Source organism: Biomphalaria glabrata, chromosome 1 (genome assembly GCF_947242115.1).
Source record: "Biomphalaria glabrata chromosome 1, xgBioGlab47.1, whole genome shotgun sequence".
In the NCBI taxonomy this organism is placed as follows: Eukaryota; Metazoa; Mollusca; class Gastropoda; family Planorbidae; genus Biomphalaria; species Biomphalaria glabrata.
The window spans coordinates 38,697,347-38,841,525 of NC_074711.1; the positions used below are offsets into that span (position 1 = coordinate 38,697,347).

At 35.5% G+C, this 144,179-nt stretch overlaps 7 protein-coding genes across 16 annotated transcripts in view; 2 read left to right on the forward strand and 5 right to left on the reverse strand.

Annotated features, from left to right (window-relative positions):
- LOC129924470 (uncharacterized protein K02A2.6-like) overlaps positions 1-3,003 on the reverse strand; it is a 14,525-nt gene extending 11,522 nt beyond the window's left edge. Inside the window, exon 1 of the mRNA XM_056019045.1 lies at positions 1-3,003. This exon is cut by the window's left edge and continues 377 nt beyond it. Within this exon, the coding sequence (XP_055875020.1) occupies positions 1-3,003 (3,003 nt within the window).
- An 18,818-nt stretch (positions 3,004-21,821) lies between these two features.
- LOC106079724 (meiotic recombination protein REC8 homolog) lies at positions 21,822-40,893 on the reverse strand. The gene is made up of 19 exons (XM_056035460.1): positions 40,753-40,893; positions 37,362-37,430; positions 36,738-36,877; positions 35,922-35,994; positions 35,703-35,817; positions 35,189-35,261; positions 34,884-34,963; positions 34,643-34,794; positions 34,093-34,217; positions 33,338-33,486; positions 31,633-31,788; positions 31,442-31,493; positions 30,882-30,992; positions 30,537-30,616; positions 29,010-29,125; positions 27,501-27,628; positions 24,678-24,744; positions 24,423-24,535; positions 21,822-23,828 (listed from the first exon to the last, which is right to left on the reverse strand). Exons 1-19 carry the CDS (start codon positions 40,803-40,805, stop codon positions 23,743-23,745), a joined length of 1,938 nt encoding a protein of 645 aa, XP_055891435.1. The 5' UTR covers positions 40,806-40,893; the 3' UTR covers positions 21,822-23,742.
- A 3,141-nt stretch (positions 40,894-44,034) lies between these two features.
- On the forward strand, positions 44,035-55,883 carry LOC106079723 (RNA/RNP complex-1-interacting phosphatase-like). Of its 4 annotated transcripts, none has more exons than XM_013240924.2 (11): positions 44,035-44,210; positions 46,901-46,976; positions 47,752-47,783; positions 48,028-48,127; positions 49,114-49,193; positions 49,357-49,391; positions 49,536-49,596; positions 49,854-49,900; positions 52,055-52,124; positions 52,261-52,512; positions 54,295-55,883. In XM_013240924.2, the coding sequence occupies exons 1-11, from the start codon at positions 44,194-44,196 to the stop codon at positions 55,121-55,123; spliced, it is 1,599 nt and encodes a 532-aa protein (XP_013096378.2). In that variant the 5' UTR covers positions 44,035-44,193; the 3' UTR covers positions 55,124-55,883. The 4 variants fall into 4 exon arrangements, with proteins under 4 accessions (XP_013096378.2, XP_055891448.1, XP_055891463.1 ...); XM_056035473.1 differs by lacking the exon at positions 44,035-44,210 and adding an exon at positions 44,820-45,000; XM_056035488.1 differs by lacking the exon at positions 44,035-44,210 and adding an exon at positions 44,994-45,013.
- Positions 55,884-56,041: 158 nt separating this feature from the next.
- On the reverse strand, positions 56,042-64,732 carry LOC106079731 (methylmalonyl-CoA epimerase, mitochondrial-like). Of its 3 annotated transcripts, none has more exons than XM_056035514.1 (7): positions 64,607-64,732; positions 64,317-64,407; positions 59,689-59,736; positions 57,788-57,895; positions 57,220-57,279; positions 56,524-56,610; positions 56,042-56,431 (listed from the first exon to the last, which is right to left on the reverse strand). In XM_056035514.1, exons 2-7 carry the CDS (start codon positions 64,389-64,391, stop codon positions 56,279-56,281), a joined length of 531 nt encoding a protein of 176 aa, XP_055891489.1. In that variant the 5' UTR covers positions 64,392-64,407; positions 64,607-64,732; the 3' UTR covers positions 56,042-56,278. The 3 variants fall into 3 exon arrangements, with proteins under 3 accessions (XP_055891489.1, XP_055891483.1, XP_013096392.2); XM_056035508.1 differs by having other exon boundaries at positions 64,581-64,731; XM_013240938.2 differs by having other exon boundaries at positions 64,694-64,712.
- A 1,528-nt stretch (positions 64,733-66,260) lies between these two features.
- On the forward strand, positions 66,261-78,070 carry LOC106079727 (GPI ethanolamine phosphate transferase 3-like). Of its 4 annotated transcripts, none has more exons than XM_056035527.1 (9): positions 66,261-66,352; positions 67,210-68,256; positions 69,981-70,137; positions 70,752-70,919; positions 72,024-73,287; positions 75,269-75,541; positions 75,653-75,814; positions 76,317-76,558; positions 77,122-78,070. In XM_056035527.1, exons 2-9 carry the CDS (start codon positions 67,484-67,486, stop codon positions 77,320-77,322), a joined length of 3,240 nt encoding a protein of 1,079 aa, XP_055891502.1. In that variant the 5' UTR covers positions 66,261-66,352; positions 67,210-67,483; the 3' UTR covers positions 77,323-78,070. The 4 variants fall into 4 exon arrangements, with proteins under 4 accessions (XP_055891502.1, XP_055891511.1, XP_055891531.1 ...); XM_056035536.1 differs by having other exon boundaries at positions 66,292-66,339; XM_056035556.1 differs by lacking the exon at positions 66,261-66,352 and adding an exon at positions 66,566-66,650.
- A 131-nt stretch (positions 78,071-78,201) lies between these two features.
- Positions 78,202-88,919, reverse strand: LOC106079726 (lysosomal acid glucosylceramidase-like). The gene is made up of 10 exons (XM_056035569.1): positions 88,812-88,919; positions 84,705-84,893; positions 84,440-84,583; positions 83,997-84,130; positions 82,983-83,155; positions 82,633-82,870; positions 81,352-81,573; positions 80,138-80,301; positions 79,890-80,009; positions 78,202-79,777 (listed from the first exon to the last, which is right to left on the reverse strand). Exons 1-10 carry the CDS (start codon positions 88,888-88,890, stop codon positions 79,672-79,674), a joined length of 1,569 nt encoding a protein of 522 aa, XP_055891544.1. The 5' UTR covers positions 88,891-88,919; the 3' UTR covers positions 78,202-79,671.
- A 24,191-nt stretch (positions 88,920-113,110) lies between these two features.
- Positions 113,111-121,023, reverse strand: LOC106050632 (2-hydroxyacylsphingosine 1-beta-galactosyltransferase-like). 2 transcript variants are annotated; one of them, XM_013205653.2, is made up of 2 exons: positions 120,731-121,023; positions 113,111-115,698 (listed from the first exon to the last, which is right to left on the reverse strand). In XM_013205653.2, the coding sequence occupies exons 1-2, from the start codon at positions 120,761-120,763 to the stop codon at positions 114,073-114,075; spliced, it is 1,659 nt and encodes a 552-aa protein (XP_013061107.2). In that variant the 5' UTR covers positions 120,764-121,023; the 3' UTR covers positions 113,111-114,072. The 2 variants fall into 2 exon arrangements, with proteins under 2 accessions (XP_013061107.2, XP_013061108.2); XM_013205654.2 differs by lacking the exon at positions 120,731-121,023 and adding an exon at positions 117,400-117,932.
- Between the last annotated feature and the right edge of the window lie 23,156 nt (positions 121,024-144,179).

A 144,179-nucleotide genomic window follows, 5' to 3' on the forward strand; every position in this document is an offset into this window, starting at 1 on the left:
TTGCTGTCGCTTCTCCCGTTTGGCCGTGGCTTCTTGGTGTGACATTCTTGCAGGATGCTCTCTTCTTGGCAATAGCGTTCTTGTTGCCCTTCCAAAGAGCATCTGAGCCGGACTTAAATTGGTATCTTGCCTGGGTGTATTTCTAAACTCTAGTAGGGCTTCATAAGCATCTGATTTACTTTCTTTGGATTTTTTCATCAGATTCTTTAATATTTTCACTGCTGCCTCTGCCTTGCCATTTGACTGATGATGTCCTGGTGAGGATTTTAAATGGTGGACACCCCATGCTTCCATAAATGCGGTGAATTCAGCAGATGAAAACTGAGGTCCAAAATCACTGATGCACACTTTGGGGACCCCATATCTGGCAAACAAATTTTTTAGTTTTCTTATAACAACTTGACTTGTTGTCGTGTGCAAATGTTCTACTTCAATAAAATTTGAATAGTAGTCTACTATGGCAAGGTATTGTTGGTCAAATATTTGAAACAAATCTATTCCAACTTTGTCCCAGGGATTTGAACCCTCATTATGCTGTATTAAGCTTTCTTTCTGGTTTGCAGGTTTACTTTGCTGACAAGGTTGGCATGCATTGGCTATTTCTTTTATTCTTGCCGCTATTCCCGGCCAGAAAACTGCGTCCCTTGCTCTTCTCATCATGGCATCATACCCTAAATGTGCTGCATGTAGTTTGGTTTCAACTTCTTTTCTTAATGCTCTTGGGATAATTATTCTCTCCCCTTTCATTAGAAGGCCATCTTCATAGGTCAGTACATCTGCAAGTGACCAATACTGTTTAAGTTCTGGTATAATATGATGCTTGTCTGGCCAACCATTCAGTATGTACTGTTTCAACATCTGCATCTCATTGTCTATTTTGACTGCATCTTTAACTTTATTTAACATTATATCTGGGAGGGCCAGTACTACAGTGTTGATAGAGGTGTCAGGAAAATCTTCCTGCTCTGGCAAAGGGTCTCTGCTTAGCGTGTCGGCAATCTGTAATCTGTTTCCTTTGGTATACTGGTACTGAACATCGTATCGGTACAAACGCATCATTAAGCTTTGAAGCCTTTTAGGTGCACAACTGAGGGGTTTATTGAGTATATTTTCCAATGGTTTATGATCATTCTGTATTATTATTGTTCTGGCGTACGTGTACTGGTCAAATTTTTCTAGAGCTACTACTACAGCCAAGAGTTCCTTTTCGATTTGAGCCCACTTTTTCTGAGGCTCTGTGAGTGATCTTGATGTGTATGCTATGGGTTTGTCATCTTGTAGTAGTACAGCTCCTAAGCCATTTTGACTGCTGTCCGCCTGAATAGTTACTTTCTTCTCCGGGTCGAAATAACTTAGAGTTCCATGATTGGATATCTTCTGTTTGACACTATTAAATGCTTTCTCACAGTCATTCGACCACACGAATAGCTTGTGTTTCTTAGTCAGTTCTGTTATTGGTTGTAGGTCTGCTGAAAGACCTGGGATGAATCTTGATAGATATTGTATCATTCCACAAAATCTCCGAACCGATGTAATGTCTTCAGGGGTTTTTAGATTTGTTATGGCTCTCACCTTGTTTGGGTCTACTTTTATTCCTGACTGGGAAATAATGTGTCCCAGAAACACAATTTCTGACTTTCGGAATGCTGATTTCTTTTCATTTAGTCTGATGTTTTTTTCCTTGAGCCTATTGAGTAATTTTGATAGGTTTTCCTCATGATTTTTGTGAGCCTCTTCTACTGTGTCCCCCTTTCCAATTACCATTATATCATCCACCACGTTAAAACATCCTGTTAGTCCCTCCAACGCATCATTCAAATGTCTTTGAAAGACTTCCGAGCTTACTTTGAGACCAAAAGGAAGTCTATTCCATTTGTATCTACCGAATGGGGTCGCCATTGCAGTGAGACCTGATGAGTCCGGGTCTAGTTTGATATGCCAAAAAGCTTCCTGAATGTCGACTTTGCTAAATATCTTGGCGTTACCCATTTCAGCCAAAATGTCTTCTAGTGTTGTTAGGTTGTAATGCTCTCTCAGTAGTGCCTTGTTCAATGGTTGAGGATCAATGCAGATTCTGATACTGCCATCTGATTTCTCTACCAATGCCATTTGGCTAACCCACTCTGTGGGTTCAGTTATTCTTTCCAGAATTCCTCGTTGAACTAATGAGTTTAGTTCAGCTCTGACTTTCTCTTTTAATGCTATCGGAATTCTTCTACATGGTAGGACTTTGGGCTTCACTGTTTTGTCTATTTTCAATGTAGCCACGCCCAAGTCACCGAGTGCGTCAATGTTTCGATGTTTGTTTCCTGTGGCTTCCACTTTGGCAATAAATCGATCTTCATTTATGTGAATGAGTTCCATCTTCCTCAGTGTTGATAATCCTAGCAGGCATGTTAGATCATTTGGTACTACCACATAGTCTACATTGAATTTCTCATTGGTCTTTAGATTGGTGGTTACCAACGTAGCTTTTCCTTTTGGCTCCATTACCGTCTTATTCCACATAGTTAACCTCTGGGACGTCGGTACTATCTGGTCTGGGCACACATATTTTTCGTTTATGGTATTGACGTCGGCGGCACTGTCCACTTGGAATCTGACTCTTTGGTTGTTGATCATCATAACGGCCGTCATCCTATGCTTTTTGGGGCCATTCATTGCCATTACCCATTCAGTTTGGAGTGTAACTTCATCTTCTTCTGTATCTGAGTCTATGTTGCTCTGTGTCTTTGCCTGAGTAATGCTGTATATTTTCTTTTTGCAGACTGAGGCGAAATGATTCCTGCCTCCACAAATGTGACATGATTTTCCCCAGGCCGGACATTTTTCCTTTATGTATTCATGGTCGCCCTTGCAAAATGTACATGTTTTCCTTTGTCTTGGCCCTTTGTCACTCTGTTGATATTCCTTCCTGTATTTTGGGCCTGACTTAGATGTTGAGATTATTTCAATCGTTGGTGTGTCCAAAAGTTCGTTTCTTCCTTCTCTGATATCTTTCATTTGCCTTTGTGATCTTTCATATATCCTACACACATCTATGCATTTCTGTAGGGTTAGTTTATCGTCTTGCAACAGTTTCGTCTTCAATTTTTCACTTCTAACCCCTAAGATAATTCAGTCCCTAATCAGACTCTCTTCTAGTCTATCAAAATTGCAGCTGCTTGCTTGCCAGTTTCTTCAGGGCAGTTATGTACGAGTCAATGTTCTCGTCCTCCTCTTGTCCTCCTCTCGTATTGAAGACATATCTCTCATATGTTTCATTGGTTCTCCCAACATAGAACTCTTCAAAACTCTTTAAAATTTCATTTATTTTTGTCTCCTGCCCTTTTCCAAATGAATCAGACACGTCTGCTGCCTCACTTCCAATTATGGTCATTAGTGTTGCTACACGTATATCTTCTGTCTCTGTAGTGAGTTTCGTGGCCTTTTCATAGTTATCCCAGTCTCTTCTGAATCTTTTCCAATTGGCCGCCATATTGCCTGTTTGTAATAGCGGTTGTGGTACTGGGAAATATCTGTTAGAAGTTGCCATTTTAGCTACTGATTTCTTATATTTTCCTCCAAGTTTCTCTAGGTTATCGTTTACCTTTATAAGATGTGTCCACCGCTGCCACCATGTTACGATGGACACTTAAATATACATACACTTGAAATAATGACACTCTCAGGTAAACACAAACAAGTTTAATTAGTCATCTTAATTACTGGAGTAGTTTCCCCTGTGCATGGGCACAACTCTTCCTAACCTATAACATTCCATCAACAGGGGCGACTCCCCTTAGAGTTTGAAAAAAGAGTTTACGTACATAAAAATCTAAATAGATCTATATAGGCCTATAGGTCTGTGAATCGATCAATCGCGGATAAGAATTTATTTTCGGTTTCCAGTCTAGTATAATATATAAGATTTAGTAAGGCCTATAATAAGATGAACTGTAAATTTAAAAAGACCGATGTTTTTATCTAGGTTTATACATATGTCTATATCCTGGTATATTTATATGTTTTATCTAGGTATATTTTTCAAAGCATTTTCGTTACGAACCACTGAACATGTGGGATTGGTCTTGTGCAGTCTTCAGATAGGAATCTTTTGATGTTGGTACCTTCCTGCCTTAGTTCTTTCCTTTGTTATATAGATCTGTTCCATCGAACATCTCTAGCAATTTCTTGTTTCTCCTTCTCTGATATGTTGATATAATTATCGTTTAATTTCAGCAGAAATCACAAGTAGATCTATTTCAATTTGGTTAACCCCAGTCTCAAAATATAGTTTTAGCCTTTTAGATCACAGAAAAAAAAATACAGTTTAAAATTAACTAAAAATCAAAACACAAATTGTTTCTTCAATGGGAGTCTCAAATTAAAATCAATATCCGATGCACTTTGATAGCTCAATATAGGGCTTAGCTAATTAGGACAGTATGGTCGTAGTAGCGCTATAGAACGTCTATGACTTGACTCAACCAATTTAACGTACTTCGACCGTTGTAAAAACTAACCTATAACTTACTATGACCGTAATATAGAGTGGCGAGTCTCCTAAGTTTGTGTCTGTCTTTTGTTTTGTTTTCATTCGTCGGTTAATGGCGAGACCCAGAGTCAACGTCTGCTATCTAATCAGGTCAGGGGATTGAGCGCGGCCGTGGGTGAGACACAGAAAAGGTTTACCGGGGCCAAAGTCTCACAGCAGGCGTTGATTGGACGACTAAAACCTCAGGCTTCCAGACCTCGGTTCGATTCCTATCTATCAGTAATCTTTATGGCATTAGCAGCCAGAAAGAGAGACTAGCCGTTTTCTTTTCCTAGGCAAAAGAAGTGCGTTGGCTTGTTTGAATGTTTGAGAGAGAGAGAGAGAGAGAGAGAGTTAAAAAAAAAGAGCGAGAATGAAGAGCGGTGTATTGCTTTATTGTGCTTTCTATTTTTAGAGCATGTTTTTAAACTGTTTGCACTACTTCATCGCTATGTTTTGTTTTGACTCACGTTAGTACATCGTGACATGATCAGGAACCACGTGACAGGAAGACTGGAAGATATCAGGAGATGTCAACCGCCTCTCCGATGTTAATGTATACTTACTCATTATGAAACGGCAGAGGATGGTGACATTTGACATAAACTTATGAGAGGACACATGCTCATTTCTATTTTCAATGTCACTCTGACTTAGGCCATCTCGTGAATTAGTCTCTCTAAAAAAAAGTAAAGTGTTCCGCTAAATACTCAGAATGTGTTCCGTGAAGGAAAAAGGTTTGGGAAACACTGGCTTGAACAAGAGTCACCGCCAAACATGATGGAACATAGTCCCAGTGATTCCCTTGTTGGATCATGTACCACAGGGGCATTAATTAGTTTACAATGATATATATAACCAATAAAAGTATCTAAATTTGTAGGTCATTTCATAACATTAATTTATGTATCTTAATAAGTGAACTTATAATGGAATATTAAAGAAAGAAAGTAATTAAACAAAAACATACTTTTATCATAATGTTATATTGTTTACGCTATCGTAATTATTAATATTATTATTTTTATTTAAAAAGTTAAGGAAACGCTGTTCTGAAAATTTAAGAGTTACTTTAAGCGATTTCATACACCAATAATAAGATTACTTTGCCTGCATCAGATGTGGAAAAATATGCAGGTCACACCTGGGCTTGCATAGTCATGCGAAACATTGCACTAATCCTTAATCTTCAGAATCGAAGACATTGTCATCATTAGGCTATTAATAAATATTATATAAATAAGATAATATTAATAAATAAGATTACATTTTTTGTGCTCATTTGATACTTATGTCAGTGTATAATAAATATACCATTGCTTTAACTACCATTAGGTCAGACTATAAGGCACAGAAGCTGTTACAGACTACTCGTTTTCCCCCGTGTGAGGTGAGGTGCGAGCTACTATTGGTCTTGGGCCAGGGTGCAATGAACCCCTTCACGTCATCGTCGCTACGCCACTGCATTATATGATAATCTCTCCTCCCAGTGCATTTTATTCTTCCATATTTAAATACCTCACTCTCTAACGCTCTCACTACTCTTCCACTGAATCTTAGTTCTAAGGCTTCTCGCTCATAAGTCTCTAGACTTCCGTACAGATCATTTCCATTTTATTCTTCCATATTTAAATACCTCACTCTCTAACGCTCTCACTACTCTTCCACTGAATCTTAGTTCTAAGGCTTCTCGCTCATAAGTCTCTAGACTTCCGTACAGATCATTTCCATTTTGTTCGTGTTGAAAGTTCAGCTAAAAAGATTACTGCGCAGTGATTGGATAAAAAATGGCGCGAGACAGTAGACGGCTTTTAATGCCCGGAGACCAAGTACTTAAGAGCAGACGGTAGCTGTGCCCTCGTCCACCGCGATATGCCGTAAATCAATTTCCTGTTTAAAAGATACAAACCGACCTTTTTTTTTTAACCCTCAGCCACCGAAGCCATCCCAGGGTCGATAACTCAATTGGATCAAGTTTACAAATTGACAAATGACTCTATCTGGACCTAAAGACTAAAAGGCTGTCGTCTTCTCGGGGCATTCAAAAGTAGATTAAACGAAGTCTTAAACAAGCAGACGGTGACGAGGTTAATCCTTTTTAACTTTTCAAAGAAACATTTTTTTTAAGAAGATAACTAACTTTATTTCTTCAACTTTTTAACCCCCAGAAAAGGACAAGTTCGTTCTGGCAAGATTCTCCTTCTACAGGGTAAGGGCATGACTACATTAAAATGATTGGTGCAAAATGAGGAAATTCCCATTACAGCTATTTTTGGCTACTCTGAGAAGAAGTGTTAGGAAGTGTTACAGATGTAGGGTCCTGACATTTTCAATGTTTACTTCTGTCAGGTTTAGATAAAAGACTGGTTTCAATCTTTAGTCAGCATTTTTGTTTTCAAGACGCTACTGTAAATCTAGTTTGATGGAGATGGGTCTGACGCCATTGTTAAGCAAATGAAAAAGATAAACTTTTAGAGGCCTGAAACTACTTTAAAAGAGCAATTATCTGAGATCAGAAACTACCTTGCATAAGGAACATTTTGAGGTTCCTAAATATTAAAAAAGAAAGTTTAGAGGTCAATACATACATCTCGAAATGCTGATAGTGGCCTACATTGAGCATTAGTTCGAATCCATGGTACATATAAGATTGCATAATAGTGTATTCAAAAATATAATGAAATTGTACACGTCATTTATAAGAACAGTTTATACTCACACACAATTAAATTGACTCTCTCGGTCAAGGCAGAAGATCTTGACATGTATTTATTTTACCCAGCTTTTCGGGTGTCTTCCTCATTGGAGATTTCATCTTGACACCATATTTTCAGAATCCGCCTTAAAATATCAAAGGTAGAATGGATGCTGGGTCGTGGGAAATGCATTTCAGACTGTCGTTAGGATGGTCCCAAGCTTGAACCCTGGCCTGGAAGTTTGGGCTGGAACATCTTCATTCCTGAAGGAAGTTTGGGCTGGAACATCTTCATTCCTGAATATTGGGCTGGAATATCTTCATTCCTGAATATTGGGCTGGAATATCTTCATTCCTGAATATTGGGCTGGAATATCTTCATTCCTGAATATTGGGCTGGAATATCTTCATTCCTGAATATTGGGCTGGAACATCTTCATTCCTGAATATTGGGCTGGAATATCTTCATTCCTGAAGGAATGTCGAAATTAATTATTCAAATAATAATAACAGTAAGAACGAATGCTTACATAGTAGCCGAAATTATTATAAAACACGCAAACGAATATTTGTACACATTTCGTACAGTTTTAAACCCTATAATAAAACATTTTCCTAAAAGATTATGTATTATTAGAGATTATCATTTATGAAAAACTATTGTAGCTACAGGGGGCGGACTGGGTGTCAAAATCGGGCATTTCTATACAATGCGGCTCACAAATTGTATGCCATATGATGGGCATTCTATCATACCTGTGTTGTGTAAAGTTTAAAAATGTATCGAAAGTAGGCCTATTTTGATGTATAAATAATTTATTAGATGATTTTGAAACTATCTGATAAGCACTAAGTGAATAAAGTATAACACTTGGAATGGTGAATCTCTTATTTTGAAAAACATTCTGCTATCATATACATTAACATATACATGTGCTTGACATTCAAATTCAAAGCATTCAAGCTGGTTCGAAAAGATGGGGGGGGGGGGGAGGCAGATGAATTTTAGTACAGAAATCACACTATTCGCATACGAATTTATTAGTCATGTTAATAATAGTGTTACAAATGAACAGTGACAAGTAGAGGTCAACGTATGACCCCTGCGAGATGACACAGCAGCCAGTGATCTCTGGAATCTACGCGTAGGCCTATAAACAAAGACAGGATGTGACGTGTCCTCACGTGTTGTTTCAGGGGACAAACAGATCTAAGAAGGGGGCAGTTACTAATGATCAGTGACAGATAGAGGTCAGTACGTGTGACCCCGGCTTGATGACACTGCAGCAGGTGTTCTCTGGAATATACATATAAAAACAAAGACAGGATGTGACGTTTCCTCACGTGTTGTTCCAGATGATACTAGCAGTGTTTGTGCAACTTTGGAGGAGCGATTAGGGACTCTATATAAGCCAGAGAGTTAATGTAAAAAGTCAGTCGTGAGTGAGCCGTTACAATCGATACAGACGATGTAAGACGTGTGCGGCCCTATTGGAAGAGAAATGTGTACGACTCGATGCAAGTTAACTAGGGTAGAGTTAACTGGAGTGGACTACTGTCGTTAAAGTATATACAGCGTACTACAGTGGACTTGAGCCGTTACAGTCGATACAGTCGATGTAAGATGTGTACGGCTCTGATTCGGTAGACTTGAGTACGACTTGGTTCAGCTTTGGGAAGTGTGTCGTTGGTCTGTTCTATGGAATACGGCTCCATGCAAGTTGAGAAGAGATGAATTGCAAGGAAGTGAAGAGATGAATTGCTACGAAGTATAGCTAACTGTAAACTGACATATATTGTACAGTCTTCTACGCTACATGTTACAGTGACGAATTGTTAGTGTTAATAGTCATTAAAGTTATATGAAACTGAAAGGTGAGTCGTCAAGTTCTTTGCAGTGTTTTTATTTGTGTGCCTACTAATACATTTAGCCAGAGGATTCAGAAATACGTAACAATATGTACTAATTATTTATATTTTAACCTATTTTTAGATTATGGCATCAATCCCTCTCCCTACACCCCACCATAACCTTTCGAGTGGGTGGGGGGGGGGGGCGGTCCAATTTAATTGTAGAAATCACATCTTGTTACTCTTTACCAAGAGGCCCGTATAAGACATTGGCCCCAAATCACCCCAATAGAAAGAAAACTATATGGAGAGCTCCCTGATTTGGAAACCACTGCGCAGTTCATCTCATGTATTGGTCTAGTCATCTGAACACTCCAACATAACAATGAGAACGAAGAAGAAGAAGAACATCTTGTTAACGAATCAATTATATATCTATATAATAAAACTTGTTATTGATATTTTAACCGATCTTTATATTATGTCGTTACCCTTTTAGCCAATTGGGTGTGAAAGGGGGGGGGGGCGAATATCTACTGCCCTTCCAACCTAAACCCTTTAAGTTTGGGAGGGGGGGGCGGTCCTACTTTTATTTTGAAATCATAGTTTGTGAACAAAATTAGTTGAATTACTTTATAATTTCTATATTATGTCGCTCCCCTTCTGGTATCTTAGCCGATTTGGTGAGGTGGAAGAAGTGGGGCGATTGTTTCTACTGCCCTCCCACTCTAGCCCTCTGAATGGGTGGGGGGGGGGGTCCTATTGTTATGGACATAGTTTGTGAACAAAACTATATATTTAAACTTCATATTGATGTTTTAACCCATTTGAATATTATGTCGCACACACCCTCTGATCTCAAATTGATCATTAGTAAATATAAAATGAAAAAGGGTTGTACCAGGTGCAGGGCCAGTCCTACAGGTTGCGGGGCCCTATGCGAAACGGATTGCGCGGGGCCTAATTTGGGTTGTGATAAGGATAATAAGTGAAAATTAAGATTTTGTATTAGAAAATAAATTCGTCTTTGCATTTTATTTATACTTGACTAAGAACAAAATCACTGTCAAATTAACATTACCAGCCATCTACAGTAGATAGTATTTTTCCAACAAAAAGCCGATAAACATTCAGATCTGCCTTTAGATTTAGAATCTAATATCGACTAGCAAAATATCGCTTTTGTTTTTTTATTTCTAAGAGGTCGAGATAAATTTAGATCTATATTTGTATTACTATTAAAGTAAATGAAGTATTTGAACTTCTTGATTTGGTTAAAATTCGGCTTACTATTACATTGTTATTAAATGAAAGCTGACAATGTCGTTTAATCGCGAGTAGGATTGGCGTTTTCCATATTGAATGACACCCCGAAATGACAATTTTGTATTTGTCTGTTTCAAAGAGAATTTTCAGAAGATTTTAATAATTTCATGAGATTTTCATGACTTTTTCTTATATTTTATAATTTCAGGAGAATTCCATGAACCCTTTAAAAATAAGTTAAAATGGTTTAATTTAATAATTTACACCTAGAATTCGCATAGCGCGGGGCCTATGAAAGAGCGGGGCCCACTGCGGCCGCATAGGTTGCAGTGCCCTAAGACCGGCCATGACCAGGTGGGAGGGGCGATAGATCTACGGAGAATGCGATTCTGCAGTGAAGAATGCAAGAAAACGCTTTTGGCGTCGGGGCTTAGCCCCGATCCCCACTGGGGTAGCTTACAGCTCTCCCCCAGACCAACAACCGAAAGGCCTCATCATGGCTTTTTTTTTCCAATATTTTTTTTTCGGCAGCGATTCTCAAAGCCTTAATCTAAATATGTGGGGTATCTTATCTTTTCAAGGAACAGATCGGTTGTATTTGCCATGTAGTTAAAGGCTTGTAAATTCATATTAGAATATTTTTCAAATAAAACATTATTCTAAAGGTCCTTTTTTAATAGGATAAATAATGATCTGTAGATCTCCGGAGAATGCGTTTCTGCAGTGAAGAATGCAAGAAAACGTTTTCGACCCGGACCCCCTGGTGGAGCTTACAGCGCTCACCCAGACCCCATAGCTGTCAAGAGAAAGGCCTCAAAATGGCTGGGTTTTTTTTGTTCCAACCACTGGCGGATCCAGGAGGGGGGGGGCGGGAGGGGCGATCGCCCCCCCCCCCACTCGGCCGACCCCCCCCCCCCCCCAGAAGGGGTGGCGGACGAATTTTAGTATAGAATTCACACAATTTGTAAACGAATTTATTACTTATTTTAATAATATATACTAATTATTTATATTTAAACCTATTTTTAGATCATTTCGCCCCCCCTTCTAGTATGTTGGTCGACATGGTGGGGTCGGGAGGGGGCGATGGCATCAATTCCGCCCTCCCCCTAAACTTTCGAGTGGGGGGGGAGGTCCAATTTATATGTAGAAATCACAGCTTGCTAACAGAATCAATTGAAAATCTATATGATTAAAACTTGTTATTGGTATTTTAACCAATCTTTATATTATGTCGTTCCCCTCTTGACCGATGGGGTGGGGATCGAATGCCTTTACTGCCCTTCCCACCTAAAACCTTTGAGTGGGGGGGGCGGTCCTACTTTTCGGAGAAATCATGTGAACAAAATTAATTGAATTAATATATAAATTTTATATTATGTCGCTCTCCTTCAAGTATTTTTGCCGATTCGGTGGGATAGGGGGGGGGGCGATTACATATACTGCCCTCCCCACTCTAGTCCTAGTCCTATTTTTATGGAGAAATCATTGTATGTGAACAAAATTTGTTGAATATGTATATAATATAAACTACGTGAACCCATTGTATATTATGTCGCACCACACTCTGATCTCAAATTTTATCATTAGTAGGCTTAAATATAAAATGAAAAAAGGTTGTACCAGGTGGGAGGGGCGATACATGCAATCACCTTCCCCCCATGGGACAAACCATTCAAACCAATACTTTTTCTTTTTGTATTATAGTTAAGAAATTACAAAATTTAAAAAAAATCTGTCACTAATATAATTTATACATGCTATAAAATTAAATTCTTATACCGAGTCGCCCCAACCCTATTCTTTAATGCCAAATGCAATCATTAGCAGAAATTATAAAAAGGAGTGAGGATTAATCATTTTCACTCTATCGCCCCCTCCCCTTTCCAGATAGAGTTTATGTAATTTCACATGAATTTATCTTAATTATTTTAAGAAAGACTTTGCTTTGAAAAAGTTTTAATTCAAACGAAATTTTTCAGTATATGAGTCACGATTGAGATGAGTTCTAAACCCAAATATTTTTTTTCCTAGTCGCCTTTTTCCAACCTTTACTCAATCTTATATTTTTCTAGTTAAATAAGTTTTGGACTATAAGTCACAATTTATGCTTGTATTTTATTGAATATTACTTATCAAACAATTTTTTTTCGGCGGCGATCCTCAACGCCTTAATGTAAAGATGTGGGGTATCTTATCTTTTCAAGGAACAAATCGGTTTTATTTGCAATGTATTAAGGGCGTAAAAATTTATAATAGAATATTTGTCAACATTATTCAAAAGGTCCTTTATAATAGGATGAATAATGAGCTTTAGGTCAGGAGAATGCGTTTCTTTAGTGAAGAATGAAAGAAAACGCTTTTTGTGATTGTGCTTCGACCCTAACCCCACTGATAAATAATGAGCTGTAGATGTCAGAAGGATGCGTTTCTGGCGTGAAAAATGCAAGAAAACGCTTTTTGCCCCGAACCCCACTGGTGGAATCTTACAGCGCTCCCCCAGACCCCCAAGCTTGCAAGAGAAAGGCCTCAACATGACTTTTTTATTTTTTTCGCTGAAGGTTGAGAAACACTGCACTATTTTATTATCATATATATATATATATATATATAAATATATATATATATATATATATATATATATATATATATATATATATATATATGCTGTAAGCACGTTTATGAATAGGGTTAGGGTTTACTCGGCGTTAGGGTTAGGGTTTGGAAAAATCGCCCCCCTCCCACTCCAAAGTTCTGGATCCGCTAGTGGTTCCAACATATATATATATATATATATATAGATAGATAGATAGATAGATAGATAGATAGATAGATAGATAGATAGATAGATAGATAGATCTATAGGCTTTACGTGCGTTTATGCTTAGGGTTAGGATTTACAAAGCCTTAGGGTTAGGGTTTGGAAAAAATCCCCACCCCAACTCTAAAGTTCTGGATTCGCTAGTGCCTAAGCATCATCTGCCCTATAGGTCACAAGGTCTGAAAGAGAAATTTTACTTTACTCCCAAGGTCAAATACTTCTTTCTCAATGACGTGGAAGCCTAGTTTGACTGTCTGCACCTTAAAGTTGTCTACACACCAGAACATCAAGTCCATTTATTTGAAGGTCATTTAATCTCCTTAAGTTTAGTCAAACTAATGTTGTCCAGATTATTTCATATTTAGCAAACCCTCTTTGTATTTCGAACTAAGTCTAAATCTTTGTCGTCTTATGGTGTTGAGCCTGTTCATTCATCAATGCTCTCATCATAACGTTGGTGACTCTCTAGTGCTTGTGAGAAAACATTCAGAATTTTACTACTTTTTAGCACAGGATTCTAGCAATAGTTGCTTTTCATCTTATTTATTGTCTGCTCCTTGTTTTTCGATTTTATTGCATTTTTTATTCCAATCAACACATGTCTACACTGTTCAAGATGATATTTATGAGTTGTGAAGGACTTCGTAACGCCTACCTGAGATCAAGCGTTTTCTTTCATTCTTCACTGAAGAAACGCATTCTCCTGACCTAAAGCTCATTATTCATCCTATTATAAAGGACCTTTTGAATAATGTTGACAAATATTCTAATATAAATTTTTACGCCCTTAATACATTGCAAATAAAACCGATTTGTTCCTTGAAAAGATAAGATACCCCACATCTTTACATTAAGGCGTTGAGGATCGCCGCCGAAAAAAAATTGTTTGATAAGTAATCTATATTATAAAGTAGAATGTGTGGAGTATGTATGTATGTTACTTATAGACATCAAAACCGCTTGACCAATCTTGATAAAACTAGGCAGGAATGTTCCTTGGGTACCAACTTAGACCTTAGTGAATGTATTGTAGCCCTAAAACAAATGTAAGACCCTCAAAAAAAATAAAGTTGTCCGACTCTATTACAGCTATAGTATTTTATGGATCTAGGCCATGTCTACAATGTTGACATGAGAAAAGATAGAAAGGATTTAGACCTAGATCTAATTTTAAGAAATACACTTTGCGCAGATAGTTTTTTACTTTGACACATGAAAAGACAAAAGAAGATCCATTGATTTCATTATATAATAAAATTAACCTTCAATTTTGTGTTTAAAAAGCATTTTTTACATTAATTAGTTCCTTATATCTGTGATTACAGATTTCCTGACGAACATTCTTTCATTAGACAATTCCGTAATGAATCGCGTACTAAATATTAATTCGTTTAATTGTTTACTTTATAATCCCATCCCTAGATCTAAAACTCTAATTAAACTCTAAGATGATAAAACTTCTCTTCGCACAGATAGTTTTATACTTTAACACATAAACATATTAATTAAAGTCCATTCATTTCATATTTTGATCAAATAAACATTCAAATTTGGTTTTCTAAAGCTACATTCACCTACGAAAGCTGCGAAGCCGAGTTGAGATAGGCCTAGATCTATATTAATTCATGAATCGCGTACTAAATATAATTTCGTTTAATTGTTCACTTTATAATCCCATTCATTTAACAAAGCTATCGCTCTTTTCGTTTTTAATAGATAAGAATGTATCGACTTCGGGTAAACCCATTTTCGCAAACCTAATTTTATTTTCGTAGCGAAAGAGAAATAACGTGAAAGGATCATTAGCTAAGTTTAACATACATCTAAATCCAATCCACTAGATTATTCAAAAGCATTTTTTACATAAATTAGTTCCTGATATCTACAGATTTCCTGGCGAACATTCTTTCATTAGACATTACCAAATGGTTACACATCTCTCTTCTGAGGTCTGAGTCTATTCCTAGGCCTAGGTCTAAAACTCTTACTGAACTCTAAGATGATAAAACTTCTTTTCGCAAAGATAGTTTTATGCTTTAACACATAAACATACTAATTATTGTCCATTCATTTGATATTTTAATCAAATTAACATTCAAATTTGTTTTTCTAAAGCATTTTTAATACATTCGTTCGCTGTTCGCTAAAGCTGCATAGGCCATAGCCGTGTTGAGATAGGCCTATATATTCATGAAAAAAAGTTCACGCATGCGCAGCACAGAACTCTAGATTAGTGTTGATTTAGATCTACGTCTACCTCAAGATCTACTTTATACTTTATACACATGAACATACAAAATTTAGTCTATTCATCTCAAATTTTAATCAAATATATGTAGGCCTACAAGCAAATGTTTTAATTTGAAAAAAAAATGGATTCAAGCCTATTAGCTATTCTTATTTGATAGCTTCATTCACACTATTTTTACATTGACACATTCGCTTTACTTAGTACATTATTATTTCGTTTAATTGTTTACAAAACACTCTCAGTGACTATATCGACAGTAATGCGCAAATGAAGACCCGCGGGTCGCGGGTAACATATGTCTAGTATTCAATAAAATACAAGCATAAATTGTGACTTATAGTCCAAAACTTATTTAACTAGAAAAATATCAGATTGAGTAAAGGTTGGAAAAAGGCGACTAGGAAAAAAATATTTGGGTTTAGAACTCATCTCAATCGTGACTCATATACTGAAAAATTTCGTTTGAATTAAAACTTTTTCAAAGCAAAGATAATAGTGAACAAATAGATGCTATCTTACTAGATTTTTCTAAGGCTTTTGACAAAGTTCACCACCATAGTTTGCTTAAAAAATTAAAATATTTCGGCATTAATGGTCCACTGCATCCGTGGATTAAAGACTTTCTGATTGGGAGAGAACAAACTGTAATAATAAATGGCTCTAAATCAACACCGATAACAGTAAACTCAGGTGTACCTCAAGGAACAGTCTTGGGTCCACTACTATTTTTAATTTACATAAATGATTTACCAAATTGCATTACTTCAGGAACAAAAGTCAGATTATTTGCAGACGATTGCATAATATATAGAACAATAAAAACAACACAAGACACAGATATTTTACAAAGAGAATTAGATGAATTACAGAAATGGGAATCAAATTGGAGCATGTCTTTCCACCCAGAAAAATGTCAGTTGTTAAGAGTAACAAAAAAACTAAAACAAATTAATTCCACTTATCTTATTCATGGCCAACCAGTAACACAGACTAAAAACGCAAAATACCTAGGTGTTATAATAAATGAAAAACTGTCATGGAATCCACAAATTGATGAAACTACAAAAAAATCAAACAAAGCATTAGGATTTATTAAAGGAAATTTCTATAAATCAAATAAGAACATAAAACTAAAATGTTATTTAACCTTGGTTAGGCCAATAATAGAATATGCATCCTCTGTTTGGGACCCCTCAACTCAAGAAAACATTAAGAAACTAGAACAGACACAAAATAGAGCAGTGCGATTCATAACAAACGAATATTCACATTTGACTAGAGTAACACCTTTAGTAAAATCACTAAATTTAGAAAGCCTTCAGGACAGAAGGCTCAAAAGTAAAGTAGCAATAATACATAAAACACTGAACCATAATCTTCAAATACAAAAACAAAATTTAATAAAATACTCTGAAAGACACAAAGATAAAGGCACATTCCTCATCCCATATGCTAGGACAAATTTGTACAAATACTCCTTCTTCCCTAGTGCTATTAGAGCATGGAATGGGTTGCCTGAGCTAGCCAGGAAAACCAGTGACTTGGCAGAATTTAAGTCATTGGTTAATATGCATGACTAAATGCATGACGCGTAGGACGTAATCATCTTCTTTTTTGAAGTAACGTCTGTATTATATAAGATAAGATAAGATAAGTGACTTCTCCACCAAACCAATAAGAACTTGTATGTGACTGGACATGTTATCTCTAGGACTTAAAACGTTGTTGGTCTCTTTATATATTCATCCGAACATATTCACACTAACGTCGACCCAACTCTAACGCGTAACTGACTTAAGACTTCATTTGCATGTAAGTGTACCCATTCTCTTTGCAACTTCACATGTGACCTAATACATACTGGCCTCAAGTTTCTTGTTTATCGTTTAGTGTGTATAAGGAAGTGACGTCTATTACAAGCACTACATACGGATGTAGGGTATTTACGACAATGTTTTAGATTACTATTAGACCTTAAAGTGTAAAAGATTTTTTGTTTAATCACGACCCTCAAAGAGTTGCTTTTAAATAGAACATTATAAAATCTTAAAACATTTTAGCGGCATTCATGCGTTGTTTTTTTTTCGATGTATCCACTATATAGAATTAAGAAAGTGTCGGCAAGCTGTTTTTTTAAAGGTATAGGATTGTGGGCACTTGAGAATACAATGTTCTACGCTCTTCCGTTGTACCTCAGTTTTGACAAAGCTTGTAACAACGTACTCTGTCTGTCTGAGTGGATTCTTTTACTCGTTTTTTTCTCTCCCACTTCCAATTCTTGGATCAATTTAAAATTGTTCACAATAATTCACAGTCGACAACAGTTACAAGAATCAATACATAGTCGACAACAGTATAGGAATCAATACAAAAAAAAAAAAAAAAAAAACCTGTTCGTTAATCAATCATTGGTAATTTATCAATTTAGTTTAATATAGAAAGGGGGAGATAAACCTTACATTATTGAGAAATATGGCATTTATTGTGCTGTGTTTTCTCTTATATAAGAGTTGTTCTTTTAAAGTATTTTTTGTTTGTATTTTGCTTGTTTCGTAACATGGAAGTTCAATTTATCGTCCTTGACATTGCCTAGTGTATTGTGAAAACCTCCAACACAACACAGTTTTTGTACGCTTTTAGCACTTGAGAATAATACTATACTCAGAAAAAACACAAAGATAAAAGCACATTTCTTATTCCATATGCAAGGAAAAATTCATACAAGTACTCCTTCCCTTATGCAATAGAGCATGAAATGGGTTGCCAGAATCAACCACGAAAATCAACGACTTAGCAGAGTTTAAGTCACTGATTGACATGCATGATAGTAAAATGCATAGGTGGTAATTATATTATATATTGAAGTAACGTCTATAGACTCTAATTTATATGATAGGAAGATAACATTTTCTACGCTCTTCCGTTTGTAGCTCCATTTCAGAGGCGTAGATAGAATGGGGGGGGGGAGGGAGGGGTAGAATTTGAAAATCCCCCCGGGCCCCCACTTGAGGAGGCCCTCAGCTGAGTGGGGTTTTTTTTACACTAAATATTAAATATTACGCAAAATGCAGGGGCCCCAAAGAGGTCAAGGCCCCCCCCCCGACCGCCAAAAGATGGCCAATTCCTAGTTACGCCACTGCTTCATTTGTTTTTCTCTATCTAGTTGGCAACAAAGAAGTTCCATTGAGCGTCCGTGACATTGTTTAGTTTATGGGGGAAATCGTCCAGTACATTGAATACAACTCTAACAATTTCTAGAAGGTTTTAACATGAAAACAAAAACCAAGTCGTTTCACTAATACAATAACACAATTAGCCGGTAAAAGGGGAGTAATCTATTTTCATTTGCACTATGAAAATAGTATAAAAACCACAACAATCAATCAGTGCAACATATACTCATTTAAACTAAATTAACTTAAACTGGAATTTTAAAATTAATCAATTAATTTTTGTTTGTTTATTCTAAAACATCAATATTCAGCCAAATTAAAAACTTGGAAGTAAGAAATGAGGCAGTGTAAATTAACTATGAAACTAGCTTCAATAGTTGGCCCTGTAGCATTCGGTGTACACGTTCAAACCAGCCAAGGACTTCCTCGTTGATATCTTGCTACCTTAGTTGCAGAATGTTCACCTTTAATATCGGAACCGGAAGTAGTGAGTTTCTATTTCTGAAAAGATGCTGGTGGAATTACCAACGTGGCTGCTTTATATTTGCGCTAGGTATGGTCAGTAATCGGAACATGTTAAACGCATTTATTTTATTTGTAAATACAAAGCTGATATAGATATTACCTTCCCCATTACTTTTCCCTTAGTCTGTCGGACCGTTAGGGCACCAAACCAAACATGGTCAGGTCTATTGACCATCTTTTTCCATTAGGCCTACTCTCTGTCTTTCGCTTGACTTAGAGTCTCTTTCAATGACAGTACCGTCCATAGGTCATTCTTTGATATTATCTTCCTAGCGCTTGCTCTGCCTCTTCAGTTCACCGAAGCAAGGTCTTTGCTAGCCCGGAGGACCCTTGTATATGGCCATACAGCTTAAGTTTGTGTTTATGACAGCGGTCAGCAGGTCGTCTGGGATTCGCAAGCATACCAGAATGTGGCCATGACCAAGGAGCGCATCAGTCTGACTTAAATGCTGAGGGCTATGCCTTTGTCATTCCTGATTGTCTTAATTAATTGAATACAACCTAAAGCTGTAACCAAACTTGGGCGAAGCCTCAGGGGTCAATCCTAAGGAAAAATCAAGAGCCGGCGACCCTTAGACAGCTGTACTCGTTGCTACACCCTGGCAGAGCCTGCTACGCCGCTGACCCCAAATTGTATCGGCACGTGCCGTTCCTTTGGATAATAGCTGCGTTGAGAGGTTGAAACTACTGTGTGGGCGACATCACTTCGAATATAGCTAATGCACAGGCATTCATCTCATTTCCAGGTTTGTAGCGCCACTGGGATGGACACCGAGACGGCCTTAACACTGCAACGTAGCAACCTGTATAGGCAGTGGAGATAGGTTTTGTACGACGAGGCAACGAGATATTTTTTCCACTGCCCACAGGTTGCGATTCGCAGGTCAGTGTTGAGGTCTACTATAACGACTGCTCTCGGATGGAGCCATGGATGAAGAGATCGCTTGGACAACTTCAAACTGATTTACATAAATATTTTTTTATTTTTTGACGACGCTAACTGGATAAAAGTGCTTACACAAAGAAGGCAGCTTGCATATCACTATATGACCAGTGAAATTATTCCCTTCTAAAAGAGGACACGAGTTTCTTCTTTTTTTTTAATCAAGTGATTGATGATTTATTTTTTGTTTTGTTTAAAATAATGTTTATAATTATTTAAAGCTATAATTGTTTTATGGATAAAAAGAAATTATTTTTAAATTCTAGAGTGCTCTTGTTTAATTCCCCTGAGGTGGATGTTGCTTAATTTAGGAATTCCTTTTTCTGCCACTGACCATTGAAAAAAAAAGAGGGGGGGGGGAGGAGCATAATGGGTATGTACTTTTATATCGCATTCATTCTATAATGGGAAAAAGGGGGGGGGGCAGAGAGTTTGTTCATGATTTCACTCAGCACTGTGTGTGCAATCACACTCTAACCCTACAACTCATGGTGGGAATCATTTATAATTAGATAAAACAACAACAACATGCCCATCAAGGCAAACAACTGGGAGATGATAAATAGTCAAATAAAAAATGTGTTTATTTTAAAACGTGGTCATTATAATCGCACATTGATCTGTATTTCTACATAGATTGTTTTGTCCTGTTGTCATGTTGAAGTGAAATGTCTCTATTAAACATTGCTAACTGGTCATTTGGTCAGTGCTATTTACTAGTTCTAAATCTATAAGAGGTTTAGGTGATCTGTATTTGGGAAGAAACTTTTTTAAAAATATCAAGTACATTGATTTAATTCTCTCTTGGGCTCAACCCGATATCAGCCATGGTATAAAAGTATTTAATGATAGAAGAATTTGTAATAAATTTGTACTATGCAAAAGCTGATACCAGACTGCCTCAACAATGATTTTCTTAATAATGTTATTCTTTAAAATATTATTTTCTTGCTATTGTTTTGTTTGTATAAGTTTCCGACGAGCCTTTAGAAATGAAGATAATTTCATCCAGAACCTCCTGCAGGATACATGGGCTGGATTTAAACTTCAGATCATCATTAGGATAGTCCAAAATGCATTCTACGACACCACGCAGCCTTTAAGGTATCTTTCTACAACAAAAGAATTCAGTAGAAAGCACTACGCTGGATAAGGCTTTATATTTAAATTGTGACTACTAACTCTTGAAAATAGTTACTTTAATAGGTTATTTAACTGAACAATGCCTTCCAATGTGAAGGAGTTCAATAATTTTTAAAATAAAATAAAAACTTTAAATGGTAAAACTACCATTCATCAAAACAAGCAAGTATACAGACCACACTGTACGCAAGAGGGGAAAATGCAAAGAACCATTTGAACATTTTTAATTGTGTATATTATGAGTTCATATTTATTTTTAATTTTAAACTAAAATGGTGAAGAGCAATGAAGATAGAGCTCCATGGCAAGGCTTTCATTACAATAATTCTCAATTTGTACCCTGCTGCCCTACAGAAGCTTGGCACTAGCCACTAGGATATAAAAATCGGATAAATCATTTGTGAAGAAATGTCCAAAACTATTTAATTTTAAAAAAAAATTAAGTCACACCTGAAGACACCACCGGTGGCATCATAAGAATTGATTATACCATATGCAGACTCTAGGTATTATACTTTTTTTTATTGCAGGAGAGTAAATCTAGCACTAATATTTTTTTGAAGAGTTTATCAAGAACTCACACCATCACGACAGAATTCTTTCCTAGTGTCAAGTTTTACATTTTGGGAGGCACTAAACTTCCCAATTTAAAAGCCCAGATTTTTTAGGGTCATTTACCTGTAGTCTTACAACATCCCTCCAAGAAGTGAAATGAATGAAGGAAGAAAGTAATGAAGACACAAATGTACATCAAAGAGTCTGTCATTTAAAAACGTCTTCAGGTTAAGAGAACAATTGACAGATCAGAATGAAGTAAAGAAAGAAGTGTTTGTTGAAGGAATCTTTCCACTTGTTAAGAAAAAAGCCACAAAATAAGGCAGAATAAATGTCCCCAAGAGTCAACACTGGTGGCCCAACAGCATGCCAAGAAAAAGAAACAAAAACTTCATCAGTTTAATTGACAACTAAATACATTACTAAAAACTGTCTCATTGCATTAATAATTTTCTTAGCTTTTATAAATTGAAGCACAAAAGTTGAGTGTGGTCATCATTTAGTGATGTGTAAAATGTACGCAGTAACATCAGAGATTACAAACATAGAGATGTTAACGTTCTTTTTATTCAACATTTTTATAAACATTACCAAAAAAATGAATTTTTTTTTTATAAAACGAAAGAGACTTAAACTTTATAAAAATAAGTCATTAACAAAAATAGTTTCACAAAAAAAACAAATAAAAAATGTTTTTTAATGATAAACATTATAAAAGTATAAATGATAAAAAATATGGCACCAACAGAATATTAATACATATAAAATAGGTTCCTAAATAGTAAAAATTATTTATGGTAGGAGGGATTGTTATCTTACATCAATATTCAAGAGATCCTAGGTTAAAATGATCACATGATTCTGTGTTGCAGAGCACACCAGAGCTAAGTTTTAAAACAATTTATCCTTTTTGCCTGACAAGTTGTTAGCTCTACGCCTCAAATATTCCAGAGATAATTTTAAAGATACATAACAAGTATATTTCATTCAAGCTACTGCATGAAGACATTTACACACACACACTTTTTTTTTTACAATTTAGCAAAATAATTTTTTTTTTACAATTTAGCAAAATAATATTTTTTTTTTACAATTTAGCAAAATAATATTTTTTTTTACAATAACTTGAATTTACATTATAAGTGCAAAACAAGCAAAGACAGCATAAAAATTTCTTTGAAATTAGAATACAAATGTAATACTTCACAAAATAAATTCAACAATAAAAATGTTTGTACAATTTTCTTCAAAATGTATTTAATTTACATGTAAAATGGAAATTTAGGAATATGAGGTTTTTTTTTTTTTTTTTTTTTTACATGTTTTGAATAAATGAAGTGTGAAATTTCATAAATCAAACTAAATAATTATGTAATCTGCATGATTGATTTTTAATCTATTTTATGTACACATGTACATATAACAATTTTTCCAATATTGTAATAGGTACATATGTACAACTAGTAAACCAGTTTTGTTAGAATACATGTGTAGAGAGCTCAGTCTGTATTTTAGAACATAACAGAATAATAACCTGTATGAAATGTAATTCATAATGTAATTGTGTCACTGTTGCAGCGCTGGAGTCAACTAAAAGGAATTTAAGTTTATAGATATGAGATGGAGATAATTTAAGGAGTTAAAGTACATTAGAATAACACTAAGATTAAAACAATATGATGCAGATATATTTACAGACATTGTTTCATTGGCATTAGAAACATGTAGAAAAACAAAAGAGCAACTAGAAAAAACATTTTAAACTGTTTTTTTTTCCAACAAAAGTGTAAAAACATTAACAAAGAGCAATAACTCAGTAAATGTCAACCCACAAAAGTCATAAACTATCAAGGGCCAGACAATAGAACATGAAAACTAAACACTATAGATTAAATAAAAAGTGTCGAAATCCTTTGCATATATTTAATTGGCACGAGTCTCTTATCTCAGTCTGATGCTAAAACCAGGGAGCATATAGGTTTTGTTGTTTGCAGTTCTCAAGGTCATCCTACATTTTTCACCTCCGTGATGAAGATGTCTCCATAGGGAATTTCTTGGAATACTTTGACTTTCATTAAGGCAGCATGAACTTGAGAAGGAACCAACCAAAGTCAAAATATTATCTCAGTTAAGCATTTTGAAAACTTGGTCATCTACAGTAGACCACACTAATACCAACAAAAAATTAGTTCAGTACAATGTCCAGTGTGTTGCCTTGTTGTTCATTTTAATAGAGACAAAGTGAGGAGGTAGAAAAGTCTAAAAAGGATTCAGATGAGGAAAAAAAAGGCCAACAAAAAAAATTCCAGAATAATTTTCCTCCCACACACAAGAGTTCAGATTAGTTTAAAAACCGAAATGATTGGTTTCCCCTTGCAAGTGCTGCATCTTTCACTTTATTCTGCTCTTGATCAATGTAACATTCTTTTCTCTCATTTTTTCTCTATTGTAGGTTTGAAAGATAATTTTCCTTATTTTTCATGCAAAATGTGTAGCTCCTAAAAAGAAAACCTTGCCCATGCCTAATGCAATATTGCAGTAATGTTGGGACATACTCAGCACAAATAGTTTATGTAAATTATGTTCAATACATCCACATATCCTCTACTACATCAGACAATGTAACAAGTTAAGCAGAGCATAGAAAGTAAGCTACATATTGCAAAAGTAGTCTAGTACTTACTGAGCAATTCCATAAACATTTTAGCAGCCAACAATCTGGAGGTTGATGTTGGTGGGTATAGTTTCTTAAATGTTACTGGAGCTTTGGATTTGTCTTCATTTGTTTTGTACCATCTAATAAGAGGATTAAAATTATAATCAAAACATTTTTTTTTTTGTAAACAATTGAAAGTGTGTGTAATCTAAATATGTATTAAATACTCAGTATGCATAATTTATTACTTAAAACACTTAGCAAATGAAATGCATAATTTACTTCATGAATTCTGCAGAGGGACTGATTCGTAAGCTGGCTCTAGGGAGTTCTTCAACAGTTATATCTTCTGTTAAATAAAAATAGTTGAAATCTTTTTTTTTTAACAATGTTATGATTAGTTCAATTTAAATTATGAAATACATTCACTTTCTCTCTTCAAAGTTGTGAAAGTATTTAGATAAACATGAAGTCTTAAGGAATCAATGGCTGAAAAAATAGTCCAAGCTCAAATCTTATTATGATAACGTTAAAAAGACAAAAACTAAAGGTTACAGGTTTAAATTGACCATAATACATCAAGATGTTCCATTAAATACAAAATACCAAAAAATAGTAATCTTTTTTTTAAAATGGAAAAAGAAATCAGAGAACAAAAATGCAATAATAGAGTAAAAAACATTGTGCTATGATATAAGGCAACATAATCTAATAATAAACTTCAAAATAAAAGAGATCATAAGGCTGAATTTCCCTCTTTTTAAACATGACAATGAGCACACCTATTAGTTTTGAAACTTTTGCTGTACCAGCTTTGAGTGCAGCAATGACCTGGACGGAGCAGGAAAACTTTGAGCCTGCGTTAGAGCCTGTCACTTTGGACCTTGAGGACCCCTGTCGATCTGCCAGTGCCTACGAGGGGAACTTGAATTTTGATTGTTGCATTCAGGCGGTAAGCAACAACTGTACATGCGGTGCTTCACAAAGGGAATGCAAATGTCAAGAAGCTCATCAACAGGGTCTGAAACCAGTGGACTTCGATACTTCTATTTTCACCAGCGAGAGAGGCCCTGAAGGTGGTCAGAAGAACCCTGCAGCTGATGAACTTTTGCACCTTAAACGTTGTGAAGGTGCCTTACAGACAATTCTCCCTGAGACGGCTGAGGCTGACAGTTTGTTAAACAGCGTGGCTTCATGTGGGTCTACAGCTCTTTCGCGAGTCATCCTTAGAAAGGGTCTGATGAAGCGCAGTTCTGAATCAACTGCATTAACAACAACAAGAGCTTTCACTACCACTCGATGTGTCAGGTGGCTGATGCCAGCGACAACCGTCAGGATGGAGAGGCCACGTTTGCGACATCGTGTCGAAAGAAACTTGGTCAACTGGAGAAGGAGAAAACGGCACCTGCAGAGAGCAGTGTGGATCGCTTTGTGGGGAGCACGCTCCATACAATCTGTGACTCCCACTGACCGACCTCCACCTGCATTGATCAACCGTGAACATATTTCTTTTTGGGACAAAAAGACTAAGGTGGGGGTAGTGTTGTAACCCTGCCTTGCACCAGTGCTTGAGGTGCGCACTAGCGCACTAGTGAACGTTAACAGGAAGAGACTAGAATGGAGAGAAGAACAGTGCATCAGGGATTGTGAAGAGTCTGAATGTTTGGAAACTAAGAAGCCAGCTTTTGGTGCTGCCTGAAGGTTGTAGAAGGGACCTGGAGCGAAGAGGGGAAGGCTGTCGTTGGTCCACATTCGGGTTGCTGTCTAAAGGACTGGTAAATTAGTAGAAAGACTCTGAGGAAGCTGAAGGATGCTATGTGTTTGCCCTAGTGAATAAACACCTGTCTTTATTTCCTGTTACACTGTGTTGAGTTGCATGCCTATTCGTTGAGTGCCTAACCTAGAGTTACAACAATATTTACCAGTGCTTAAGGCCCACCATTAAACTGGGAGGAAAGTTATGAAATCTATGGGATAAGAATCTCCAACTGCAGTTTCCATTAATATGGCATTTGGTAACTAATTATGAACATTCTAATAAAGTGGAACTAGTCATTAGCAATCACAAGCTTGTACAATGTAAGAAAAAATGACATTGGTTGTCTTGGAAAGACTTTTAAAAAAGGTCAGAAAACAAAAGAAGACACAAAGTACAGGTAGTCACGAAGTTTAAACAAGTGTCTTTTGCTTTGTCCCAACTGTTTGTTTTTTCCTCTACTTGTATTACTTGTACGGGGCGAGAGTGCCTTGCATTTTTGTTTTGAATTGTTTTTGCTAGGTCACAAGGTCCGGTGACATTTATTGGTCACTCGTTGTCCTGAGACAGTTCACCCTCTGAATTTGGTTGAAACGGACGGTGTGTTAGTCCATAAAAGATTATTAGTCTGTACTAGTTTCTTGGACTTGTATTATTCAGTAGGATTTTTGGACCCCTGTTTAGGGTGAGTTACTTCATTGTGATATCTCTTATTGTATATTATGAGGTTGTCACTGTTTCTAGTTTTGATTAGAGGTTGAATTTTGTGTTATTTCGTTATAGGGTGCCAGTGTTGGAGCTGCATGTACTGAGCTCGAGTCTATGCCAGTGTGGGCGTCGCTTATCGTCTCAGAAATATATATATATATTACAGTCTTCAGTGTCATTGTCAGAGTGGCGATCATCGACGGCGTTGAGTGTCAGAGCAGTTACAAATCAGTTGGTATCAGTTGAGGTCTAACTTTATTATTGCCCAGGTTGGCAGTTTTTATGACGCCAGTCGGTCAGCCTCTGGTGGACTATGAAACCAGTGTGACAAGTTGATAGCAGTAGCTAGGTGCTTATGTATTATTGAATAATATCTATCTATATATGTTATATATACATGTTATCTATTCATCATTCTAATTGTACATATACATCTATCAGTATCATACAATTAAATTATTATTTTTTTTTTGTTATTTAAACCATCCACATAGTTGGTTACGAATGTGTGTGAATGATGTTCTTGTCAGGTTGAACCTCGGGACCTTAATTGTATACAGCTATTTAACAACACAAATAATTCCTGAACCTGACAGTATAGACTATTTTGAAACTGTCCACTTCTAAGCCTGATTACAGACCTGGCGGGAGAGCTGGTGGGGAAAGTAAAGCTTCATGTTCTTCTTGCAGACTTGGTAGAGTTACAAATCCTTGTTCAGCTATAGAGGAGAATGCCTGGTCTCTTAGTGGAGATTTACTTTTTCTTGCACTGTATCAAAATAGAAAACAGAAGTATGAACTTAATGAGTCTCAAATACATGAGCTTTGACCTTTCATAAAAAATCTTATCTTTACAGTCATCTATTTTTTTTTAGACATCAAAGATATCATTCCACTAATATAGTGGTCAGCTATCTCAAAAAACAACTCTTTACTAATTATCTCTTCTAAAATTGTGTTTTCATTTCCTTGTAACTTGACATTAAGTCTACTGAGATGAAAAGTAACATCTCCCATGAAATAAAATTTTGGACCTTCAAACTGCTTAGTGAACACTCTACTCAATAGGAAATTATTTTTTTTTATTCCCAGTAAACAGTGAAGCTTTATAAGTGTTTCCATTTTCATTCAGAAGATTTGGATACTCACTCTCTACCTCAATAAGAAATTCTTAAGCTTGGAGCTAGTTACGTTTCTCTTTAGGGCCTTTAGAGAAACAATAACTCACACCAAAATCGCATGCACTTGACAATGCAATCAAAAGTCAAAACAAGTAAAATATAAAAATACTTTTTTTTAATTAAACTTTTTTTTTTCCAGTCAAATTGCATCAGTTTTTTTTAAATTAATCATGTAAATAATTTTTAATATATAGAGACTAGAGGCGCGGTGGCTGAGTGGTAAAGTTCTTGGCTTCTGAACTGGGGGTCCTGGGTTCAAATCCTGGTGAAGACTGGTATTTTTTATTTCAGAATCTTTGGGCGCTTCTGAGTTTACCCAGCTCTAAATGAGTACCTGACATTAGTTTGGGAAAAGTAAAGGCGGTTGGTCATTGTGCTGGCCAAATGACACCCCCGTTAACAATAGGCCACAGAAACAGAAACAAGTTTCTTCATCTGTTTATGTTAAGCTCAAATTTCATGCTTATAGAATGCTCAGTGTGCTATGATCAAATCACTATTGTAAACTAGTAGGCCACAGAAACAAGTTTCATCATCTGCCCTAGAGACAACAAAGGGGGAACAGATCTAGATTAGCAATAATTTAATAAGAATAATTGCACAAAGATTCAAGATGAAAAGTGGGGAAATAACCTCTTAAAGATTCCGCAGAATGAGCAAATATAAGCTTTGTAAAAATGTGTATCTATGTAACTTAGTGATGCTTTGATGCCCACCAAATCACAGAGATTCAATGAGATAATTGATACACGTTTGTGAGCGCCTATTTACGCTATTGTTACTTTCTAAAAATAAGCCTCTTTTCTGAAGGCTTGCATCTCAAAAAAACTTTCAAGGCAAGTTAGTAAATGATATTCCATGCCTATATTAGACATTTGATCAAATTCACGATCCGCAGTTTGGGACCACTGCATTAAAAAAAAAAAATGTAATGCTGCAGTTGTTTGTTTTTTTAAGAAGTCAGTCTACCTTGTTGTCAAAGACTCATCACCAGACAGCGCTACAATTGAGTGACTTCTGTCTTCTCCAGCTAATGAAGTTGATGTTGCTGCCCTCTGATGTTCAATGGATGAACTTGTCAAATGCTGGAGATACAATCAACATAATTCTTTATCTTTATTTTCCATGATGAAATTTGTCTTACGATTTGTGCATTGAAAAAATACATTATAATTATAGAGACAAAATAAATATTCACTAGTAACGTGAAATGTTTACATCAGATAGATCAATTCTATTTAATGATTTAACTGTCAGGGGACAAAAGAGTTTTGGTGTCTGTTTTTTTTGTATCTTAAATTGTATCTCTTTTGAGATGGTAAAGTCTCAAAATCCTTTCCAGGAGGGTGTTTTTTTATTTTAAAATCTTTCTAACCTTCTTTTGAATGTCACTCTTGAACAGTTGTCCGAATGAAGTTTGTTTGTTACCAATGACATTGCTAGCAGCATTTATGCTTTTCTGCATTTATATTTTGATTTATAATGTTCAGATTCCCATATGAGGCAGAGATACTGAAACTTAAAATACTGTCTAATCATCATCATCATCAAACTCCATTAGAGTAAGGGCTTGAGAGGCTCAAATCCTCTCTTGCAAAAGCCCTGGACAGAAACCCTGCTGTCTTGCGTAGTGCATTAATGTCGCCATACAGGTCGAGAATTTTGGGTTTCCCAGACCTGTCGAGACGGAGATCAGCAAGTCTGGGGCAGTCAAACAGAATATGAGGCACGGTTTCCTCTTCTTCCCCGCAGCGAGGGCACCGTGAATCGAAATTTGGCCATAGCCGCGAGAAATATGAGCCAACAGGACAGTGGCCTGTCCTGCACTGTGCTATAATAGCTTGCTCAGGCCTGGACAGCCTCCACCACGGGGAAGTGCGGTCAGGGCGCCTCATGCGCTCCCAGACCCCAGACGGGCTTTTTGGGACTTGTCCCAGCACTCAAACCACTTTTCCATTTCTGTTTTTTGTATTATAGCCAGGGCTTGATGAAAGCTTACAGCCTGATCAGTGGGTGGAATTTGCCCTCCCTGGTGGGCCAAAGAGTCTGCGATTGTGTTGCCAGTCACACCTATGTGACTCGGTACCCACTGCATTATTACAGGGGTGCCATAGCGTTGTTTGATGTTATGTGAAGCCATGATGACAGTGTTGATATTGGGGGGCCATGGTCCGGGGCTTTGCAAAGCATGTAGTACAGATTTTGAGTCAGTGACCACAACAATCTGTGTTGCCCTCAAATGTCCCTCGCCGAGTTGAGAGTCAATGACTTTTAAGGCTTCACAGACTGCCATGGTCTCCGCATCAAAACTGCAAACACTACCACATGGTCCAAAGATTTTGACTGTGTGAGAGCCAAGAAAGTCGATGTAGGCTCCATAGCCTGCTCTTCCAGAATCTTTTGATGCCGATCCATCAGTGTATGCAAAAAAATACTGTCTAATAAAGATTTACAAATACAATTTTCAATACTAGTTTTATGTTCATTCCAACTCACAAAAATTGTAGAACTTTTTCTCTTTGCAACTACTTCCTCAGGTGAATCGTTAGGGCTTAATTTTCTTTTCGTACCAGTTGCTGAAAAATATCAATATAGGCCTACAATTATATCTACAAGGAAAATAAAATAAACACACCCTAAAAACTTGTTTTTTTCTGTTTGCTTTAATATACATCTACAATTGTTACTTTACTTGGCTGACTTCAAAAAGTGCAATTTTTTTTGCAATTTACATATATAATAAAATATATATACAAGGCCTAATTTTAAAAGCTATACTCCTTCAAATGTGTTTATTTTAAAACAATTATTGAATGGTAGTGTAACAAGGACAAAATTTACCTCTAGGTATTGGACTGGTAAAGGAGGAAGATTCTGATTCAGTTTCATAAGTTAATATACCAAATTTGCAGCCTTTTGTCCAAAGTGGAAGTACCAAAGGATTGTCAAATACTAAGAGCATAAAACAGAATTGTTAATAATAAAGAAATGTTTTAAAGTGGAAAAAAAAAAACTTACACAGACCTGTCTTTAAAATTGTGTTTTTGTAGAAGATTATTCAACAAAATCTGTATATGTCAGGATGGTCCTTAGAATGAGACTGATATCTTCAATAAGTGAGATATTGAGTTTTTTAAAGTAATTTTAGAGATCTTAAAGTTGTTGAAAACATTTGCAAGTGTTTTTATAAAGTATGTTATAACATATTCCTTTAGAATGATCCAATAATACTTAATAGTTCTTGAAGAATCATATACATAAATAAAACGTTAAAGTAATTTACTGTAAACTTTAAATTTCACTGATATGGTAAAAACAGATTTACATTATCTAAAATCAAAAACTCATTTTTACTTTATTTTGCTCTTAACATATATTAGAATGTAGAATATAACACTCACTTAAACTGCCAATATTTTTCATGTATTCTTTCTCTGGAGGCTCTGAATAAGTCTACAAAAATATTTTCAAAAAGTCTTTTTACAATAGAAATTTCTTTTTGTTTCCAGAACAATGCTTTAACAAAATAGTTAATATGAATTAACACCTACATGTAAAAATAGCAATAATTATGATATTGAGAACCACAAACCAATGGTATAGTTGTATCTGATGCAGTCAGCATGTTATTTTTCATTTCCGAACGTTGAAGTTGAATTTTTGAATCAAGAATTACTTTGCTAGGCTTCCGTTTTCTGGCTGGGCTGGGTCTGGGTAACAGGGGAGTCAACTGAAGAATGGGCAGTTCCTAACATGAAAAATTGACAAAACAAAACAGTAATTAAAGTAAAAACCAATTTTTGAATGAGATGAGTGAAATTGAGTCTAAAATTTGTATTTTAAATACTTGATTTGAATACAGCAACCACCTTACAACACTTTTAAGGTGATAACCCATGAAACATGAAGTTGAAACATGCTGTTAAGTGTTGTAACCCTGTCTTGCACCAGTGCTTGTGGTGTGTGCGAGCGCACTATTGAACCAGAACAGGAAGGCACTAGGATAGAGGAAAGAACAGTGTATCAAGTGATTGTGAAGAGTCTGAATTGTTGGAAACTAAGGAGCCGCCTTTTGTGCTTCCCGAAGACTGTAGTCGGGACCTGGATCAAAGGGGGGAAGGTTGTCGTTGGTCCGTATTCAAGTTGCTGGTGAAAGGACTGGTATAATTAGTAACAACACTTCGAATGCAGAAGGCTGTTATGTATTTGTCCTGGTAAATAAACACATATTTAGTGAAGAACAATTGTAAGTTTTAATTGCTTTAATTACCTGATCTTAGATATCTTTCAAATGTCAAAACCAATCTTAAAATTTAGCCAGATGTAATTTCCTGGAAAATTTGGAATGAACCAAACTTTGGTTTTTAAGTAAATTTGTTTTGAAAACATTTTAATATGCATTTCCTGAGAAACTATACATTATGAAAAATCAGTAGATAAAATTAGAAAGGTTCTAAACAATAATTTTTATCAAAACTTGACCAAAAAAATGCATTAGACATTGACTAAATAGATATATCTAATTCTGCTAGCTTCCCTACCAAATTGTGGGTAGTCATTACATTGTAAAGTGCCAAGGTCAGGTTTCTAGGGGTCACAAGTTTCATTTTATAATCAATTATATTTGTAATGAAGAAAAATAACTAGACAATTTGTTGTAAAAGATTATAAAAAAGTTAAATATTTTATGCAGCTATGAATCTTGTAACATCTGATGCAGATGAGGCTGCATACTGCTAGGGTCATTTCAAGTTTAATTATTGGTTTCAGTGCCTTTCTTCAACATTAGATATTGGTAAGTCACTATTAAAAACATACCATTTCTGTTAGTCAAGTTAACAGCTTAACTATTAACACATTATATTAGATAATAACGACTATACGTTTTCAAAGTAGAAGTGTTTCATTTTGTCATTTATAATATATAATCTAATATAAATTGTCCACTTTAAATTTTACAAATCTGAAATATTGATACCATAAATATGTGTATTGTTTATTTTTCAGTACACAAGATTTAAATTTGAAAATAGAAATATCATGTCCAGATATTTCTAATGGTGTGGGACAGTTCTAATCTCACAAGTATTTAAAAGAAAAACAGTTCAATTGAATATTCCAGTAAAGTTAGGGAAAAAAGAGTCAATAGTGAAACAGAAAATGTGCTTGAAAAAAACTTGACATTACTAAGTTTACAATCCTTAATGGCATGATTTGTTGTCAGTGTAACTCTGAAATTTATTTTAAAAAATGAGGTAATGTTTGTTTCAAGTTCTTGATTCTATTAAAATGTATACCTTCTGTAACCAGTCATGAGTTAAACGAGCAATCGGAGAAACAGCTTCTGTCACATCTAGAATCGTACTATCAAGCATGTTACCGGCACCTTCAGATGTTGGTCTCATGACTAATTCTTCCTGCCATGGCAAACTAGTATCAGCATCACCTAATTATAACAACAAAAAAATCACAATAATACAAAGAATAAATTCTTTGAAATAAGAATTTTAAAGTAATTTTATTTATTTAATATACTGTTAAAAATGTAAATATACTTTATCAATTTCCCTCAAAGTTCTTAAAAAGTGATGAATTAAAATTACATCACTTTTTTGTCCCTATTCATGTATAAACTTAAATTAACCCATTAGCTCCTACTGCAGTTGTTTCTACATTATGTGCCTAAAACATTGTGACATTATTGTTATTTTCTAAACTTTGCTATTCAAAGAGCTCATCATGTCACGTTTAGAGCGAGATCTAGAGCGTGGAGTTTTTTTTTGTTTTTTTTTTTTTAAGTGAAAACCAGATGTGTATTGCATTTAAATTTATTTTTTTTTTTACATTTTAAAGGTATTAAACATATTTTTGTTTAACTAGACAGTGATCTATTTTTTTAAATTGTTATTTACTAGTAGAAGTTCTTATGGGTGTGTGTGTGGGGTGGGGTGTGTGGGGCGGTGGTAAAGATTTTTAATCAGTTACCCCTCTTTGCTTAGGATTTTTCAGAAGGGAAAATAGGAGCTATTGGGTTTATAGTCTGATGCTTCACCTCCTTTTGGTCCTTTCTTTCTGTCTGGTGAATGGTGACGCTTTTTTTTTTTCTGTGGTGTTTCAGGAAGCTCTCCTCCTGCCTTAACTGATGGTGTTAACTCATTGGTAGACCTGTGCCGCTCTCTGAAATATTTAAATGTTCTCTTATTTAGATACTTCATTGGATTCATAAAGCATGAATATCTACAATAGTATGCATTCTCAGCAAAAGGTGTTACTATTTAAATCAAAAAGCTTCACCGTCTAAGCTTTATAGTGTTTCTTACTTCCCTAGTTGTAAATGTTTCATACAAGTAATATGTTAGAGACATATCAGTGAATTGATACATGATAATAAACATTTTCTACTTTGCAAATGGATTGTCAGCATTTGTTAATCTATATTTCAAATTAAAGAATCAATCTGGTTACTTAATTTCTATATCTCTGGAAGCACTAAAAAATTTTTAGATATTAAAAAAAAGCATTACACATAAAAAAATGTACTGAGCTATTTAAATAAGGTTACATACATCATAGGACTGAACTATTTAAATAAGGTTACATACATCATAGGGCTAGTTCCAGTAAAACAAGCGGCAGGGGAACGCACTACTGTCCCTGGACTTTCATCTGAAGATAAAAATATCTCCTCACTAGAGTGCTGCAGTAATAGCAGGTTCTCATAATCTAGTGCTGGAAGGTCTTGCTCTCCTGGCAACTAGAACACAATATGCAAATATTAAGATCAGATATTCTATTTTTATTACTTATGTAAAGCGAACATTTAAGTAATTATTTTCCTTTTACCATAGGGCTGAGATCTTGAATATGTTTGTCACTGATTTGAATTTCTAGTGGATCAGACACTGAGTGAGGGCTGCCAAGTTCTGGATGTAAAAGATCAAAGTAATCAAAAGTTTTAACTAAATAAACAATATTCATTCAAATAATAATTAGGCTTTATGCAAATTTTCTGATGAAAAATTAACATTAATTTTTAAATGCATTTGTATAAATATGAATAAATGACAACAATAAGACAAATTATAAATAAATACAATTGTATTCACTCAAAAAAAAATTCTTAAATGAGATAGTTCAAGTATGTATACCTGGTTTAATAAGTTTTGGAAAGTCCAAAAGCTGCATATCCATATGTTTAGTAAAATTTCTATCCCATGATTCCTTTAATTTAAAAAAAGAATATTATCACTTAGGGTATTCTACTTCAAAAATACTAATACAAATGTAGCATATGCTGTAATTTAATTATTTTTCAGATTAATTCTCAAATAGACTGCCAGAAGTAAATTTTTAAAAATCTAAAGTTTTATTAGATGTAACATTTTGATTTGTCAAAAGGTGCAACTAAATAAATATTTTTAAAAATTAATCTAGATATGATAGCATATAATTTAATATAAATCATTACCTTATCTAAACAAACAAATTATGAAAAAAACTATCTTTAATGTATGAGCTTTAAATAATAGGAAAGCTAAACGAACTTTATCAAAAGTATTTATATAAAAAAATAGAAGGAAATATAAGCTTTAACATTTCAAATGCAGACTATTAGTGGTGAATGTGTTTAAAAAAAAAAAATATTTTAAAGTAATCACATACCAGAAGTCTATCAACATCTACAGTAGATTCTTTGTTGACACCAAAAAAGGGATCATAATGCTTATCTTTAATACTCAGAGGAACACAGGATTCCAAGGTAGATATGTCATGTTTACTGAGGACATAAGTTTCAATTTGAGTTACTGGACATTTCGTAGTGAATAGATAGAATACTCTGATATTAACCAGGAAAGTATATATAAATAAGATCAATACTACCTGGATACAACAAGATCAATTTCTCCTGTGACATTTTCTGGATGAACTCTGCGCAACAAAGCTGAAACTTCAGCTGAAGACAGAAAAAAATATTTTTAAGTTTATTTAGGCTATTTTTATATAAGTAAACAGTCTTGTAAAGTCTTTTAAAAAAATTCAAATTATAGCCAAAGTTTAAATAGTGAGAATAATGAACTCTGTATTTGTTATCTAAAACATTTAATTAAATGATTTAAAAAATCAAATTTGTCAATTTATTGGAAACCGACATTCCTTAAATAAAGTAACTAAAGTAAAAGTTAAGTAAAGTATATGCATAATTGCATAATTGAAGAAGCTTAAATGAAATAGATTAGAAGGAATGAACAGGATTATACTGAAATTTGTTACTTTTGTTTACTAAATTTGATGTTTTCCAGTCATTGTGATGGAAGACTATGACAGATTTAAGTAAATGCTCTAAGTTGCTCAAAAAACATTTGGATTCAAATTCAATACAACCCGTTTGACAGCAAAGCTTTTTAATACCACCTTGTCAGAATCCTCAAAGTGGAGAAAAAAATGGTCTGTTATTTTTACAGATTGTTTGATGATTTTGTTGTTCCAGCTTTTTTTTTTTAAAGATTCCTCATAAAAACTTTGATAAATGATAATGTATATTTTGAATTTTTTCAGACATTGTTATATCCAGCCTTGCTTAAAGGTTTGCAATTCGATGTGAAAGTACAAACACATGCTTATCTTACAAATGCTTATAAAGTATATAAGGTATCTAATGGTCAGAAATAAGTTATCTGCAAGTGAAGAAGTACTCACCTAGAAGAAATTCCCATTGTTTGTTGAGAACTATAACAGATCCGTACATAAGCTGTGATGACAGATAGAGGGAAAATCGTTTTGGGCGTTTGTACGTTTCTTTTGAACTATAGCCAGTGATATGCTCAAGTATATCAGAGCTGAAACATTCAACACAATTATTTATAGTTAACATCCATTTTTGCATAAAAGGCCTAATTATATAATATTTACAAAGTACATGTATGATCATGGCTTTTGACCAAGAATAAGCTTTTATCATTAAGAGCCTACTTTCAGACCTTGTGATCTAGGGGACAGACAAAGTAAAGGTCATAAGTTTCTGTTGCCCATGGTTAACAAGGGTATAATTTGGCCAGTACAACAATTATTCGCCTTTACTTTTCCCCAATAATGTCAGCTACCCATCAGAGCTATGTGGACTTAGAGGTACCCTAGAGATCCCAAAATTAAAATTCCCAGTTTTCACCAGGATTCGAACCCCTAGGTTCAGAAGCCAAGCACTTTACCACTCAGCCACCGTCCCTCCCAAAAGAATAAAGCTTGACATTTAAATATAAAAAAATAACTACAATAGTAATATCAGGTAAAAGCTAGATATTAATTGAATGAAAAAATTATCACCATGTGGCTGATATGTTAACAACATGTAGTTCTCTTTTTGTAAGCACTCGAGTCTGAGTTGCTGCTAACCTGAAAATAAAAAGTACATTTCTAGATTAGATCTATAATTAAGATGTAGATCAACTATAATAAAAGGCCAACTGTAGATAATAAGTGACCCAATCTCGATTTTTTTTTAAATTTTAGGTGACTAACCAGCAACTCTTGTAAATAATTTCATTTGGATATAGACTAGATCAGATGTATATCTAGATCTTATATAATATATGGTACTTGACAAGAGCTATCGTGATCTAGAATAATCCATCTGATGTAGATGTATTACTATTCTAGAAGATTTAAACTAGATTCTAGATTGGAGATCAACTGGCTATACATACATACATACATATATATATATAAGTGCATTTGGGCAAAAGCGCGATCAGTCAGTGCAACCATTGGGCAGAAAGGGAACTGCCGAATGGGCACTTATAATGACTAAGACCCCTACCATTTAGCGCATACAGCAGCAAGCTCCAAATGGACTGGTCACATGATTTTCAGACTTTTCTCTGCTAGTGCTTAAGGTTTTTAGGTCTTCTAAGAATGTGTAACGCAATGTTAGACCTGGATGGCTCTGTTTTTGCTCTCCTTTTATGGATATCTTTGGTAAACCTGTTTCAACTTGTCTAAGGATATGTCCTGCAAATCTCATTCAATGCTGGGTCACTACTTTACTTAGATGATAAATATCCATGCAGAAAAGGATTTATCTAATGGTGACAATCTCAATGTATGTTATTCCTAGAATCCTTGAATCCTTACAGCTGCAATTTAACCTTTTATCAAACTTTACAGATCACTTCCAAGTCTGGTTGTTGGACCAATGATATTAATGAGGGTTTAGACCTTGGTCTAAGCCAATTGAATTACAGAAATTACAGCCTCGGCTTACCATTTATAAAATTATTTTTTTTAATATATATTTACAGTGTAATACTATCCTAACACATTTTTCGTAATGATGGAATAGTTTAATGGATTAACTACATGTAAATAAAGATCTAATAAGACTAATAGTAATAAGCTAGAGCAGTGGTTCTCAAACTGTTGTCCGCGGACCTGAGACCACCGTAGGAGGTCCACAAAAGATAAAAATTGTATACATTTATAATAACTTCTTCCGCTTAAGAAATGGATAGTTTGAATAATAATCAACTGGCCCCTTAATACTGTTTAATTTGTCTTTTAGATACTATTCTATAACTATTGTTGCAGCATAACAATAACAATCATGTGATAGAAACATATTTCACGCATGAAAATTACAATTTACTTCTTTTTTTTACAAACTAATCAATGTCATTCTTTCAATTTCTCTTTTTTTTTTAAGCCTATCAACATCAATCTTTTCTTTACTTCATCACACCATTCAAAGAAGAAGGCCAAACTTCGTTTTAAAGTTTCCAACTGACAGCCCTAAGACTCCACGTCACACTGAAATAAGTCTGGTTTTTAATCTTGCACATTTTATAATAAATATTACAATACAAGCGGCTAAAGTGGTAATACGTGTTAGTTTAATTGTTTATTATAAAGCCATCTAACCTTTAGATTATCGATAAATATTTGATGCGTAAGCAGAGATCTGAAGAAGAGCAGAGTGCAATGGAAATAATGATAATGAACTGATGACACAATTCCGTAAGAAAGGCTGGACCATGTAAATATGCTCCAGAATATTGACAATTCGGATTTTCACCGTTCAAAGGCAACAGCCACAGTGCACACATGGTTGAGGAGAGTTTGATTATGCCAGCGGCTTTGGAAATATGCCATTTGAGCACACAAATAAGGCTGTGTCAGGAGTCTGATAATATCATGTGGCTTGTAAAGGGGTCCCAGAACTAAAAAAAAGTTAGAGATTTGTAGTGCTGATACCTCTAGACTTTGTAGGCCCCGCTTATTACTATTAAAGAAGTATGATTACATATAGATCTAGAGTCTAGTCAATCTAAATTATTATAAAATTAGACTAGTTATCTAGATCTTGATCCGGTCAAAAGCAACTGACTTCAGGCAAGCTACATTTAAGCAGCAGTCCATTGAAGTAGCTTTCCTTCAGAGGTGCTGGACATGGATTGGCCACACTCTTCGGCTTTGCAAGCCTGTTCACAAACTATGATTCTCCATAAAAATAGGACCGCCCCCCCCCCCCCACTCAGAGGGCTAGAGTGGGGAGGGCAGTACATGCAATCGCCCTCTCCTCAACCCCACCGAATCGGCTGATACCAGAAGGGGAGCGACATAATATAAAATGTATATATTAATTAACTAATTTTGTTCACAAATTATGATTTCTCCATAAAAACGGACTCCATCGCCCCCTCCCGACTCCACCAAATCGGCCAACATACTAGAGGGGGGGGGCGTAATAATCTAAAAATAGGTTGAAATATAAATAATTAGTATATATTATTAACATTAGTAATATATTCGTCCCTACCGCCTTCCCCCCCTGGATCCGCCAGTGATCTCTAGATGTAGATAAAATATAGGTAGGCTGTTTAGATCTAGACTGGATGGCTGCCTGGTCGTGCGGTTTGTGCACTGAACTGTCGTTCGGACATATCGATGGTCCCAGGTTCAAACCCTGCCCGCTCCCATCCCCCGTCGCCTGCGGGAGGTTTGGACTAAGGTAACTAAGAAGTAAATTATCTTCAACTCTGATTCACTCTGGACTGAAGCAACTTAAGGAACATCCGAAACATGGAAAACATTTTTATACAAACAATCCACTTGACCTTGTGATTGTGTCAGTTGTAGTCTAGATCTAGATTCTATATAGACTTTGACTTTAGATCTAGATTCTAGACTAGTTTGTGACAGTCTTGACTATCTAGATTTTAACTTCAAACTTGTCCAAAAAAAAAATTAAATGTCATGACACTGACACACTCATGTGACATCACATCGTCATGATGATGATGATCATCATGTCATGTCAGACAGTGAAGATCATCATGATGCTCTCTCTACCAAGAGACCCGAGTATAAGACATTGGCCCCAAATCACCCCAATAGAAAGAAAACTATATGGAGAGCTCCCTGATTTGGAAACCACTGCGCAGTTCATCTCATGTATTGGTCTAGTCATATGTACACTCCAACATAACAATGAGAACGATGAAGAAGAAATCATCATGATTTTTTTATGATGATGATCATGACATCAATGATCATGATGTCCAGATCATAGATTATAATACTAATAATAGATAGATCTAGGCATTCTAGGTAGTACTAGTACTACTACTAGTAGAGATGTCTTTCTGAGTAAAGTCGTCTTTAAATTAAAGTATTAAAGTTCAATCTAGATCTGTATTTAATAGATCTATATAAAGATTACCATATTAAACCAAATCTTCCGTTTCTTTTTAAATAAATGTGACTGTAAAACATTTTGAGTATAAAAATTGATGAACAATGATCTCTAGCCCAGTGATTCGATATCTTATTATCTAGTTGAACTTCGTAGTGGTACTTCTATTCCCGCCACTGACAGATGTAGAAATTTAAAAATAAGGATTTGGTTATGTACAACACTGACCCATATATATCTAGATAATTTACATTTAGTAATATTTTTTCCGTGCTGCAACTGGATTAGATTAACTAGATCTAGTGATAATAGATTTTTGTTGTTATTACTTTTGTTGTTTTCATTGCTATTGTTGCTGCTGTTGTTATTTCATTTGATTTTCTTCATACACCTACATTGAAATCGAAAGCTGTAGATATTTGTCAATGAAATTCAATCTAACTTTGTTTCAAAAAGAGAATTTTGAGCGTTATTCAAGAATTGTGTAAAAGTAAGTAAAAGTACGTTGATTGGAGGAAGAAGAATTTATAGCTTGCGCTTTGCGGAAGACATAGATGGTCTGGCAAGGACACAAGAAGAATCTGCTGATCTAATGCATAGACAAAATTTCTTTAGAATATGCAATGCAATTCAATGCTGAAAATAGGCCTACACATATTATAACCAATAACCAGCACGGCTTTAAAAGAGACATCAGAATTGAAATAATAGGCTTAATGTTTTTTAAAAAGAAGATTTATTATTTCACTCTCTATATATACTTCTTAACTGTTTATCAGTCAAAACCTCTAAATATCCGAAATTCATATTCAGCAATAACATAACTGCTGGACATAGGCCTCTATAAGGGACCCTTATTTCAAAATAGCTTAGGGCCTTTTCAAGTCTAAATCCGGCCCTGACTATTTCACACTGAAGTGTCGAAAGGCAAGATCTAAAACGTGTTTTCGATTTTCGCGAAGAATTTTGTTAATTATAACGCAAAACCACAGTCGGAAGCACCTTATTATAGTAATGGAAGTAAATTAAAGAAAATAGCCTATACTGGATAACATCTCTTTACCATCTTGAATAAGTTAACTGTATGACTGCATGGATCAAAATAGTATTTACCTGTTCTAACCTTATATGCTTTATATAAGGAAAATAGCAATGAACCAGACTAACGGAATACAATGATATTTTCCATCAAAGAACATTTGCGCATTCTTGAGGACGAAATTTTACATACTTTGCGAACCTACATGACGTCACGTCTGCACTTACTTGAAGTCTATTCAAAGTTGAAGATGTTCTAGAGACCTCAGGAAACGCTTATTGTACTCATTAATAGTGATGCAGTGAAAAAAATATTTCTCTTTTATGTTAGTTACACAATTTTGGATCAAGTGTTTGCAGTTATATCTTTTTCTGTCTGAGAATAGTTTCCTCTTATTTTCCCCATTTTCAACAACATTTCTTTATGAAACAACGTTTTCAAGAAAAAACAGAACATAGTTATCAATTCTTAATACTGAAATAGACCTGATGAAGAAGTTGTAATCTTACTAAGTCATTCATTGTATTGCTTCTAAACGGACTATTGTGTTTAAGAGAAAAAAGGGGCCTTTTGAGACGCCTTCTAGTCTTAGGTTTAGATAGTCCTTTAAACTCAAACCCCCTTTGGCTTCGCTCATAGCATTCTCAGTGTGTAATTTGCTTTTTTATATTGAAGAGGGGGTTTATAATAAATTTCGGAGGGGGTTTTAAAATCAAAACCTTCCTTGGAATTTGGGGATTGTGATTTGCATTATTTTTTGTTTGTTTTGTTTTATAGAAGAAGGGAATTTGATTGCAAAATCCACTGCTAGGTGTTTTAAACTCAAACCCTCCTTGGCTGCGCTGGGGCAAATCTCACCTAAAATAAACGAAATCAAAGCAAAAAATCAGTCACTAAAGTCCGTCCCCCCCCCCTTCATTTCGGGGTAGGGGGGTTGAACCCCAACCCCACTGACTACGCCCATGCCTCGCATAATATTATTGGCCTCTTTATTATTAGATTTAATATGTCCCTCGACTTTTTTTATTTATTAGGATGAATAGTGCATTTTGACAGAAAACACATCAATATTAGCCTTTTTTAAAATTCTCTCTTCTTACTAGAGAAAAAGGTTAGATAATATAAAGCTTAGCGCCGAGTCCCGCCCGGAATTAAACCCAATCTCCATTAAGAAATTTTTACAACGCTTAAAATTTAGGCCTATATGCAACATTACTTTGGAAAAAGTATTGCCCATAGGCCTATTATATGTTGCAAAGTAGGCTATTTGTTTTATGTTAAAAATTCAAATGAGAGTGTTTTAACCATAGTTTTAACTAATAAATTGCATAAACCTTCTATAACTTAATTTGGTTATTACATAATTTCATAACATCGAACCGAGCCGAACCCGAATTTAATTAAGACCTGACCGAACCGAAACGAACCCGAACTATACTCGTCATCAAACCGAACCGAACTTGAACTTAAATCTGACCGAACCGAACCCGAACTTAAAAGTTGGGTTCGATTCCAATCACTAGTGTAAATTAAATGCATTAGGCATACCTACTATTCTAGGCTAGATGATGTAGACTAGATTCTAGATCAGGGGCGGACTGGCTCAATGTGCATTTGAGAAAATGCCAGGCGCCAATCGTTTTCCTACATTCTAAGCTTCAAAAATTCCCCTGCATGCGGTGTCTAAACTATGTCTACAACGCATGATGAAACGAGGTCGATCTAGGCTCTTATTTAGGCCTACTTAAAATATTTTAATTTGTACAACATTAGGCCTAATAATAATTCTGCTATTTTACTTGGTAAGTTGGTTACCTATAATTATTATAAACATGGATTGATAACTACACAAAATACAACTTTTGAAAAATAAAGCTAATTTTTGGCTTCGCCACAGCCCTTTTGTCGGGACGTCGAGTAGGCCTACGCCTTCGAAAGAACGATGAGCCCTCCTACTCCTATGCATAGGAAATGGGAAAAAAGGGGGGGGGGCGCTCAACAGTTTGATAGACGCTGAATTAGTAAATCTATTTTTTTCTTTATAATTAATTATATCTAGATGTAGTATTATTAATGTATAATTGCTTTCAGAAATGCCGGTATTGATTATAAATATAGATTCTAGATCAATTTCTTCGTATAGAATAGATTATAGAATATAGTGAATATGGGTAACCAGATCTATATCTAGATCTATATATATGACTATATGATTATAGCATTTAAAAATTCACTTCTGTATAGCAGCTGTTTTTACTGGGAACTGAGTTTATTTCCGGTTTCACAACTGTTTATTACAGTTTCACCACTACTCGCCACATTTCTAGTCTTCTGACACCTAGAATCTAGATGTATATCTAAATCTTTATATAGATCTATATTATATAAACCTATAGAATAGATTTAGTGATTGAGAGTCTATATTTAAAATGCCACCCCCAGACAGGTAATGAATTATTGAATATCATTAATTTTTTAAATGATGTCTCGTTTTCTGACTACTGACACTGACAGTCACAGTACTAAAAAAAATTTAAGTCACTAATTTAATTTTAATACTAGATCTAGATCTATAGTATAGTAATATTATAAAGGGAAACTCCGATGGTTTTTCAAATTTGAGTTATTGACATAATCTATTTAAATTCTGCATAAAAAGTTGTAATAGTAAACATTTTACCATTTTTTTATTTAAATTTTTTAAAAAATTAAATGCTTAGAAACATTTATAATAAATAGATCTATTTAAAATTAATAAATTAGTCAGTAAATTCTTGACATCTAAATTTCTAAAAAAAAATGGGTTTCTATGAGATTTTGTTTTAAACTAGTTCATACGTCACTTCCATCAACAATACTGAAAGAGAAACTAGATTTGACCAATCGTATCGCTTCATTCTTACAGTAGCTGTTAGGCTGTTAAACTTAGTGACAGCCTAGTCCAGAGCTATGATACAGTTATATATATATAATAATATAAATATATATATATATATACACATGTATAGACAGATCTAAAAGCATTAGGATAATCAACTCGAGAAAAAGAGTAACATTTTCATCTAAGCCTTTCTCTGTCCCAAGAAGTAAATAGATCGTGTGTCTGACTGATTCGAACAAACTGGTCAGTGTAAGGCTAGTCGAGACTATGTGTAGTCGGTCATGACAAGACAACCTGGCAGCAATAGTGTTTGTTGTGTGTTGAGTGGTCTGGCGAGACAATACAGACTGCCGTGGTTAGTCAAGCATGTAAATCTACTTTTAATACGCATTTTTTCTTTGCTTACAAGATCCTAGATCTAACTGCATAGACCAAGATATATTTCTTTTACGAGAATGTAAACTTAGCTGTATGGTCTCCTGTTATACAATAAGTCAATAGATTAAAACACATTTGTGACGTCACATAGAAACCCAGTGAAAGTGACTGTTTTGGATGCGCAGGAAAATTACGTCGCAGAAACATCAATTACTAAGTTATTATTGCAAAGAAAAAAAAAAAGAATCATATATTCATTATCAGTAAATTAAAACACATATTACATCAAAAATTGTCAAAACCATCAGAGTTTTCCTTTAATAATAGTAATAATGACTTAGTCGACTTAGACTTAAGAGTCAGACTTAGACGATATAGTCATTGTGACTAGTCTAGTCACTATACTATACTTACTATACGTGACTATACCTATTTTAGAAGTATTTTAAGTATTTACTATACTAGATCTATAACTATTAATTATTTGTTATTAGACAGTCCCACACACGGTGAGACATAGTCCGACATAGACACACTCACAGTAAGTTTGAGTAAGTCACAGTACACAGTGACTCTAATAATAATACTATACTATAGTGAGTGAATACCAATGCCAATACTAGTGAGTCTAGTGATTACTAGTGAGTAGTGTAAAACTTACTAAAACTAGATCTACTCTTACTAGACTTTACTAGACTCTCTTAGTCTTAGTAGTTAGTAGTCTTAGTCTTACTACTCTTATTAGTTACTCTAACTCTAGATATTTTAGATATCTTTAATTATAATTATATATAAGTATATTCTATAAAATAATATTAATATAGATTTAGATCTATTTAATTTAGTATAGAATAATCTATATTATAATAATAATAAGGCTTGTCTTCAAGTCTGAAGATTAGTGAGGAATGCAGTATTTCTTGGCTGCTCAGCCCCAGCTGTGACCTACATATTTTCCATGCCTAGGGCAAGCATAAATAACCATTGTCTGCAGGCAGCGGATTTTCTTTTGGTCTCAAATGTGTATTCCATGGCCTTTGTGAGTGACCCCCAGCTGTCTCGTTCTGAGGTAGCAGGTATGTTCATCTCTCATATATGGGATACGTGCCTTGCCCAGCGTAACTGTCGGACCATAAGAAGTCCCTTTATACTGTCTATACCGGCGTTTGCAAGGACATCGCTGTTTGTAGTGCGGTCTTGCTACCGTATTCCATGATTAGTATATATATATATATATATATATATATATATATATATATATATATATGGAATTCTACGGTTCATTACAGTAACTTGTTCACATACATAAGTGCTTATGAACATCATGATCATTCTTAAATTTCTAAAATGTTGCTGCAGTTACTACATCATAGTAAGGAATAGTCTGCATGGCTCCAAATTTGCTACTAAGTGCTTTGATTACAATTCCCATCAAATATTTCATACTAGGATACAAAGTTGTATTGATGAATTTAATGCATTGAAGCCGTAAGGTATAACTCCATTAGACAGAGACAAGCCTGGATGTCTCTTTAAAGAGATTTTGATAAACACTTGATGAATGACTCTTGAAAACTTCCATAACTTGAGGACCTTGAAACCTTTTGGCTTACGTCTTTGCTGACAAAAAATGACAAGTACTTTAATGGCTGAAAGGTGGATAAGGCATAAAAAATATTTCACACCTTTAGATTGTTTGTAGGTTTGAGTTAACAACATTGGAAAAGTGTCTTAAGGTGTAGGAAATCCGAAGTGAAAATTTCACACATGCTTGTCTATAGTGACAAAATGTTTCTATTAGACTGTGATGAGATTTTCTTTTTTTTTAGCTTGCTCCAAAAAGTATTGTATTAAAAATATGTTATTTTTCTTAACAGGTGGGAGTGCTATTGCCCTATGGGTAAACCAATTCCATCTACTTCTTTTATTGCTTTCAAGGTTCCATTAAAGGAGGTAATTTATATTTTCCTTCTGTTATTTTCATTTCTCTAGTCAACAAGACAGAGACCCAAAACTATTTTGGATCAATCAGATTCAATATTGATCCCCTTTAAAGGCTTATATTGCAAGTTAATTGCGTGATATTTGATGCAATAGGAGTATTATAATGGATTAATGAAGTGATCATATAAAAATTGAATATATATATATAAAACCTGTTTATTAATACATTTTTCTTTTTTAATACATGCAGCAAGTTCTTGAAATTTATATAATTAACTCACATAATGAAGATTTTCTTTGTCTAATTTTAAATTATTAAAATATTTTGTATATTGTTTTTTTAATATTAGGACAAAGTCCTTATGTGCCTGAAACATTTATAGAATTACTATATTTGATTTAGCAAGTTGGTTTAAAATTCTGCACAGAATAAGATTTGGTTTAAGAAAAATAAGTTGAATAAGAGCCATAGTTAGAGTTCATTGCCTCTTATTCGTCATCATCACCCACTCTGTGTGTTCCTCATAGAACATAGGGCCTCAGTAAAACTCCACCACTGTCCACAGTTAAGATACATGTGACAAACCCATCTTCACTTTCTTTCTAATATCTGCATCTCTAAAGTTCTTTGCCCATTTCTCTTTCTCCTATTGAGACACATACAACAATGATGATTTACTAGATTAAAAAAGCAACTGTCATTATTGAAATGTTTGCTATTGCTTTGCTAAAAATAAATATGTATTAAAATATAATCAATTACATTTTTAAACATTTATTTCAGACTCTATTGAGCAAGGTTGAGGAAAAAGAGAAGTTAGTGGGGTTTTTTTTGTCTGTATTATAAATTGTATTGAGAGAGACTCATTTCACTGTAACTACACATTTAAATTACTGACAAAGATATAGCTAGCTTGCAAGTTATCTTTACATTTTGATTTTGCTTAACAAAAAACATGAATTTTTAAAAGAATATTTACCCTAGATATAATATTAAAATATATTTATTTAATATGGTTTTTGAAACTTAATTATGTCACTCGTTTGGGTACTTTCATAGATTCTCACCAGCCATTCTGCTTAAGACCCTGGAAGAGCAAGGTCACAAGCTTGGTGCAATAATTGATCTCACATATACTTGGAAATATTATGAGAAACAGGTAAACAAACAAAAAAAATACTTATCAACAGTTTTCATTACCGGTACTTGAAAAGTATCATTATAAGAAATAGTGTACATTGGAATCCAGATAATTAAAACTTGCATAAAATAAAATTCTGCTTAATTAGAATTCACTTAGTTTGTTGCCTTAAATTGATTCAAAGTTAGCTTCCCTGGGTTCTGGATAATTTAAATAAAATATAGAAAGTAAAATATGCTCTTTACACTCACTGAGAGAAACCAGCAGGTCTTTGCATACACCAGTCCTTCAGCATGCTACTGTCAATAAGTTTCTAGCATTGGGATGTGTGTGAGCGTGGTATACTAAGTATGTTATATTTATGTATAGGTGGTTATTCTGCATAGGTGTGCCTTGGGGGGGACAAAGACTGTATTTACATCTCTCCCCTCTTTCTTGTTCATGCTCACACCTGACAATATATTTGCACTGTGTTGAAATAATAATCACTTGCTATATTGATATTTTGTAATGGAATCGTCAGTTTCTTACATATAAAAATCCTTTGAAGAGAAAAAACAAATCTCTTATGTCTAAAACAAAAATTACCAAAAAAAAAAAAAAACACTGCCCTGGAAATTATTGCAGTATTTTGATGAACACTATAAAAAAAATGTAAACTAAAAATATGAAATACTTTCACATTTGAGGACTATTAAGACTTTATTAACAATTATTAAAGGAAACAATATTGTAATTTCTCTTGTTAAATTGTAATTTGAACTCTGATAATTCAAGGCACATCTCTGTGTCCTATAAGTATGAATTAAACAGAACTCTCTATAAGTAGCTTGTCCATTACATCAGACTTATCTTTTGGTTGCAACATTCATTAAAACACTTTTAAAGACAATGTAGTAGATCTTTTTTTTTTTCTCCTTAGATTAGAAAACACACAAAAATACATGTTCTTTTACTCCTTTTCTATTTCTATTTACGTAGATCGTTAATATTTTTTTCCATAGGATTTTGAAACCAGTTCAATTAAACATTGGAAAATTTTTACCAAAGGTCATGATGTACCAAGTGAAGGCGTTTTTCAGAAGTATTCTCAACAAACTTTCATTTATTATTTACCATGTTATGTTGGAAAATGTTTATAACTATAATATTAAGATTATGATTATAATTATATAAAAAAAATAGTTGAATTTATATATTTTATGCCTATGATGTTTCTTAACTTTAAAAAAATATTTATTTATTAGATTTGCTAAGGCAGTTAAGACTGCTGAGAATACAGGTCAGTGTGTACATTTATAAAAAAAAACATTTTGTATGTTGTTGTTTTTTTATTTCTAGTGTCACACACTTGAATAGAACTAACAACTTTACTAATGACTGGACAAGTTTTGTTACTTATTATATATTATATACACATTTACAGGAGTATTGATTGGAGTTCATTGTACACATGGTGTAAACAGAACAGGCTATTTAATATGCAGGTAACTTTTGAAAAACTTCACATGAAATTTATGCAGGTTCCAGTTAAATTAAAAGTAAAAACTGTTTGATATGTATACTAAAAAAAAAGCTACATTTTGCTTAAGCTGCCCATCATTTCCTCTCAACACTTCATCTTTCCTCCAGATCTGTTAAATTAAATCTAGGCAAATTATTATCAAATAGATTACTATGAAATACTTTTAAAAAGAAGATTTATATTTTATCTTTCTATCATTTACTGTATTTATTTTTTTAGGTATATGATAGAGGAATTGAACATAGAACCTGACGAAGCTATAGCATGTAAGCATTGGCTTTTTTTTTCTGAAACAATAATCACTACACCAATAAGGTTTGAGTGTTGTTTGATTTATTTTCTTGCTGTAGGTGTTGCAAGTATAACCAAAAAGATATGATCAAACCTTTAAAAGATTTTAAAAACAGAAACAGATGTTAAGAAAGATTTTTTTTAAAGATATTACAGTAGATTGTATTACTATCTTCATTAGGTTGCTCCAAGAAAATTACCTAAAGTGAATAATGCTGCCACTGGAGCATTTGTTCCTTCAAAGATAGCTGATTAATTGTCCACTTGTTGACATCATGTTAATGCTATAACATTTTGTCTTTACTTTATTTTTTTGGTGGGATGACTTAGACGGTCTATTACTAAATGTGAGATCATTTAAAGTGCTATGCCTTCTGGGACTGATGCATTCACAACCACCTAAAAACATTTTTCTTGGCCTACCTTATTGACTGTATTCTCAAGATTGTTTGATTGATTAGCATTTTGCCTCTGTGATCAATCAAATATTGGACCTTTAATTTGCTTTGTGGTAGAGCACGAATCGCTCCTCTGAAGACAATTATGTGATTTAGTTAATTTTGGTTTGCTTGACTCTTATCTATGTTATACATTGAGACAGCAAAAAGATAGGCCAATATTAAAATTAAGACCAGTGTTTTTCAAAGGAAAGAATTTCTTAAAGTAGTCACTAATGAGAGATTGGTTCTCCTCCCCATCCGCCAGTAACTTCCAGCATGACGAGCTATATATAGGTTTAGCTTACAGCTGATTCTTCATGACTAAAACCACCACTGCCCTGCACTCTTATTTAATCTTTGGAGTCAAAGACCTTACTGTATTAGTTGTATTACTTAGTGTACACATACAAACTACAGTGAGATCTAAAGAGTTGAATTCTATGCAAACTTTTAACCTATCCCAATTTCAGATCATAACTATCTTAAATTTGCAGCAGACTAGCTCTAGTTCTGCCAAATGGTTCAGTAATAGAGTTATATATGCTACTTACCTATTGTAACCTGTATTGTGGCCAACTAATTTCTACCTGTAAAGTAAAGTTATGTTCCCCTTTCAGACCTTGCAATCTTTAGGGCAGATGATGTAAAGGTCTTATGTTTCTGTGGTCCATGGTTAACAAGGGTGTCAATGACCTACCGCCTTTACTTTCCCCTAACTAATTTTGGGTACCTATTAGAGCTGGGTGGACTCAGAAGCACTCAAAGATTCTGAAATTAAAAATATCTCAGTCTTCACCAGGAATCAAACCCGGGATCCCCTGTTCAGAAGCCGAAGCCAAGCACTTTACCGCTCAGCCACACGCCTCCATTTTCTGCCTTTGTTCCATATAAATTTCTGACATGAAAAAATAGATGAGTCTAATAGAACTGAAGCTCTGCAACTTTGACAGGTGCTGAGGCTAGAAGTTTTGATGGGCACCATAGCATGGACTGGCCCGCCCATCAGGGTCACGCTACCCTCCTCAATGCGGCACTTGGGTGGAAACAACTGTTAGAGGAACCGATTAGGCTAAATGGGAAGTGAAAAATTACTCCTGTGGGAGTGTTTAAGGGAGTGCGAGAGCATTCCCATTTTACAGTGTGGAGTTGAAAGAGAGCTTCCTTGACCTTGTCAAAATTCAGGTGACGTTCCTCAATGGACCGTTTCATCAATGGTGAGTCCTGGTAAACTTTGTAATCTATAGGTAACTGGCTAGGGTTCCTGGTGTGCTTGGCTTTTAGTCCCTTAGCCACGTATTCTACTTATACGGAGTTTGTGACCCATTGGAAATAGCATTGTTAAATATGGGTATTAGCTTGTGTCTCTTCCAGATGGATCACTTTGTTCAATCAGGATTACAGGCCTAGAGTTTCAAGAGCGTAAGCTCAACTTTTTTGACAGTAAAACAGTTACTGCCCATGGGCGGTTGAGTTAGTAGTTATTTGTTGATCCATATCTTGAATGATTTAAAAAAAAACTTTCTTAATGTTTGGTTTCAATGACATTGAATTTGTATTATTACTCTTTTAGCTTGAAATGTTCTTTTTTTTTTTTAAATAACCTTTTAAACTTTTCTTTTATTTCTTTCATTATGTTTACATTAAATTGAGTGATCCTATGTTTTTATGTGTGCTAATTGGTATTTTCAGTGTTCAATGAAGCTAGAGGCCATAAATTAGAAAGAGAAAACTATTTAGAAGACTTGCGTCAAAGAATCAAGTGAGTGTTTATTTTTACTTTAAATAAACTCATCACAAAGAAAAATTACTATCATTACTAATTCCCCCCCCCCCCCCTTTTTTTTTTAAAACCACAAAAAAAAAATCATGAACAATAACCTTGTTTGTTCTTTCAGGGGTAAATCATCTTATGATCCAAATTATGTAGATCCAGATGATACAAATGATAATCCAAAACAGAGATGGAGAAATAATAGATCTGATCATCCAGACTGGCGCAGACAAGACAGACGGTTCACCAATGATTACCAGAATTATGACAGATGTCAATATTCTGGTTCAAATCGTGGGTACCAACAATCTAGCTATTGGTATGCAGAAGATTCCAATAACCAATATCAACAAAACTACACTTGGAGAAAATATGGGTATGCTTCCAAATAAACTTCCTTTGAATAATTTTGCATTTTTTTTCTCTGAGTCTTTATTGAATGGTGTGTACAAAAAATACTCGCAATCGAATATCGTTTTTATGGATTAAATTGTTTGGTCTAAGCAGAAAAAGAAAACAAAAGTTTCTTGAAAATATTTTAAAGTCTTGGTTTAAAATTTGACTTGATGTTCAAATCATGTTCCATATAAAATGGAAAGTACTTTTGTTTACTTATGTAATCTAATTGGTCCACTGACCTTAGGTAGATGCTAGTCTTTTTCACTATACAGTGATGCATCTTGGAATACTGTGCTGCTCAGATACACAAAGTGGTCTATAACAAAAGGGTATGGCCATTTACATTGTTTTTTGAAGCTGAGTATGTTCCATTTGGGAGTCTTCTGTTAATGTTAGGTTGACCAGTCGAGGCAGCAGCCTCAGTTAATTTGTATATCTCTAGTTAGGATAAATGTTGTCTAAGGCACTGATACCTGGGTGTTCTACAGGAAACATCTAAGGCTTCTTGAATGCTTCCCCTAAAATCAACTGCTCACAATAATGGGCATACAAATTAGCTTGTCCTGCTGAATGGAGAAAGTTGAAGCACTGCTTATTGTATTGTATTGGTAGCTGTGCTTGGTAGGACACCTATATCCGTATGGAAAAGGGGAATGACTCTGCCAAAGGCAAGCTTAAAGGAGGTCATGATATCTTATTAGTGCTCTAAAGACCAACTTGTGGGTCAGTTTGCTCTCACTGGCACTGAGAACAACGGGTGGCAGTAAAAGGCTTCTTAAAGAGACGGCTTGAGAACTCTTACAAAGTTGTGAAATACACATTGGAGACCCAAAGAAAAGCCCTTGCAGAATGAATAGATTGTCTGTGAACAATGGTTTGGTGCAGGTTTAAAATATGCAGGTCTCAATTGGGTCTGCATAGAGATTTGATATACAGCGCTCATCCTTATTCTTCTGTCTTGAGGACAACGCCTCAATCTAAGTAGTTAAACCCACCCTTATAAATGTTTTTAAAAACGCATTTCCAGGTACTGTAAACAAAATTTGGTATTATGAATATAATTGTTTGTTTTTCCTTGAAACATTGACATATGCTTCATTTCTGTAAAAAAATGGAAGCATTAAAAAAGAGCTACTAGTAATATAATAAATTATTTTGCGTTTAAAAATACAATTTCTACATTAGACTCTTCATTACATTTGACATATCTACTACAATATCACTTGCTTCTTCCTGACAACTTATCATGTGACTTAATTTGCATAGGTTTATACATTCTTAAGTATCATTACTTAGCTTCTTACATTCTTATGGTTGCAGTTGGTGCATTCTAAAGTAGCAGTACATTTTCTTCATTAATTGTTGAGAAATGTCTTTTGGCTGATGTCTTTCAGACTCCATGTAATAATAATAACAATATTTTGCACTCAACACCAAGCAGCTGAAGAATAGAAAAACCTTAACTCATATTTCAGCTTCTTAAAACATTCACTTCTTATGTCAACAGCACAGGTCTATCCATAACATACCTGTCCTACAGGTCACTTGACTCTAACGATAATGTTTAACATTCTTTCATATTAAAAGTACATTGTGCATAATTTCTAGATGTTCCCAATAGGTGTGCTAATTTGTATAAAAAGGTTTCAAAATTTTTCAGACCTATATTTTTTTGTTGTTTAAATATTTACTTTAGATAAAAATGTTTTCATTTCTTTTTTTTTTTTTCACAAATATATTTTGTTTTACTAAATCTCAGAAACGACTGCATGAAGAATGAATCAAGAGAAGAAAAGCCTTATTATGATCCTTGGAAGAGATGGGACAGGTCACATGACCAAACTGAACACGAGGACTATACTCTAGATAGATATGAGGAAAAATATTCTTACAAGTCATTCTATGATAATGATTCTCATACAAGGCGACACCTTTCAGAAAGTGCACAACATTCTTATAAATCATTCCACGATAATGATTCTCACAAAAGGAGACACCCTTCAGAAAGAGCTGCAATATCTGAATCACCAAGCTCATATTTTAGTGAAAGTAAAAGGAAGAAATTTGAAAAATGCTCTGATGGCGATGTTAAACATAAATCATTTAGAGAAGAAAAAGATCATATAGATAATAAAACTAAAAGAAAGGTAGACGACTGGGGGGCTCAACACAAATCATTGAGCAGAAATGATTACTCAGACAAGGATGATGTGAAGTTGTTATCACATAGTTTAGACTCCTCAGAGCCGAACATTAAAAAGTTTAAAACAGAAGTAAAGCATAAAGATATAATCATAAATGATAAATCAGTCAGAGAAACTGATTCATCAGATTTCTTTTTAAATTCAAATTTAGATTTGGGTGAAATGGTACAAACAAAATCTCAAGAACAATCATTGGATGAGAAGATTCAACAATCAACAGAAGGGGAATCTCAGTCAGACTATACAACAGAATCTTTTTCTCAATGTGCAGATTCTACAGAAAGTAGAAATGAAAAGTCTGCAAGAAAATCAGAGGCTAGTCATGAACATCTTCTCAACACATCATGTACACAACTTTCTAGCAACAGCAGTATAGATACTTGATTCCATTCTAGTGTTGTGCTTCTGACAATGTGATTAAATTAAAGTGATATATTTCTATCATGTTGAGATGGAAAACTTTAGTTATTTTATTGAAATAGAAAGTACATATATCATTAATAAAAACCAACCATTACTTTCTAAAATGTGAATTCTATTAATGTACACATGTATTAACATGATATAGTTCAGATAAGATCAAATACAAACATTTCTTTGTTTTTAGATTACTTTAGAATTATCTCATTTAGTTGACATACTTTAGAATCAGTTCATGATATATTTAGTTCTTTCTTTTTAGATTACTTAAGAATTATCTCAGTTGACCTACTTTAGAATCAGTTCATGATATATTTAGTACATCACTTTGTGGATAACATTTTTAAACTAATTACACATGTTGCATTACTTTTACACTGACACTTGAATGTGTTGTTTAGTAGTAAACATAAGACTGTACAGTGCACTTTATAAACAATTATTCATTGATTTTTAACCCCCATTATTTGTAGTTGTTTTAACAATATACAAAAATTATTTTAAGATGCAAATACATTTGAATTAACTGTGATGTTTCTTAAACGATGTACAGTTCATTAGGTGATGGTACTTCAATATTGGAGGGGAAAATAGAAGAAACTTGTTTTACTGATTTTAGTCGATATATTGTGCTATGAACACTATTTATTATTTTGATGAAATAATTGTTTTTGCGTAAGAATGAGTGTAATAATTTGCATGAAAATTAAAATATTTTTATTTAGTTTTTTTTTTTTTCTTTAAACACCATCTAACCACACTTTGAATTTATTCATTCTATATTGCATTTGTTTTAAATATAAGCTAATTTTCTTAAAAAATGGGCCTTTTTTTTTTTTTTTTTTTTTGGCAAATTTAATACAGAAGCGAAAAAAAAAAAAATTATTTGAAATACAAAATTTTAATAATAGATAATAACATTATTCATTAAATGCATTTTATACGTTTCTGAGCAGAAAATTGTTTTTTTATAACAAAATGTTAAATACATGAAAAACATGGATTGCATTTTCACAGACAATATTTTAGTTCTACTAATATCCCTGCACTTCTGTGTAGTCAACACTCTCTTGGTCTGCATAAATAATATCTGGGTAAATGTCACATGGTATTTAAACATTAAGCTTGTTCAATCTCAATGAGCACACCATCACAATCTTTGGGATGAAGGAAGACAACAGGTTTACCATGGGCTCCAATTTTGGGCTCCTCGCTAAGTATCCGAATTTTATTCTTTTTAAAATCTTTGATTGCTTCCTGAATATCATCTACCTAAAATGGAAACAAACATCTTAGTAAACAAAAACATATGTGTGTTGGGAAAAAAAAAAAAAGAGCAAAAAAAAATAAAAATAGTGGCCCACCTCAATGCAGATGTGATGCATTCCTCCTGACTTGTTTTTGTTTAAGAAGGATTGGACTGGACTATTCTCCCCAAGTGGTTGAAGGAGCTAACAAAATGAGATAACAGACTCATCAACTTTTTTATTATTTCAAACAAAATTATAAAGCAGAAACAAATAATGCTAAATACCAACTTATTTCAAAATGACAATAGAACAAAATCATGACTTATATAATTTTGATGTTAGGAATTCTGTAGTCCGTGTTTCAGAAAATGAGATTTTAATGTAAAATATTTTATTTATAAATGGAAAAAAAAAGGCCTGAATATATAAATAAAACACCCAAAAAGTTCATTTTATTTTAAAACTTAAAGCTATTTAATTAGTAAATAAAGAATCTATAACATTTTCTTCATTTCTAACTGAAAACTTAATAAATGGACAAGTCATCCAACCATTAATATCAAGTCCTGTAGGTGTCTTCAAGTAGAGAACAAAAATTGTTCCACCTTGCACCTTTCATGCTAGCATGATGTTATGACATTACATCTTTGATCAGGTCACAATCTGACCTGACCTGTGTCAACTCCTCTCTTGTTTGAACAGTTTATAACAAGAGACTAGCTGCCTTCAATAGGAAAACAAACATTCATTGACCAAGTAGAACATATTATTGAAATAAAGATTTGGTAGTAATAAAATGTATCAAGTTACCTCAATTTTGGCTTCACCAAGTTGAACAAATACTACTGTTACTCCATGCTCTGGGAGTGCCTACCAAAATTTGACACAAACAAGATTAATGTTATTTTATTTATTTTTTTCATTCATAATTTTTAAAAAGCATACCTTTAGAAATTTTGTAACAATGACAATGTTATATTTTAAAGTAAAGTTAGATATTGGTCTGAGTTAAGCAAAGCAAGCCAAGGGACAGAAACTCCATGAACGCGGTGGATCTTGATTTTAAAAACACTATAAATTTGTCACAAGGAAACTATTATAGAAATAATTGTTACTTTCAAGAACTAAGCCTACCTTTGGGGTTCGGGGAAAAAAAACATGAAACAACGGTGTGGATATCAACTATGAACTACAAACCATCAATAACAAAATCCTATCTTTTATATTCAAAATGTAAATTAAACGCAATTGATTGTGGTCAGTGCAAGTTATGTGAAAATGGGTGAGATATTGTTTCTTGCCTGCCTGATTACGGATAAATAATGCTTGATAGTTACAATTGGTACAGAAAATTAAAAAAACATTACAAAAGTAATACCTGCTTTGAACTAACTTTTCCTTTTAAAACATCTCTGTAAAGTGCAGCACTTTTATCAAGATCTGGCGTTACTAGAGCAACATGGTTTAGTTTTCCTAAATTCCATGTCTGAAAATCAAAACTGACTTGAAAATTGGATTTATTGGAAAAGAAAGGAATAACTCTGTTTGAAAAAATTAAAATACTATTACAACTAAAAGCAGTAGTGTATCAGCATATAAAGTACTTTATAAAGTAACTCTCAGCAAAAGAAAAACATTAAATTAAAAACATAGAAGACATGAATGATGAGGAAAAGTAACAAACTTGTTAGTTCAATAACCAAATAAAGCATAAGGACAGAAATTCTGTCAATTAACCCAAAAATTAAGTAGTCTTCTATCAACTTGTCTTTAAAATCCCTTAAGGCTTGAATGAGTGGAGACTACTCATAAAATTGTTAAGCTGCTCTATCATCATCACTATTTTATTCAAGCATATTACAGACTAGTTTCAGTCAAATAAAATAAAACAATGTGTAGCAATATTTTAAATGACAAAAACATGTTCTATCCACACACTAATATTGCTTTTGGAATTTAAATCATGTAGACTACAAGGCTGTCTGGTCATGCGGTATGTGCAATGTACTGAGCTTGGCCTTCTGGATAGTCTATTGCCATGCCCATTATCATCCCCAATTGTCCTGTGGGAGGTTTGAACTATGATGTAGATTATCTTCAACTCTGAAGGCACATCCGAAAGGTAAAACATTTTACAAATAGATAATGTTTAATAAAATATTTTCTTTTTAACATAAAGATTATAATAATAACTAAATGGATAATGTGTATCTAGGAAAAAAAATATATACAAAACCATCAAAAGACCAGTACCATGTATGTAAGTGAAACCTGGATGCTGACAGAAACACCAGAAAACCTGCCAAATATTAAGTAAAGAAAAATCCTTAGAAGGGTTTATCAAACCATACTTGATGAAAGCAGATGGAGGACGCACACTAACCAAGAGATAAACCAGTTATATGTAGACCACTCCATAGTGATGGAAATAAAAAAAGAACAGATTACTTAAGGTAGGTCACCTCAAAAAAATGTCAAAGAACAGAGAAGCAAAGATAGTATACCAGCAAAAAACAAAAGTCAGACGTCCCAAAGGCAGATCATGAATACCATGGCTGGATGATTAGAGGTAGATCTACAAGGTTCGGGCATGGAGACAAAAAGCACAGGATCTAGATTAAATGGAAAGATGTGTTGAAGCAGGCCAGGGCCCATGACCTGTAGAGACTCTGGGATGGATGATGTTTGTACCCCTCAACTCAAGAAAACATAGCGATATTATAACAGAAGTTAAATAGAGTTGTGAGGTTCATAACAAAGGAATAATTACATTTGACTCGAGTAACACCATTAGTAAAATTACTAAATTTAGAGACACTTCAGGACAGAAGACTAAAAAGTAAAGTAGCAATAATGCATAAACACTGAACCATAACTTACAAATACAAAAACACAGCCTGATGAAATACTCTCAGAATGACAAAAAAGATAAAGGCACATTTCTTATTCCATAAGCTAGGACAAAGCCTTAAAATTTAAGTGCTCCTTCTTCTCTAGTGCATTTAAGCACTGAACAGGTTGCCATAATCAGCTGAGAAAATCAATGACATAGCAGTGTTTTAAGTCTCTTATTATAATGCATGACTAGATTAACACATGGAAATACCCAGGACATAGAAATCTAATTTTTATTGGAGCATGTCTTTCCCAGAGAGATATCTTGTTTAAGGCAAACAAAACAAAAAAAAATTAAACATACTAATTCATGGTAAACAGGTTTAAACCTAAAACTGGTAATGAATAGTTCATAATCAGAAGACACAACATTTTCAGTCTCACCTTCATGCAGTTTTGTCCAGTATGAACATGTTTAACTTGTTGTAAGCACTGCAAATAATTGATAAAAATGGAATTAGGGTATGAAAATATAGTAGATTTTATAATTACAAATTATATTGTTGCAAAGCAATCAATGTATGTATAGACATCAGCTTAAGCACCCTCTTAGATCTATATAAGACTTCCAAATAAATGGATTAAAATGCATTTATTGTTCAAGCCACAGGTTTTCTAACTTTTATTACAGATACCCACCTACTAAAAAATTATGTTAGAGCACCCCAAGCCCCAACCTAAAATTAAACATCTGATCGTTATCTCATCCTGACAATCAGCCTAAAAAGACATTATTGTCATCTGGCTCAAACATATCATGACACTAGGCATGTTTGGCTATATATCTAGAGATTTTATATTTTGGATTTGTCTGCAAAGCACCATTTTTACAAGCAACAGCAGAAATCTGAGCACTCATTCATGAGAAGTGGTTAAAGTCCTGGGAGGAATCCGACAGAGCACATAGTGTCTGGCAACATATGCATCACCCAGATTGTGATGATCCATGGTGGCAGTTAAGGAGGTCAGAACAAGCAATCATCGCACAGTGTAGGATGGAAGATTGTCCTGTTGGGGCATACATTGCCTGGTTCCGCCTGAACTATGACTCCCGATGCCGTCACTGTGGAGAGAGCATCGAAACAGTGTTGCATATCTTGTACGAGTGTCCCCAGCTCCGAGAGCTAAGGGGGGATGTGTCTGAGCAGTCACTTGACTTGTATGGTAGCCGAACTGCCCAGTTTCTTGCCAGAGCACTTCAGGAGGATTAGTCCTTCCTGCTATGATTTTTCAATAGGAGTTCATCTCAGGTGTGGCATAGGCAGGTAGTGTTCTGTCCATCTTTCTAGCTGCTTGGTTTGATCTGTAATTTTTTTTCCAGATTTTGATAGAAGGGGGGCAGGCTTAGACACTTTTGGACCTAGGGCCGCTTTAATGCCATCAAACAGAGCTTTACTGTTTCCTAAGTAGAGACTTTCTTGAATTCTGTTGCAGGTATCCCTCTAAAAGTTGTTAGCACATTGTCTAGCCGTTTTGAAGGCTTGCAAAGATTTTGGTCTAGACTTTGTCTTGTGTGCGAGGTGTGCAGATCGCTTTTTCTCAATGCAAGGTTCCATCTGTGCTAGATAATTGCTGAACTGTAGAATTCCCATCTGATAGAGATGTCTGCTTCATCACTTATTGGGGGGATTGAACTGTTCAAGAGCTCGCCAAAGCGTGCAGACTTCTCTGGGTCACATACATGGTTGATGTTAATTCGCCTAGTTCTAGGTTGACTGGAAGTATAAGCCTTCATGAGAAGTAGTAGGAGGGGCTTTTTAGCCTCACTGGATAGCTACTGCCTTAAGCTGAGCAGCCCTCAGACCATAAAATGCTATCCCGCCACAGTTTGCCGCACCACTGGGTGCTTGGTGCTAAGAGAAAATCAAAAAGCAAGCTGTTCACCCGCACCTGCCAATATAATCAAAAGAAAACAATCAACATTAATGCATTTTGCAAACTGGAACATACGGACAATGTGTCAAGGCTTCAATACTGGCCCTGAACTCCCCACAGACATGCGTCAAACAGCTATCATTGACAGAGAACTCAGCAGACTAAACATTGATGTGGCCTGTCTGCAAGAAACCAGACTGGCAGACAATGGATCTCTTACAGAAAGCAACTATACATTCTACTGGCAAGGAAAACCAGAATAAAGCCCCAGAATACATGGCATCGGCTTTGCAATAAGAAACAGTCTCGTCCCGTGCATTGCGATGTTCCCCATAGGCAATGAAAGAGTAGCACACATGAAATTTGCATCACCGCAAGGCAAAACTAATATAATCTGTGCTTACTCACCAGAAGAGGACAAAGATAGATTCATTCAAGCTCTGGAGGACGTAATTAAAAACATCCCAAAGTCCGAGCACCTCTATATAAATAGAGACTTTTATGCCCGAGTTGGTGCTGGAAATGATGCATGGCCAAAATGCTTGGGACCTCATGGTGTTGGCAAAATCAACAAAAATGGCCAAATACATACTTCCCTGGCAAGGAACGCCACAAAGTCTCTTGGCAGCACCCACGCTCAAAAAGGTGGCACCAGCTTGACTTCTGCATCACTCGAAGGATGGATCTGAAAAGTGTCATCATACCATAGTGCGGACTGCAACTCAGACCATTCACTAGTACTAAGTAAGATCAAACTATTTCTCAAGAATTAATTAAATTAAATGCTTATGAAACTCATGTAGTAGATCAAGATCTATAAAACAAAAGTAGGTACATTTCACATTTGATGATTCATTTAAATGAAGGAACAAGGTCATCTTGTAGAACACCCAATATTCAAAATTCTAACTATAAATAGAGTTCCTTGAGCCACCAGAGGTCAGAATTGTATTTTAAGTTGCCCTTGAGAATTAATGAGATGACTCCACTCAACACTTACACAGTGACTATATAACTCTAGATTTATGATACTAGTCTAATCTACAATATAGTAGCCTATAATTATAATATAATATTATATTTAAACATATATTTTAATATAGAGTTAGGCCTATATATTAAGGTCTATACAGATTATAGATCTATAAAATCTACTTTATACAGATCTTCATATTAAACTTATAATAGTTATAATGATAAATCTACTGTTTTAATTTTGCATTTATCTAGATTTTTAATCTAGATCTATAGAATAGATCTAGGACTAAGAGGATACTTATTAATAGATTTTTCTAGATCTAATGAATGGAGTAATAGCAAAATGTCTATACTATTATTATGTAGATATAGGTTTCTGCTATTAGAGATAGCTCTAGCCTAGGATACAGTCTTAAATTAATTATTTTTTTGCTACAAACAATACTTTTTTAAAATTTATAAAAGATAATAGAGTGTAAAATCTAGATCGCTGAAACAGCTGAACAAAGTGTAGAAAATAAAAAAAGAAGGTTGAAAAATGTATTTTCCCTATATTAGGACTCAAACTTGTTCATATATTCTTATTTTTTAAGAACACAACATTAGTTTTTTTGGCGACAAAAGTTGACAATTATTTTTGATTAATGGACAATTTTGCTGCTGTCTTAAGCGGGCCATGTCCTTGACACCTTACGCTTGCAACACTGGGCATCATTATTGCATCGTTTTGGTTCATATTCTTTTGGTATCAAGACAAGTGGTACGGTACCATACCATTTAATATTTGTGCGTTAACAAAATGGGAGAGTTGAAGAGACAAAAAGTGTAGAAACTTTCAGAAAAAGGGGACAGACTTTTGCTTTTTTTGGGGGAACATGATAATAAATCAACATGTTTGATTTCTACAGAAAATGTAGCTGTTTTTATAGAACATAACATAACAGGCATTGTAAAACAAACATTTAAAAAATATGACGCATTGTTGGTTTGAGCCGCAAAGAAAAGGTTGCTAATTTGAGTGAGTTGACATGATTATTTACCAAAAAGGGACAAGAAAACGAGTTGGCGGTAAGGGCAAAATACAGATTCTCTCACATTATAAGTTAAGAAATGAAGAGTAAAAAAGTGCTTGCTAGAAGTAAAAATAATTAAATTTCCTCTTACAGACTTTGCGATCTATGGGGCATATGATGTTAAGGTTATCTGTTTCTATGGCCAACGGTTGATGAGCAGGGTGTCATGTGGCCAGCACAACGACCAAGGGCTTATACTTTCCCCAACTAAAGTCACATACCCATTAAAGTTGGTTGAATTCAGGGGAGTCCTTAAAATCCTGAAGTTCAAAATCCCAGTCTTCATGGAATTGTCTTCCACATTGCTACAGTGAAGTGAAAAAGTTGGCAATTGGAGTGCTAACTATATTGGGATCGACATATTTATGCGAGCAAGCGTTCTTTTGCATGAATACAATTAAAAGTAAAGTAAGAAGCCAACCTATAATTGAAAATTTAGAGTCATGTTTGAAACTAAAAACAACAAGTGATGAGCCAGATGTATCCAAACTTTCTAAAACCAAAGCCATCGCTCCCATTGAATTTGTTTGCTCATTTTTTTTTTATTGAAGTACAAGTTAGTGTTGTACGTAAATGTTTAATTCTTTTAATTTATTTACATACATAATAAGTAATTATCTAATAATCCCATATATTGTATAATTTGTTGTGAAAAACACTAGTCATATATAGATATTTTTCTTATGAATAAATAGATTCGTTATTATTTATCAAAGAACTTTATTTATCTGAGTACTATTTATAGTTGGGAAGAAAAAAACTTTGTGGCTCTTTAAAAACTTTGAAATTTTGTAAATTGCTAATGTTTGGCTCTTCCTCAAAACTCAAAAGGTTGCTGACCCCCCCCCCCCCCCCCCCCCCCCCCCCCCCCCCCGTTTCTAGACTATAAACTAAAAATATCTAAATCTATTATATTTTATATACTAGAAATCACAGTCACAAAATATAAATAACATAATAAAAATATCAATATCTGTGGTAGCACTAATCCACTATTACTATTATTTTAATATTTTCTATATATCTTTGTCTTTATTTTTATAGATTGGAGCTAGATCTAGATTAGATCATTTTTTTTAAATCTACCTTAACTGGCTCAACAGTGTGAGAGTTAAGAATTCTGACAGCTGATCGTTGAATATGTCTGAGAAAGTAAAACATCCTTGAACTTTTGAACCTGTAAAATTTTTAAATTAATAAAATACTCTGTAACTCTTTCGAACTCTTCGTCTTCTCTTTTCAAATTAGAAAAATGTGAAAAAAGATCTAAAACTTTATACTTCTACATTCTACAGATCTAGATTAAAAGACTAGTCATATAGAGACACAGCTATAATCAAGCGTCTAGACCTAGATTCAAATAATGTTATCTGGACCTAGATGTAGATGTCTAGATGTAGATTCAATGCCAATGCCTTTGTTTTTATGACTTTGTAAAACTTCTTTCGTTACTGTTGTTATACCTAGAGACGTTTTGATGATAAGGGGAAACTACTATGAAATAAAATCCAAGAACCCTTATATATATATTAACCCTTCCCCCCAGACATAAACTGATAAACTAGATCTATGTAGTATGTATGAATTGTATGTCTAAGGCTATAAGCTCTCTCGTAAAATAATAGGCCTATCTTTATACTGCAAACAGCAAGGAAAAAATCTAGAAAATTTTACCCGACCAGAATTCTTGAAATTTTAACACTGTAGTTTGTAGGCCTATCTTTTAAAAAAAATTGAACACCAGGTCGTTGTGTTTTTTATTTTACATTTTTTTAGACAATAATTTCCGTTGTCCTTATCAGTGGCATCACTAGGGGGTGGGCCGGGTCAAACCCAATAGGGGATATCGACCAAGTGGACTTAAAAAAAAATAATTTAAAAATGTCAGATTAAAAAGCTTATTCGAATCTATGTATATATATAATTCTCCTCTTCCCTCAAGAGTTTGGACGAGAAGAAGAAGTAAAGAAAAGATCACTCTCTTATTTCTGCGGATAGTCACCCCACAAAAAAACAAGAGGGGGGGGGGGGGGGAGAACACGTCGGTATTCACATCTGGACTGTCAAACCCTGCTCGCTCGTATCCCCCTTCGTCCTGCGGGAGGTTTGGACTAGGAAGTAAAGTATCTTCAACTCTAAACACTAAATAGCAGCGCCGGACTTAACCATTGTGACTAAGATGTCATGGAAAGAGAATTAGTATATCTACTATATATATTTACAGGTCACTATACCAGGGCCGGACTTAACCATTGTGGGTCCCTATGCGAAACGGATTTCGCGGGGCCATGTTTGGGTAGGGAAGCGGACAATAAGTGAAATTTAAGTGTTTGAATTAGAAAATAAATTCGTCTATGCATTTTATTCATTTTTTACTACGTAGCCTACATAATTACTTTACGAGCCTTGCGTGTAGCAAAGTCTTAGGCCTACAGTATATCATAATTCTGTTTCCTACATTTATCACGCTCAATAGCATGAATTACCAAATGTTTCAATCTATCTTTGAGAATTGTTGACCTCAGACCTCAAGTAATTCTTCATTAGTCTGAAGCGCAAGAAGCTTCTTTCACCAGATTACCCAATTACGCTTATGCATAATGCCGTTTTTATTTATCGCGCGTTGGATTGGTGTTTTCCATATTGAATGACACCCCAAAATGACAACTTTTGACTATATATTTCCATATATTTTATGGACTTTTTCGTATATTTTGCAATTTCGGAGATTTCCAGGAGCTCCTGGTAAATCGATAGGATAATATGGCGCGAGAAATTTTAAGTTATAAAATGGTTTAATTTAATAATTTATACACATTGAATTAGAGCGACTCCTATGAAAGTGCGGGTTCTATGAAAGTGTGGGGCCCACTGCGGTCGCATAGGTCGCAGTGTCCTAAGGCTTGCCCTGCAAAATAGCGGCGTAGGCTACGTACGCCACCGGTCGACTAGTAGTTGTATAAACTTAATATTCTTAATGGAGAAATTATATAATTTAATTTATCTATAATAAAGTCTTCATATATTATTTGAATAAGCAGTAGTTAGCAGTCAACATTTAGTCGGGGAGATAATTCTTAAATCAACAAGAAAAACCTTCACTCCTTCAGTTCAGTGAACGAGTGATTTAAAATTTAAATTTTAAATAGAGTCTAGAGATACATCTAGAATCTAGATGTCTAGATCTAGATTCTAGACTTTATATAGATTAGAATATATATATATTTATATATATTATATATAATATAATTATATATATATATATGAATAGATTTTCAATAGATGCATCAAATGCATGTTTAAAGTTTAAATCTAGATTCTAGCTAGAATTCTAGATATCTACATTTTATTTTCAATTTATAATGTTCAATTTATGTTGGCGTACTATCTAGAATATCTAGATCTATCTATTCTATGGCAGTATGTGTGTTAGTGTTATGATTTTAATTTTATTTATTTTCGTCTCACTCACCACTGCAGTCTCAGTCTCATAACACTCAATCATGGATCTAAGACAATCTAAAGTTTAGTCTTTAGACTAAATCTAGATCTAGATCTATGTAATGTAACTTAGCCTTTTTACTAATTTTTAGGTCATTAAGATTTAAGTAGCATAATAATAATAATAATCTTTATTGTCCGTACATACAAAATTTGTCTTACAATTTGACACATTTGTGCATTACACCAAACAAAAAACATTATAACTATAAGAAACCAAAGTGTACATTCACACCAGACTCACTCATAATTTACATGTGACAAAGTTTATATCAGATTGTTCTTATTTAATGATTTGAACAATCTGATAGATTCTAGATCTACATGTAGTAGTCATCTACTATACAAAGATGACAGTCATAGATGATCTGGATTAATTGATTAATGACTAATATTTATAATATATGTATTAAAATTTATATATATATAAATTTTAATAAATACAGAATTTACTGATCAATCTGTCACTTTTATTTAGCTTTTCAACTATTTTGGTTAAGACATCTATTGACTCTACTTGGCTGCCTGGTCGTGCGGTTTGCATGCTGGACTGTCGTTCAGATTTATCGATGGTCCCGGGTTCAAACCCTGCCCGCTCCCATCCCCGTCGTCCTGCGGGAGGTTTGGACTAGGAAGTAATTATCTTCAACTCTGAAGGAACATCCGAAACATGTGAAACAAACAACAAACATTTTACTTAAAAGATCTCGCTAGAGATAAGTAACACTACTGATGCAACAATTATTTCAAGAATGCTTATCCTGAAAACCTTCATACTTTTGGTATTCATATATATACTTTCCTTGAGTGGTATTCTAATTTTTCTGAAAGGATTTTTATTGTCAAGATCTGTTGTTGAAAGGAAAAGTGAATGTTTGGTTGAATTTGCTCTTCGAGCAGAAGATAACCACACACACCATGCCAAAGGCTGCTGGATGCACAGTCGGTTCAAGCGAGCAATCATAGTACTAATAGATGCATTAAAATATGATTTTATGGAATACAATGAAACACTGGGCATTGATGAAATCCAAAACATACATTTCAAGAATAAATTGACCATATTACATCAACTAAAAACAAAGAAACCACTTAATTCCAGGCTGTATAAATTTATAGCTGATCCTCCAACCACCACAATGCAACGGCTGAAGGGGCTAACTACTGGCAGTTTACCCACTTTTGTTGATGCTGGCGCAAACTTTAAAAGTTATCATATCACAGAGGACAATATCTTAGAACAGCTGGTTCAACAAAACAAAAAAATAAAATTTTTTGGTGATGACACATGGCTGGGTTTATTTCCTGATCAATTTCACCAATCCTTTGGATTCCCTTCCTTTAATATTCAAGATCTTCATTCAGTGGATGATGGCATACTTGCAAATATTTATTCAGAGATGAAGAAATCAGATTGGGATGTCATCATAGCTCATTTTCTTGGTGTTGATCATTGTGGTCATCGGTTTGGTCCTAATTTTCCAGCTATGCGAGACAAGCTGTTACAGATGAATGCTATGCTGAGGTAAATAAACTTTTATTCTGAAATTATTTTGCTTTACTAAAAAGACTGGCTCTTTTAAGCTCAGTCAGGTTCAACTTTCACATTTATGCAAAGTATTAAACGAATATTCCTATTAGATTAGAGAGTAACACCATTAGTAAAATCACTTCTAAACTTAGAGACACTTCAGGACAGAAGAATAAAAAATAAAGTAGCTATAATACTTAAAACACTAAACTATAATTTACAAATAGAAAAAAAAAACAACTAATGATATATTCAAAGAAAGAGGTACATTTCTTATTCCATGCTCTATAACAAATTCGTACAAGTGTAAGTGCTCCTTCTTCCCTAGTGTCATTAGAGAAAAGAATGGGTTGACTGAATCAGCCTAGAAAACCAATAACTTGGTAGAATTTAAGTCATTGATTAACATGCATGACTAGATTGACATATGAAATGCATCTACAGGATGTAATTATCTTCTTTTTTGAAGTAACGTCTGTAATGTAAAAGATAAGATGTGGGTGAAAATGCCTCTCCAAAAAATAAGGATTTTTAGCCATAATAAGAGATGAAGGTGACTAGTTAATTTTCTTCTTAAAATCTTGACCTTTAATCTCCTACATGGTATTGTATCATAATCCTAGACTCCCTCATAATTGTTTTATATTTTTAATACTAAATTATTTCATTAAAGATGTAGTATCAAATATTTATAACCCTAAAATGTTGACAATGTTTATATTATATACATCTCTCTGTGCATATTGTTGGCAGCCTTCATGTATAGAATGACTGTATTTCTTCTTGTGGATGTAGAGCTCTATTCTCCAGAAACACTTTCTCCCACTTACATTGCTACCTATCATTGTCTGTCAAGATCCAGTCTTTTTCTACTTGGTTTGTTTTGTCAGTTTTTCATTACTTTGCATCCCTACTTTGCAGTCCTTACTTTGCAGTCCCTACTTTGCAGTCCTTACTTTGCAGTCCCTACTTTGCAGTCCTTACTTTGCAGTCCCTACTTTGCAGTCCCTACTTTGCAGTCCCTACTTTGCAGTCCTTACTTTGCAGTCCCTACTTTGCAGTCCCTACTTTGCAGTCCTTACTTTGCAGTCCCTACTTTGCAGTCCCTACTTTGCAGTCCCTACTTTGCAGTCCTTACTTTGCAGTCCCTACTTTGCAGTCCCTACTTTGCAGTCCTTACTTTGCAGTCCCTACTTTGCAGTCCCTACTTTGCAGTCCTTACTTTGCAGTCCCTACTTTGCAGTCCCTACTTTGCAGTCCCTACTTTGCAGTCCCTACTTTGCAGTCCCTACTTTGCAGTCCTTACTTTGCAGTCCCTACTTTGCAGTCCCTACTTTGCAGTCCTTACTTTGCAGTCCCTACTTTGCAGTCCCTACTTTGCAGTCCCTACTTTGCAGTCCTTACTTTGCAGTCCCTACTTTGCAGTCCTTACTTTGCAGTCCTTACGTTGCAGTCCCTACTTTGCAGTGTCCCTTGTCTTCACTTCTCTCCATGTCTTTGCTTTAGTTACCATCTATGTCTTGATCTTTTAGATCATATATCTATGTTTAGGGTTATAATGTCTTTTCTGCTTTTAGATCATGTTTAATTACATTATATATATATATATATATATATATATATATATATATTATATTATTATATTATATTACATTATTATATATATATAAATATATATATAGTGTGTTTATACTATCTTTTTTTAATTACACATATAGCAATATTACGCAGTTAATGCAAGATGACACAATACTTTTTGTGATGGGAGATCACGGAATGACAAACACAGGAGATCATGGTGGTGATAGTGTTGCTGAACTTGAGGCTGGACTCTTTATCTATAGTCCTACACAGATTGCATCAAGTCAACAAAAAGTATGTGTAATCTTTTTTTTTTTTTACAAGGCTTCTATCCCAAGTACAGTACATACAAACTCATACCAAAATCTTGTTCTCTCTATCACTTGTCTCTAAGTCTTATGGACCATTGGAGCACCAAGCATGATCTGTTGACTTTCTCTTGTCCTCTCTCTCTCTTTTGTCAGGATTAGAGTATCTTTCAATTACAGGCCTGTCCATTCCTTGACATCTTTGTGTTGATTTTTTGTCTCCTTCTCCTCCTTTCCCTCAGCCTGACATTAACCAACAGCAGAAATTGCTGGAGAAAATAAAGATCTTTGTTTACTTCTTTTGTAATTAGGATTGAGCTGCAGATAAGTTAAATGGCTATTGAAATTAACTGGAATCAGTCTTGCACTTAAATAGCAGTATCAAACAGAAACTACCTTACTTAGCATTTTAACTGAAAAAGTGAGTGATAGGAATGAAATAATGGGCAGGATTCTGACTCCATGATATTAAAAATGTAAACACTTATCTGCTCATTGCACATTGATCTTCTCATTAAAAAATGTATAACTTAAAGTCTTAAAGCAAATTATGTAACTAGAAACAAATCTTTTATTTATGAACAATTGTATTTTCCTAAGGATGATAACACAGTCAAGCAAGTGGACTTTGTACCAACTATATCTCTGCTTCTTGGACTTCCTATACCATTTTCTAATCTGGGAATGGTTATTACAGATTTATTTACTCACTGCCCCTGGTGGAGCACTGCGACCAATGACATTCGACAAGCTTATCATAAAATTAAGGTTAGAGTGCTTTTAAAATGTATCTATAAATATTGCAATGAAATCTAGCATTGAGGTCATTAGTATCAATTTGCAATCACTGATAGTTAGGTCTACATTATCTTCCACATTTGTTATGCCAGAAGCACATCACTACAAAAGAAATAACATAAGAATAAGATTTAAAGTTAACTATTTAAATTTGTTTTTTAAAGTAAACCAGAGTTTACCAAACTTTTTATTTAACAGAACACTTTTTACAGTTGAAGAACACTATTTTTTTTAGAGTGGATTATTTCTTATTTGTTTCAATAAAAATACTACTACTAATTAAATCAAATTCTAAATGTAGCTTTATTATTTATTTTCCTGTACAAAACTATTTTAAAATAGAGGCATATAAAAAATAAGACTTCTATGGTATTGCAAATCCTTTTCGTACATATGAGTTGTAGGAAACTGTAGTAAAATAATGATAGCCTGTTTTGAAATATTGTGGACAGTTTCAAACAATTCAGACAAACTTAACCAGAAATCATTTATATGGTTGATCAAATTAAAGTCAGAATCTAGATGAGCTTAAAGTTCATAGCGATCTTGTTATAGAAATTTTTTCCATTACCAAGAAAAGCTAATTAAATCAATTTGTATTATCTTTTCTGCATTTACGAAGGAATTAAATCACATGTACAGGCCTACTAGCTACTTACTCCAATAGTTCATGGAACACCTATTCACGCAGAACACAGCTTTGGGGAAACACTGAAGCAAAAGATAAAATAAAATATTTATTATGCTAGAGTATCAATAAGTATTTTTAAAGGCTTTATTAACTCTCAGTCAGCTTAGTATGAAGCTCAAATTTTGAAATATTTTTGCTAAACCTAAAGATTAAATTCAGTCTAAGTTCCTAGTTACATTTAATAAAACTTGTTTTAGCATAGAATTTATTACAAATAACATTTATTTATATACAGAACACATTCTGTATTTCATTTTTTTTTAAAATGTATATGATGAAAACATCAGCACATGCATAGCAGGTTGTATTTTAAATCTATAATTTGTAAACATTTGATAGTCCCTGAACATTTAATTCTAAAAATTGAACCATCTTTATTTCAGGCTTTAAGAATGAATGCTTATCAGATCAGCAGTTATCTTTCAGCTTATCAGTCACAGGCTTCAGACTTGCCAGAGAATGAGCTGAGAACATTGCAACAGTTATTTACTAATACTGAGCAAGAGATTCAAAAATACATCACCATGATGGCTAAGGATGGTGTGAAATCCGACACCTTGTCTAAGTTTCAGTCTTTGGAAAATTCATACAGGACTTTTATCAGAGATACAAGGCAGATCTGTGAAAATGTTTGGGCTAAATTTGACCTTAAGTGGATGCTGATAGGCATTCTCACATTAGCACTGGGTGTTGCTCAGAGTTTGTACTTATGGGCATCTTGGAGCAATGATGAAACATCTCTTCCTACATCCGCTAAATTTCTTTTAGGAGGATCATTGGCTTATCTCATTTGTATTGCAGTACATCTCTTCATTTTTCCCACATCTGTTCCCCTGATGCCTGTCACTTTAGCTGCTCTACTTATAGTTGCAAATTTTGTCTGTGTTAAAAGTTTTATGCCAGAGATGTTTGTTGTGAAAAGGTATTTCACACTAGTCAATGTAGTCTCAAGCGTATTGTTCATTATGAACTGTTGTATCTACTTCTCAAATAGTTTTGTGGTTAACGAGGATGAAATCTCCATGTTTTTATTACAAACTTTAGTTTGTATCTTCAGTGCCAGTATTATTTTGTCCAAGAAGTCACTTCGGGGGAAAACTGAGCACACCAAATATTCCAAGAAATCAAAATCCAGTTTTGATATTATGCAAGTGGTATTGCATCCTAAAACTGTATGCTTCTTTGTGTGTCTGAGTCTTTGTGCTCTACTGAGGCTCTCCTCTTCTTTTATTCCTTGTAGAGAAGAACAGGTCTCATGTAGAAACTCTGTATTTCCTCAGCCTTTGGCTTCCTTAGAAGGTGCCACAAAAAACAAAAGGTATATTTTTAGCATTGTTAGCTTGGCAGTAATGGTGTATGCATCCAGGCGATGGCTGAAACATTTTGGTAACTTGAATGGCACTAGTCCTGGGGTGGTTGCCATGTTGTATGGTCCTCCTCTGGCAGCTTTATTTACATGCCTGCATTGGGCCCTCCAGGGTCTCTCGGATCTGGTCAGTGACTCATTCACACCCTGGCAGCTGGCACTGATGGCTCAGGCTGTTTATGTTGTTCTGTTGGTTTCCATAGTAACTCTTACAGTGTGGCCACTACTTATATTTATGATTCCGTCCAAAGCAAACTCAGCACTTTATCTTTCACATAAAGGTAACTTTAAAAAACTAACTTATAGTTATTTGATATCAAGTTACAATATCCTTTTTTCTTTATCATGAATACAACTAGTGTAATCTTTTTTCTTTTGATTAAATTAAGGTTATTTGTTGACGACTATGTGAAAAAATACTATCATAACAATATTTCTTCAATTGTAATGTTTAAAAAAAAAAAAATGTATGAATGTTATAGTGCATCTCAAATTAAGTAAGGATATATGTATTTTCTATAAAAATGTTTATATTTTATATATTTTGCTAAAGCATTATATTTGAGCTATTTACATTTTAATTTTTTTAAAAACTCTTTCAAGAACTTCATTTTATAATCCAATGATCATTTGAAGAATATTTACAGATTGACTTGCCCTGAATAGTTATTCAATTAGAGACATACAAATATTTCAGTGTAGATTTTGTGTTTAGTACAAGATAGTATTTTGTATTAAAGTCCTGGTAGTGACAAGTATTTTGGATTTAAGTCATGCTAGTGACAAGTGTTTTGGATTAAAGTCCTGGTAGTGACAAGTGTTTTAGATTAAAGTCCTGCTAGTGACAAGTGTTTTGGATTAAAGTCCTGGTAGTGACAAGTGTTTTAGATTAAAGTCCTGCTAGTGACAAGTGTTTTGGATTAAAGTCCTGCTAGTGACAACTGTTTTGGATTAAAGTCCTGCTAGTGACAAGTGTTTTGGATTAAAGTCTTGGTAGTGACAAGTATTTTCGATTAAAGGCCTGCTAGTGACAAGTGTTTTGGATTAAAGTCCTGCTAGTGGCAAGTGTTTTGAATTAAAGTCCTGGTAGTGACAAGTATTTTGGATTAAAGTCCTGGTAGTGACAAGTGTTTTGGATTAAAGTCCTGGTAGTGACAAGTATTTTGGATTAAAGTCCTGCTAGTGACAAGTATTTTGGATTAAAGTCCTGGTAGTGACAAGTGTTTTGGATTAAAGTCTTGGTAGTGACAAGTATTTTGGATTAAAGTCCTGCTAGTGGCAAGTGTTTTGGATTAAAGTCCTGGTAGTGACAAGTATTTTGGATTAAAGTCCTGGTAGTGACAAGTGTTTTGGATTAAAGTCCTGGTAGTGACAAGTATTTTGGATTAAAGTCCTGCTAGTGACAAGTATTTTGGATTAAAGTCCTGGTAGTGACAAGTGTTTTGGATTAAAGTCTTGGTAGTGACAAGTATTTTGGATTAAAGTCCTGCTAGTGGCAAGTGTTTTGGATTAAAGTCCTGGTAGTGACAAGTATTTTGGATTAAAGTCCTGGTAGTGACAAGTGTTTTGGATTAAAGTCCTGGTAGTGACAAGTATTTTGGATTAAAGTCCTGCTAGTGACAAGTATTTTGGATTAAAGTCCTGGTAGTGACAAGTATTTGACTAAAATTAGAGGTCTATTAAGTTCACTTAGCTCTTAGTGAGGTAACTTTGTGCATCAGGAGGTGATTGTTCTGGCCATGAACCCAGTCATTTAACTCTAGGACTTTACAATTCTTGTCAGTCTCACCTGTTCTATAGACCTTAAAATCTCAAAAGAAAACTGTAGCCTACTGTTGTTGTTTTTTCATTAGGGTTAAAACTAACTAATAAATATAAATATATCATCATGTGAAACAATAAATATTTATAAAAAAAAAAAAAGTAAAGTTCCCCTTTCAGAACTTACGATCTATAGGGCAGAGGATGTTAAGGTCATCTGTTTTTTTGGCCAACGGTTAATTAGCATGGTCTCATGTGGCCGGATAAATGACCAACCGCCTTTACTTTCCCCAACATAAGTCAGGTACCCATTAGACTTGGGTGGACTCAGGGGCGCCCTAAGAATCCCAAAATTCAAAATCCCAGTGTTCATCCAGATTTCAACCCAGTACCCCAGGTTCGTAAGCCAAGCGCCAGCCACTGGGCCTCCAATAAATATTTATGCTTTCAAATAATAAATTTGGTTGACAAATATGATTATGTTTGAACATTCATTTTCAGGTGACTTGCAACATATTATTCCAACAATCTACAACCAGTTAAAAGTAAACTTCCAGCAAAGTCATAATGAAAAGGATAGTGAGAGATCACCCATTATTTATGGACTTGGATCTGCATATAGTGCATCTATTTGCGCTTACCTTGTGCTGTTTGGACTGTTACTGACTTTGTTACTGAGTGATGGAACAGCGCCTAGCATCACCCTTGGAATATTAGTTCTGTATTTATGTTTAGAGTTGTATTCTGCAGCCATCGTCTCAAATTCAAAACATGGTAAATTTTTCTATTTTAAAAATTTTTTTAAAATTTCTTTACTTTAAAGAAAACTGTTTTACTTTTTAAACAGTGGAATGTTTTAAAACTTAGTATTGTTGTTTGTTACAGAGGAGGACATGTCATCTCCCAGGTGGGCAGGATTAGTTTTATTCAATCTTCTGTCGACTGTATTCTTTTATACCACTGGTCATCAAGCCACTGTCCCAAGCATCAGATTTGAAGCTGGTTATGTAGGCTTTTATGGTGACCTCAAATCATTTATTTTACCAGGTACTACATTAATTTATTAGTTTAAAAAGATCTGGTATAATAATTTATCTGATTGGTATGTTAATTTATTTAATCTTAGACTATTGATGAAAATATGCTTTTGAAGTATATATGCTCTTTAATTAATGTGTAATTATTTTTTTTCCTATTTTTAAAAAAATACCTTTTATGTTGCATATATATTTTTTACAGCAATAGTTTCTGGTTAGGGCAGCTAGTACCAGCTAGCCTTTGCTCTGCCTCTCTAGCCATGTTTTATCGAAAATTAATAAAACAAAATCTAAATAAAATTAATGTAGTAAATATATATATGAAACTGTTAAGTTTTGCTGGAACTATATTTTTAATATTGCCATTAAACAATATTGAATGGTAAAAGAGTTAGGTTTTGCTGAAACTACAGATTTTATATTGTCATACAATTAAGTTGGTCTCTCGAGTCTACAACAAACCCTTGCCATAAACAAAAATAAAATGTCATGCATACTTTATTTTTAAACAGGTTTTCTGGTGTGGCTCAATACATTTGCTGGACCAGTATTCTTTAGTTTGGCTGGACCATTGGTCATCTTTTGGCCATTACTATTCAGTGGGTTGGCCAGTTGGATGATAAATAAGAAATCAGAACAGGTCAAAGAGAAAACAAGTTGGCAAGGAGACTTCAGTATTTTCAACAATGGAATCAAACTCAACAAACATTTATTTAGTCTTGTCTGTGGAACTATCTTCATTACTTCTTTGAAGGTAAAACATAACAGTTTCTTAATTAATACATTATGTAGCAAGGTCCTCAATTCAGCAGCCAAGTGCTTTACCATTCAATAACCAGATCTCTTAGCTCATCCAGCTCAAGTGAGTATCTGATTTTTCAAGGAAAAAGTTAATGCTAGTTGATCATCTTCTCATCAACATTGGTCTTGGGAAAGGTGAAAATTTAACTGCTCGATGAACCACTTGGCCTCAAAAAGGAAACTTTTTTTTTCTTAAATAAAAATTGCATAAACTCTAAATATGGGAAATAAAAAAGTGTTGTAGATTATTCTGCTATTGAATATGAGTGTTTCAGGGAAATTCTAAATCCAAACCTGCAATGGGATTGAAACTCTAGAACACCAGTTCAGAAACCAAGAAACTTTACTATTCATTGGTCTTGCAAGAGTTCTTTTTATTTAAACAGAATATTTCAAGGAAAAGCCTTTAATTAGTATAAAAACTGAACATTAAAAAAGGTTTATTTATGTGGGAACTATTCTAACTACCTTGTAATCTAAAATTATTATATAAAATGTAAATCGTTTCTATTTCAGCTCTTGTTTGCCACATGTGCTGCTGCACTTCATCGAAGACATCTCATGGTCTGGAAAATATTTGCTCCCCGCCTAGTATATGAGAGTGCCCTGTTTGTGACAGTGACAGCTTGTATGTTTGTTGTATGTCTTTTTGTACATAGAGTTGACAGAGCCTTGATACAATTTGTGAAACACATTCATCCAGATAAAGATAGCTGAGTTTATTTTTTGTTAAAATATTATAATCAGGTTGATAGGTTAAGTTTTTGCAGTAATTTATTTTTCAATTTTAACATCTTCCCATGATGCAATATGCCATAACATAGTTGCTGGCCCTTCAGTCTTTTACTTGAAGTCTTCCTGCAAGAGAGATTAGTTTGATTGAAATGAAGAGTTTTCCTGTTGAAAATTTTCACAATAATAAACCATAATTGCATTAAAAAAAATCCTTTCATGTACTTTTACTGGTATACGAGTTGAAGCATTTATTTGATTTCAAAATGAACTGAGCTAGTATTAACTACTGTAGTGGTATTCTTTTGAATACAGAGTATCTGAATATTTGTGTATGTCTGGCTGCATGTACTTCAATCAGATCAATCTTATCTTATGTAATAATCCAGAAATTGATATTGTGTATGAAAATGTGTCTGTGAAATAATTTTAGGAGAACAAGTTGAACATTGAATCTATTAAATGCTATGTCACTTTATCTTTTATGTACTACTTTCAGATCTGAGGTTGTTCATATCTGTTTCAAAGATTTCAACCATACTTCCATTACTGAAGTAGATTAATACTGTTGTTGAGTTTCTCTGAATGTTTAGTATGTTTTTATAATTAAGTACATTTATGCTGGGGTCCAATAGAATAGTTTGTATATAAAACTATTTTTAGAAATGATCATCCTAGTTTTTATTTGACATCAGATGTGCGTGTGTCTCCAAGAAATAAAATTTTATGTATAGTTTTCTTTCCCTCTTTAAATCTTTGGTATAGAGATTGAATTTGATAAAATTAGTTAAGTCAATTGGGCATAATTTCAAAATAGTTAATTATTTCCAAAACTTTTCAATCAACAACACAACAAAATGAGAGTATGATTAAAAAATAAATATTTTGTTTTTGTGAATTATATTGTAAAAAAATAATTAACTCTTTCTCTCCTAACTGAGGATACCAACGTTGATTCCACTAGAATGTTGTAAATAATTACAGAGAGAAAGAGTTAATGTGTTGTTTTTTAAAATACAAAATTGCACATTTACATGAAACAAAACAAGATACCCTTAGGATCACAGAAGAAGAAATGGAAACCTAAAATTTTCGTTTAAATGCCACAAGTTGTAAGTTTTTCAACTCAACAGTAGTTTCATGCTCCAAAAATAACATTTAGCATTTGTGTTCTAAGCCTACCCCCACACCCAAACACAACAAACTTTAACAAAATTATTAAAAAGAAACAATATGTATGATTAACAATGTCATGTAAAAAAAAAAAAAAGTTTATCTTAAATACAGATAATAAAAAATCAGTTGTAACAACAAAATATTCCCATAACAAAATGTTTACCTTTCATTCATGGATATTAATTTTCCATTCACATATAAATATCATAAAATATGTAACTGCTCTTTGCAGAACGTAATTGAAAAGATATATGCATGCCATTCAATAATTTATCTTAAATTCACAGTAATTACAAATGCTGTTTTGCCATTTACACTTTTATTGTCAAGCAAACAAATGCATACACAAATTTCAATTAAAAAGCTAAGCATCTCAAAAGATAATAAATAAATGACTAAAAGGAATTCAAAGCATAACAATATGGAATGTAAGTAATTTAGACTTTGTTTTGTTCAATGACCAATTCTGGTTTAAAAAAAAAAGACATTTCTGGAAAAATCCAATTTGTGACTCAATATAATTGTAAAGTTATTAACCAAGTCTATGACTCAAAATATATCCCTTATGATTTGAGCCCAAACTGTCTTATCTGGTTAAAACGGTCAGAGAAAAATCCAATATACAGTTCAACATTTTAATATTTCAAAACATATAAAATGGAATATGTAAAAAAAAAAATTGCTTATAATAAATATATTTTTGATTTTAGATAAATGGTTAGAAACATTTATATTAAACAGAGGTCAAATTTTTAATATCCTGGAAAAAAAACAACAGGATAATTTAATATTGTATAAGGGTATTTAAAAACATCGCAAATCTATCTGTCTCTAGTATTCATCTGCTAACTATTAGTGCTAGTTTGAAGAAAAGGTACACAAGTTAGTCATCCTGGTATAAATTATTTTTAATACTTATACTGGTGATGTGTTGTTCACTGGATTAAAATTTAATTCAAATTTTACACTATCTGATTTACATTATCTAATTCATCTTCAACCTAGATTTCTAAAATGACCCATGCATTAATTAATATACCATTCTGACCCAATAGTAGAATGGGTCTTCTGATCTTCAAATTGAGCAATAAAATGAAAAATGAATTAATCAAAACAAGATGTTTTATATTTTGATTAACAAGTAAGTGTCAGCATGGTCTATGACAACCACCAAACTACAGTCTGTATGGAGTTTCCAGGAATGGTCAAAGGTATGTATCCAGTCACATCATCTGTAAGCTCAATAGTTTCTGGTTGATATCCCCTAGGAAAGTAAATTAAAAACAAATAGTTAAATGTTGGATTTTAATGTAATCCATACAAAAACAGGAGAGTTTAGAAATAATGACATAAAAATAGGTTTTTGGAAAACGTACAAATTCAAAATGACGACAACGACTGACTTGTCTGGACGAAGAAAGGCTGTTATTTCAACCAAAGGTTTGTGTGCTGGTGAATTTACGTTCAATCCAATGGAATCTGAGACAACATATTTACTGAAAATAATAGAAATCACAATATACTAGTAATATATATATTGTATACAACAGATTAAACATCACTGTATCTAAATACAAACTAAAAACTTGAATTTACAAGTAAATTTTAATAAAAATGTTCAGACCTAAAATGTCCTAGAATATAATACATCGGCTGCTTATAGAATTCATTCTTTTCATAGTTGACAATAATTGGACTATCCACATAATTGGACACCCAGTTAGGTCCTCCAGTTAAATCAAGAGCAAGATTCCAATCTGTCCAGCCAGTGACCCAGTTGTTCAAATCCTGATAAATTAATGACAATGCTATAAACGCACACAAAAAATCTGCTTGATTGAAATATATAATGGTTCATAAATTTATTGTGAAAATGTGCAGATTCAAGAAGATTAAAACACTCACCATGTGACAAAAAGGTTCAAGAATTATTTTTTTAAAAACATAACCAACAATGACCAAAAAAAAAAAAAAAAAAAAAGGGAGGGAAAGGAGTAGAGGCCTATTTATGCACAAAAAAAGGAGCCTTATTTGTTCACTAATGTAAAATTTTATATTTAAAAATGAATTAACTTACAAAGTTGTTTCTAACCAATGGGTCAAGTGTTTGAATATTGATTTTTAACTTTGGACATCCCTCAATCAAGACAACCAAACTCTAGTGGGTACCTGATATTAGGAGGGCAGCTGGTTAATGTGACAGCTGATGATACCTTGATAAATTACCAGGCATAGAAACAGCATGTTTTACTTTTTACAAGGCTTGTACTATGATTTGTGGGAGCATGGTGGCTCCAGTCAGGAAAAGTAAAGGCGGTTGGCCACATGACACTCTCGTTAAAGGTGGGCCAGGGAAACAGATGACCCTGCCCTATATTTCGCAAGGTTTGAAACTCAGACATTAGTTAGGGAAAGTACAGGTCATGCTGGTTACATCACATCACATTCACTGTCTGCCATAGAAAGAGATGACCTTTACATCATCTGCCCTACAGACAGCAATAGATGAAATGGGTACTTTATTGTGTCTACTTTGTTTGGTAGCACAATGTATAAGGTTTAAATACTCACTGCAACCACACCCTTTCTTTCTAACTAAATTGGAAACATTCTAATGTAAGTAAGTAGTTTCCCTGCTTGCAAAATTTAAATGTTTCAAAGTTAGTGACTAAAGAATATAAATGTTTATAATTACTATAAAATATAAAAGTGGAAATTTCTTAATTTGAACAAAATTAAAGATAACAAAATCAGCTTTTATTTTTGATGTCAATAAAACTTCTAAGACGAACTCAAAGTGGGTTATCATGACATCAAGTTGGCAAACGTGTGACTCACTATTATAATATCACGTGCATAACTGACTGCTCTGTCCCAAGCACCGAGATCCACTTTCATTTGCCATGGCATTGAGCCCTCGCAGGCTTCTGTTCCGAAAAGAAACTTGTCAGGGTACAAGTTGTGAGCTAAGGTCATGATGTCTGAAGGCAGCACACCATCCACATACCAGTGGACGGCTACACCTGATATGTACTTGCTGGCCTCAGGGTCCGAGAGAACCTAAGAGAAAGTTTGTTAAGAAATAGAGTACATACAGCAACCATCAAACATCTATAAAACATTGTAGGAATTAGAGTTATATTATCCTATAAGCTCATCTATCATTGGAGATGATCTTCAATGGAGCAGTAAAGAAGTCAGTCAAGCTGATTTCTAGTTACAGTGATCTCTCATTTTTTGTGGGGGATGAGTACAAAATCACCAGCGAAAAAAAAACAAAAATTCTGGGAATTACAGGAAAGATATATATATGTCATGAGGATTTAGACTTTTAAAATGTTCCCTGTTCTGGTCATAATCCACCCTTTGCATTAAACAGTCATTTTAATATGTTTTTCAGCAGGAGGTTTTTGAAGTTTTGAGTTTTAGGCACAATGGCACAATTTAGGCCATGTGGTGCCCGTAGTCCTTCAAGGATTACTCTCCCTTTATATCAAAAGGGCCCCTACAGTTAAATTATTAAAAGCAAGGTCTATTCACAGTTAAAATAGTAAAGTGATGTCTAATCAGTTTGTTGAATAGAGCAATTCCTAAATTACCATTTATTTTAAGTTAATTTCACTCGGATATGAACATAAACATGTAATGTACATAAGAAATATTTGTAGATGATATATTTGGTTTAGAAGAATTTCATGAAATTTAAATGGATTTAATGAAATATTTTGGCTATTCATCTTCATGGTTTAATTAGATTTTCCCTCAATATTCGCAATATAGTGGCCATAAATTCCATTGAGAAAAAAAAATGAGAAGAAGCAAATCTGCAAAAGATGAACTGCAAAGTAAAAACGGCTTACTGTATTTGCAAAAAAAAAATAAAAAAAAATGGGGAAAATTACTAAAAGTAGATTTTGATTTCTTTTTATTGAATTATAAATGAAAATATAGCTTCAAATATAATCATCTATCAAATTTTCAACACAAAATTTGTTTTATTGAGATTTTTAAAAAGAAAATATAATGTATTTTCTTTGTATTTTTCCCTTTCTTTGGTCTACATCTACGCTTAACTGAACTTGATAATCTTTTAGACAGAGTTAATTGGCATCAACTCACAGTTTTCATCCATGTAACTACAAACAACTTTTGGTCATCTAGGATCATCAGGTTAGTGTTCTTGTAACTGCTGTTTTGTAAGGCTGGACCAAGATCTAATTTGATAAAATCCCTTTGCATCTCTGGTGTAAAGCCCAAGGATTGGAATGGGAATTTAGCCATCAGCCCATCAGTGGGTTCATTTTGTGCTGTTATGCCCCAAAAACTGATATTGTTTTTTTCATATTCTTCAAGAAATCTAAAATACAAAACAGTGAACAAATCTTGAGCAAGAAACAATATTTCAGATCACCATGGGAAATAACAATTAGAAACAAAAATGATTAATATGGGGGAAAAGTTGAACTTGCTTGATAAAATAAGTAGCCCAAGCTTTGTAATATGGACCTCCTGGCTGTCCAATTAAAGTACCTTGACCAGTCATGTTATGTTCTGTTTTCATCCACGCTGGGGCACTCCAAGGGCTAGCAAAAAACTTGATAGGCCTTGAGGTAACAGATAGAGCTGAGCGAATAAATGGAATCTGTGTGCAGAAAATTTTTTTTTTAAAGTTTCTAGAACAAGTTAAGAATAATTACATGTAATAGAATTAATTCCATTGCTAGCAGACAAAAATACTAACATAATTTTTTAAAATAACTACATGGAGAATCAATCATCTTAAAAAGGCTATGAATGATTAATTTTGATCTTGCTACTTACGAGCATACAGAAAATATAATAGCTTATTAGACTGAGAAGACAGATTTTCAAAGAGTGTATATGAAGAGAAGATTTGGCATCGGTAAGCTAAAGGTTATGAACCAAATTTAGTACAGATGTCTGCCTAAAAGCTGGACTGGTCATACACAATCAAAGGTGAATTTAGTATCTTAGGGGTACACATTTATATTCAGGAGATGGAAGACTATAGCAATAACAAAACAAAAACATCACTATTTACAACTAATATGATTTTCTCAACCTTTTAATTTTTTAAAATAAAAATACACAAATTTGTAGTTTTCTAAATATATATATATAAAATTGAAGGTCTGCAAATGAAATAGCATAACTATGAGATGCACTAAAAATAAGTATAATAATTAATGTAAATAATAGATTTTTGTTTCCAAATAGAAATTAATTGCAATTGAATGCCCAATAGCAGCATGCAACTTACAGATGTTCCTTTTTAAATTAATGCATACATTTTTTACATTATTTTTTTTTATTTGTTGTTTTTCAGTTAATGTCTAGACCTGGGCATTTGAGCATCTTTATGACCATGTTACAGAAAATTACTTATTTCAGAACTTAGGAAGTTTTAGCTTAAATCTTAAAGAGAATTATAAGACCATTCCCTGTACTAATATGTAAAGTACCTTGTATTTAAAGTCTTCAGGAGCCAAAGTAAACTGGCTTAAATTGAAATCTCCTGGCACATCATCATAAGAATATGCACGGGTAGAAAAATCACAGCTGGCAATGGGAACTCTTCCAATAGTGTATTCTAGACCTGTTTACAAGTACAGACACAAAATATTACTGAGCGTCAAAATAAACATGAAACTGTGAACTTATTTAGAAGCATCGTGTTCACAGATTGTTTGAAGGTGTTTGTTTTTTAATGTAAGAAATCTTTATTAACATTTTAAAAAAGGTGTCAAACAATTGAAATTTTGTTACAGTAAGTAAATATATAATTGCTAAATGATGTTAAAAATATATTAAAAACTAATATTAAAATAAATACAAAAGTTAATAGGAAAGAATATATTAAAAGAAAAAAAACAAACAACTACTTAACAAAATTAAAACTACTTACCATCTTTAGAATAATAAGAATTAATCAACTTTGTCTGTGCTGCAGCTGGCAACTTTGCTATGTTTATTCCTGCTGCATCTGTAAAAGCACCACCAAATCCAAGGATGCTTTGGCGTGTCTCATTCAACTTTATGTGGTATACAGCTGTTAGATATTTAAAAATATATTTAGCTTTTTGTTTTAAATCTAGAGCTAAATGAAATTGAGTGTGTATTAAGTGAGTGTATGATAAAAAAAAATAATTATTCAACAGAAGGCTACTTACTGGTAGTTTTGGAACTTTTGCTGATTGGTAAAATTTGTTTGTTAGCCCTCAGTCCAGATTGTGAGGTAGTAAAAACTACATAATTTCCTTTTGAAACAGGGTCAGCTGATGGAAATGTGTCACAATATGTTGCATTGCAGACACAGACAATGTAGCCAGACTTCACAATAAGTGGTGAGCAAGGTGTATCTAGAATTTAATAAAAACAATGGTCACTCTGGTTGATAGGATTGTTGTATGTAACCAAATTTGATTATATGTATTTGTAGGGTAACAGAGTTATTTATTTTCTGTGTATGTCCAGCGTGTCAGAAGGTCATATCCAGTGTGTGTGTTTATAGAACTTCAATAATGTGAGACGTGCTTGTATTCGTTCACTGTTTACTGTAACCTAATTTTGTTGAATAAAGCTAACATAGTGGTTTTCTAGTATTTGTTTTTTCATTATAGTATATCACTACCCTGTTATGCTTAAGCTTCAATTAGTTTTTGTAATCAGAAAATGTTATATTTAGCATTGAAAGCTCCTCCTTCTTTGATAAAACAAATTGATATTTATAAAAAAAAAAAAGAAAGAGTTAATTAAAGAGATGCCTGGATGTCTGGTGCACACTCTGGACTATGTCTTGATGGAACAGTTATTTCTCTGAATATGATGACTCGAAATATAATTACTGAGAAAACTGAATACATTGAAACTAGAACCACTATTGAACTACTGGTGGTGCCAAAAGTATGGTTGGATGCTACAGGAAATGGAAGAAATATATAGGTTTTTAAAAAGTCATAAAGCCCAATGTGACTATTCCTTTGTAGCTTCAGTGCATTATTCACTGATAAATTTTTTTAGATATGAGTTAAATCTGGACCAGGTGATGAAGATAATGGTCAGCTCTGTAAACTTCATCAAATAACTACATGCATTGAACCACAAAACTTTCAAAGATTTTTTGACATGACATTGAAATGTCAGATGTTCCTTCTTAACAAGGGATAATTACCCTATGCGTATCCATGCTAAGTCATTGGTTTTCATGGCTGATTCAGGCAACCTGTACCATATTCTAATGGCACTAGGAAAGAATGAGCACTAGTAAGTGTGAATTTGTCCTAGCATATGAAATAAGAAATGTCCCTTTACTTTGTGTTTTTCTTCTAAGTATTTTACTAGGTTGTGTTTTTGTATATTATAGTTTAGTGTTTTAAGTATTATCACTACTTTACTTTTTTAGTCTTCTTTTCTGAAATCTCTCTAAGTTTAGTGATTTTAGTGTTTCTCTAGTCAAGTGTGTGTATTCTTCTGTTATAAATCTCATAGCTCTATTTTGCATCTGTTCTAGTTTCTTTAAATGTTTTCTAGAGTTTTTGGGTCCCAAACAATATTCTAATATTGGTGTAACCATGGTTAATGGCTGCCTGGTTGTGCGGTTTGCACGCTGGACTGTCATTTGGACTTATTGATGGTCCCAGGTTCAAACCCTGCCCGCTCCCATCCACCATTATCCTGTTGGAGATTTGGACTAAGAAGTAAACTATCTTCAACTCTGAAGCAACATCCGAAACATGTAAAACATAACAATTTAAAAAAAAAAAAAAAGCATTTTAGTTTTATGTTCTTGCTTCATTTGTAGCACTATTCATTGTTTTGAATTGATTTTTTTAAAATTAAAAAATAATTTCATCAATATGATTAGATTTCTCTAGGGGATACTATGAAAACTTTTAAAAGTATTTGTTAAATAACACATCTAGTCTAGAGGTATTTTGAATTTTTAGTCTGTGTAACTATAGTTTACCATGAATAAGAGGTAGTTTTTCTTTCTATAAATCTATTATTTAATTATTAGAATTTAGACTCTAGTAAGTAATAACTTCATATAGATTATTATTATAAGTATTCTAAGACCTAAGCTAGGCTAAAGTCACAGTAAAGTGGCGGAGGATATTCCAGCTACCGTCGCCTCAGCGTGGTGCCTACGTCCGCCAAGGGATGCGGATAGGCTAAGAATGGTAGCGCACATAGCTCTCAGTGGGCTACCACATGTACGGTCAAGAGACTGTACACTGCATGTGGTAGGGATGTAACAAAGGCTCGCTAACCCGTCCAACCCCACACCGATTCATTCCCCAACGGGGGCCATACGCGCTGTGATGGACCCTCGCACGGGTTCTGTGGGACATTATAGGCATATGAAAGGCCCCCACGCGGCTCGGCCTCGTACGAGAGGGGGATACTTGTGCTGGGCTCAAGGGGGTCATGTCCAGCGACATACCGGACGTGAATATATGATCGTTTCGGATAAGGCGGGATTTCGGACAGAGAGATTGGTGAAGAGCCAATGCCTCATCCTGGCCATGGATAAAAGCCTTTCCTTGGTCAAGAGGTCCTTTAATAGGGAACTGGACGTTCTCGGACCTTCAGACAGTATTCATGGAGAGAATGGAATATTGTTTTATGAGAACAGAATTATAATTCCTTCAAGTATGAGAAATGAAATTCTCGACAAGTTGCACATAGGTCAGTTTGGTCTTGAGAAAACCAGATCCAAGGCAAAACAGAGTGTGTTTTGGCCAGGATTGTCCAAAGATATTTTTTCGACAATAATGAAGTGCGCAACATGTGCAACGTTCAAAAGAAATAATGTGAAGGAAAAATTGCTACCTCATGCTGTACCAGACAGACCATGGAAAAAGGTTGCGACAGATTTGTTTGAATGGCGAAACAATGACTATTTGCTTGTTGTGGACTATTTCTCCAAATATCCTGAAATAAAACGACTAGAGAACAAAACAGCAGAATGTGTTATCAGGGCAATGAAAGGTATTTTTGCTAGACATGGCATACCAGAAGAAATAGTGAGCGACAATATGCCATTCAATAGCTATCAATATAGAGAGTTTGCTTCTGAATGGGGTTTCAAGATAACAACATCAAGTCCCAGATACCCTCAATCAAATGGACAAAGTGAGGTGTATGTTGGTATCGTAAAGCAGATATTCAACAAAGCATACAAAAGTGGGAAAGATCCATATCTCGCTATGCTCGAGTATAGAAATACTCCGATAAGCGGACTGCTTTATTCGCCATCACAACTGCTGATGAGTAGAAGACTCAGGGACATCATTCCAGCTGATCCCAAACTATTGAAACCATCGGTAGCTGAAAATGCAGAGACATTACTCAACGAACGACAGAGGAAAAGCAAAGTGAGGTACGATGCAAAAGCAAGGTTACCTAAAGACTACTCTGTCGGGGAGAAGGTGAGAGTTCGTCTAGGACAAACATGGCAGAAAGCAGTCGTCATTAAGAAACATCCGTCACCCAGATCTTACATCATAAAGACAAATGATGGGAAAACATACAGACGAAATCAACGGTTTTTAAACAAGAGCTACGAAGAAGACATCTCTGGGTACTATGACACTGACGAAGACAATGAACAGCAAACTGTTAGAACAAAAGAAACAGACAATTATGAACCAACATCTAGAGAACTTGCTGTGCCGGTCAAGACAACCAGAAGTGGTCGAGTTGTCAAAATTCCTTGTAAATATAAGTATTAAGAACTTTAAAAGGAAGGATGTGATAATAGCTTCAAAAGGAAGGATGTGTTAATATTAGAAGATATTACGTCATTGTTTGTTGTCTATGTTTTATGCGAAAGCAAAGAATCGGATGGAAATAAAAGTTAGTTATATATGTCTACCTTGATCAAGACAGTCTCGTTATTATCATTATTAAATAGTAACGTCTACAGTAATTTATTATTAATCTGTGACTACAGAACAAGTACTACTAGATTATCTAGTAAATTCTAATTCTAATGAGAAAGTACAACTAAAATTAAATCAATTCAAAAGTAAAAGTTAAACTTTGTTAAAGTCAATAAAGTTAAACTTAGTAAGACTTAGTTAAACTTTATTCTTAAACTAAACTCTCGAGTCTAAAGTCTAACTAACTAAAGTCTAAAGTTAAAAGTGCCAGGCCAAATCTAGACTTCTAACTCCTAGGCCTTAATCTAGGGCTACGGCTAGATCTATCCCTAAATATTGTGTCGAGTCTGAAAAGCACATTTAGTAAATGTCGAATGTCTTAATAACGCTTACCAAGCAAGCAGAAACTGCATTTAAATGAAAAAAAAATTACAATAACAAAGCATAAATAATTTTTCAACAAGGATGCCATTTTAATTATCACGTGACAACTGTATGACAACATACGCTTCAAATATCCATTCGCGTTTTTTTAAAGAATTTATTCGCTTTTCGTTTTCTTCTTTTGTGCTCAGCTATGCTACGGACATTGATCTTAATGTATTTATTTATTAGAGGTATAATACGGCCACGTTTTTTGGAAAACGTTTTCGAGTTGAGTAAAAAAAAATTTCAACTAGATCTAAATCGTTGTTTAAAGTCTGTCATTTTTTATCCAGTTGTGTTGCTGGTTGGAAATCATTTTCACCCACTGGCGGATCCAGAACTTTGGAGGGGAGGGGGGGCGATTTTTTTCCAAACCCTAACCCTAACGCCCAGTAAACCCTAACCCTATGCATAAACGTGGGTACAGCATATATATATATATATATATATATATATATATATATATATATATATATATATATTCGATATATGAGAATAAAATAAGACTTTCTCAATCTACGGCGAAAACAAACAGTCATGTTGAGGCCTTTCTCTTGCAAGCTTGAGGGTCTGGGAGAGCGCTGTAAGTTTTATCGGTGGGGTTCGGGGCGAAGCCCCGACACCCTAAAGCGTTTTCTTGCATTTTTCACCGCAGAAACGCATTTTCCTGACATCTACAGCTTATTACTTATTAGTGGGGTTCGGGGCGAAGCCCCGACGCCAAAAGCGTTTTCTTGCATTTTTCACGGCTGAAACGCATTCTCCTGACATCTACAGCTTATTACTTATTAGTGGGGTTCACGGCGAAGCCCCGACGCTAAAAGCGTTTTTTGGCATTCTTCACTGCAGTAACGCATTCTCCTGACCTGCAGCTCATTATTCATTCTATTATAAAGGACCTTTTGAATAATGTGGAAATATATGCTAATATGAATTTATAGTCCCTTAATACATTGCAAATATAACCAATTTGTTCTTTGAAAAGATAAGATACCCAACATATTTAGATTAAGGCTTTGAGGACCGCCGCCGAAAAAAAAATATTCGATTAATAATATTAAATTAAATTCAAGTATAAATTGTGAGTTATAGTCCTAAATTTATTTAAGTAGAAAAATATGAGATAGAGTAAGGTTGGAAAAAGTCGACTAGGAAAAGAATATCTGGCTTTTGAACTCATCTCAACCGTGACTGTTATATTGACAATTTTCGTTTGAATTATAACTTTTCCAAAGCAAAGTCTTTCTTAAAATAGTTATGATAAATTCATGTGAAATTACACAAACTCTATCTGGAAAGGGGAAGGGCGGTAAAATGAAAACGATTAATCCTCGCTCCTTTTTATAATTTCTGCTAATGATTGCATTTTGCATAAAAGAATAGAGGTTGGGCGACTCGATATAAGAATTTACTTTATAGCATATATAAATTATATTAGTGACAGATTTTTTAAATTTTGTAATTTCTTACTATAATACAAAAAGAAAAAATATTGATTTGTCCGATGGGGGGAAGGTGATTGCATGTATCGCACTTCCACCTATTTATATTATATAGATATTCGACTAATTTTGTTCACATACTATGATTTCTCCATAAAAGTAGGACCGCCCCCCCCCACCCCACCCAAAGGGTTTAGATGGGAAGGGCAGTAGAGGTATTCGCTCCTCCCCTTCCAATCGGCCAAAGATGAACGACATAATATGAAGACCGGTTAAAATACCAATAACAAGTTTTAATCACATAGATATTTAATTGATTCTGTTAGCAAGCTGTGATTTCCGCTAATAAATAGGACCGCCCCCCACCCCACTCGAAAGTTTATGGTGGGGGGGGGGGGGCGATTTGATGCCATCGCCCCCTCCAGACCCTGCAAATCGGCCAAAATACTAGAAAAGGGGGGGGGGCGAAATAATCTAAAAATAGGTTGAAATATAAATAATTAGTATATATTATTAACATAAGTAATAAATTCGTATACAAATTGTGTGAATTCTATACTAAAATTCGTCCGCCCCCCCCCCTGGGGTCGGCCGAGTGGGGGGGGGGGGCGATCGCCCCTACCGCCCCCCCCCCCTGGATCCGCCAGTGCCTAGTAGGGGCCTATCTACTTCTTTCTGTAGCAGTGTTTTTATTTTATTTTTTTTAAACCCACGAGCCCGTTTATATAGTCAAAACCTGCCAACGGACCCCTAATTGAAAAAAAATTACATAAATGTTTAGTATATAAGTTACATATGTATAAAACAACAACATTTTTTTAAAAAGAATGTTTAAATAAAATTTAAAAAAAAATATGACAGATGTGAATGATGAGATTTTGTGTATGTATTTATGCCCTGCTCCAAGAGTACTTGCTATTTTCTAGTCGGATTCTTGTATTTATGATGAGGTTCACTAAATTACGGCTATGAATCTACGTTTTAGCAACTAAGAACTTCTTCCTAATGGCCCATAATTCAGAATATAAAGATGGAATCTGATTTAGTAACCAGAATTTGTAGTATTTTTCTTCAAACATTGGTTAAAGTTTCTTGTTTGTGGATATTTCAGTCAGCTGCTTCTGTATTAGAGTGGATTTATCGGTGATTGAATCTGAGTTTGTCCACTTGCAAAAGTGTTCAATACCCATTTTGGAATATCTAAGTGAAGAATATTTTCAGATCTTTGGCTTAGGTCATCATAGAATAATACGTAATACGCATTTTGAACAGTAGCGATAGGCGGGTTGATTATGACTAGGACCAAAAAAAAAAAAAAAAAAGCCTTATTTAGCTAGCAATGTGACATGAAATCATGAGAGCTCGCAAAGTCAACCTTTCTGCAGGGAACTGCCAGGAGAAAAAGTAGAGGCAAACAAAAGAAGCATCATGAAGTGAACAGCAAAGAATAGACGCGTTTGTCGATGAATTTTAATCTTGGCAAAACGGTTCGGTTTCAGAATTTGCAAGCTACAAAATATGGTGAGATCAGATTATCAACAACTCTTCTAGTTTTTGAGATCTAAATGTGACAGAAAACTAATAGCGGCTTTTTCCACTTACATGAGCCGCTAAAAGTGGCACTGAAAGCTCATACGATAGGTGAAACACCTGTTAAGCTAAGTGCCAGAGAAATATTGCCATGTGTTCTCCACGAGAAAAAAGCTTAAAATAAAATTCAACTAAAATAAAACACGTCCCCATTACACGTGAATACATTTGCAGATGTCACAGGGCTATAGCTGTTGAGCTTATCTTCTTATCTTATATAATACAGACGTTACTTCAAAAAAGAAGATGATTACGTCCTACGCGTCATGCATTTAGTCATGCATATTAACCAATGACTTAAATTCTGCCAAGTCACTGGTTTTCCTGGCTAGCTCAGGCAACCCATTCCATGCTCTAATTGCACTAGGGAAGAAGGAGCACTTGTACAAATTTGTCCTAGCATATGGGACGAGGAATGTGCCTTTATCTTTGTGTCTTTCAGAGTATTTTATTAAATTTTGTTTTTGTATTTGAAGATTATGGTTCAGTGTTTTATGTATTATTGCTACTTTACTTTTGAGCCTTCTGTCCTGAAGGCTTTCTAAATTTAGGGATTTTACTAAAGGTGTTACTCTAGTCAAATGTGAATATTCGTTTGTTATGAATCGCACTGCTCTATTTTGTGTCTGTTCTAGTTTCTTAATGTTTTCTTGAGTTGAGGGGTCCCAAACAGAGGATGCATATTCTATTATTGGCCTAACCAAGGTTAAATAACATTTTAGTTTTATGTTCTTATTTGATTTATAGAAATTTCTTTTAATAAATCCTAATGCTTTGTTTGATTTTTTTGTAGTTTCATCAATATGTGGATTCCATGACAGTTTTTCATTTATTATAACACCTAGGTATTTTGCGTTTTTAGTCTGTGTTACTGGTTTGCCATGAATAAGATAAGTGGAATTAATTTGTTTTAGTTTTTTTGTTACTCTTAACAACTGACATTTTTCTGGGTGGAAAGACATGCTCCAATTTGATTCCCATTTCTGTAATTCATCTAATTCTCTTTGTAAAATATCTGTGTCTTGTGTTGTTTTTATTGTTCTATATATTATGCAATCGTCTGCAAATAATCTGACTTTTGTTCCTGAAGTAATGCAATTTGGTAAATCATTTATGTAAATTAAAAATAGTAGTGGACCCAAGACTGTTCCTTGAGGTACACCTGAGTTTACTGTTATCGGTGTTGATTTAGAGCCATTTATTATTACAGTTTGTTCTCTCCCTATCAGAAAGTCTTTAATCCACTGATGCAGTGGACCATTAATGCCGAAATATTTTAATTTTTTAAGCAAACTATGGTGGTGAACTTTGTCAAAAGCCTTAGAAAAATCTAGTAAGATAGCATCTATTTGTTCACTATTATCTAAACCTTTTGAAAAATCATCAATTAGTCCTATTAGTTGTGTTTCACATGATCTATATTTCCTAAAGCCATGTTGGTATGGTGTGAGGACATTATGTTTGTCTAAGTGGTTTATGATGTTGCTACATATTATGTGTTCTAGGATTTTACATGTAATGCTGGTAAGTGATACTGGTCTTCTATCAACACTGTCTGTCTGTTTTGTACAAATCTTGTGTACGTTATTCCTCCCACTTTTCATTGTTGGCTGGATCTCAAACTTTGCACAATTTTTTATTGCTGAAGACAATACATGAATCAATGAAAAAAAACAAAGGTTTTATATTGAAAAGGGGAGATGAATCGTACAGTACAGAGAAATATTGTAGTAATTGTGCTGTTCTTTGCCTTATGTAAGCTTTTTTTTTAAAAGTATTTTTTTTATTTTGCTTATTAGGTCATGTACACAAATAATAAAATTAATAAAGAAGATTTACTAATGTGCACATATTTATTTAGACAGGTTACGGGAGAAGAACTAACTACTGTATTAATGATTACATGATGGATAGCTGCCTGGTCATGTGGTATGTGCTCTGGAATGGTCACGGGTTCGAACCCTACCTGCGGGAGGCTTGGACTTGGACGTAATAATCTTCATTTCTGAAAGAAACACCCGAAACATGTCAGACCAAAACAAAACAGATTCGATCTCACCAGGCTCACACAGCATAGTGACATTCAACTACTAAGCGCCTAGTAGCAAAAGAGGTTGAAATTCAAGGACACAAATCATCAAAGTCATTTAATCCAGGATTTATCCGAAAACAGTAGAAGCTTACTAATCTCATACTTATTTTTTATGCTTGTATTTTATTAGAGTTTTCTACTATTCTAAAAACAAAAATATGTATTTAAACAACTTAATTGTATTTACCAGTTGTGTATTTAAGGTCGGATCTAACCAGTTTAAGATTTACATTTGTGTGCTATATAACCCATTTACAACAGAGCTAGTAATTCATTTGTTCAGATCATACAAACACTTTAAACAGGTAAAATCTGATGACAATATTTTCCTAATGATGACAGGAGGATTAATTGCGTCAAAACAAATCGGAATATTTATGAACCATAACAAAATAAATAAATAAAACAATCCAAAGCTATATCGTTGATAGTATATCACCCAACAATAAAAGACTCGAGTATAATGATTTGGGGGCTAAAGGAAAGCTGGTAGCGTTTCTCAGTTCAACTTAAAGAGCAATTCAGTTCTGCATATTTCTCTCCACAGCCCCACAATGCAACAGACAGGATGCCTTGTCGCGGAATGCTTAAGTTTTTTGTGTGTGTTGAAAAGTTCCTAGCTGAAACTAAAATGTCCACCGGATCTCAATTGCTAATGAGCAAACAGCATGATAGTAATGTTGAACAGGAACTTGCAAATTCTTTCAAGCTGTTATTTGTTTTATTCATATATCGAAGTCTATAATCAAGAATCAAATTCAGCTGCAGGAATAATGTTCGGAATAAAATAGAGGAAACAGTTATGTTATCACTTGTAATATACTGCTATTGTTAAATTAACAATGAGAAAGTAAACTTAATATGTTGACTTTTTAAGTTCTGGTTGTTGATAAGTAAAAAAAAAATATATAGGTTTAAGCACTCAGAAAGGGAATTGACAGGAGTAATAAAAAATATAGAGAGAGAGCAGAGAGATAGTCAAGATTTGTATGGAAAAGTATGGTTCAGACAAAAAAGGTGTTGATAACTTAGTATTAAATACGTATACGGTTTATGTAGTTATAGGGTACATATAGCCATGGGCGCCCGCAGGATTTTTTGCAAGGGGATGCAAGTTGCAACTTATGGCTCAAATTCGTAGCTTCAACTTTTTTTTTATTACAGAGAATATTAAAGAAAAGAACTGGAGCCCCCTCGCCCCCGTACCTATGTGACATTAAGCCCACTGTAAATATGTTTCATGAAATAAACAAAAATTCATGTGAACAAACTATTGACTGTACACGTTGGTCAGTTTATCCGTGCGGCCCGTGCATTCGGACGGTCGATCAAACAAAAAATGTAAACGCTGTCAAAACTGTCAATAACTTTACTATTGAATTGCTTCTCGTCGCGATGGACAAGCCGACGATGAACGCTTATCTGGCAGTTTATCTGCTGCAGCTCTTGCATCGTTTTAGGATGTAAAATAAACAGGTTGCACTGAGCATTAGTATTGCTTGAAAGGTGAGACGTTAATGAAGAAACTAACGAATCAAGATACGGAATGTAAAGTCGTCTTCTGTAATAAAACTGCATATTCTCGGCAACACCAACTCAATATCAAGTTTGTCTACCAGCATTAGTCAGGCTGCCATCCCTGACGTGTCTCTCAGCATGGTTTTTGATGATGTCATTAATGTGACTGCAAATGTGTTGTTGAGCGGCCACTTAAGCTAAGATGGACATATTGCAACATCACGGAAACTGGTTTAAGAACAGATGAATAATTGACTACAATTAAAAGACAAATCAGAAACACATAAGAAGCAGGCACTGATTACACATATGCAGTTTGTTTGGTTTCACTTACAACCATTATTCTAAAATACACCAAACTGTCAAAGATATTCTCATAGTTGTGACTTGAAGCGTGAATGAATTCGTATTTCTCAGTCTATCGTGTCTCATGCAAAAGAAGTAAATTTAGCATCAACGCTCTCGCTTGGGACTGTTACGGAAGAAATAGATAATCTTGATAACACCAACAGCATTACGCATTAGTGTCACTCTGAAACGTCATTCGGGTCAAGGTCTGTGGGATGCTACTTTTGGATATTTTTCACCAATCTTTACCGAACACAGTTCTGAATGCATCACGGGGGCAGCCATCGTAGCCTTGGCCGAGTAGTTTGTCCAGGTCTAGACTCTACTTAATGTATTCGCTGACAATGACGCAGTGTGTCTCTCTGAAGAACAGAAAAAAAAAAAAACAATGATCGACTACACTCGCCCTCAACAGATCCAACCCTCAAACACATCTATTTGTGCCAGAGATATCTGTTTTTATTACCCAAATAACAAGAAAACGCAGTTAATTCATACTGCTGCTGCTTGTATATTTTGGTTTCTTGCTGCTGTCAGTGCTCCGTCGCTATAAATCTTATCTTATCTTATATGATACAGACGTTACTTCTAAAAAGAAGATGATTACGTCCTACGCGTCATGCATAATCATCTTCTTTCAACCTTTTCTTTTGACTCAGATGGCAGGACGCGGGTATCTCTTCAGTCTCAATCTGGTGGACGTGCTTCACCTGCTATTATATCGGGCGCTAACACTGACCACAATTCCGCAAAACTAAATACATGTACCAAGATGACTGCACTCTTCACGCTTGTTCAAAGAAACTTTCACATATATCAAATCGAAAGACAGCTAGCAAGGATTTTTCCTCCAAAAAAAAAACTTTTTTTTTTCATATTGTAGACATTCACTAAATATAATGATAACTATAATTGTGTGTAAATGAAAACAAATCGTCACGCCTACCGTGCTATAGATTATTGAATTGCAAGCCTAGAATAAAGCGCACATGGTCGGATATGAACTACACATTAGCCTATTCTATTTTATTATAATAAAAGCTTATCCTTCATTACTTCATTTCTGTGGAAGCACTACATGTTAAGTTGCTTCCTAGCAGAAGTTAATTGATTTGAAGGTATAAAAAACGCTAAAATTTGGCTACTCAGAATTCAGAGGGGTGCACGTAGGCCTACATGGTCAGCCATCAATTCTTAACCCTAAGTTAGTCTACTTCCACTACTTCAGTCACCAGAGGAAGCACTACTTGCTTAGTTGCTACTTAGATTTTAATTGATCTGATGATGCAAAAAAAAATGTCTATAATTTGGCTGCTCAGAATCTAGGGGGGTGCAAGTGCACCACCTTGCACCCCCCGCCCTGCGGAGCCAATGCATATAGCTATACGGTATAGTATATATAGTTATAGAGAATATATAGTATGTTTTAATTTCATCAGAAAATCTCCAGCCATTATACACACACATAAACTGACAGTCTGTGTCAAAGTTTCAGGAGAGAATCGCTGTTAATAATGTGTCACTACTGCATTTCTCACAGCCAGCTGTCCATTGCATGTCAATACCATAGAGAATATTATATGCAGGGCCGGATTTAAGGAAGTGCGGGCGAGGCAACAGCCCCAGGACCTCCACAAGAAAGAGAATCTCCACAAAAGAGATAAAAAAAATTATCCAAATTTCGACGGTCAGAAACTTTAAAGGTTTTGTTTCCTAACATTTTTTGTCGCATTTTTACGGCTGACAAAAATGTCATGATTAAAAGATGTGTACGCTTGTAGTATACTCGGAATAAGTAAATACATCTTTGGATTTAGGACAGTGGGTCTACCAAGGGCTTTACCCTCCACAAACTTAAAAAAAAAACTCATTCATAGGTGGTTTTATATTAGAGCTTTTGAAAAATTTAAAGGGCTCCATAAAAATCCTGCCCCAGGGCCTCCACATATCTACATTCGGCTCTGATTATATGCCGTAGTAGGCCTACGTAACATCATATTGAAGCCAAAGGCTAGCACCGAATATGTTGTTAAGCCGACATTTAGGGCCTAGTTTAGTTTACTGATCTAAATCTACTCATAGAGTACATTCTTTCCTACAATCACATCCTGTTCATGTTCAGGTCGACCGACTTACTAACTCAATCAATCCAAACCGCTTCTTGTCAAATTAACGACATCTCTCGTTGCTATCAAGTTATCCCGACACATGGAAGAGTGTATTACATTTACAATCAACATAGCTCATAGTTGAACCATATAGTAAACCAAAAATAAAATCTCGCATTCATCAGTTACAAGCAAAAATCTTTAGACACCTAAGAGAAAAAAAAATGTCTATTGACTCTTTTGAGTACCGTTACAGATGGCTACCATTACAGTATCGTATCTACTGTCGCTCCGTCGTCTATAATTTGTTTTTTCAATTGGAATATTTGTTTGTGTGTTCCTACTTAAACTAGAATATTGCCCTTTATAGATCATACAACAACAACAAAATTCGGTTAGGTAGAAGTGGATCAGGGATCGAGTTTCAGATCTGGGTCCTACCGACCGAGAAATTATAGTTTCAATAAAAGTGTGCACAAACAATAATTGTACTTTTCAATTGAGCCCCCGGTGAACACGCTGACAAAGGTCTAGTCACACAATTCTTGTTGAACTAGTAGTTCTAGAGTATGTCTCATCTGGGTCATCGGTAGGGCACAGTACATGATTGGAAACACTTTTAACATGGTAGTTGTTAGGCCTACAAATAAGTGGGTCCCGTCCTAATGTACTGGCGGATCCAGGGGGGGAAGGGGCGGTAGGGGCTTCGACCCGAACCCCACTGGGGAAGCTTACAGTTCCCCCAGACCCTCAAGTATGCAAGAGAAAGGTCTCATCAAGGCTGTTAATTTTTTTTTTTTTTCGCCGAAGGTTGAGAAACACTTCTTTTTTTTTTAAATCTTATATTATATGATACAGACGTTACTTCCAAAAAGAAAATGATTACGTCCTACGCGTCAAGCTTCTTTTCAACCTTTTGACTCAGATGGCTGTACGCATGTTTATGCATAGGGTTAGGGTTTACTGGGCGTTACGGTTAGGGTTCGGAAAAAAATCGCCCCCCCCCCCTAAAAAGTTCCGGATCCGCTAGTGTCCCAATGTGATCATTAAATGGTGGCCTCTAATGATGTGACATTAAGTTTTGTACTGTCAAGAATGTTTTGAACAAGCAAAAACCCTCAAAAAGAGAAAAAAAAAAAGGGGGGGGGTCACTGAAGAGATAAAAAAAATTATCCAAATTTCGACGGTCAGAAACTTTAAAGGTTTTGTTTCCTAACATTTTTTGTCGCATTTTTACGGCTGAAAATGTTATTGAAACATGCTTTTTTTTTTCTTTTGTTTCTTTTAGTGTTTATACTAGAATACATTTTCTAGGAGCATTTATTTCAAGTAATGGTTAAACAGTGAAAGAGTGGAGAGCTGACGCTTTCTTTTCACGTGATATTTTAATGTTGAGCGCTTTTCTATTTACTTTCGTTTTCTGTCTAACGTTTGTGAAAAAGAAATGTTGTACTGAATGATGCTATCCTGTTATTGTGGTGAAATCTGCCTTCAGGCTTTCAAACACTTGAACTATTGATGTTCATCTGGACAGCTTCCACATTATAAGCCTGTATTGATGCACTGAGTACATTTCTTCAGTTAATGTTTGAATGAACGCAGTTTTCACAGCTTTAGATGCTGCGATATTGCTAGGTGATTGAACCTTTAGTTATAGTGCATTGGTATACTAGGTCAAGAGAATGAATCTAATAGTAGCGCGCAGATCTAGTCACATTGTGTGTGTGTGTGTGTGGAGGGGTTGGGGCAACCAATCGGGGACACACAAAAAAAAATATGCAAAAAAAAAAAAAAAAGTAATTGTATCATGAAAGCTTAACATTATGGCATTGGCATAAAAGGATTGGGGGGGGGGGACGATCGCCCTAAGCACTAGTGAAGACTGGGAGCATTGAAACGTATAATTTTTTCTAATAAATACTACAATCATTTAAACTCAGATGCTATAACCTCCTTCCCCCCCTCCCCAACAAACCCATGAGCCATACCATCAGAACAACAGCTTAAGTATAAATCTTCGGGAGGTAGATCTAGATCTAGATTCAATATAAGCTTGTCCAAATGTTGAGTCTGAAAGTTGAGTCTGAAAGTTAAAGCGAGGTAGATCCATATTCAGTTTAAGCGTGTCCAAATGTTGAGTCTGAAAGTTAAAGCGAGGTAGATCCATATTCAATATAAGCGTGTCCAAATGTTGAGTCTGAAAGTTAAAGCGAGGTAGATCCATATTCAATATAAGCGTGTCCAAATGGCAAGAGTGATGAAAGAGTGATGAGTTCTTTGCTTCGAAACAGTTTTGAATTACACTCAAGTAGAGAGATAAAACAATGTTTTGAAAGAGCTATGAAGAATCACGTGACAGTCTAGACATTTTGTTTGAACTTTACGTTTGATTGTATCTAGTGGCGTCATTTTTTTTGTTTGGTATAAAAACAAATAAAAAACAGTTGTTTGCATTTGAATGTCATAGCCCCTGATACAAAGGCCTACATGTATTTCTGTACCCCAGTGCTGTCTGCAACCCTCGCTAACTCATAGGCATGCCACTGTCGATGGAATTTACATTATAAAGAAATATCTGAAACTTATAAATCGAAAACAATTTTAACTTTCTTGCTCAAATAGTAGAAAATAAAAAGTAGCGTACTTTAGACTAAAATAAAAAAAAATAAAAAAAAATAGCCGTCATGTTGATCTAGCCCAGGGGTTCTCAACCTGTGGGTCGCGACTCCCTTGGGGGTCGAATGACAATTTGTCAGGGGTCGCCTAAGACTATCGAAAATGTGGATTTTTTTTGTCTATTCTTCTATTGCTGTATGTGTGTGTGTGGAGGGGGTCGCGGCAGAGTGGGGGATTGTAAAAAGGGGTCGCCGGGCTAAAAGGTTGAGAACCGCTGCTTCTAGGCCATAGCGTCGAAAGCGTTGGTATCACCCGTTGTGGTTCAATAATAGTGAGCCTCCCCCACCCCCATTCCAGCCAATCACACCTTCCCAACTAATTTTCTTTAATAAAATCTTTCCTTTGATTATTATTATTTTTAATAATAGTAAAACGAGCCAATTATTCACACTCACAGATTGTGTAAACAAAATGTAGGTCTATATCGATTCTTTTCGCTTGTCAATAACACTTAATCAATCACCTTCACCTTCAACTTACCCATAGTCTGCTGGACCGTTGAAGCACCACAAGATCTGTCGACCGTCACTTATATGAAGCCACCATGCTTCTAGTCTTATTTGACCTAGATGATATTGTTCAGAGATGCAATCCTTAAAAGAAGCCTTCCGTAAAAACATATCAGGTCTGTGTTCAATACGAGATTTGCCCCTTTTTCTAAATCCTAGACAAGCACTTTTTATCATCCTAATATTGTCACAACATGTATGTTATTTTTCACTTTGTCTGTCACAGATTGTTCAGCAGAGCGGTCATTCTTGAAGTTTCGATTGATTAAAACTTAATTCAGAATTTCTATGACACAGAGCAAGTTGGCTTCACTTGGCGTCGTTCCATTAGCGAGAAACAGCCCAAACTATTGAAATGGATGCACATTGGTTTCTGACTTTGCTGCTTAGAAGGCCAGAAAAAAAAATGCAGTTTAGTAAATAAATGTTAGATCTATTTACTGTTCAATAATAGACAGAGAACTAGATCAAAGTTTCTATCAATGTTTATAGTTTAACACAAAGTGTTTTCGTAACGTAAACGTGCATACAGAAAAGTAAAACATTTCTTTATTCATTTGAAACACGTTCAAGTCTTTTAATTCTGTAAAGAGGTTGTACAAACATTGACTTTTAAGGAACTTTACTTATATGGAGTCCTAACTGAATCAAATGTTATTACTTATCATTAGTATTACATATAAAAAAGGGCTATGTTTGCATTGAAATGTCTTTTGGTAAATGTACTGATACATTCAGATTACTCATATTTTTTAGTCGCACATTAAATTTGTCTTATTGGGGGGTGGGGGTGGGAAGGGGGGCACACTAAGATATTCTTGAACCCGGGCCCACGAGTACCTTGCTACGCCACTGAGTTGATGTATATCGCTGAGGGCCACACGGGAAAAACTCTAATTAGACCGTTATAATTTTTTTAAGTTTAAAAAGAAAAAAAAATTAGAGAATGAGAAAATATTTATTCCTCTGAGTTTATGTGATAACACAAACTCTCATTGTAATCTTGTTAATTCAAGAGTTTTACTAATGTTCAGTATTCAGGGAAAGGTTTGCACATCGTCATCTAAATATGTGATCTAGATCTAAAGTCTAAAGGTCCATTCACTGGAATTTCAAAAAGCCCATAGATCTAATTCGCTAAGCCAGGATTCATTCTCGGAGAGGAGGGTGTGTGGCTTCGAGGGTAAAAAATGTTCAAATTTTTTATTAAACAAACATTCATTGGATAAAACTAATTGATCTATATTCCTTATAAAGGAGATATTGTCTGTTATTCCTTTTTTTTTTTTTGTTTTTTGTTTTTCGTGTTTTAAAAACTATGCACGAGCTTACCTAAACAATTTCTTATTAAACAAGATATATTTGTCACTTGTTTTTTTAGCGGCCCCTGAAAGGGGAAATAATAGATGCTATTAGTTTTGTGCGGTCTGTCTGTCCGTCCGTCCGTCCGTCCCGTTTAGATCTCGTAAACTAGAAAAGACATTGAAAATCTGACATCATGATATTTTAGACCATTCAAAGTTCTGATGCAACGACTATTTTTTTTTTTCTTTTCTGAAAGCGAAAAATTTAATTTAATAAATCAACTATGTAAGCAGTTTTTTCGTTAAAATACACCATTTGTACAACTATACACTATTAATAGTAACAAACACGGGAGGCTATTTAGTAAGGGAGATGACTATTTACCGTATTTTAACACATTTATGCAAACTGTTTTACATTTTTAAAATTACAATTGTATTGTTAGGTTAAATAAGTTCTGCAGTATTAACTACTACATTTACAAAAAAAAAATCTTTACTTTTTTTTAAAGAGAAAAAATCTATTTAATATACATATAAGTGGAACATAATTTAAAAAACAACAATTAATTAATATTTTATCATATTATCACGTTAACCGCAACGGGCTGACGACATGACGGTATGGCTATGTGGGGACACTTGACACCTTTTTTTTTTATTTATTTATCAAATAACTCTAAACTTTATATATATAATCCCTATGAATAACCATATAAAAAATGTGGTTAAAATTGTTTTCTTATAATGGTTGTCATGGCAACGGCCGCCATATTGGATTTTTGTTTATCGTTTTTAAATCGCTGAGGCTCTAAAACTATTGAAGCTATTGCCAAACAAAAATATACAATGTGTAAATCAATCATATCAGAACATTTTCTAGCTTTTAGTTTCTAAATATAGTAAAAACTTTTTTTTTCTAACCTTGCTATAGAAAAACATACTTTTTTTTTCATTTTTCAAGTATTTTATTGCAATAAAGACAAAATATTAATTCAGACTTAGAAAATGTAAGCAAGAAGTTGTTGTACGTGGTGTAAGTAATAAGCAGGACAAGTTTGATTGAATTCTATGCAGAATTAGTGAAGGAGTAGTAAAAAAAGGGAATAAAAATAATATTTTGAGAAAATCTAAAAAAACGAAACAAAATTGTAAAGAGACAGCTGTATAAACCTTACAAAAAAATTATTAAAAAATAAGTAATTATTTGTCAATCATGAAAATGATATTTTTATGTCCAGAAATGTTTGGGCTAAAACTTGTTTGGGTTTAAAACTGAAAATCGAAATTTGTGACCTTTTTACCTAAATTTAGTGTCCCACATAGCCTTAATTGATTTTTTTTTTCCTTGAGGCTTTGGTTAAGAGATTAACACTTTATAATACAATTAGATCAATTGGAAAATTATTAAATGTCATCAGTTACGCCAGGTTTACATCGAACTTCACCTTCACTTTCACTTATCCCTTGGTCTGCTGGACCGTTGGGGCACACACACTTCGGGGGCCGATTCTGAGTTTGTATTTCCACACAAACTGTCTTTGTAACCTTGTTTATATCTGGAACCTTTTAGCATGGCCTACTTACGTGAGCAACCTAATGCATGAGTACTACTGACCCGGAAGAGCAGCCCACGAGTTGGTATGGAACACAAACTCTCACTATACTATCTCTCCCTTTATTATCTTGTTATTATCTATGTCAGTGTAGCGAGGTCATTATGATAATTGTGTGTAATGTATTTGAAATAGATTAAACTATTTTAGGAATAACATAAGGACACACATTTATCAGAGGGTCTCCATGTCGATATGTTGTAACCTTCCTTCTAATGCTTCTTTGCCTCTTATCAGATCAAATATTGAACGTTATCTTTGGAAAGTGTTTTAGCACTTTGCAGTGTTGCCTTTTACTGACTACATTTTAAATGTACGCTCAGATATATTTTCTTATAATCTGAAATAGATAAAATCCCTAGGCTTGTTTAAAAATTAATTTTAATGTTGAAATGTTTGAAGGGGTTATCCGCCTCTCCCCCTGTAGGGTGTCCACTTAGGGTCGAGCTTGCGCTTATTTATAACCCTTTGACCAACGGAAAGGATTTTACCCAGAGGCCAGGAATGAGAGATTGGCTCTGAGATCCCTCTGTCCGGTGTTTCCGTATAAACGAACGAAATGATCAATTAATCAAATCCGTTATAGTAAGTCGCGACTTTTCAGCCAACACTTTGGGTTCCTCCTTCCCTGGGAGGCCGGAGACTTTCCCCTGTTCTTATAACGCACCGCCACTATCCGTGGGAGGTTCATTACCACCAGTATGGTCCCCATTGAAGAACGGCGTAGCAGATGGGAATGGTTAGCTGAGCCTTTATTACACCCTCACCACGTGCTGGGAAGAAAGTCCCAGTTAGCCTAACCGTCTCCCATAACGGACGTTTTCACGGGGGTGCCACGTTGACGCCTAGAATATGCCCCCGTCCGCCTCTCCCATTGAAGTGTCGCCGCTACACAGCTTGCATCACAGACATATGCTAGAAACAAAATAATTACATAAACTCATTTAAGTTTTTTCCCCTTTGCTACACCAGATGTGGCTGTCTCCTGAACATATATTTAGAACCACCGATTTTAATCTAGTGTCACCTTGAAATGATCAGTAGTTCAAGGGCAAGTCGGCTGACTTTTTAGAACTTGATTGTGGTCCGTGTATCCACTCTCAGTTGTGAAGATAACTTGGGGTTACGACCTTTGGTCTTCTCTCTGCAAGTGTATTTAAAAGCAACCAAAATCCTATGAGTATTAATTTATTAAACAATAGAACATGAGCGGATGAATACATTGAGCTACCTTCCATCTTCTATCATGTACACACAAATAATAAAAAAAAAAATCTACAAAGCTCACTTGTTTCTCAGTCACCATATGTTAAGTCTCCAGAGATCCATTTACGATAGGGGCCATCGTTCATATGAAAAGTTAAGTTTGTTACACTTTGAGACTATAGGATCTTTAATTTTACCATTGCCTTAAAGACTTTTAAAAATTATATTTTGCTTGTTTACTTCTGAAAAACACGCCAACTAATTAGTTGAAGTAATCATCCAGATCGTATTGTTCTAAAATGTATGCAAGTAACTTTAAAAGATTAAAAGTAAGCTAACAAAATCTAGAAATAAGAAGCTAAAAAAGAAGAATACAAATAATCTGTATACGCTTTCATTAAAAAAAAAAACACTTCTGAGCTATTCCCATGTCGATAGTCGGTTGTTGGATTATAGCTCAGGTATTATAACTAAAACGATGTAGGCGTATTATATTTTTAGTGAACTAAACTTAAACGTGAACAAACTTCTCTTGTGAACAAAAACTTAATATAACTTTTATTATAATATACACAGATATTTCTAGATCTAAAAATCGCAAAATAATAATTGTGAGACTAGAGTGTCCTTTTTTTTTTCGATGTTTAATTACTAGATCTAGATCTAAGCATTAAATTATGTTATATAGGTCAGGGTTGAAAAGAAGCTTTGCTTCTTACAACTTAAGAGATTTCCATGTCCAGTCCAACAGTCCATGTATAATATATGTCTGTGATCTAGATCCAATTGTAATGAATTGAAATATTTAAACAAAATCTAACAACAAACATTTGTCTTACTTCTTGAGGCTCTCTGTCGTTTATTATCACCCACCTGACTTCCTAACATAAATGATGGCAAACCAGGGGGGACTGGCTATATGGGCAAACGGGCAAATGCCCGGTGGGCCGGTACCAAATGGGCCGGTTTGGTCGCGAACAAAGAAAAAATCATTTTGTTTTCAATGCAGACAACTTTTTAAAAAAATACAGCAGCGAGACACAGATGCCCGAATACCTTTCCTTTTTTTTTTTTTATTTATTTATTACTCTTAATTTTGTTTGAAATTCAACAAGAATTTTAAAAAATGTACACTATACACTGTAGCCTACGTATTATCATTTGCAAAACGTTAGACCCTACTTTTTGCTATGCACGAACGGCATTAACTTCAACACTTCTTTGATGTCTTCGAGGTTGTGTTTGGCCTAATTATTTTGCTGGTCGGCATATACGTTTGATGACACTCCCTTTTGTTTTTGCGCCTTCCCTCCCCCGTCTTTTGATCGTTCCATTGGCAGTTAACGAAAAAGAGAGATGAGATAGGTTAAGTTAGAAAACATTGATATAACGCAGAAAAACAATTGGGGCGACAATTAGCTCTTTAACGGATAAAACAGATACCAACACATATAGAACTAGAAGGAAATGAGAAGGCTGACACACTCGCCAAGAGTGGGAGAACAAATTCACAATTAAATTGCACTCGATCCAGAAGAAATGAAGAAACTAATAGTAAATAAAATAAATGAGAAATGGACACGCTCTCATGCGAATCACAAGAAAGATGATGCCTATTATAAACTCTAATCTTACGACTCAGAACCAGACACAACAGATTGAGACAACATGTCCTTCAAAACTGTTCACTTTACCAAGAGGCTCGTACAATACACTGGCCCCAAAACACGCCAATAGAAAGAAAACTTTATGGAGAGCTCTCTGATTTGGAAACCACCGCGCAGTTCATCTCGTATATTGGTCTGTCATCTGAACGTTCCAACATAAAAATGAGAACGAGAAAAAAGAAGAAGCTCTTTAACACTAGGCCCCTACTTAACCTAATAGGAATCAACTTTAACACACACACAGCCACGAAATTGCAAACCACCCAACTTATTCACAGCTCAATATGAGATTTGTACAGAAAAAGTAAGTTTCCTTTTTGTTTATTTTAATAACATCAATCTAAAAATACTACACTTAAGGCTTACAAAAAAAATTTTTTATTTAATTTTAAAAAGACAAATCTAGATCTAAATCTTTTTTTTTACTATTATAATTAATGGCAAACTTATGCTTAGTAGGAAGTCATTGATAATGTATAGGCTTATAGCACTGTCCCATCCGATACTCAATGAAAGGATCCACATATTCACATATAGAAGTTAATTCGATTCGGCTTCTCTACTCACTTAAAAAGTTTGACAACACTTTCTAATCTATCAATAGAGATTTATGCTTAATTTGAAAACTTACATACTGTATTGGTAGACTTTGTTATAATTGTAGGCTACTCATTAATGCAGCACAGAAAGTGACAGATGTATCACCAAAGATCTAGCTAGGATGAACATAATGACTCTCTGTACCACAACTTATCAAACATTCATATTCCTGTAGAGAGTTGTGTAGAGAGTCATGTAGACAGCCAACAAGCGACTATGTACACGTGAACATTCACCGGTGAAAGTCGACAGTCTCCGATTTCGTTGTACTACGGTTACAGCCTCACGGACAAAAAAAAGTATTTTGCTTTTACAATAAGAATTTAAAAACCAAACAATAAACTTTTTTGTTTCCTTGGCCAGTCTATGGTATATGTATATCTGCCCTGGCCTATAGTGCGCACTAAATGAATAACAATAGGGTTGGGCAGAAAAAAAATTGAATGTTAATTTGAAGCATTTTTATTTCATGAACGTTTTCTCGGAGGTTCTCGTGAATCTATTTGAGTCCAAACATGAATGTAAAGTGTAGGGGAGGAGGGGGCCACACTGACACTCACCACCCATAGACTACAACGACATGCATCAATTTAGACGTAGCGGTCATAAGACAAAACAGAGTCCAGCTTCAGACAGGCCATATAGCACTTGCACGCAAAACATGTCCACAACTTAGGGTTCCACGCATGCGTCAATACCACATCCTAGACCCGTTATTTGAACAGACAGACAGGTAGAAGACAGACAGGAAGAAGACAGACAGGAAGAAGACAGACAGGAAGAAGACAGACAGGTAGAAGACAGACAGGAAGAAGACAGACAGGTAGAAGACAGACAGGTAAAAGACAGACAGGTAGAAGACAGACAGGAAGAAGACAGACAGGTAGAAGACAGACAGGAAGAAGACAGACAGGTAGAAGACAGACAGGAAGAAGACAGACAGGTAGAAGACAGACAGGTAGAAGACAGACAGGCAGAAGACAGATAGTCTTAGACACAGACAGACAGACAGGTAGAAGACAGACAGGTAGAAGACAGATAGTAGAAGACAGATAGTAGAAGACACAGACAGACAGGTAGAAGACAGACAGACAGAAGACAGACAGACAGGTAGAAGACAAACAGACAGGCAGAAGACAGATTGTTGAAGACACAGCCAGACAGACAGGTAGAAGACAGACAGGCAGTAGAAGACTCAGACAGATTTGTAGAGGACAAACAGAACGACAGACAGACAGGTAGAAGAAAGACAGGTAGAAGACAGACAGACAGTTGGAAAACAGACAGACAGGTAGAAGAAAGACGGACGGAACACTAGGCTCATAATCACTAGGTCCCCACTACTGAACAATTCTAGCACGCACTCCAGGACACGAGAATACGCAACGGACGTGAATAACTTCTCTTTTGAAGGACGGTCTGTGATTCATAAGATTTAGAAGAAAGGAAATCACATGCTCCCTTTATTCTGTTTAGAAGGATTCTGCTAAAAATCTTGCTTGGTACTGACAGCAAAGTGATGCCTCGCCATTTCTCACATTGTGATAGATCTCCACTCTTTGGTATTTTTATTAGCAAGCCCTTTTTCCACTCACCCGGAGGTGTTTCTGTTAACCAAATTTTGTTGAATAGTTTGTGCATTTGGTCAACTATTTCACTTCCTCCTTCTTTTAGGACTTCGGGTGGTATGTTGTCAATTCCAGCTGCTTTACCTGTCTTCATTTGTTTGAGTGCATTCCTTATTTCTTCTTTTGTTATTTCTTCCTTGTTTATGTCGAGTGTTGGTCCTGCATTTAGATCTGGTGGATTTCGTGGTTTAGGTCTATTGAGCACTTCTTGAAAATATTCTTTCCATCTTTCAAGTTGTTCATTTATTGAAGAAAGTAGTTTTCCGTATTTGTCTCGGACTGGAACATTGCAATTAGCCTTTTTGGTACTGAGAAGTTTGGTGATTTTGTATAGTTGTTTTATATCTCCTTTACCTGCTGCTTCTTCTGCCTGTTCTGCCAGATTATTGTAAAATGATAGTTTGTCTTGTCTAAGCATTTTGGTGACTTTCTGTGAAACTGCTTGGTAGTCTTGTTTTGATTGTTGCTTGTGGTTTCTTGCTTTTGCTAGGTTAACTGTCTGTTTAGCGCATTTCCTTTCTTCGATTAATTTCCATGTCTCGTCACTAATCCACTGTTTTTTCTTCTTAGGGTTAAGGCTTAGTACTTCATTGCTTGTTTCAGTAATAATTTCTTTGAAATTTGCCAAGATCTATCGACGCTTTGTTTGGCCTCATCTAGTTGTAGCACAGCAAATCTATTTTGAAGGGATAGTTGGAATTCCTTTTTAATCTGGGTGTTGTGGAGCTTGTCTAGGTCAAATGTTTTCCTTTTGTTTCTTTCTGTTTTATTGCTGGCCAGCTTCATTTTTAGTTTGGCAACAACTAGGTGGTGGTCTGAGCCAATATCTGCTCCTCTTCTGTTTCGTACATCTAGTAATGTGCTTCTCCAGTTCCGCCGTATGGTAATGTGGTCGATTTGATTCTCTGTTTTATTGTCTGGTGAAACCCATGTCACTTTGTGGCATTTTTTGTGGGGGAAAATGCTGCCTCCTATCACTAATTCATTAAATGTGCAGAAGTCTGCAAACATTTCTCCATTTTTGTTTATGGTGCCAAGTCCATGGGTGCCCATACTTTTCTCTCTCTCTCTCTCTGTTGTCACTTCCCACTTTGGTATTCAAGTCTCCCATGACGATCAAAACATCTCTTGTAGGTATTTTGTCAACTATACTTTGCAGTTGGTCATAGAATGTATTTTTGTCAGTATCACTTGCAAGGTTGGTGGGAGCATAGCACATAATGATGTGAACATTTTTGAACTTAGACAAAAATTTGGCTCTAATTATTCGTTCTGAAACTGGTTCCCATTCTAAAAGGCTTTTGAAAGCTTCCTTGTTTAGTAGTAGTGCTACACCATTTTCAGGTAAGTCATCTTCTTTTTCCTTTCCAGAGAAGAGAAGGGTTTCTCCTGATTGCAGTCTTGTTTCACCGAATGTGTTCCATCGAACTTCACTCATTCCCAGGATCTGTAGTTTGTAGTTGGCCATTTCCTTGGCAATTTGTGCACATCTACCTGGTTCTAGTAAAGTGCGGACATTCCATGTTCCCAAGTTAAATGCTGCCTTCTGAATAAGGAAGTGTTTCTTTTTCATTGGTTTAAGTAGAGTGGTCGGCCTCACAGGATTCGTTCGACTTTCCCTGCATAGCTTCATAAGTCTCCTTTGTGGAGCTCTACTTTCGCCTCTGACAATGTTTAGTGTTTGTGCTTTTGTTCTGGTTTCTATAACACTTTTTTTTTCCATGGACAGGTTGTTAGCCTATCGCACAACCCCTGTGTCCCGGGGAGGGGGATTCACCTTTTGTCTGGCCTCTTTCCTAACAGACCTGTCCGGCTTGGTAGTACCTGCCAGGAGTGATGAGCTCCCGCCGGTATAGCTCTGAGGGTCATTGAGGCACTCAAGCTGTCACACCACGGCAAGGTATGTGCATCAGGTGACAGAATGCCAAACTTATGCTTAGTATGAAGTCATTAATGATGGAAATTCTTATAATAATTATAATAATTTATAGGCTTATAGCGCTGTCACATCCGATATTTAATGAAAGGAGATTTATATTTTCAATAAAGGGTCATGATATATTCATATACAATTCGCGTTTTTGAGAATGTACTTGTAAGTGCCTCTCTAACCGTTCTGCATTCTCTTCTTTTAATGGAATGGGTTGCCTGAGTCAGCCAGGAAAACCAATGACTTAGCATATTTTAAGTCACAGATCAACATGCAATGCGTAGGACGTAACTATCTTATTTTTTGAAGAAACGTCTGTAATCTATAAGTAATACCAAAAAACTCATTAAGGCTGCTATTGTATTGTTTATAGTTTTCAGACTACATACATGTAAAATAGAATAAAAAAATAAAATATAAAATACATTATTTAATCCTACGCAAGCATACATCCAGTTTTCGATGAGTTATCAAACTATATATATTTTGAAGAGAATTAGGCTTACACCTATGGGCGTAGCCAGGAGGAGGGGGGGTTCAAATCATCACTTGCCTCAGATCTCATAGTCTGAAAAGGAAACTTTACTTAATGCCCCAGTGCAGCCAACTTAAGTAAACTACAGTCACCGAATTTCCTAAGCGTAGCCAAAAGGAGTTTTGTGGTTATCCCCCCCCCCTCTCCAATACAAAAACTAAAGCTAAACTATAGTTACCATTTTCTACCAGTCGCTGGACTCCATTTATTAAGTGCAGTGAATAGCAGATTTGGTTTATGAATTTTTTGCGGAAGAGTAGCAAACTAATTGCACTGTAGATAGGCTACCTCAGAATATGCATTTTTTTAAAGCTTAAAATAACGGAAATAATGCTTGGATCAGGGGCGAAGCCTCGGACCCAGCTGGGGGAGCGCTGACAGCCTAGCTGTTCTTGGTGGTGTGTACTGTCTTTCCACTAATTAAAAGAAGAACCTACTCTAGGCTAAACAAAAACGCCCGAAAGAATGAAAAGTCGGAATGTAATGAAGATTAATTACATACATATACATTGCAGAGGGGGGTAGAAAAAATCCCCTCCACAGAAAAACGCCCATGATATGACGCCATTCATGTGTCGGCCGGTTTATATGGTAATGCCCGGGCCGATTCTGATACCCAGTCCGCCCCTGTGGCAAACCCTTTCGTGGTTTCATAATGCTACACCACCCAACACTAATTCTCCATTTCCTTCTAGTTACATTGTAAACACACACACACACACACACACGCACACACTCTATTATAATGTGGATAGTCTAGCAGACCCTTTACTCTCCTATCTGGAAGTACAAATGCAGCAATAGAAACTAGATTAAGCTTCAGGAATATTTGAAAACTTGGAAAATACAAACTTTGAATTGACGAAAACAAGCCTAGATCTATGTGACAAAAAAAAAATACGTATCCAAAATTTGTTAAAAAAGCAAAGCTTATCCAAGGAAAAGAACCGCAAAATCGATGCGATGTATCCCAATACTGCAGGAATAAGCTTCATTTTTCTTTATAAAACAAAATTTATTAATTGTCACATTGATTATCCATATGGTTAATATTTTGATTGATTACATGGATTGTCATCGACTATGAAGAATTAAGCAAAATTCCAACTTGATCCGAGGGAATTAAATCTACACATAGTTAGTAATGTATCTCAATAAGTAGCATTTATTTCCCTTTTCGATACCAAACAAAATAATTAATTACCAATACTTTATTATCTAATTGTTGTTTTTTTTTCTGATTGATTAATGCTTTGTTCCGCACACCAAATGATTGTGTAAAGTTTTAACTTGATCCGAGAAAGGCTGTGGGAGAAATGGCGTGTACAAAATTTGCACCAGAGTGAATTGATATAAGCTTTGTAAAAAGTATGAAATAAAACATATACAAGATGAACACAGAGATAAAAAAAAGAATAAAGCACAGTTGTATTCTGTAAAGACAATCAATGATATGTCTCTTTTTATGTATTTCAAAACAAATGTCATGAGCACTACATACACATTTTGAGTAGACAAGCATATGAATATTTTACATAACAATTTGGTCTAGTTGGCTGGTAACAATAATATTCAGTTTTCTTGCAAACAATATTCATGAGCATACTTTCACGTCAGACAAGTTACTCGAGCATAATTCTAGGTCAGAAAAATAACCCAAGCATGCTTACAGGTCAAACAAATTACCCAAGCTTGCTTACAGGTCAAACAAATTACACAAGCATGCTTACAAGTCAAACAAATTACCCACGCATACTTACAGGTCAAACAAATCAATGGGCTCATTGTTAGTAAATGTCATTGAATTCTTCTATAATGTTTTAAAAAAAAATAGACTAGCTTAACTTCTCCATCGAGAGTGAATGCTGCTGTTATGACGACTCTATTCTCTCGTTGAAGAGTTTCCGTTTGCACTAGGTCTGTACATGTCTCAGACAATGCTAGCATAACATCAATACATAGGATAAGGGTGCTAGGGGTGGACTTTAAGTCATTGGACATATTTCATATTTCATCATTGTTTTTGAATGGTCTACTGCGTTGTAAGAAAGCAAGGTGAGGGCGCCATGCTCACTCAGTATGGTCTTGTATGATAGCATAGTTTTAAAAATAATTCGAGGCAACATATTCGTCATTTGTTATGTTCGTGAAACAAAAAGCCAACATATCACATTTTATCTGTACGCTAAGTACATATTACTTGTATATATGTGTACCCGTACGTTACTTTGTATGGAGAACAGAGAGTACAAACCAACAACATTACATACTATTTCATTGTACAGATATCCAGCTCATACTTTAAATTAATCCAAACAAATGAATAATATTTCTTTATGATGATAATTGACTAAAAACTTGAAAATTGATATAAAAACGTAAAAAATAACATCAACACCTACGTCTAGATTTTAGATTATTTACAGTATTTACATAACTACATTGTGGCAGCTTTTACATCAAGAAAGTTTACTTTTGAATTGCACATCTTTACAGTAAAACCTGTGAATTAAGTTAGCTAAAACATGAAACAACAGAAAGATGATACTTGTATACATACGTAATATATTTAGAAAATGGACTAGAAGCACTTTAAACATATAATAAAAAACCAAACAGACAACAGCGGTAACTAATATGAGTAGTGAAAGAATATCTAAACAGTAGAACTGATATCCGGGCATGGTTTGTCCCGCGTATCTCAAGTATCTACCGCCATAGTGGATCACATGATCAAGCCAAAATGCTGCTTTGTTCATGGGTAATCCGTAGTTGAGTTTAAATAGTCTGGACGCTTTTTGAACACTCTCGGCGTAGGATGGATTGGAGACTATCTCCTGGATGTGGAAAAATATGTCTTCATCGCTGACTATTTTTAGGTCAATAGTTTTCCCGAAGCCTTTACTTCTCGCTCTCTCGGCATTGTAGGCCTGGTCCATGAAGATTGGCACGCAAAGGGTGGGCACTCCGTGGAACAATGCTTCGTACTGGCTACTCTGGCCACAGTGAGAGACAAACGCTTTGACATTAGGATGACCAAGAAGGTCGTTTTGGGGGATCCATTGAGAGGTAAGAATTTTCTCTGGGTCAGGCGAGGTCGCGTTGACTCGCCATACGACTTTTAAGTTCAGTCTTTGAAAAGCTGTTAAAAGCTTGTCGAACACGGAGTTTGGAAGGTCAATAATGTACGTGCCAAAAGACACAACGACCACACCGTTCTCCGCTGTGTCCACGAAAGACTTGAACGGCTCGACCAGAGGAATGGCTTCGGTGACGGCAGTGCCGCCGATCAGCTTGACGTTGGGCAGCGACACTTTGGGGTAGTCCATGACGGGGTCACTTTCTATAAGTACTATTTCAGACCTGGACGTCAGCTCTCGTATCGGGAGGTAAGGCTTGTCGGGGGCGTACCTTCGCACGGCGTCAGTGTGGGAGAACACCTCAAAGACCACAGTGGCATAGTGGATGGCGAACGAGATGAGTCGCTGAAGAAATGTCATATCATCTGTGTGCGGGAAAAGAGTAGACGGCATAGTCGCAGTGGTGAAAGGGACCCTGTACGGGATTGGATCGTACAGGGGTCCGACAAACGCAAAAGGAATGTCCAGTTTGTAGGCCATCACAGCGATAGTCCTCATGTGAGGAACGTTGTCTATGATCATGAGGTCCGGGCGGATACCTCGAATAGCCGCCTCCAGCTTCTTGTCCTCTACCATCATGGTCATGTGATCTAAGAGGATGGTGTTCATTCTGCCCATGTCGACGCGCCTGTCCTCCCAATAGGCGTCGCGGACGTACCTCATGTAGTCCTCCACCACGTTGATCTCCTTGCTGGAGTAGGGGAGCACGTGGATGCCGGTCATGTTCAGCACGTTCTGCTCCGCCACGGAGACGGGCATGCAGACCCACGCCTCGTGGCCGTAGGAGGTCAGCGCCCTGGCCACATTGGTCAGATATCGGGTGTGGCTAACATTGGGCACTGGGACCACAACCACGCGCTTACAAAACGTGGATTGGATTTGCAATGTCAGTATTAAATAAAAGAAGACGCCCCTGATGACTGGCGTGCCCTGGTCAGGAATAACCTGCAAAAAAAAAATAATTAAATTAAATTACGTTATTAAATGCTTCTCACATATCATTAGTACAAGTATTGTATAGCACAGCAGCCTTAGGAGATGGCGAGTGGGGTAACCGCCCCAGGCCTCGCTCCTTAATGGGGCCCCGCGATTAAGAGTTTTTCGTCATCGTCAGCCCATCCTACAAATATTCGTGGCCCTGATATGACCCTTGCTCAGGGCCCCGCGCACTGCTAAGGCCGCCTCTGTGTACAGTTTGTCTATATGAACAGGTCACGTGTGGGCAATGCCTGCTTTGAAGAGAGAGAGATGTTTGTGCAATGATCAAGTCAAACAAAAGACCAAACACAAACTCATATATATTAACATCTCATATCCAAGGGTATCGTATTGGAATATTTGTTACGATGCTATTGGGGTTATCCCTAGCTTTATGTATCTTTAGATAAGAAAAGTAAATGTGGTGAAAGAAAAGTAAATGTGGTGAAAGAAAAGTAAATGTGGTGAAAGAAAGGTAAATGTGGTGAAAGAAAAGTAAATGTGGTGAAAGAAAAGTAAATGTGGTGAAAGAAAGATAAATGTGGTTAAAGAAAGGTAAATGTGGTAAGTCATTGTGCTGGCTACAAGACACTCTCGTTTACATTTACATTTTTCCTTGACAATTTTGCGCTTCGCCAGCAATATTACATGCTCCTGACGTTTTGGGATAACAAACGAAAAATGAATTGGGGCGGGCGGGGGATAAAATGGCCTTGCTATAAAACAAAGTTTGTTTAAAAAAAAGAAGATAAACCAAAAGAAAAGGTTTGTAAAAGTGCAATCCAATCATGGCATCGATCTGTACCCAGCTCTCGCACGCACACACCCTCTCTCACTTTGTCCACTGTCACAACGCCCACGCCCAAGTCCAACACTATTGTTACTCTTTACACTCAAACGAGCGTCACGAAGAGCCTTGACATCAAAGACTCACGTACAAATCGATAGTTACCTCATCGGAAAAAAAAAATGTATCATATATAATCGTCATATATAATTATATTTTTTTTTCAATAGTCATTTTTTTCTCCTGAAGTAATGTATAATTACAATTGAAAGCTTTAAACTTATCCTGGTTTTAGAACACGATTGATGATAATGATGATGATGATGATGATGATGATGATAGATAGATAGATAGATAGATAGATAGATAAAGAGAGAGAGAGAGAGAGAGAGTTGGGCAGAAGGTGGACTCGGGTAGTCTAGAACTACTGGGAGCCAAGGGTAAGTCTTGTCTGAAATTTCGTCCATTTTAAATCCAAGTCAAAGTTAAACCTTTTAAATCAGCAATTTGAGGACGCCCATGAGTTCACACAGTTTAACGAGCACCTGACATTCATTCGGGCAAGAGCCTTGTGCTGACTACAAGACACCCTCGTATACCGTAGGCCGAAGTAGCAGATAACTATAGTGTTATTGTTTAAATTTCTAAGCGAAATTTTATTCAATTTTTAAAATTCCTATAGAAAGTTTTCTGCGCTTGAATATTTTAAATAGAATAGTAAATTCTTTTTCGTTAAAAAATATTATGTGTATTTAATAAAACAAATTAAAATAATTAGTTCTAATAATTAAATACAAACCTCTTGAGAGATACGAGAAGTTCCAATGTTAATAATTACCTACTTAACATAAATTTTTATTTATAAAGTTAACACCTCTTACCTGTATAAAAAGTCGGAACATCCTTAATTTCTTGACGTTAAGTCCTAGTAAGTTTGTAGAGTATTGTGAATCTCCCCACGTGAGAGAGGCAGGCCGTAGGGTTCTTCTATTGCCGTCTTGTACACTGCACCACCCAAACACCAGATTGCCTCATGTCATCGCCGTACCGCTGGCTTTTTATCGCGCGTCTCACGAGGTCGCCGAGACTTACCTTCGTGGACCCGGGTTGCACTATTAGCGGGCAGTGCACTAGAACAACTCAGGACGTCACTCCCTCGTCGTCTACTCCGTCCCCCGAGCTCTCGTCCAAATCCCCGACCACTAGGATCCTGGGTATCACCGAGAAGAGAGGTCTAGGAACATCGTGCTATGATAACACCTGCTCCAATAATTGACCATGCCCACCTCTCCTTTAAAAAATTGTGTATAATTAAAGAAGAAGGAAGACAATTAGTCTAGATTGAAGTGTGCGGGTATTGTGCAACATATTGCTCACAAAAACTTGGGGTTGCCTAAGCGGGAAGCGGCCTTCAGGTCTGAAGTAACTGTTCCGTGTGCTGCCAGGTGTAGGTGTCAACTGAATACAATGTCGGCCCAGGAACTAAATCTAGGTCCAATGATTGTGAAGTATGTGCGTAGGTCTCCACCGCTTGATGTGGGGGAGGGTTAACAGTCACGGCTGTCGCCCGTTGCCCCGCGCTACAGAGAGCTAGAGACCTGACCTTAATTTAACTTGTAACAGTTGAAACGCCAACGCGAGAATCACATTCTATTGAAGTATAAATGAAGTGATTACATTACTTACAATCTCTGATGACAGAAAAATATGAACAGCATGTGCACCTCTGCCCCCCCCCCCTCCCACCTAACCCACACACCCCTAGCGTTTTACTTAACAAGTTTCGTTAGGCTTCAAGGAGTTGACACATTCGTGTAACATGCATCCTTGCATTCCCTTATACACACACACACACAAACGCGTGTAATCTTTAAATTTGTATGTCTACGGTCCATGGTTGGTCGTTGACTTACAACTTTGAACAGCTAGTCCAACTAAATCGATGTATTGTTATGGAAATACACTTTGAATAGCCTGAACAAAACTTCTTTTATAAACAAAACACACAGCATAACCTTCATTCCATTATACACAGAGTCAACTATAAACTAGTAACAGTAATAAGAAATGATATTTAAAAAAAACATGTCCGAACTCTTTAGCAGATCTGGACTTTAACTCTAGTGAGAGTTCCCTTTTACAATAGGTCTGCAAAGGTGGGACTTAGAACTATCAATTATGACAGACCAGCTCGTGATTTCATCATTCTGCACCTGCAAAAACGAATACTTCCGTCCCTTATCGTTACCTTGGAAACACACGCACACGCACACACACATTCCATAACACCCCATCACTAATATATTGTAGGGACATATAGTCTAGACAGCGCCTGGCATCAAAGTATGGTGTGAATTGCAGACTTTCAATTCCAAGTCATCTGTCGTTATATCCAATAATACATTTTGAGGGAGAACTTCAGATTTCTCAGTGTTTATTTCATTATTGTAGTGTTGGTTTTAATTTGACAGCGCTAGAAAAACAAGTTGCCTTTATCTCTCTAAGTCATTCCTTCTGTTCCATCTTTGAGCATTTACTCTCTCTACATCGTTTGGAGAATTTCTTGATTACTAATTTATTACTTTACTAATTTTCTAAACAATGTGAAGGACGCTCAACGGAACTTCTCTTTTGCCAATTGAAAGAATTGAGCTCTAATGTTAGTGCATGGCAGTTGAACCTCGGTATCAACTCTCTTTTATTAGCGATAGTTTTTTTAAAATAAATTTTAAGTCTTAGAGTGACAGTCTAATAGGCCTAAAGTCTTAGAGTGTCAGATAGGCCTAAAGTCTTAGAGTGTCAGATAGGCCTAAAGTCTTAGAGTGTCAGTCTAATAGGCCTAAAGTCTTAAGAGTATCAGTCTAATAGGCCTAAAGTCTTAGAGTGACAGTCTAATAGGCCTAAAGTCTTAGAGTGACAGTCTAATAGGCCTAAAGTCTTAAGAGTGTCAGTTTAATAGGTCTAAAGTCTTAAGAGTGTCAGTCTAATAGGCATAAAGTCTTAAGAGTGACAGTCTAATAGGCCTAAAGTCTTAAGAGTGACAGTCTAATAGGCCTAAAGTCTTAGAGTGACAGTCTAATAGGCCTAAAGTCTTAGAGTGACAGTCTAATAGGCCTAAAGTCTTAGAGTGACAGTCTAATAGGCCAAAAGTCTTAGAGTGACAGTCTAATAGGCCTAAAGTCTTAGAGTGACAGTCTAATAGGCCTAAAGTCTTAGAGTGACAGTCTAATAGGCCAAAAGTCTTAGAGTGACAGTCTAATAGGCCTAAAGTCTTAGAGTGACAGTCTAATAGGCCTACATCCTCTAGCTTGAAATTATTTTGTGCTAAAAACGGAAGTACTTAGACAAATGGATTCTGCAGTCCTAAAAAGTATCATGTCCTTATGTAACTCTAGGGCTTGCCAACGCTTCCCTTAGTCTGTACACCGGATACACCATTGTGTTCAACCTCTACACTATTTCCAACATACAGGAATATAGTCAAAAAATTAAAAAAAAAATAATTGTAGAATATTTAGATTTCTAGTTCCGCCTCTGACTTCTCGGTCAAATAGACAGCATTTTTTAAGATGTTATATATAGATTAAGCGTGCCCTACTAACCTTCAGTTACGTGACTAGCTCATTTAGACCTAGTGGTGGCCCCTTTATCTGAGCAATGTAGGACGCGGCTATAAATAAAACATAGTTAAAGAATCTACAAGACGAAGAGGTCAGCCAAGGGCGTACAGTCAGAGAGGGTTCCACCCGAAGTAACGTTTCAAATATAACTATTATTCAACCTTTCCTTGATGTCCCGCCTTTGTTTTATCTTCACTAATGTTTGGAATTGAGAACAGTGTAAAGAAAAATTCTAAATTCAGGCTTTTATTTCAACGTCAGGCTTTTATTTCAAAGGGTTAAAAAAAAAAAGAAATTTAACACAACATGTAACAGTGAAGAAAATAAAGGGATTTAGTTTGTAGCTGATAAAGATTTCATACAAATTAAAAAAAAAAAAATTCACCTTCAGAAGACCAAATTTGGACCTTTCACCCATTTTTAGAACTCTACGTAGACTCTAGTAGCTTTAGTTTAAAAAAAAACAGAGACAGACAAATGGACGAGCTGACTAAAAAAAAAAAAAAAAAAAAAAAATTGCGTTTTTTTACCAATACATAAGCACACAAAATGCATTTTAAGAAATATAAAACGTTAGTCAAAAATGTGTTACCTTTAAGAGACTCGAATACAAATTCCTATGCATGTTACCTTTAGTTATTGAATTTGTTACATAAATATTAAATACAAGATACAGTATGGCACCTGCTGTAATTGTAAATACATTTGGGTTAGCGCGAGGCACCCTTTGAAGCGCAATTTAAAGAAGTGGTCGCCCCTGCACACATCCAGAATCTAGATCTGCCTCGGACTCGTAGTTTGGCACAATGGAGATGGTATCTCCCACGACATTTCGATCTAGAATCTACTTTCTAGTAAGTACGTGACCAACACCTAGACAGTTAAAGGAAAGGTTTCAATTATTAAGTTGTATAGTGAGGCCTAGATTTCTGAGAATTCTTTGAGCCGGTTATTACTGGTACAAGCAAGTGACTGGATAACCTATAGCCCAGTGATTCCCAAACTTTTCCCATAACGGAAAAATTCGCACATTTTGGAGTATTTAGCGGAACACTGTTGTTTTTTTTTTGTTACGTTGAATGTTATTTTCTATTTGTTTAAATAAAAAAAGATATAAATAAACCTTATTCTAAATTAAGCCCTTTCCCCCCCCCCCCCCCCCAAGTATAAACTTAAAAAAAAAACGTACAAAGGTTCCTATCCTTTCTCAAGCAGCTTTATGTGGGACAAAATGCCAGTTTAGACACCTGTCTGATCACTTGCCAATAGAAAATGGCGTGAAGCAGGGCTGTGTACTTGCTCCTACTCTATTCGCTATCTTCTTCACGTTGGGTCAAGTGAGGCAGCAATTGCACGGATGCATCTATGTCAGGTTTCGCTCAGACGGCAATTTGTTCAATCTTCGACGTCTTCAGTCTGACACCGAAACAAGATGTCGCAACAAAGCTTCTTTATGCGCCCTACACACTGAACATGACCTCCAGCTACCACCTCTTTTGGTTTATCTGTAAACCTCGGAAAAACAGAAGCCATGCTCCAGAAGTCACCCAATAAAACCTACTCAGTCCTAAGAGCACCGTTTATAGACACTCCATTAACGTGGGTCACATATTGGGAAGCATAGAATCAAATGACGCATCGCTTTTAAGAGACATTGATAACCGTCTCTTGCAAGGGCCATTAATCCTTTTGGACACCTCCAAGCGAGAGTTAGGGGGAATAAATAGCTTCGCCTGCCTACTAAAATCAGTGTCTACCAAGCAGTGGTTCTTTGAACCATTCTATATGGATCTGAGATATGGGTGCTATACAAAAGGCATACAGAAAACAAACTAAGGCTTCTTAAACACTTTCACCAAATATGTTTGCATTCCATCATGGACATACGGTGACAAAACCACACTACAAACCGATGTTATTGTGAATGTATGGAAAATATAGAGGAATTTTTTTTTGTCCAAAATTTACGCTAGGCGGAACACCAATTGGGGAGGAACATATGCCAAAAGGCCGTCTTTTTTTTTGCTCTGATGTAATGTGGTAACAGAGGTACCCCAAGGAAACGCTTTAAGGGACCAGCTTAGGCGCAAACTTACCTTAATTGACTTAGAACTGACTGGTTTCAGGTGGCTTCAGAGCGAGACAGCTGGAGATCATTTACAAAGGACGCGGGATACACATTTGAGAGTAAAAGAAAATCTACCGCCGAGAACAAACGTGGACGACGAAAAAGAATCTAATATCAATAAAAATAAATAAATAATTAAATATTTATATATATATATATAATTTACTGACTTTAATGTTGTTATATAGTGCAAGAGCAATACTTCTAGATATCAGGCATGATATCCGCAATCTGAATTCTAATATATGATGTTGTATCCTTTGGCCTTTTTCTATACTTTGATTTTTTTGCAAGATAAAAAGAAAAACGTTCACACAAATAGTCTGTAGTGAGTCTAGTGACTGAAATAAAATAGCAAAAGCTTGTTCTCAAATATTGAGATACTCTTCAGACAAACCCGACAAAAGATCTTTGAATGGTTGACTGTATATCTTTGCTTTAAATTAAGTTGAATCCAGATCAGTTCAAAGCTAATTGTAATTTTATAGAATTCATTTTGTTAATAAAAGTTTTTCCCCTGCATTTACTTGGAGATTAAGTCAGGTGGGCTTCATACTAGAATTCCGCGGAACACAGTTAGAGAAACACTGCTCTAGGCTATAGTTGCCACGATATCGTCTGCGCTGTTCCTTTTGTTAAAGCCAATACTAAAAAAACAACAACATAGCCAACTTCTCAGTTATTGTCACGTACGATGACCTGTAAACTAACTGTCAAAATACTTAAGGTCTTTGGCCACATCACAAGGTCCTCAGAGCTCGAAATGACTTTTGTTTATGGAACAGTACCAGGAAAAAAGAAGAAGCAGACAGAGAAAGCGATGGGAAGACAACATAAAAGAATAAACAAGCCTGTCATTGAATGAAATACATGTACTATACAAGGCAAAAGACAGAGAGGAATGGAGAAAGACAGTCGATAGATCTAATTATGGTGCCCCAATGGTTCAACAGACTAAGTCTAAGGGATAGGTGAAGGTGAAGATCTATGTCATTGTTTCCAAACAAAATGGTAATAAAGAAAAGTTATGTGCATGAATACTACACAGCGTGACGGTACCGAAAGTACTGTTGTCTAATTGTCAGACAATGGACCTCTAGTCAGGCTTACCAGTAAGTACAAAGATGTTTGGCAGAATTACCTTTTGAGTGACCGCATGCTGTTTGGCAGGATTACCTGTGAAGTGAACGCACATATTTGGCAGGACTACCTTTAATTCGCGGACGCGCGTTGTTTTGGCACGATTACATAAGTGAACGCATGATTTCAAATATGTTTTAGATATACATTACAGTGTTTAAATATCGTAGCTCATCTTAAATTATTTTCTTATCAATAAATTTTGGGTAACTTTACGGTTGTGTAAGTTGGACTGAATTGATTGTTGAGTAAGTTGAACTAAGTTGGACTAAATTGACTGTTGAGTAAGCTGGGCTGAATTGACTGTTGTGTAAGTTGAACTGAATTGATTGTTGAGTAAGTTGAACTGAATTGATTTTTGAGTAAGTTGAACTGAATTGATTGTTGAGTAAGTTGAACTGAATTGATTGTTGAGTAAGTTGAACTGAATTGATTGTTGAGTAAGTTGAACTGAATTGTTTGTTGAGTAAGTTGAACTGAATTGATTGTTGAGTAAGTTGAACTGAATTGATTGTTGAGTAAGTTGAACTGAATTGATTGTTGAGTAAGTTGAACTGAATTGATTGTTGAGTAAGTTGAACTGAATTGATTGTTGAGTAAGTTGAACTGAATTGATTGTTGAGTAAGTTGAACTGAATTGATTGTTGTGTAAGATGGGCAGACATGTAAGTATACACGCTGTAAGATATTATCTTGTAGTCTGAAGATTTTTAAAAAAGCTTAAAAATTGATTCGTGCTTATGACAACCCTACAATGACAATTTGACATTCATGAAATAATGAAATTAATATATCTGTGTGTGCACTTGAATTACTTAAGCACATAGTTATCATTTCACGAAGCAATGTCAGTTACTGGTTTCAGCCTAAATACATTTTGGAGATATCTAATAAATCAGCTATTCAAAATTTCAATACCCCCCCAAAAAAAATTGAATGCATGCCTAAGAAAAGAGAGAGAGAGAGAGAAAGAAAGAAGACGAAAGAGAGAGAGACAGAGAAAGAAAGAGAGAGAGGGAGAGGAATAAAGGAAAAAAGAGAGAAAGGAAAAGAGAGAGAAAGAAAGGTGGTGGAGAGAGAAAGGGAGAGAGAGGAGTCGAGAGAGGGTACAAGAATAAGGAAGAGAGGGGACATAGTAGCAAAGAGAGAGAGAGGGAGAGAAAGAAGGTGGAGAGAACCGAAATACACACAATGCCCCACACACACAATGACACGCACACACAATGACACGCACACAATGATACACACTCGAAATGACACACACACACAATGCCACACACACACACAATGCCACACACACACAATGTCACATATCAACATGCCTTCTGCTGCTGTCACCCGAATGCCAAAAAAAAAAGTTGTATGTGTATGTTGACACACTCTTACGTCCCAATGTATCGCCTTTAACAAGTGATCTATCACAGTGTGCAACACAGAACCTTGATACGTAGTAATGTACAGCTATGTCGTCATTGAAAGGCACTGTTTGCTGAATGAAAAAGCGACCATTGAATAACCTTTTGGCACATGGAGTGTACATGATATCTTATGTCACAATGCAGACAAGTGATGACTGCGTGTTGGCCAACTAAGCTATGACTACGGGGCCGAATGTAAGTATGTCGAGGCCCCTAAACGTTTTGGAAAGCTTTAATAAAGATCCACTTTGAATAATAATACCTATATTTAATTAAAAGCATGCCATATGTTAGTGGAAAGAAATAGACTACTTTTACATATAGGCTAATCTCCTTTTCCTTTGTATTAACAAAAGTATTTAAAATGCATATTTTAGTTTCAAAAAGTGTCTATTTTGTGGAGGATTAGGCTCTTGGTAGTCACACTGCCGTAAATCCGTAGCTACGTTGAAACAGTACGAACATGCTACTTGCGGACACTTCTCATGACAGTGTTGCCAGCCGATGTAAGATTTTTAAGCGTTAGCGTTAAAAATGCGAATGAAATGTAAAAAAAAAACAACAACTGACCCGTCCAAATTCGGATATATTTAGGCCCCTTTCTTGTGGAGTCCCTGGGGCAGTAGCCCCCCACCTGCCCTTCCTTAAACCCGGTCCTGTGTGGCCACGTGCTGAAATGGTTACATGTTGTACTACTAGACCTACTAAATGATGACCTGTATGGATAATTCTAAATGTTTTGTTACCAAGATAAGGCTACAACTTATAGTACAATTATATAGTACCAATATATTACATACCAAAATATGAACATGCATGTTGCAGGCCTTAAAAATGTGCCACAAAGAGGTCAAAGGTGGTATCTGTGGGTGAGCACGGAAAACCTGTTCCCAGATTCCCCTCTCTACCCATAAGTCCACAAAAGAGCTTGGACCAGACCGCACTGAGCATGCTATAGCAAGAGAGCTTGGACCACTCCGCACTGAGCATGCTATAGCAAGAGAGCTTGGACCAGACCGCACTGAGCATGCTATAGCAAGAGAGCTTGGACCACTCCGCACTGAGCATGCTATAGCAAGAGAGCTTGGACCACTCCGCACTGAGCATGCTATAGCAAGAGAGCTTGGACCAGACCGCACTGAGCATGCTATAGCAAGAGAGCTTGGACCACTCCGCACTGAGCATGCTATAGCAAGAGAGCTTGGACCAGACCGCACTGAGCATGCTATAGCAAGAGAGCTTGGACCACTCCGCACTGAGCATGCTATAGCAAGAGAGCTTGGACCACTCCGCACTGAGCATGCTATAGCAAGAGAGCTTGGACCACTCCGCACTGAGCATGCTATAGCAAGAGAGCTTGGACCAGACCGCACTGAGCATGCTATAGCAAGAGAGCTTGGACCAGACCGCACTGAGCATGCTATAGCAAGAGAGCTTGGACCAGACCGCACTGAGCATGCTATAGCAAGAGAGCTTGGACCACTCCGCACTGAGCATGCTATAGCAAGAGAGCTTGGACCAGACCGCACTGAGCATGCTATAGCAAGAGAGCTTGGACCAGACCGCACTGAGCATGCTATAGCAAGAGAGCTTGGACCACTCCGCACTGAGCATGCTATAGCAAGAGAGCTTGGACCACTCCGCACTGAGCATGCTATAGCAAGAGAGCTTGGACCAGACCGCACTGAGCATGCTATAGCAAGAGAGCTTGGACCACTCCGCACTGAGCATGCTATAGCAAGAGAGCTTGGACCACTCCGCACTGAGCATGCTATAGCAAGAGAGCTTGGACCAGACCGCACTGAGCATGCTATAGCAAGAGAGCTTGGACCACTCCGCACTGAGCATGCTATAGCAAGAGAGCTTGGACCACTCCGCACTGAGCATGCTATAGCAAGAGAGCTTGGACCAGACCGCACTGAGCATGCTATAGCAAGAGAGCTTGGACCACTCCGCACTGAGCATGCTATAGCAAGAGAGCTTGGACCACTCCGCACTGAGCATGCTATAGCAAGAGAGCTTGGACGAAACCGCACTGAGCATGCTATAGCAAGAGAGCTTGGACCAGACCGCACTGGGCATGTTTTTGAAATCTAGCATTCGTCAGTTATTAAGAGCCAAACACAAACAATGTATGAATGTATAAAGGAGATATTGCCTTTAAAAAAAAGTATTAAAAGAAAATATTTTTCTTTTTTCTAAGAAAACAGTTGCTATCATACAATTCAATCGGCCAAGATTATTTGCAAGGCAGCAGTTGTAGAGTTTCGGAGTTGTCTCTCCTAGATGAACTGCTATCCCTAGCTAACGAGCTTCCATCTACCCGGGTTTAGAGTTAAAGCGCCCTATAGTCTTTACAAAACATTTTCCTAGATTTATTTTTTTTTTAGATGTTTTAAGTGTCTAACTAGGATACAGCACCTCTTGCTCCATGACCGCAAATCAGTTTGTCCGCCGCTATTTATTTGATATTCAAAGGTATTACTTAGATCTAAGGGTCCTACTCCTCGCTTGGTAGAAGATTGTTTTTCTAAATTGAAGTATTTTTATGCTAAAACAATTAAATATTTTTTGCTTACAAAGAACTTTTGAAGCCTTATAATTGTAATTATTATTGACCCATCAAGTATAGTTGTGACTAAAATAAAACATCTAGTGAAATTTAAAAACCAAGCTGGGCAGATTTTCAGTATTTATTTATGTATGTCGGAAACTTTCAAACATGGCGGAAAACCTAAAAATAGAACGTTTGTTTGGTGTCTCCGGTGTGCAAAAGTCAATGCAGTGTTTGATGAGCTGTGTGGGTGTCAGTGTAAGCTCCTCTGTCTGATGAGCTGTGTGGGTGTCAGTGTAAGCTCCTCTGTTTGATGAGCTGTGTGGGTGTCAGTGTAAGCTCCTCTGTTTGATGAGCTGTGTGGGTGTCAGTGTAAGCTCCTCTGTCTGATGAGCTGTGTGGGTGTCAGTGTAAGCTCCTCTGTTTGATGAGCTGTGTGGGTGTCAGTGTAAGCTCCTCTGTTTTGTGACATTTTAGTTGTGCAAGTTAAGTGTCCTTGACATTGTTTAGTAGCCTATATCGTGAAAATCTTCAAATTATTTAAAAAATATTTAAATATTGACCCGTTGGTTAAAGCGGTAACATACTAACCAAAAGAACTTAAGTCTACATTTGATGAATATCTGGATTTGTACTTAACATCGGTTTTACGTCAGCAGGATTTGAACCCGTTCACCAAGCACTGAAGTTAAGGTGAGGAGAAGAAAGGCGGTTGGTACTTATAGTGAAACACTCACAGAAATAAGACCCTCTACCTATACCCACATTTATAATGGGTTCCACAGAAAACAAATGACATCATAGTGTTACAAATGAACAGTGATAGGTAGAGGTCAACGTATGACCCCGGCGAGATGACACAGCAGCTAGTGTTCCCTGGAATCTACATGTACAAACAAAGACAGGATGTGACGTGTCCACACATGTTGTTCCAGGAGACGAACAGATCTAAGTAGGGGGACAGTTACTAATGAACAGTGACAGATAAAGGTCACTACGTGTGACCCCGACTTGATGACACTGCAGCGAGTGTTTTCTGGAATCTACATGTATAAATAAAGACAGGATGTGACGTTTCCTGACATGTTATTCCAGAGGATACTAGGAGTGTTTGTGCAACTTTGGAGAAGCGATTAGGGACTCTATATAAGCCAGAAAGTTAATGTGAAAGTCAGTCGTATGGAGTCGTGAGTTAGCCGTTACAGTCGATACAGACGATGTAAGACGTGTGCGGCTCTAGTGGAAGAGAAATGTGTACCACTCGATGCAAGTTAACTAGGGTAGAGTTAACTGGAGTGGACTACTGTCGTTAAAGTCTATACAGCGAACTACAGTGGACTTGAGCCGTTACAGTCGATACAGTCGATGTAAGACGTGTGCGGCTCTGATGTGGTAGACTTGAGTACGACTTGGTTCAGCTTTGGGAGACCTGGAGCGACACTGGGAAGTGTGTCGTTGGTCTGTTCTGTGGAATACGGCTCGATGCAAGTTGAGAAGAGATGAATAGCAACGAAGTGAAGAGATGAATTGCAACGAAGTATAGCTAACTGTAAACTGACAGATATTGTACAGTCTTCTACGCTACATGTTACAGTAAGAAATTGTTAGAGTTAATAGTCATTAAAGTTATATGAAGCTGAAAGTTTAGTCGTCAAGTTCTTTAAAGTGTTTTTATTTGTGTGCCAACTAATACATCTAGTCAGAAGATTCAGAAATACGTAACAATATTTAGGCAAGAAGATACACAAGTACACTATGCAATAGCTATTGATCAGCGTTTCTCAATCCGTGATACGCGTATCAAAAAAAAACTGAGGGCACCCTTAATGGCACATATTGCTTTAAAAGGAAAAAAAAGTCTTTGAAACTTTACATAAGTGTTAATGAAAAAAAAAAGGTTGGGGTGGGTATTTGAAACTAAAATTCAAGGGGTCTTACCCAGAAAAAGTGAGGAACACTGCTAAGTTCACCTTGTACATTAACTAGAGCATAAACTAGGACACGGCGCCCTTTTAAGAATCGAACCGGTCAAAAGAAAAAAGTTATCTAGGTCAGGTGCAATATGGGTTGAGCAAATGCTTCAGTAGACTTGCCAACTTTCAGCTTATTACAGCAACATCACATCTATCCATATTATGATGGAAATAGAAGCGTCAATCCCAAACTGCTATTGGTCGGGTTTTTCCCAATGCTGAAATCAATGAGGAATTTATATGCACAACGAAACGAATGACGTCTTTTTTTTTTCTCTTTTTCCCCAAGGGTAAAAAAAGAGAGGGGAGGGAGAGATCTAGTGCAGATGGGTGACAGAGTGAGGCAAAAGTGGTGATTGTATCGATATCTTATCTTCTTATCTTATATATTACAGAAGTTACCTCAAAAAAAAAGAAGATAATTACTTCCTACGCATTTCATGTTTCAATGTAGACCTTCAGAGCAAAGTGAAAGGACAGGGTTAAAGAAAGCCAATGTAGAAAATGGAAGGTTAGCGAGATGATGTGCTTACGGCTTAGTGTGATTTAGGTTTTACTATTTAATATGAGAGCAGGGGCGAGGTGCGACAAGGACAATGGGGCAAAAGTGAAAGAGCGGGTGCGATTCAGGAACAAGTGTACAAAGGCTAAACATTTAGAGATTCCTACTCACTGGCTTTGCCACCCGGGCATATAACCGGATACCGATTATTTACTTGAATATAGGATCAAGAGAATGGAAGTTAGTCTTTTGGAAGACTTTATGATTTAAGCATATGCTAGGACGACTTTGTACAAATGCTCCTTCTTCCCTAGTGCATGGAAAGGGGTTGCCTGAGCCAGCCAGGAAAACTAATGACTTGGCAGAATTTAAGTCATTGGTTAAAATGCATGACCAGATGCATGACGCATAGTTCACTATTATCTTCTTGTTTGAAGTAATGTCTGTATTTTACTAGATAAGCACAACATTCAAAACCTAAAAAAAAAAAAGGAAAAGCTGACGCCATCTTTCTTTTTGTTTTATTTTTATTAATTACTTCTGTCTTAGAAAGAAACAGTTTTTAATGTATGGTACTTAAAGGGAACATCGGCGGTATTATAAAAGTACTGTTGTACTTCTAGGATTTTCCATTGTCTAAATAAAGATGTCTCAAAGAAAAGCTTGGTGTACAATAAGCATATTCTATTTCTGAATTGATCCAGATCTAATTTCTCTGTATACTCCGTTGTTATGGCATGAAGAAATGATTCCTTGTTCTATCTATTGAAGAGTTGCAGCTATCACGGGAAAACCAGAGATAGCTAGTATTTTTTGTTTGATGTATCCGTTGTAAAGAATGGAGGAAATGTTGATAAGCTATGGTTTTTTTTTAAGTTAGAAAATACCTTATGTGTACTTTTTAGAATACCTTATGTGTACTCTTTACAATACCTTATGTGTACTTTTTAGAATACCTTATGTGTACTTTTTAGAATACCTTATGTGTACTCTTTACAATACCTTATGTGTACTTTTTAGAATACCTTATGTGTACGTTTTAGAATACCTTATGTGTACTCTTTACAATACCTTATGTGTACTTTTTAGAATACCTTATGTGTACTTTTTAGAGTACCTTATGTGTACTCTTTACAATACCTTATGTGTACTTTTTAGAATACCTTATGTGTACGTTTTAGAATACCTTATGTGTACTCTTTACAATACCTTATGTGTACTTTTTAGAATACCTTAAGTGTACTTTTTAGAATGCCTTATGTGTACTTTTTAGAATACCTTATGTGTACGTTTTAGAATACCTTAAGTGTACTTTTTAGAATGCCTTATGTGTACTTTTTAGAATACGTTGTGTGTACTTTTTAGAATACCTTGTGTGTACTTTTTAGAATACCTTATGTGCACTTTTTAGAATACATTATGTGTACTTTTTAGAATACCTTATGTGTTTCTTTTTAGAATACCTTATGTGTACTTTTTAGAATACCTTATGTGTACGTTTTAGAATACCTTATGTGTACGTTTTAGAATACCTTATGTGTACTTTTTAGAATGCCTTATGTGTACTTTTTAGAATACGTTGTGTGTACTTTTTAGAATACCTTGTGTGTACTTTTTAGAATACCTTATGTGCACTTTTTGGAATACATTATGTGTACTTTTTAGAATACCTTATGTGTACTTTTTAGAATACGTTGTGTACTTTTTAGACATAAAAAACAGATTTTCTAACCTTTACCCTTTGTAACAATTTTTGTTATATAGAAATGTAATTGGCAACATTGAAGTTTAGTGTTCTTGATGAAGTTTAGTGTTCTTGATGAAGTTTAGTGTTCTTGATGAAGTTTAGTGTTCTTGATGAAGTTTAGTGTTCTTGATGATGTTTAGTGTTCTTGATGAAGTTTAGTGTTCTTGATGAAGTTTAGTGTTCTTGATGAAGTTTAGTGTTCTTGATGAAGTTTAGTGTTCTTGATGATGTTTAGTGTTCTTGATGATGTTTAGTGTTCTTGATGAAAAACCATGGCGGATAACAAACATAAATGAGCTTTTTGGTTTTTCTAGTGTATCAAAAGTGTTGCTCAGATGACTATGTAATTTAGAAAGTATCTTTGTGTCCTTAGCAATGAAGAATAAATTGTATTAACTTTCCTCTTTGTGACACTCATTAATATCAATACGAAAGAAGAGCATTACATGTTCGCTCTATGACAGTGGCGCAAGTAAACAAAACAACAAGCAAAATATAAAACAATGCTTTAAAAAAAACCAAAAAAAACAAGCGAAATATTTTAAAAAAATATATAAAACAATTCTAAAAAAAACAAACAAACAAGCTTATCTAAAGAGGACGAGCTCATAAACCTCTCAATGATGTACACGTTATTTCCTTTATTGATATCAAATAAAATAATTCATCACCAATAATGAATTGCCTACTTGAGTATTTCATTTGTTAGGTGCAATAAATAATTGTTATAAGTACCAACGTGATCGGGGAATGTGTGAGGGTAGAAATAACGTGATCGGGGAATGTGTGAGGGTAGGAATAACGTGATCGGGGAATGTGTGAGGGTAGGAATAACGTGATCGGGGAATGTGTGAGGGTAAGAATAACGTGATCGGGGAATGTGTGAGGGTAGGAATAACGTGATCGGGGAATGTGTGAGGGTAGGAATAACGTGATCGGGGAATGTGTGAGGGTAGAAATAACGTGATCGGGGAATGTGTGAGGGTAGGAATAACGTGATCGGGGAATGTGTGAGGGTAGAAATAACGTTAACGAGAATAGATGTGGACCAAACCCAACAAATTTAGCCATATCTGTAAATACTGAAGTATTAGTTTCCCTTGTTGGCATTAAACAAAAATAATTAGTTACCAGTAATTAATTGTTTGATTGGCTACATTTTATTTTTATTGATTCATGTCTTGTCTATGGCAATGAATAACTGTGCTAAGTTTCAACAATATCAAGAAAAATAATGTGTACACACTTTTTACCAGACAGATAGACAGACAGACGGACAGATATGAGCTTTGTAAAAAGGGAGCGATTAATAAACTCAATAAAGCAGTGTGGATAAGAAAATCGACTTTTATTTTAAGATAAGTTTGATTTTAGAATTTATTTAACTCAGAATCTCTAGAAATCTTCCACTTTTCATTTTCTAAATTTTTTAACTTAGGTTTGTCTATACAACTCCCTCATTTCCCCATATCTCTTTCTCTTCTTTTTGAATGTTACTGTGTTTTATTGCTTGAAGAAGGTAGACCGGATCTAACAAAATCCAAATGTAAACAAAGAGGAGATAACTGTGTTTGAAATTTAAAAATAAACAGCTAATGTTAAAAGTTAATAAAGACCCCACCCCTAGCCACTCATGTTTCATATCGATTAGGAAAACAAAAAATAATGACATCAGATTTTTTTTTTTTTATTTTCCCTTTTTTTTTTTTTCATGCCTACTTTCTAGGGAATGAGCTTCATTGAAGATTCTCACATATAGAGGTGTATCCATAAATAGTAAGCACAATAAAGGAAGCGTACATAAGCTATGTGTTGTTGTTGTTTTTTTTAAGTTTTATTTTTGTGTGTGCACTCTTTAGCACTACAGAATCCAATTTTCTAAGCTCTTGCGTATGTAGCTTTCATTTAGTTGACATTTTAAAGTTCAGCTAAGCGTCCTTGACAGTGCTTAGTTTGGCGTGAAAATCTCCGATAGTTGTAAGATCATCTTTGTGTTAAGCTAATCTTCTTGTGGAAGGCTGTTTTGGTCACGCAAAAGACGTTATTAGAACAACTCAAGAAAACATTAAGAAACTGGAACAGACACAAAATAGAGCAGTGAGATTTATAACAAACGAACATTCACATTTGAGTAGAGTAACACCTTTAGTAAAATCACTAAATTTAGAAAGCCTTCAGGAGAGAAGACTTAAAAGTTAAGTAGCAATTATACATAAAACACTGAACCATAATCTTCAAATACAAATACAAAACCTAATAAAATACTCAGAAAGACACAAAGATAAAGACACATTCCTCGTTACATATGCTACGACAAATTTGGCAGAATTTAAGTTATCGGTTAACATGCATGACTAGATGCAGGACGTGTAGGACGTTGTCATCTTCTTTTTTGAAGTAACGTCTGTATTTCATAGGATGATAAGATAATGGTAAGGCGCTCGGTTGAAGGCTTTTCAGTAGGAATTTGTCTGTTTTGACGCGAGAAAGAAGGATGCACGTTTTGTTAGGTACAATAACTAATTGTTGAAAGCTTCAACTTGATCCGACACTGGGTGTGGGAGAATTAAAGTGTTCATTTATCTAAGAGTACGAAGACCTACATCACATCTGTGTATCTGTGTATCTGTGAATACTGATTAATTTCCCTTGTTGGTATAAAACAAAATAATTAATTACCAGTAATTAATTGAATAATAGTGTAATTTTTTTTTGATTGTTTGGCAATGAATAATTGTGCAAAGTTTCAACTTGATCCTAGAATGGGTGTGGAAGAAATAACGTGTACACATTTTTTTTACCAGACAGACAGACAGACTGAGTTGATATAAGCTTTGTAAAAGAAGATAATCTTCGCGCTCCAATGTCTGAACTTTGCACCTCATAGGGATCTGGTGCTAAAATGAAGGAAAGATACAAGTTATAAAATGATACAAAGGCTTGAGTTAATGTATTTTAAACAAGAAACATTAAGTTATAAATATATAACCTCTCCCCCCCCCCACCTAAAAAAAAGTATGCCATTCAACAAGGTGTGTTTTCTTCACAACTGAATTTAAAAGTGCACATTTTTTTTTATTAGTACAGCTAGCAGAAGTTAGACTCAAAGATTTCCCGGATATCTAGCTAGAGAAGGTCAGCGTGAACTATTTTACCATCTGTGCTGTTTGTATACAGACGTATATAGCGTCCACATTCTCGACATAATCGTTCTGTCTCCCAGAGCCCGAGATTTGGACGTGCTGTCTCGTTTGTTAGTGAAGTGAACTTTGCCTATCACGGTTGAAGAGACAGAAATGAAAAGTACAAGACCATCCCTTAACACCGACTCCCTTCCTTATTCATCAGCAATGATTCCCTATCCGGTGGAGGTATTCTCCTTACCATGCCAGTGATTCCCTATCCGGTGGAGGTATTCTCCTTACCATGCCAGTGATTCCCTATCCGGTGGAAGTATTCTCCTTACCATGCCAGTGATTCCCCCAGCCGTAGAATAACTCCCAAGTACCGGCTAATTCATTGGATGTGTATTCTTGCTTTGTCCGGTGGTCATTTTCTGGTGTACAAATCAACCCACTCAGTCGTCGGTCTGTCCGCGTTGTTTCTCCCACTTCCCATTCTTGGATCAAGTTGAAACTTAGAACAATTATTCACATTCCTAACTAGACATGAATCAATCATATAGTTAACCCATTAATTAGTGGTAATTAATTAATTTTGTTTGATATAGGAAAAAGGACATAAATATTACACTATTGAAATATATGGCTGTAAATGTGCAGTTCTTTGTTGTTGTTTTTTAAAGTTTTTTTTTATATACTTTTATTGGATATGTTACTTTTTTGTTTACTATTAGACACAAGCTTGAGTGACTATACTAATATTCCGTTGATGGGAGATTGTTAAGTTCAAGTCACGTATTTCCAATTCTTACCTGAATCAGATGTCCTTAAGGTCCGAGAACGTCCCGTTCCCTATTAAGGACCTCTTGACCAAGGAAAGGCTTTTATCCATGGCCAGGATGAGGCATCGGCTCTTCACCAATCCCTCTGTCCGAAGTCCCGCCTTATCCGAAGTGATCATGTATTCACACCCTGTGTGTCGCTAGTCACGACCCCCTTGAGTCCCGCACGAGTTCCCTCTCCCGTGCAAGGCCGGAGGCCAAGCCGCGTGGGGGCCCGTCTTATGCCTATAATGTCCCACCGAACCCGTGCGAGGGCCCATCACAGCGCGTATGGCCCCCGTTAGGGAACGAATCGATGGGGGCTTGGACGGGTTAGCGAGCCTTTGTTATATCCCTACCACGTGCAGTGTACAGTCTCTCGACCATACGTGTGGTAGCCCACTGAGTGTGCGCTACCGTTCTTAGCCTATCCGACTCCCTTGGCGGACGTATCCACGGAGGCGCCACACTGGGGCGACGGTAGCTGGAATATCCTCCGCCAATTCTTACCAGATTCCACGATCACTCCAAGTCATGACCTATACTTCAAAAAGGTCACCGATACCCCAATCTACGGTCCGCGGGCCACACCCGTCATTTTTAGTTTTGCTTTCCGACCACTTGAAAATTTCACCCCGAGGCTCGGATCCATTAGAGGGGACGACTTTTTAATTCGCTGACGTGGCCAGTGTTACACGTAGAGACAATGTATCTGACCTCCGGCTGAATAGTTGGGCACCCCTGCTATAAGCTAGATAGAGCGGAGACGGTTGTACCACGGTATGGGCCAGTGATTTCGTGTAAGCCTAGCCTACATCAGATGACATCAAGTTGAACCCCTGAGCACTAACTGGCCATTCGAGCGAACTAGTATGCCACTTTGCATCAGCAGACCATCTCTTTTTGTTTTATAGAAATCTGAATAACTAATTTACTTGAATGTAAACACTTCACGTGTGTTCTGAATCTGATGTTCTTGTTCCTGGATATATCCTCCTGTCAGGGCAACAATACTTTCATGTCTAGTTTGCATAATTCAGTGAATCCTTGTTTATTTGCTCCTTCTATTTTGGTTCTGAATAATAGGAGTAAGCAAGCTTCTAAACTGAGTCGTTGCTGAGCTGAAAGTTCGATGTGCAGGGTTCTGGGGGGCTGTCGGTGATCTCCAGTGTTTTAGTCATTTGAAAAGTTTCTGACATTGTTAAGGTTGAGAAACTGGTCGTTGGGTGTTCAATGTGATGCCTTTCTTTTCTGATGCCTTTGGGCCGCTAAGGTATACATGGAGATTTTTTATTCACCTTTCTAATGAAAAAGAGAATATAATAATAATTTCATAAGAAACAAGAATAATACAATGATAATAACATTTTCAGTTATATCATCCCATTTCTGCCTCTTCATTTATAGAGCGTTGTTGAAACACATCAGGTGGGGTTAAGGCGATTTGAAATAAGGTACAAAACGGATAATGGTAGCGAGCGAGGCATGTGGACTGTTGGGGCTCGATGGTCTGGAGTCGACCACATTTTGTTTTCCGAAAAGAGTTGTCTTTACTTAATTTCTTCCCATCGATCCACCTCAAGTATACAATAAGAACCTCTGTTCCCAATTTATGTCTAGGCTTGACCTCTGTCCAGAAACTGATGTCTCGGCTTGAATCAGAGGACGTGAACCTCAAAACCCAACCGATGTCTGGGCTTAATAAAATGATAAGAACCTCTGTCCTCGACTGATGTCTGTGCTTAAATAAAAATATGAGAACCTCTGTCTCCATCTGATGTCTGTGCTTGACTCAAGGGATGAGAACCTCTGTTCCCGACTGATGTCTGTGCTTAAATAAAAAGATGAGAACCTCTGTCTCCAATTGATGTCTGTGCTAGACTCAGAGGACGATACCCATGTCCCCAACTCGGCTTGATTCCTACACCCTCTAACTTCTGCACTTTTGTCGAAAGTATTTTATGTCGTCGTCCCTAAAGATGGTCACTAGGTCAGGAGACATTCAAGTAGGTCAGGAGACATTCAAGTAGATCAAACTTCAGTCTGACCTACTCGCGTGTCCCTGTTAAATTGTTTATGCTTTTTAAAGTGTAACAATCGCTTCTTTAAGCTTTCAATATTTAAACTAAAACGACCACACTCTTGTAACTGATAAGACTTTGTTACTTAACTCAGACTCCAGGATGTCAGAAAAGTCACAGATTTGAGGCAAGCTTGAAACTTTATTCTACGTAACAAAGTCACTCATCTTAAACTACTATCATGTTAAGATAGCACTCTGGTTGTTGACCGATGCCTACAAGCATTCCCAGGGGCGTATGACTCGGAAAACTTAAAAGGTATGAAGAATGAAAAATGGATGCATGCTAAATATCGAGGGTGGCTGAGTGATAAAGCGCTTGGCTTCCTAACCGAGGGGTGTCGGGTTCGAATCTCATGAATTTTGACTTGCGGGTTTTTCAGTCCGCCATTGAGTCCACCCAGTTATAATGGGTACCTGACATTTGTTGGAAAAAGTAAAGGAAGTTGGTCGTCAACTGTTGGCCAGATGACATTTACATCACAAAATCTTAACTTTAATTTTTTTCTTTAATATCTATTAAGAGGACTCAACAAAGTACAGAAAAAATAAGGTTACAAAGATAGTTTGAGTGGAAACAATAAACTCAGAATCGGGCCTCGAAGTGGTCCACTAAGGCAGGTAGAAAAGCAGGTATCAACATTTTCAGCATGAATATCAGGAGCTATTAACTGCGAACTATCCGATAGGTGCCAAGGCAGGGAGGTCTATGTCTTCAGTAGTGGCCTGGTTTGGAAATCTGCTGTGTGACTTAGTGTCGACTGAAAACTTTCAACAACCAGAACCATGACTCCGCCATTACAAAATGAAATGTACGTATCGAAAGGGTTGCTGATAGTATGGTATTGATATTGATATTACATTGTTAACATTCATCTGTACTTAATGAACTGTTGTTATGAAGATATAGTTCAATTTGAACCTGGTCTAAACGGTAGTATTGAATGATCATGAAATTGGCGGTTTTGTAAAGGGCTTATATCTCAATCAAGCCCTCAAGGAAAAAACTTTTACCTTTGATTAACTGTCCCTAATTATCTCTGTCCGGTGTAACTAGCACCCTATTTGTGTTCTATGAAAGACTGCTTATTAAATGTTGTTTTCAATTAGATTCGACTTATACACATACTAGATGCATTCTTTCTCTTTGTAAAAGAAAGGTAAGCAATTTATTCTAAATTTCATTAGTTTTTGTAACAGAAAACACTTAATTTAGTAATAAAAATATTTTAAAAACTTTTTTTAGAAAATAAAAAATAAATAATAAAAAAATTTACCAAAATTTATATACAGTATTGATATAATCTCCCGTATTATAAACTATTAATAGTGAATATCTTTCATTAAAAAACTGCTTGCATAGTTAATTTAAAATATTGAACAGTTTGCTTTTAGAAACCAAAAAGTAGCCCTTGCATCAGAACTTTGAAACATCTAAAATATCATTATATCGGATTTTCAATATATTTTCTAGTGTCTGCGATCTAAACGGGACGGACGGACGGAAGAACAGACGGACGAACGTACAAACAGATCACACAAAACTAATAGCGGTTTTTTCCCTTTCGGGGGCCTCTAAAAAATAGAATGTTTTCGTAGCAATTTATTGTTGTATCTTTCAATGATCGCTCTTTAGTTAGTTATTGTTCCTTAATGAAAGTTAATAAAATTCAAAGGTTAGGGGTCACTAGGAGGTACTAAAACATGTACACACATATTTGAATTAACAAGAAATCCTTTCTAGTAAATCTTAACAGTACAGTTACATGTTAAATTTGTACTGTCTCTTATATCATGTCTATCAACACTTCATAGTAGAGATTCTAGTTCATCAGTAAGTTTCCTTTTGTACTTTTAAGCTCTAAACAAAGCAAAATGAGAGAGAGAGAGAGAGAGAGAGAGAGAGAGAGAGTCTGTGGTAACAGTGGGAAGATATTAGCGATTGGTTGTGAATGATTCATTGTTGTCGTTGGTTTCTGGTTAGGACAGACGACTCCAGAACGTTACACTGAAAAGGACTGTTATTGTAGTGAGTTAGAGTTTGTTTAAAATACAATTTTTATATTATTACTATAGTCTACTCTATTTATTGCATTTCATCACAAGTTGATTTTGTCTATATTATAATAAAAGTATTTTTTTATATAAAATATAATATAAAAGTAATATTTAATATTGTTCAGAAAAGAATTTAATCAAGTTATTTTACGTTTTTCAAGTTAAGATCTACTACGGCTACAGCGATTTAGTTGCCTACCAGTGACAGATAATTGTTGTAGGATACAACTTGATCCGAGAATGGGAAGTGGGAGAAAATAAAGGAGGTGCGTTGATAGAAGCTTTGGTTCAAAGTAAAAGCCTAGTTCCAGACCATCTGTTTCTGTGGGTCAAGGTTAACAAGAGTGTTATGTGACCGGCCATCGACCAACCACCTTTACTTTTCTCAACTAAATTCAGGTTTCCATTAGAGTGAGGTGGACTTGGAGGCCTCCTAAAGATCCAGAAATTAAAACGTCCCAGTCTTCCCCAGGACACGAAACAGGAACCCTCCGTTTCGGAAGCCAAGCGCTTGACCGCTCCAGTGCCTCCAGCCTAGTAAGGCTTTACTTGAAAAGAAAAACAAAGTTTCATTGAAAACGTAACATGCGAATATCAGAAACAAATAGAAACTATCAATAAGTAGAATCCAATCTTCTTTTATACAAATTGTAGCCTACTTTTGAAATATAATCACATCCAAAGCTGGACCCGTGTAAACAATGCTGCGCTTGGTATCACGGACATCGTGCATATGCTTTTTTTTTCCCGACATGCAAACAGAAAGATGAACATATTGATCGCCACTTTCGGGATAGTTATTCCCAGCTATCAAATTAATTGAACTCATTGAACTGACTATCAAATCTTCTTTTCCAAAAATGTGTATACGTATGTTCATACAATATGTAGACTTAGTTTTTTTTTTTTTAAGTGCTCGCTTTCGTGTAGACTTAGAGGAGCTGATGAGCCTAATACATCGCTTTTAAATTTATTTATTAGAAAGCTTACATCAACTCACTCTGTCTGTCTGGTACAAATCTTGTATCAACTCACTCTGTCTGTCTGGTACAAATCTTGTATCAACTCACTCTGTCCGTCTGGTACAAATCTTGTATCAACTCACTCTGTCCGTCTGGTACAAATCTTGTATCAACTCACTCTGTCCGTCTGGTACAAATCTTGTATCAACTCACTCTGTCTGGTACAAATCTTGTATCAACTCACTCTGTCTGTCTGGTACAAATCTTGTATAAACTCACTCTGTCTGTCTGGTACAAATCTTGTATCAGCTCACTCTGTCTGTCTGGTACAAATCTTGTATCAACTCACTCTGTCCGTCTGGTACAAATCTTGTATCAGCTCACTCTGTCTGGTACGAATCTTGTATCAGCTCACTCTGTCTGTCTGGTACAAATCTTGTATCAACTCACTCTGTCTGTCTGGTACAAATCTTGTATCAACTCACTCTGTCCGTCTGGTACAAATCTTGTATCAACTCACTCTGTCCGTCTGGTACAAATCTTGTATCAACTCACTCTGTCTGTCTGGTACAAATCTTGTATCAACTCACTCTGTCTGGTACAAATCTTGTATCAACTCACTCTGTCTGTCTGGTACAAATCTTGTATAAACTCACTCTGTCTGTCTGGTACAAATCTTGTATCAGCTCACTCTGTCTGTCTGGTACAAATCTTGTATCAACTCACTCTGTCCGTCTGGTACAAATCTTGTATCAGCTCACTCTGTCTGGTACGAATCTTGTATCAGCTCACTCTGTCTGTCTGGTACAAATCTTGTATCAACTCACTCTGCCCGTCTGGTACAAATCTTGTATCAACTCACTCTGTCTGGTACAAATCTTGTATCAACTCACTCTGTCTGTCTGGTACAAATCTTGTATCAACTCACTCTGTCTGTCTGGTACAAATCTTGCACACGTAATTTCTTCTAATTCCCATTTCGGATCCTGTGGAAACTTTAGTGAAAACTTCATGCTTTAGCGGTCTTAATACGCTATAATCCTATCACCTGTCTGGACCAGTTGGAAAGGGGGAGAAAACACGGGGTATCTGGAGGATCGCTTTTTAAATGTATTTTTTTTATAAAAGGGAACGACCTGAATTCGAACTTGTGGGCTAAAGCCTTCTCAGGCTTCTCAAGCCAACGCAGTTACAACTCTGCTAGCGAAGAGACTATGAATATGGAGGATTGTATAGTAAGTTATCTAGTGTTTCTATTTTATGTTTGTGTTCACTAACCCTGAGACGATATAAAGGGGAGTAATTCAGCTTGTACCACCACTTCAGTCAAGTACCATTTCTTTCCCTTGTTTTAGATACCAAACAAAGTTATTTATTACCAATAGTTAATTAACTAATTGGTTAATTTTTTTAATTGATTCTTGTATAAAAGAAATAAGTGTGCACCATTTCAGTTTGATCCAAGATTGGCTGATGGAGTAATAACGTGTAAACGCTTTTGGCTAGACAGACAGACAGAGAGACAGACAGACTGACAGAGTGAGTTGATACAAGATTTGTAAAATTAAATCTTTTTAAATACAGTTAAGCCAAATTTTCAAGACTCATTAACAAATTGCAATAATCTCTCTTTCATCTTGTATTTCAGCCAGCATGGCACTTCTCATGACAGAAAGTGGGTATGTTGACATCCAAGGACCTCAGCACGCCACTGCAATTAAACATTGGTCTACTAACCGATTATGGTTTTTTTTTTTTGTAAACTTTTTTCCAAGGCCAGGTTATCTCCGTTCACCACTCTCCCTTCCCTTCCCTCCAAGTAACGCGTAAATGCGCATGTTTGCATTGCACATGTTAAAGGAATAGTCGGTTATCTAATGGCCCAGATAATAGGTTATTGATTGCAGCTAGGACTGGTGCATTAAATACATACATTCTGTAAAGGTTAAGCTTAAGAAAGAGAGAATGAAGGAATGAAAATAAGAAAAACGTAAAGAAAGTGAGAGATTGTGGGTGTGTGAGAGAGAGAGAGGAGAGGTGTTAGAGAAGGAAAGGAGGACGAAAAGCGGGAAGAAAGAGATGAAAGAGAATGAGAGTGTAAGAGAGAAACGACAAATGAGGATTGTAGAGAGAAAAGGAGTGAGGAAGAATGAGATAGAAAGAAAGAGAGTAAGAAGAGGCTAAAGGGAGAGGGTGAGAGAGAGGGAAGTTGGAAGGAAAGGAAAAGAAAGAGACATGAGAGAGTGGAAAGAAAAAGATGAAAGAAGAAAGTCGGAAAGAGAGAACAAACGAAAGAATGTGGAGGAAACAGAGAGAGAGAGAGAGAGAGAGAGAGAGAGAGAGAGAGAGAAATAAAAATACAGAAATGGTTAAAGAAAAGATAGTGAAAAAAAAAACAGGAAAGAAAAAACAGAAAAAAACACAGACGCCAGTTTGTTAAAAATAATCACACTTCCGGGTAAAAAAAAAAGACGTGTGTGTGTGTGTGTGGGGGACCAAACTAAGTGGAAAAAACCCATTTCATTAACTCTGCCAATGTTCATTGGTTGCTTTGTTTGAAACCAACTGACCATCATGTAGCCCTCCAGACACACACACCAGAGCCAGGAGCCCTTAGGATCATCTCTTCAAACATCATTTTACTTCTCTTCTCTTATTCTCTCTCAAGACATCAAGTTTTTTTTGTGTGTTTCTAATGTACTTTTATCTGGCTTGAAATAGAAGCTTTATATTGATGTGAAAGTTCCAACGCTAGCAGCTCGCCTTTGTTTTAATAGAGAAAGAACAAACAGTTTCTATTAGGAGTCTAGAAATTGAGATATTTTTAACTTATAATTATTTTTTCTTTGTCTAAAGTAATTGTGTGCATAAAATAACTACACACACATACACACACACACACGATTTTTACCGTAGCAATTCACTAGGATATTGATAATAAAGGATGAGAGAAAAATTATTTCCATTGAGAACACAGGTGCCACAAAGTACACTCACCATCAATCAAGCTAAGATCATTCAATCACTAAGATACACAAAATATCAAGTTATATGTGGTGATTATTGTTAAATGTATATTCAAGCTTTTATTTCGAGGAGTTTGAAGTTAAATACTTCTTCATTCATTTACGATTCATTCTGTCTTAATCATCTTTTAAAACGCCAAACGTAAATTAAAAGAATGGGTTTTAGGACATCATCTATTTCAACACAGCGTGACAGGAGTATCAGGGGGTACTAGAATTCAAGGGGCCCAAGTGTGAGCGGAGTTGCACTGAAAAACTAGACTTTAATTATAAGGCCAACTTAATCTTCACCTTTTGGCAGGGCATGAGATGTATGGGTTAATGTTCGAATCTCAGAAGAATTCGTTTATGGCACCTTGCAATCTCCAAACAAGAATATATTGTAACATATAGGGATACAAATCATCGGGCGTAACCGGTGGATAAAGCTACTATCTTATATTATTATATCTTGCGGGTATTCCCTGAATTCTTAAAGTTTTGACGTAATTATGCCTTGGACGCCATTTT

Excerpts from the sequence above, each read along its gene's own strand:
- LOC106079724 (XM_056035460.1), bottom strand. The coding sequence starts at position 40,805 with ATGTTTTACAGTCACATTTATTTAAAAAGAAACGGAAGATTTGGTTTA. Across the intron at positions 33,487-34,092 it reads AAAGAAAGGACCAAAAGGAG|GTGATGCTGATACTAGTTTG; the intron begins GTGAAGCATCAG and ends TGTTATAATTAG. Across the intron at positions 23,829-24,422 it reads AATGTTTATGGAATTGCTCA|TTCATGCTGCCTTAATGAAA; the intron begins GTAAGTACTAGA and ends TTCCTTCTCAAG.
- LOC106079723 (XM_056035473.1), top strand. The coding sequence starts at position 44,927 with ATGACAAGACAACCTGGCAGCAATAGTGTTTGTTGTGTGTTGAGTGGT. Across the intron at positions 46,977-47,751 it reads TCAAGGTTCCATTAAAGGAG|ACTCTATTGAGCAAGGTTGA; the intron begins GTAATTTATATT and ends CATTTATTTCAG. Across the intron at positions 49,597-49,853 it reads ACAGGCTATTTAATATGCAG|GTATATGATAGAGGAATTGA; the intron begins GTAACTTTTGAA and ends TTATTTTTTTAG.
- LOC106079727 (XM_056035527.1), top strand. The coding sequence starts at position 67,484 with ATGCTTATCCTGAAAACCTTCATACTTTTGGTATTCATATATATACTT. Across the intron at positions 75,542-75,652 it reads CGTCTCAAATTCAAAACATG|AGGAGGACATGTCATCTCCC; the intron begins GTAAATTTTTCT and ends TGTTTGTTACAG. Across the intron at positions 76,559-77,121 it reads TCTTCATTACTTCTTTGAAG|CTCTTGTTTGCCACATGTGC; the intron begins GTAAAACATAAC and ends TTTCTATTTCAG.
- LOC106079731 (XM_056035514.1), bottom strand. The coding sequence starts at position 64,391 with ATGTTTTACTTTCTCAGACATATTCAACGATCAGCTGTCAGAATTCTT. Across the intron at positions 57,280-57,787 it reads GAAAAGTTAGTTCAAAGCAG|GCACTCCCAGAGCATGGAGT; the intron begins GTATTACTTTTG and ends AAATTTTGGTAG. Across the intron at positions 56,611-57,219 it reads TTGGTGAAGCCAAAATTGAG|CTCCTTCAACCACTTGGGGA; the intron begins GTAACTTGATAC and ends TCATTTTGTTAG.
- LOC106050632 (XM_013205653.2), bottom strand. The coding sequence starts at position 120,763 with ATGCATAGGAATTTGTATTCGAGTCTCTTAAAG. Across the intron at positions 115,699-120,730 it reads TGTATTCGAGTCTCTTAAAG|GTTATTCCTGACCAGGGCAC; the intron begins GTAACACATTTT and ends TTTTTTTTGCAG.
- LOC106079726 (XM_056035569.1), bottom strand. The coding sequence starts at position 88,890 with ATGGCATCCTTGTTGAAAAATTATTTATGCTTTGTTATTGTAATTTTT. Across the intron at positions 80,010-80,137 it reads TATATTCTAGGACATTTTAG|TAAATATGTTGTCTCAGATT; the intron begins GTCTGAACATTT and ends TATTATTTTCAG. Across the intron at positions 79,778-79,889 it reads GTTGTCGTCATTTTGAATTT|GGGATATCAACCAGAAACTA; the intron begins GTACGTTTTCCA and ends TTACTTTCCTAG.